This window comes from Onychomys torridus, chromosome 5 (assembly GCF_903995425.1).
Source record: "Onychomys torridus chromosome 5, mOncTor1.1, whole genome shotgun sequence".
NCBI lineage: Eukaryota > Metazoa > Chordata > Mammalia > Rodentia > Cricetidae > Onychomys > Onychomys torridus.
Window position 1 is genome coordinate 16,915,725 of NC_050447.1, and position 144,179 is coordinate 17,059,903.

Here is a 144,179-nt window from a genome sequence, read left to right on the forward strand (position 1 = left end):
CACAAGAAACAAATGAAGAATGGTTTAAGAAGCCCACATTAAGCAACACCTACTATGTTCCAGGGGCTAAGGCAGGCACTCTCTGACGCCTCAGATACCTTGCTGTCACATGAAAAATTAGTAGATTTGCTTGAATTAAAGGTACATGGGCTATGTCCTGTAGTCCACGGAGGTCTTTACCCTGGTGAGAAGCAAGGAGAGAAGAGACTGGGGAGGAAGGAAAGGCAAGGCAGGAAGGGACTAAGACAAAGGAAGGAAGTGCAAAGGAGCGTGAGAGCACAGGAGAAAGGTGATACTGGTTGATTCTGATATCAAGGTGGAAATCGAGACGGAATTATAAAGAATGCAAACTAATGAGTGCACTGTAAGTGTAAGCAAGTTGATAAAAAGGAGTTACCAGTGGTTTGTAAATGGAAATAAGAGGAGAAAGCCATTAGCTTAGCCTGTTATTCCAGACCCTTGACTTGTACAATTCAGGCTTATTTCCATTATGCTCCACCCCTTCTGGTATTTTGGTGTTGAACTTCAGTGTTCCACGTTCCTGGTGCCACCAGGTCTAGCTTCCTCAAGTACCACAAGTTTACAAGCGAAGGTGTTTTCCATGAGGTCTCACCATACAGACTATTGAAGCCTCGCTCAGCTACATCAAGTACTAATACGCCTTGGTCTCCATTGTTGCCAATTCACATGTCACTGTGCTGAATGTCTGACTGGCAGGTCCTTGGCATCTCCCCTAAGGGGCAAGGTCCAAAGTTGGAAAGGATGAGGGTGTGGCAGGTTTCCTTGGCTCTGCCAATTAGGTTTTTGCGTTCTTGGTGTTGGGTGGTAACTGTCAGCCCGGGGCATTTTCCAAAGCACCTTCTCCCTGCAATCTGTTATATATAATGATCTTTGGCAAACTTTTTTCCCTGACTGAGGAAGAAAAATGGTTTTCATTTCTAGTCTAATAACCCTGGACTTTTGCAGCAGGAAAGTGAATCAAACTTTCTGATCCAACCAGTCAAGCCAATGCAGACATTATGACAGGGTTTCTAGGCAGCCAGGGCTAAATCTGATATCAAATGACTGAGTTTCTCTTCTGTGAGAGATGCTGCTGATGAGGGGGATTCAGACAATTTCAGGGGACACTTGATGAAAACTCTGGTTTTTCTCCTTTGCTGGCCACAGATAAATCAAATGTCAAGCTTGTGAGATGTACAGTGAGTATCCTTGAGAAGGATATTTTCTCATTCTAAAGCAAAAAGTTAGATGCAAGAGGAAATTAGAAATATCAGATGACAGCAGGAATCAATGAATCAAAAATATTCTTTCTCACTGAAGGGGCTAATTGTTTCCCAGTGAGGAGACAAGAGGTCAGAGCAGGGCTCCTTCATTACCTTTCTCCTGGGAGACAGATGTGATTGAGGTTAACCAACAGCCACCCATACACAAATTCCTACTTTGTCCTATGATTTGATGAAAAACCCAAGAAACACAGTGATTTGATGAAAGTGTCAGATTTCAAATTGTCTTGGAGTAGTTTATGAGGGATCTGGACATAGTTTTAATCATGTTTCTTTTGTGACTTTTGCATTTGTAGGTTGTTTGTTTGTTTGTTTTTGGATGCAGGGCTTCTCTGTGTAACAGTTTTGGCTGTCCTGGACTCACTTTGTAGACTAGACTGGCCTTGAACTCACAGAGATCCAAGTGTCTCTGCCTCCTGAGTGCTGGGATTGAAGATGTGTGCCACCACTTGGCGAATTTGTGCTTTTATAGCAATCATCTCCGTCATTACTTCCTTAGAGCTTTTCCAGGTTGCTCCCTGTGTCTGGTCTCTTGCAGAGGTTCATTTTGCTGATGTGATGGTTCATCTGAGGCCGTCCCCTAGTTCTCTGATCGTAGGCACATTTTAAAAAGCCTGCCTTCTCTGTTTTGGCTCTATAGTTCTACCTTCATATCGACGATGACAGCTCTCTTCTTCCATCTTCTGTTACGTATGTCAGCAAATGGTCCATGTCCTCTGCTGTCACCTCCATCCTAGAGGTGTTTTAGCATCTGTTTCCTGCCTTCTAAGCTTTGCCTCATGTTTCACCAGGTGAAATTCTGTTATAATAAGCATTTTAATTACTTCCTGTAATACTCTAACATCTGTGTCACCCTGAGGTCAGTTTTGACTAGGTGATCATTCCCATTATGTTCCCTATTTTCCCTTGTTGTGTGCTCAACAAGTCTGTGTTCAATGCTTGTATTGTGGATTATTTATCATCAGGTTGGGGGGGGGGTCTTAAAATTTTTGTATTTGCGTAAATATTCCTCAACTTTGGGGTGAAGTTGGTCTTGTATGAAGAGTGTGAGTTTCCTCTAGGGCCAATTTAGTCTATGATAAGACCTTTTGTGAACTCTGTCCAGTGTCCCCTAGTTTATAAGCTTTGCCTTCTGGGTTGGAGAAATAGATGTTGCCCCAGTACCGTGAGTTGCCAGAATCTTTTCTTCCAATCATTCAAGTATTTATGTTGTTAGCTCCAGAAATCTTTTTTTCCCTTTTCACAAGCAAATTGTGATCAATGCTGTGTTGAATTTTCAAGGGACAGTCTCTGTGGATTCCTAGTCTTCTCTCTCTATGTAGTGATCTTCTTTCTGGCACTTTGACCTGTGAATGGTCGAGCATTGGTGCTTAGAGAAAGCCATTTGCTTTGCACTAGCAATAACCCAGGAGTCACACTTGAGGCCAGGTGTGTAGAAATGACTGTGGGAACAGAGGAAAGATGGACTTTCACGGAGGAATGCATGTGGAAGGATTTAATGAGTTGATGGCCAAATGGTAGTTTGGGGGCCTGAGGAAGGTTGGTGTCCATCAACTTCTATCCTATCAAGAAAACAAAGAGCAGTCTAGATTTTGAACTAAGAAGAATTTTATTTAGATACTGGCTATAGCATATTTTTTTTTTCAATAACCATCACAGCAAGATAGTCGTTACCAAGAGACTAAAAGCATGTGCTGCCTCTGAGGTAGAACTTGAGATGAAATTCTCTGCATTTTTTACTAGAAGACAAACTTACTTTGTTGCTCTATTATTTATTGTTGCAACACTAACAGTAGGAAAATGTGGTTGGGAAGTTACTCTCTGCAGAGACGTCAACAGAAATACATGACAGGCGTCTAGCTTCCTCCCGCCTTTGACACCATGGAGAAACTACCCTGGAAGATCCCGTCTGGGACCTGTCTGTCAAAGGTGCCTGTGTGATGGAGTTCATCAGTTTTCAGGTCCCGTGGGATAAAGAACATGGAAAGCCAAGACACATATTTGGCACAGAGTTTGAGGAAAGTCTGGGTGTGCCCAAGGCTTCTCATTATGCTGGAAAAAGTGATGCAAGAGGCCTTGTTTGGGGTTCGAAGGCAATATCATGCATTTTTATTTTACTGTAATGTCAAGATCATCCCTTGGCTCAAAGTGATAGAATATAGTATCTGGTCTCAAAAAGTTTGTAATTCCTGGTGGGTCAACACTCCATTACGAGACGCTGTTTCATAATGGTTCCCACTGCTGTCATTAAATAATACATTAGACAAGACTGCAGTCTCGGAGGGTATACAGTGCATTTGCCATCCTTACGATCTCAATGTCTAACATGTAGTTATTAGTCCATAAGCAGTAGTTGAGTCAAATGCATGAGCAAGACTTCCATGAATCTCACCAGGGACAGCAGACACATATGGAAAGCAAGTCTGATGCAATTCAATAAGGCCCAGGGCTGCATTGGTTGGGAAACTTTGGTGTGGTCAAGCAGATCCAGGGGTGAGGGAATGGAGTAAGTGAGGGGGGGGTCCAAGATGCCTGGTGGAAGTGTGTCTGTCTATTCTTGTCCTTGGAAACTCCCACCAGGCCTTGAGTATACAAGGTTGTCTACCCTCCAAGACGGGGATTTTCCATCTTCCGTGGAGCTGTACTGAGACAGGAAGTCTTAGGCATGGAGACAATTATGGATATATAATAATAAAGATCATTTAAGAACTGATAATAAATGTTTATTTTTAAAGCACTAAAATGCAAAAGCCCTATGCTCCACTGGAGGAAAAGGCTTAATTAAAAGCAGAAACTTCCTAAAGGGCAATCAGACCCAGTATCCACATAAACCCCTACACTGGGCATAGGAGTCACCAGCAACCCCAAAGCCAATAATAAATGCACCCTGTAAAAGTAGAAATAAAATAAGCTCTGTCTGAGGTATAAGCAAGGGGAGGGCCAGCCCCTGGGGCTGGGTAACTGTCCGGCCCTCATCTCATTTAGCTCAATTACCTCAGGAGGAATTAGAAACTGACCTGGAGGTGATCACTTGTGCTTTAATGTGAAATGCTAAAGCAGAAAGGGCTAGCTCAGGAGTGAGGGTGGAGGTGGGGGGATCTGAGGCCTGCACATGGCCTGCCTTTGGGGAGCTCTGCTTTTGTCTTCCAGGAAAGTCAGGGTGGATTTTCTGACTCCTCTGTGAAGTGGGCAGTAATTTCTACATTGGAAGACCTTCTTGGCCAGAACCAAAAGGTGGATTTAAGCAGGCACACCAGCCACACTATCAGACAGATGTTATTGAGAACTGTCTTGGCACCCTCCACACCTGCTACGACAGACATATCTGCACGAGACCCTCAGGTGGCCCATGAGCGTGTACACTTCACATGAGCTCGCAGGAAGATCAACATTCCCTTTAGAATCTGCAGAATGGACACCTACTCCCAGGATGCCTGGACTTCCAGGGAAAATGTTGAGGGTGGAAAATGAGATGCTCCGAGCCCAAGTGTTTACAAATGGTAGACAGGTTAAATCCCAAAGAAAGATGTCAAGGCTGTCCCTACTGTAAGAGAAAGGAATTGCTTCAGATGGAGACTCAGAGCAGCCCCTTACCCTCAGGGAAGCAAGAGGACAAAGCAGAGATATTTATCTAGAGGGACAGGCTTGTGGAGCCATGAGGGTGGATTCGGAAGCAGACTCATTTAGGATTTACTGACAGGTTGCTGGCTATTTTGCAGTCTTGGCAAATTGCATCCCATCTCTGGGTCTGAGCTTCCAGCATAGGACTACTGAAAGGCATTACAGACTAAGAATGGTCCAGACCAAATGCTCTGGAAACAGCACCCTCCGTGACTCCCCCAGGGATTAGTGAGGCAATGTACCTTCAGGAAGCTCACTGAGCGGTGGGTAGGATGAGCGCCGTAAAGAATGTTCTTGCTGCCTGGAGGAGTGAGGACTGAATAGTTGCCATGCAACTGTGGTTGTGGTTACTGCTGTTACTGTCACTGTTCTCACTTGAAGTCCATGTCCATAGACCTTCTTCACCCACATCTTCACTGAGCATTCTCAGTGCTCCCTTACTGAAGCCAAGAAGATGCCATTCACAGGCAAAGCCACTGCCTACGTGCACACACACACACACACACACACACACACACACACACATACACATATGCACTCACATGAACACATATACACATGCACACACGTTAACTTTAGAGTCCTGGCAGGATATTAAAATGATGCTCATATGAAAAGATGAGATGCCAAGGCCAGGGAGCAAGAGACATCATACACCTGTGAAAGCCCCTATATATGGCACCTCTGTAGTGATGCCAGTTGCTCTAGGACCAGTCATCAAGTGAGCTAAGCTGCTAAGGGGAGGCAAGCCACATGCTGCTTCCCAAGAAGAATACTACTGCCCCAACACCAGCCTGCTTGTGGGGATGACACCAGGCTAGAAACTGTTTCAGAAAAATCCTACAGCTAGCTGGATGTGATGGTGCATGCCCATGATCTCAGCACTCAGGAGGCTGAGGCAGGGGCATCACAAGTTTGAGACCTGCATAGCTTTATACCTAAACTGGCTTCAAGGAAATCCCTGAAAAGGCTGTATACAGAGAAGCCACCACAGCCATCTGAATCTCTTCCCTGAGGTGCCCTCCTTTCCAAAGTTCATGCCATAGGTGGACACCTTCCTGTAACCACAGCAAACATCAGAGAGAAGGTGGCTGGGGTGTTCTGTGTACATGAACAAGAACAGACTGGGAGAGATGAAAGGGCACAGCAGAGCTACCCTTCAAGCTGCAACTTCACCCAGGCCTTAGCCTAAGAAGACCCATGGGGCTATATAGGATGTTTCCATCACCCATCTCAATGCTGGAAACACAACAGGACCCTGTGACATGTTTTAAGAAATAGTGGACAAATTCCCAAACAAGACTCTATTACCGAGCAGAAAATCTGGACACTATCTTTAGAAGAAAGCATGAAGAGGTACTCAGCTGGACTATCACATGTGCCCATGTCTAGCAACCGTCACTGGGGGCAGACAACTGTGACTTATCTCTCAGCTCACATCTGGACATAATAGACTTACCAATGATGTTTGAATTAATAGCACTAGCTACTCTTAACTAAGCACAAGGCTCCCATTCTGAAATAGACATATGTTTTGTGTTCTTTAGATACCACTAGGCTTCCATGTACCATAGCTGTTGTCCAGATTTTAAGGTGACTAGTCAGAGACTACAGAAGACGTGAAGGGCAAGCCTGCTGGTCTCACTCAAGCCAACCAATTCAAAGTGCTTTTCTTACCTGTGCACGGGGCCATCTTGTTGAGAGTCGTGGCCATCGCTGAGTTTCGAACCATCCTCCACTCAACTTCCATGAAACACAAGTCAAGTCCCCATACAATGCAGACAGCCATCAGATTTCTTGTTGAGCAGATGGCCTCCCTCAGAAACAGGGTGTCCTGAAGAATGGAAGGAGCAGGGCAATGGGGAACAGCCTTCCGACTTTTTCCCTCCCATCTACTCGTCTGTCTTTAGGCACTTGTTGACATTTTGGAAGTGTTATGTCTGAGGGGAGGGTGAAGTGTGCAGATGGGCTATTGACTGTGATAAGTTAGCAAGGAAGGCTGGAGCGACAAATTCTTCCTGTCTTCAAGGAACCTGCAGCCTGTAGGGAAAGAGACAAACCACCTTATCTGTGATAATACTTGGAGAGAAGATTACGCACTAAATAAATTTATCCCTTCGAGAGTGAAGAAAAACAAATTTTTTGAGGTAGAATCCCATGTAGCCCAGGCTAACCTCAAATTCCCCATGTAACTGAGGGTGACCTTGAACTTCTGATCTCCCCTACTCCCTCTATACTCCTTCACCTCTACCCGCTACAGGTTGGGATAACAGACAAATACTATGTAAGGTTTATATGTGCTGGGGATTGAACCCAGGGCAAGCACTCTACCAAATGAACTACATTCCCATTTCATGGAGAGTGAGATTTTTAGTAACTTTCTCAAGAGATGAAAAGGGGAATTCCTGAAGACTTTGAGCTGGAGCTTTGGATGCAAGTCAGATTTTGGCAGGTGGAAAGTGCAGGATGCAAAAAATAGCATGGTAGCTAGAGAGTCTGGTGCAGTCCAAAGCTGTGAACACCTTGGGTTACAGAGTACACACCTTGCACAGACCAGACCCAGGCTGGAGTGCTCTGGCTCTGTTTACTCTTCATGGCTGCCTGTTGGCAATCAGCTAGATCATAACTGAGCCTCAGTAGAAGAGACATCTTCAAAATAGATGGACAAAAACAGGACAAATGACAGGCATGCATCATTAGTGATGCCATTTTTCTTTCTGAACCCATGGCAGACATTAATAGACAATGGGATTTCCTTAGACCCCTTTCAACCCAGGATTTCCCCACCTATTGCTAGCTCATTAGAATTTATAGATGCAATGCATCCTGTTTTCCTGCCTGTGACAGTGTACAGAGCACCTGACTGGGAGTCTCTAGACAGCCAGTGATTCAGTTCAGTTCCAACTTTTCTGCTTCTTGGCTGTGTTACTTGGGATGTCTGTCCCCTCTGAGCTATTGCTTAGCCATCTCTAGATGAAAAGGGAAAGGCCAGCATTTCTTGGCTGCTCTAACAGAGGCCATGCTACATGTTCATGTAATCCATCATTTCCTTCCTCCCTGGCTTTATAGAAAAGGAGCCTTTCCCAGGCATGGTTGACTGTGGCCTGTGACTGTGCCAGTAGCAGAACATGATGGAAGGGGACAGAGCTTCTTGCTTGATTCTGACCACCACAGTCTTCCAGGGTTCTGCCCATCTCTGCAGAGGGTTCCTCAGAGGCCTCAGGATGTGGGGGAGTAAAATAGTGGAGGTGGCCAGATCTTTGTGTCATCCCCAGGAAGCCTGTTGAGTTCCCCCATGGGAATCCACCTGAAAGAAAATCAGCCCCCTCTTGGAGACACCATGAGCATTCAGCATTTGTCAAGGCAGTCAACACCTGTCCTCATCAATACAACCCCAATCTGTGATGTCATGTCTTCGTGGCCTTTGCAGGAAGGTCCACTTCTCACCCATTTGTAGTTCCACTAGTGAAAAAACAGGAGAAGATTGGTGGCTTTATTATGGCTCTGTTTTTGGAACATGGAGTTCCTTCCCACCAAGCCCTTCATCTTTATGTGAAATCCCAGTTTGGGAAAAGCCTAAGTAGGATGAAAAGCTTGCAGGAGATTTTGAAGGTTAGCTGAGTTCTCGAAGGTGAACAAACTTAAAAACCCTGGGGAAATACACAGAGGCTGACCATGATAAGGGCTGTGATAGGCCAGGCAGAGAGTTTACACTCTGGAGAAGCACTACATTTAACTCTCTCCACAGCAAATTACACAGAAGGTCAGGGATGGCCTGTCATGCTCTCTGAAAGAAAACACTAGAATCCTGGAGGGCAGAGGGGATGGGCAGGGTGTAAAGCAGGAGCCACAGCTATGATGGTACACAGTGAATAATCACAGTTTCAAAGGTCAGCCCGATTTACAGGCTCTGCCCACTCAATAGTCTCTTCCACAAACTTTGCACATTCCATGCATCATGGGAGATCAGAAAGAACATATCCCTCTTACAAAGTATCACAAGTGAAAGGCCTCTTCAAGTGTCAGACACTCAGGCCTACCCCCATGGAACCAGTCTTGAGTTTGGAAAGGACAAGGACCTTGTTTGAGAGAACCACCTCTCTCCTGGTCCCTGAAGCTATCGCAGACAGTACCTGGTTCTGGAGGAACCAGGAAGAGACTCCCAGGCCTCAGAAGGAGCTCTAGCTCATGGCTTTCTCCCCACTTTGCAGACAAGGCCATGCAGTGAGCTGTGTGCGTCAAGCCCAGTTTAGCAGTACCAAGAAGGGAAACTCACCATCAAGTCCCCAGAGTGTAATCAGAAGGGAGTTTCTGTGCCACTAGCAACTCTGATTTCTCTGTGTGCTGTTTTGATGGGTTATGAACCTGTGTATTCTGACATGCATGCCAATGTTTCCATCTAGTTCACTTTTTGTATCTTCGATACTGCAGTGGTCTCAGTTTTGATCTACAGTCATTTTGTGAGTGTCTTCTGACACCTCCTTTACTAGCCTTCAGTTTATTGTGTAGCTGAGGATAACCTTGCACTTGTGATTCTCCTACCTCTGACTTCTTAGTGCTGGGCATGCAGGCATGTACCACTCCACCAGGTACCGGCAGTGCTAAAGACGGTACCCAGTCCTGAGTCCCTTGGGCACAGCTCCAGCAGTCTTTTGTACCTTCCTGGCTTCTGGAATAACAAGCTGTCCTCTCATGTCTTGTACATTGTCCCCACAGCTGGAATGTGACATTTCTTCAGAAAGAGTTGGCATTTACAGACTGTACTCTAGCTGGTAGAAATGTGTACAACTTTGCTTCTTCCTATAATAAACAGCGGTGTGCAAATTCCAAGCTGAAGATCCGTTCTGCTTGGGCTTAGTTCTTGCTGAGTTGAAGGAAGAAAGAAATTCTTTGGTTCTGTTCCCAGGCCATGGAGTGGCCATGCTTTGACTTCTTCGTTCCCTTTTTAAATTGCCATTAGACATTTATGGAGGCCCAGACTGACAAATACCAATACAAATTCACCAGGAAAGCATTATGGACTTCAGTTACCCACCCTCTGTAAAGGACTAGTAACTAACTCCTTGATCATATTGCTGCTGATGTCTAAGAACTATCTCTTAATTTGAGATGTAGAGAAAAAGCTCTGAAAATATCATTATCACTTTTCCCTACATGTTCAAGATGGATTTATTTATAGCATTCTCTTTTTAAACATATGTCATTCTCTGGAGTTTCAGGATATCAGCCATCCAGTACATATTGATGATACTAACATGCCTCCTAAAAAGAGAGTTTTCAGTTCAGTTTCCAAACTGGAAAATGGACTACACACTTTGGGGAGCTTTCATGGTTAGCTGCCTATGTCAATATTCCTGAAGCACACACAGCTGGACAAATCTTCATCATGTGAAGCTTCTGAGCCCCAGGAGAGGAGAGAGATGGCTAGTTATCCACGAATGTCCTTGTTCCTCAATCTCTCAGATTCCTCAGCCTTTCTAGAAGTCAAGCCTAGCCAGAAAATTAAATTCTAGTCACTGTATTATGGTGGGGTATAATGCAGTCCCCTTTTTGAGAAACTCTTCTGAGTTTTCATTTTCCCCAGGTGGATGGAATGGAGACAACACCATCTTATAGGCACTAGGATGAAGATGGAGAAGCCCTTTGCCTGGATCCCTGAAGGTGTCCAGGAAAGCAAGCTGCTTCCTTTCACCTGGAGTCCCCTCAGGGGTCTATATCTTGAAAAAAATTCAGTGTATGCTACGCTTATTAAATGTGAGCCACTATGGATGAATGGGTCAATTTGTTATAGAAGTTAGTATCATCTCACTAAACCAGGAGTTCTTGTACCAAAGTGGAGCATCTTCTGAAAGGATCAGATGCTCCAGGTTCATGCATCCCTGCCCACACTGCCCTTCAGTTCTTAAGATACCCCTTGATTATTAAATTAGAAAGGCATTATGCATATTTTTTATTCACAGGGTTTTCATTTGAGAAAATAAAATTGTGGTTGAGGATGTGTAATATCCCCTTGGAATATCCATAGCTGTAGCTGCCCCTTGTTATTCATGGAGAACTGGTTCAAGGACCACAGAGGATGCCAAACTTCTGGGTTGTCCGAGTGTGTCATGGAAAGGGCTCATAGTAAAGTTCCATTCCAGGAAATCACCACAACGTGAAAACAGCATGTCTGGAATATAAATGTATCACACTCACCCTACGAAGCATAACAGCCCAGTAACCCTGCACACTGTAGGGCATGGGGTGTTCACATCATGAACATGTGGCTGATTAGTGGCAGGGGCTTGCTGTTGCTGCCCTGGGTCACAAGAACAGAGCAGAATACTTTCCATTAGCCCAGAGAGGGGACACAATTCACACAGCAGTCACAGCATCGCCAAGCATAAGAATCACAAGCTGGAAATTGTCCTTATTGTATATTCTGTGGACATCTTAACAGGATGCCAAGAAGGCCTCCAAAGGCCCTCGGTTCCTCACAAAATGGAGGTGCTCTGCACACAGCGCTAACTGTTGTTTATAACAGCAGAACACTGTCTATGTACATTCAGCACAGATGATGCACTTTTCAAATATTTGGATCTGAGATGAGCTGAATTCACAGACACAGAACCTGTAGATGAAGAGGGCTGAAAGTACAATGTTGGAGTCCAGATATGATTCTTCAGTCAAAAGTCCAGAGCAATTCTTCCTCAGGAAAGACTCTCACATTGGTTATCCAGCGCAAGTTCAGAGCCCTGAAATCATATACATCCAAGTAACATTAGACCAATCAGGGTAGCATAATTGTATATTTAGTTGTTGTTGTTGTTGGTGGTGGTGGTGGTGGGGTGTGTGTGTGTGTGTGTGTGTGTGTGTGTGTGTGTGTGTAAAACAACACTTAAAGAAATGAAAGCCATGGATCTGAGAGAGAGCAAAGAGAGTACATGGGCAAGATTAAAGGAAGAGGGAAATGATGTGATCATATTAATGTCAAAAACTTTAAAAAATTAAAACCAAAGCAGAACCAAACAAAAAATACTCTAAGCACTGTTGTCAGCTAGGCCACAGTTTTACTGCCTTAGAGTCAGAGAAAAAAAGCAGGGTGGGGGGGGGGGCCTCCTGATAGTGTCTCTCGGAATGCTTACTTCAGAGTAGCCATGCCAGTGCTCGGGGAAGGACCAACTGTGCCTGGGCTAAAGCATTTGTAGCAGACCAACCTAGAAAACCAGCCTGGTTGGGCATATGCACCCCTCCACGTGAAACGCAGAACTGGCTGCCCTGTGGGGACGAGGCCCCAGCTTGCCAGCTCTCCTAATTTGTCAAGTGTAAATCTTCACACAGCACTTTCCACGCTCAGGGGGAAATCCATCAGCTATTCCACAAACCCAGATTTTTATATGAAAATTTCCAACTTCGAAACAAATTCTTTAAGAAATGTTTTTCGACTGTGCCTGTGTCCCAGACCCCAAACTGTGAGTGAAGTCACCCCAACAGGTGGGTTGCTCCGAAGCCTCTGGCTTGTTTGCCTCAGAGGAGTGAGGATGATATGGCCAGGTAGAGAGAGAGACTCATTGACGGCAGAAGTTTCATTGATAAGACATAAAAAATAAGCATGAGACTCAGGGAAGGAGACCCGTTCCACCTTCCTTCTGCAGAAAGGCTGCCAGCAAGCATGGCGAGGGAGGGACGCCCGGCTGAGCCGCCTCCTGCTTGGCACATCCCTAAATCAATGGTTTTCTCAAGGGCAAAAGGACCCTTCAGAGCCATGTTACCAGTTGGAATTTTGTCCGAGCAATTGTTGGGGGGAATACACAAACAGACTGCAATAAAATTAAAAATAACTTTGGAAGGAAATAATATATTGGAAGGATTCATTACAGAAGTTCAAACAAGGACCCATATGTTTCTTTCCTCTTTATGGTGGAGTATACACAGGGCCTGTAATAAAGTGAGGGGGTGGAGCAGGATTCAAAGGATAAGATCCAAACAACAGATAAATAACCAGGATATCTTTACGTTTCATAGGCACTACCTCCTGGGCCAGCAGACTTTCCTCGCTGCTGTACATCTGCAATGATGTTTTAATTAACGCTGGCTGACTGTGATAAGAAATGAATCATTTGTCTGTCTCTGTTTTTTTTTTTTTCTGTCCATCTCCACAACCCACAATAGTCGCTGTCTCCTCTTCAAGGAACCCCAAGAATTTAGTCTCTCTGGATAAATGTCTCTCTAATTTTATTGTGTAGAGTCAAAAGTCCTTTGGGATTTCCAAGTAAATGAAGGTTGCAACGGAGTTGATACAAAGACTTACCCAGAAGTCATGATAATTTAAGGGCATTACACTTATTCTCCAAGTCTGGCCTAGGCTGTATACAATGTAAAATTTTTATTTTATCTTTGAGATAATAAAATTTCCTATAAATCTCCGAACACATTAGCTGTTTTAGACAAGTTTTTGAGTGTCTGAAGGAATAGTGGAGGAGGGGGATTTTTCATACACGCACATTCACACACGTCTTTGCACTCCGTTACAAGCACCTCCACAGTGCATATGTTAATTTTTTTTGATTTACAACTGGAGATGACGCCAAGAGATTTGAACCTACAGTTCAGACTTACTTGGGGACAAAGAGAGGTTATGGTGAAGTGTACCCCGCAGTGTTAGAGGATTCTCTTTAACAAATTTATTTGGTAGTGAGAAAAACACCCATCTGGGGAGGGGAGAGGAAGTAGGAGGGGAAGAGGAAGTCAAGGAAAGAGAGAGAAAGAGAGTGAAGGGGAAGAGGAAGGAAATAAATGAGACCTTTTTTCCCAGTCACAGCAAGGGAGGTGTGGTAAGTGGCCGCAATCCCTGGACCACCTTTCCGATTTTCCCTTCTTTCTTTCCTTCATTTCCTGGCTAACCTTAAGTCTAAGCCCTAATAAAACCCGAATTTATGGGGATCAAGGCTGTCACCAGCCTTTCATTACTGTCAGCTTCTCTTCAGTTTCGTCTAACTCAGTTTGGGGCATTTTACAGTGCCTGTCACACTCGGTCGGGGCACTGTGTACGGTTGCCAGAGAGCCCAGTAATGACTGTTTGACACAGGCCAAGACCCAAGTCTAAGAACAATGACGACGGTGATCTGGGCCATGCAGCAGAGGAAGGTCTTTGCAGGGCCCCAGCCCCTCGTGTTTGCATCAGGAAAGGCACAGGGTGTAGGTCACAGGGGTTAGGTTGAACCTTCCTGATATACGCTGGGTCCCTGCCCTTTCGGCCCTCCAGCAGCGTGAGAAGGCATTCTTTCTGAAACCCATAAATCAGACCAAGGTCTCCTCGAAGAGCACAGCAAGATGACAGAGCCCCATGAAGTCAAATGTTTCTTCCCAGACATGATATTTTTATTTATTTTCCTTGGAATGTTAAGTCTTGATAGGTGGTCAATGGGAGTCCTGTACAATTTTGGTTTTGTTTTTGTTTTCTTTAATGAAAAAAAAAAGTCTAGCCATGAATGCCTTCTGCTAAGATTTAATACCAAAAATCACACAAGTGACTCTTCCTCCTTTACACACCTTTTTCAAAATCCACAAAGTTACTTATTTAGGTTCTGGAAGTTGTACACAGTGTAAATCCATCTGGGCTGAAGTTAAGAGGAAAAAAAAATGCAACAGGAGCTGTAAAGCTGTTTTCTATATTGTTTGGACATAATACTATTCTCAAGTGAAGTCATAAGGGAATAGGGCACTTAAAATGGGGTGTCACATTTCAAGGTAATAAATAGCAGCTTGATTCCACCTCCCAATTGATCCTGCAGTTTACTTATACACAAGGTGGAAAATAAAGTACCAAAGGCACAGTGATTTACTTTGTAGAAACCAGACACTCCACATTAGCTTAAGTGAAAGCAAAGGCCTGAACCGACAATTTATTACGGGCTCCGTCCAAGCGCAGTTCTTCGGCTCAGGGTGGCCACTGGCGCACTCGTATCCCTGCTTTTAGCATCTCAACAATTGAATGCATTTCAGGCCCCTTTGTGTCTTAAAGGATATTCATACGCTTCCAAGAGCCCACAATGTCATCTAATGGCAAACTCTCTTGCTTAGCACCGATGCGGTAAACAGCTGGCATCATCCTTCCCTCTCCAGTGTTCAGCCAGTGCTGGCCTTTGTAATTCCTGGCAGTCTTTTTTTTTCTTATGTTTTATATAGTGGATTGAAAATACTTTAGTGCCAACGGTGTTTGAGGGGTGCTCTGACATCTTTTAGGGGTACTGGTCATTTCTAAGGTAGGATTAGCTGAGCTGACCCCAGGGGCTGCCCACTTAGTTCATGTCTGAAGGTGCAGTGTGTCACTTTATCTTGGACAAATCAACTGAACTGCACCAATGGTGAATCTGGATCCTAGAGATGGAACTCAGGGAGTCAGGCTGGGCAGCAAGCTCCTCTGCCCGCCCTCGGGGCCATCTTGCTGGCTCGTCCCTTTCCTTGTTTCTAATAAGATAATTCAACTTTGTTTCTAACCAAGACTTTTTGGCCTTCTCTTAGGATAAAGACACTTACAGTTATAACAAACACAGTTTGCACAAATCCTTAAAATAAAAAACAGACATATTGTCCAACATGTCTGAGAATTTAATTTTTTTCTTGTCTCATTGGACAAATGAGACTACATGAACATTGCATCTATGAGGTATAAGAAAACAATTTATTTGCACACATTAAAAATATTTGATGCCATTGTACAATGAGCACTTTTGAAAAAGATTACGGCATAGAAAGAATAATGCAGTCAAAAAGGCTTCCCGCTTTCAGAAGCACGGCAGAATACATTACCTACTCCTCACACACTAAACAATAGCTTCCAAAACAGGACACATATAGTACAAAACTCTCAGCCTTGAAGCAAAGTAAAGCCTGTCATTCACAATGACGAGGATGATCCTGGCTATTATGCTCAGTGAAAATAAGCCAGGCACAAAAAGGAAGGTGCTGCGTGATCTCCAGCACATGCTTATTCTGAAGATACAGAACTCACAGACACAGAGAGCAGAGTGAAGATTGTTGGGAATGGGGGCTTGTTGGCTGAAAGCACAAAATTTAGTTAGACAGAGATCTACTGTGTGCTGTGTTAATGGTATAACATAGACAAAAATTGTAAAGAGAGGAAATTTTAAGTGTTCTCACTCCCAAAGTGATAAGTAGCTGAGTAGATTGGTATGCTAATTAACATGATTTAATTATTCCATAATGTTTACAAATATAAGACATCAGGTTGCACCCCATAAATATATGCAATAAAGGGAAAGTGAAAAGTCAGGCAAGAGAGGTGGTTCAGCAGTTCAGAGCTGCTTAGTTAAAACTTGCTGCTTTTGTTAGTTAAGAACTTGCTGCCTTTGCCGAGGAACCAAATTTGAGTCTCAGGATCCCCTGTGAGGTGGCTCAAATGGCCTGTTATTCCAGCTCCAAGATATCCGATGTCTTCTGGTTTCCGAAGGCATCTGCACTCATGGGATGTACAAAAACTCATGCAGGCACACACACACACACACACACACACACACACACACACACACACAAACACGCAAAAGTAAAAATCATAAATAAATATTTTCCAAGGAAGTGAAAAGCAACCTATAGAATGTGATACAACCTATAGAAAGACATGTATCCAACAAATCCAACAAACAATGAATTGAGGTATAAAGAAAGCCAACACTTCATAATAAAATAAAACAATATAAAAAATGGACAAAAGAAATGAACAGACATTTCTCCAAAGGAAATACATCATTTGCCAGTAAGAACATGAAAAGATTCACGACGCTGGCCATCAGGGAATACACTCGAAAATGACACAGGCACACCCCACGGCCTGCTCTGTGATGCCTCTAATCAGAGGCTAGTTAACAATTAGAGCGGACAAGGGTCTGGGTGAGCATTGTTCAGAATATAAAATGACCTAGCTTTTGCATGCCAGCCCAGCAGCTCCTTAGACAGCTAAGCAGGCAGATGAGGCATGTGTGACCCAGCCCTCCTGTCCCGAGAATTGTAAAACCAAGATCTTACAGTCCTTACAAAGAGTCCACAGTTAGAAATTGTTCCTCAAAGAATTCTATTTCTAGAAAGTCTCTTAGCAAATTTTCCTAGCTTTAAGAAACAAAATTATTCCCAAGTTATGCAAAAAATCTCCAGAGATGGATTAAAAGAGGTTGATTTTGAAGAGAGTTCTAGAAATTAAGACACTCTAATAGTAAACTATAAAAGGCAAGTGAACCTACAAACCAAAAGCAAATGTCAGAAACGGACACGCACCCACATGGAAGCCACAGCAATGACCTCTGACCTATGAAGTTATCCCTCTGTGAAAATAAAACAATTCAGCTCCTCCTCTCCTGCTTCTACAAATTTCAATAGCAGGCAGATTCAACTTAAATGCAAAGAGTAGTGTTGTGAAATTTTTCATGGAATATTTCTTGAGGCTTTGCAGTTAAACAAGATTTTAAGGACAAGGCCTGGGAGAAAAGATTGACGACTCTCCTGTTGCCCAAAAACTGTAGAATGAGAATTTTAAAAAAAGAAGTAGTATATCTATGAGGAGGGGTGGGGAGAGGAAGAGACAAACAGGGAAGTGTACTAAATGTTTATAACCAACTGTTAGCAATGAGGAAAATACAAACCCCTCATAGGTGAAAAAGTAGAATTCTTGTCTAGAATCTTCAAAACAAGAATCATACATTGCTAATTAAATACATGGAAAACACTAATGATGATGTCTAGCGATCATAAAAACATCAATTCAAGCCACAGTAAGATGTTGTTTTGCACCCAACAAACTGGCAAAAAGTTTTTAAATGCTTGTTTGTATCAATACCTGGCACATGAACATTATGCACACCTCTGAGGGAAGACTCAATAGTTTATTCACTTTAAGAAACAATTTGAATGTTGGATTGGGCAACTTTGAAAAAATTATACACCCAAGGAGTGATATTTCAATCCTAAGTGCTCACCTAGAATCATCTCACAGTGAACATTAGTGTGGTGATCAACCAACAACATTTACTTTAGCAAAAGCAAAAAAAAAAAAAAAAATCTGAACAAACAGAAATATCTGTGGATAAATAGGAAGAGAATGGAGATTGACAAGGAGCGACAGCTACTGTCTTGAGTCACTGAGCAGCTACGGATGGACAGATGGACTTTGGGAGGGCTGAGGAGATGGTGCTGAGGGAATGGTGTCATGGCTGATTACCTCATGTGGAAATCCTTTGGCTCAAAACCACGTATGACTATGTCAACTAAAGCCAAAATAGAGAGAACAAAAGACTGGCAGATATGTAAGATGCCCGAGTATTGAATGTATCGCTGATCGATTTCTTAAAAACCTAGTGATGGATAGTTTATTATTTCTTCTAACTTGGTATTTTATTTGATAATTTTTCCTAATCATAAAAATTCAATGTAACTATTTTGAATTTTTAAACACAAGTTGAAAACGGCTTTAAAGATATCTAGAAACATATACAGATAGTTATAAATAAGAAAGAACTTAAGGATGATCTTTGGCAGTGATTCTTAGATGAAACCTTGACAACAGGAAAGATAATGGCCATGACAGTCTCAGCGCATGGGCTTACTCTATCACACTCTAAGCCATTCTTTATTCTTGAAAATATCATCCATAACAGGTGTGTGGGTTTTCCTCCAAATGTTATCCATAAGGGCAGAATTGAGGTTCCTTACACTGTGACGTCACCTTCACATGAAAGATGAGTTATCTGTTCTGTCCCATGGGGAAGGGGACATGGATACTCAGACACAGCAGGATTCAGCAACCACACCCCAGAGCTAATTTAGCTGTGCCCCACTTTCTTTGGTAAGAAGACTTTAACAATGGAGGTACTTGAGTACACAATTAGATTGCTTTCCCTGAAATACCAGTTTGAAATTTTCTTCTTACAGAATCTGAATACAGCCCTGGAAGTCTGTTACTGGGGTGTATAGCACTCTTTTTATCTACCCTGGTCTAACAGTTGTCATTTAGGACATAATTAGAATTTATCAAGTGAGTCCATAGGCCTTGACATTGACATCTATCAGCTCCTTTAATGCTGGTGACAACCACCTTGTCACCAACCTTAGAGGTAGGTACTTTATGGATGAAAACATACGTGCTTTATTGTCATGAAGTGTCACCGAAGCTTTCCTTCCTCATAGGTGACTGAGGTGTAACTGAGCCAAGATGTAACTGACTCTCGTGCCTGCTTGGCTGGACCTTATGCCATGCTTTAAGAATTGAAAAACCCAAACCTGATTACTTCAGAGGCGTGTCCCTGAGTCCCAAAGGAGTTACTATGCAACTAATTTCTACCTGTTTTCATATCTATGACCATCAGGGAACCTCAAGATTTTCAGGTCACAGAATCCAGCCCTATAAGGAAATCCACAGGTACATATCCATGCAAGACTGGCACAAGATGCCAGGGTTGCTCAAATCCTGCTAGTAATCCACCATCCCACAGGAGTTCCTTCCAGCAGAATCACATTGTTATCCAAAACATTTCTCCAAGAATCAACGGAGGGGAAACTTCTTGGGTGTGTGGGGAAGGCCGTTGGGCGCCTTAGGTTGCAGACCTGCACTTTCGGCAAACTGAGAAGCTCAGTGGGGCCTCACCAGCATTTTAGTGTCAACCGAGGAGGGCTTTGTGTCAGGCTTGTTGGCGGTAAAACAGGAAATGAGGACCGGAGCATTAACAACCTTTGTAAACAGCACCTCCAAGACCTTCACTCGCCAATTTGAGAGCATTTGCCACCCGGGTGGGGGGCGGGGGAGAAGCAGAAAAAGCCCAACAGGAAATGCGACGAAGGGAGATGAAAGCAGATCAATAAAGAGAGAAACATTTGGTTTGAAGTTTTGCTTTTAAAATCACGGGAGCCCCCTGGCCACCCCTTCCAGAAAGTAATTTGGGGCATTACTGCAGGTCTGGCCCTTAGGTGTAATTGTCCCAGATTCCAGCCACCCAGAGGTTTAGAATTCCAGGGTTTGTGCAAATAATTCAGCTTGAGGATGTAGATTTATTACCGTGTCATAAGTGGATTTTAAAAAGAGATTTGCCTGGTGTTAGAATTAAAAACTATGGATTTCATTTTTCCCTGTCTGCCAAATTAAAGAGGTAGAAGGAATTATTTGATAGGACCCATGTTTGCAGGACATGATGCTAGATCATGGATATGCATCATAAGATGGACTTTAAAATGAGTAGATTTTCTACAGCCAGGAATCCATCAGTCCATCAGAGCCTGGAGATGGACCCAATGGACCCCGTGGTTCTCTAAATCATTGAGAATCCAACCATTTCACACGTTCTCCACCCAAGGAAGCATGAAGTATAATAAGTGATACTTCGAAATGCCAGGACCTGGGAAAAATCCAGTGATATAGAGCCTGGAAGGATGCAAGGCCCCTTGGGAGTACAGAAGGGAAGGGAACAGCAATATACTGTACCTCTGGCCTTTGCTTTCTTAAGACACTCAATTTGATTTTTAACATCTTGAACTGGACACCCACTTCATGATCATGGTTTTCCTTTCTGCTTCACAAATACTAAAACAGAGAGGTGGAGAAATTCTAGAAGGAAGGCAAAATAATTGGAATCTCAGAAGATAAGAAGACAGTAACAAGCTTTATTTCCGTGATAGAGGAACTGTAGGGTGTGAGAAGAGGGACAGATTCAAACCCAACCCTAAATGGATTCCCAACTCCTCACACGCAGAGACCTCACCCATTTTCCATTTGGGAGAATCTGCAGGCAGGAGTGTTCACTTGATTAGAATCCCAGATACAGGGCTGGAGAGATGGCTCAGTGGTTAAGAGCACTGGCTGTTCTTCCAGAGGTCCTGAGTTCAATTCCCAGCAACCACATGGTGGCTCACAACCATCTGTAATGAGATCTGGCATCCTCTTCTGTACAATATATACATAATAAATGAATCTTAAAAAAAAAAGAATCCCAGATACACTGGAGCAGGACCGGGCAACCTTTTCTTCTATCTTGGTGCACTGGCTGTGTAGAAAGTAGGGACCACTTTCTCACCACCATCACAAAGCAGAAGGCAGTACACCAGTAATTCTGAGTAGAGATCCCATCTCTCGTCACTGTCTTTACAGACAGTGAATGGGGAAGGCACAGCAAGCCTTTCTTCCCACCCTCCTTCTCCCCTCTTCCTCCCTGTATCCGAAATGCAGACTTCTGGGCAGGAAGTGCAGCTGGAGTTAGGTTTGAGGTACACACCTTTTGTTGGGTTCCATGTTTCTCTTTTTCCTTTAGGTCAGGGCAGATGGGGGATAAACATATTAAAATGGATGCTTCACGACATCTAAATCACTGACCCTCTCCCAGATCTCTGTGATTTACAAGTATTAATTTTGCAGCTATTCTGCAAAAGTCTTGCCCTCAGTGGTTCACATTCCTTTGTTTGGGTCACAGTTTCCGTGGTCACCAGGTCATAGAACAGTCACTACAACCATAAACTACAGAGTTGTTACCTCTGGGGCCAAATTTGGTGAGGCCTGCGCGTCACACCTGACTGTGCGTGTCACAACTGAGCACACATCTAAGAGTGACTTGAAGACCCCCCCACCCAAATCCCACTGAGCACAGTTCCTGAGTCTGAGTAGCATGTTAGACGTCACCTGAGGATTTCTAGAAATTATCAACATCCAATCCTTGTCACAGAGATGAAGATAAATGGTCTTCTGTCCTTGTGCATCAAGATATTTGAAAGTTTCTCAGTCAATTATATTTCCCAGCCAAGCTTGGTGACCATGATTTCACAACCTTTTCATTTTTCCTTGATTTTGGACTTTTTTCCTGGTCTATTGACATAAGTAATGACATCCCCAAATATAGGAAAATATCAATGCACAGTATTTTGGCAAGTTTCTAAGACAGGGAATTTTAATAGCTATCAAATGGCCCCTCTTCTCCATCCCCAGATCCCAACATTGTTTATGGAAACAGCCACCCATGGCATTATCTATGATGGTACCCAAGTCCAGAGGCAATAGCCTCACCTTTACAGCCAAGCCAGTGTTCTCTTCTCTGGTTCCCTGAAGTCTAGATCAAAACCAAACTTCTCAAATATTGTGATGGGATTTTGCATCAACAGAGGAATCCTTCCCTGCTGTGGATTGGTGGCCCGCTCTGTGGTGTCTGATGGCACCTTTGTGAAAAAGCCACCTTCCTTGTCAGCCTGCAATTAAATCAGTGCCAAAGAGGCTTCTGTTCAAGGCACCTCTGCTTGGTGTTTTACAAAATGATGGCTCAGGCTGAGGGGAGTGGGAAACTGTGAGTTCTCTCTGAGGGGATTCCGCTGGAAGGCTTTCAGCAGACTCCTTGATATTTCCCCCTCAACTGCTCTTCTTGAAGCCAGGTGCAGAATGGTCTTGACACTTAGAGATAAAGCATCTCTTACACTGTAAAACACTGTTCTGGGTAAACATGGAGAGGTTTACTAGAGAGAGTGTTAAACCTCCCAGAAAGATTAGATAATGGCTCCCCAGCAGGTGTGGCCTCAGACTTCTGTGGCCACGACTGAAGAAAATTTGTGCGTGACTTGATTTAAATAGCTACCACAAACCCTTACTGGGAATCAGGTAAGAGATGGAGGGAGCAAAAAAGGAGCAAGAAGAGCAGGTATATGAGATTTCATTTGTCCCAGAGGTGCCTTACAGACCCCAAGACCAAAGTAAACAGCAGAAAGCCCAGAGTGTGAGCGTGTGTGAATTTGCAAGTGAAAAACACTTCAATCATGGTTAATAACCTAAAAGGAAAACTTCCCCTGTGGCACACTCTCAGGGCTTGTGAGTTCTCAGAGGGACTTGAGGGATGGAGAATGTACCAGAAGAAGTACTGCTTTTTTTCAAAATGCTTTGACTCAACACAAATACGGCTGTGCACTGATACTCTGGTAGATGAGGTAGATAGGGATGTGGCTTTTGTATGGCTCTTACTGGCTCATGATCTATCTCCCTCACCCTCATGCATATAGTCTCCTCTACCATGATAGCACAGGTGGGAAAGCCATCCTTCATGACAGTGAGGACTTTGGTGATATTATAGTTCTTCACAGTGATTGCACCCGACTTGGATTAGACACTTCCAATTATGGCCTTTGAAACTTCGGGGATAAGGAGGGTGACCAGACATTTAAGAGAGATGTAATTACCAAAGCAGGAAGAGAGAGAGGGAAGAAAGCAGATTTCCAGGGTCTTTGGAAGGCCATGTCTACAACATTTTGTGATCATGCCACATTTTCTAGATTGCTGGTAACATACAGTGGGTGGCTCTTGGGGTCGTTGCCCAGCAAGGGTAAGTGTGGGTGGGGTGTTGTATATACAGTGCCAAGAGTCCAGGGTTTTATATCATACTTTCCTGTACCAATGGCATGTTGTGATCTAATCTGTGGAAGATGAGTTTGCATGGTTTCTTATTAAGAAAAGATTTTAAGACTCTCAAAGTGACGGGAGTGTCTTAACCAGGTACTAAATAAGACTGCCCAGGTCACAGGATCCTAAAGCCAGTCTGAGCAACATACTATTGGCATGTTACTGTCAGTACACAGTGCTACTGTGAACAAATGAAGGGCTGAAGCCAACTAAGGCAGGGAAACTTGGCTAAGAGGGACCAATGGGAATTGAACGCCATATTTAAACCAGGTACAGAGAACTTTCAAAGACTGCAATGTGTTTGTAACCTTGAGCCTCTGAGCCCCTCAACTTTCCAAGGTGGTGGTAGGGGATCACTGTGCATGTCCCAATGGTATCCTACGAAAGAAGCTGGCCTGGGAAGTGTTTAGAGTGGTTGCACATTATGATAATTCAAAACAATCATAATTCTTATCTTGGATTATGAAACACCATTCAGGATGAAATTGCACATATAAATCAGGTTTATTTATTGTAAATGTGTCTAGTCAAAATAGGAGACCTACTTAACATTATAATTAAAACTGATACATATCTAGTTGAAAAACTATCCAGTACCTAAAATACTGCCACAGGAGATAGCTACATACTTTGGCACAAAATCTCTCTATCCCTTCCAAAACATTTCATTTTTTTTCTTCTGAAGGGAGGTTGCATATTTTTCCACAATATCATATCAAACAGGAGGGTAGCATTATTCATTCAGAGTCCCAGTCCCTGAAAGTCCCAGCATCAAATACACTTGTGTTGCAAGCGGAGCTCCAAGGAAACATTTATTTATTTAAAATAATTTTACCCATAAGTTAGACAAACAGTAATATTTCACTTCACGGCGTTTCAAGACAACCCTGCAGACAGAAATCCTGCCGGCCCCTTATGATCATTCTTACATTGGCAGACAGATTTCATTAATTTTTTTCTTTGAAGTCAGATATCTACTGAGAATTTAACACTTGAACCTTGTTCACTTGGCATTGGGCTATAGATAGCAACTATAGAGAAACCATACAGACCCTTTCCATTATATCCATTATTTTCTCCAGAAATTTGGCCAAGTGCTCCACAAAAATGGGAGCTACTTGGGCTGGAGCTCAGCTGCTAAGAGAATTTGCTACCTTTGCAGAAGACCCTGGTTCTAGTCCCAGCACCCACAGGAAGCTTACAACTATCTATAACTCCAGTCCCAGGGGATCTAACTCCTTCTTCTGGACAACATAAACACCAGGCATGCACATTGTTCATAGACATACATGCAGGCAAAAAGAAAAAAAATCAAGACCATACACATATAATACAATAATAATTTTAAAATTTGAGAGTGGGATCTGTGGGTGTAAAAGATCTTCTGAATCTTGAGTTGGTTAATAAGGAGATGTAAACAGGCAGGTTCAGAGACTGGGTGATGGTGACTCTGTAGAGTCTTCTGTTGTCAAATTACAAAGGAACAATTTAACAGTGTCACCATCAATTACTTAAGGGAACAACATTTTTTTCTTTAAACACTATTTTTCTACACTTCTTTGGTCTTTACACTTGATCTCACATAATGATCCCAAACCTACAATACTCTAAACTCCAAAACCTGTTGAATGTTGACATGGACCATAAGTAGGAATCACACACCTAATCTCACCTAATCAGCTGCAGTCAAACCAAGGCACAGTTTTTGTATTAAGTTGCCTGCAGACTGTGTGCATAAGTTGTATATATAAATATATGAAATACAAATGAAATTCACATTTAGCTTTGAATCTCATCCCTGAGACATCTCATTAGCTACATGCAAATATTAAAAAAAAAAAAAAAAAATCTGAAAAAGCAAAACCACTTCCAGTCTGAAGCATTTTAAGAAAGGACTATGCAGACCTTTTCAGGACCCAGAGCAGTGGTTACAGAATATGGCCTTATAGTGTAGGAGTATCAACATGAGCTGACTTGAGACTCTGGCTTGTGGGCTACCAGTATGTTCCAGAAAGTTCTCCAGTTGATGCTGATATAGGCAAAGTTCTATGAACCACTGGAATATAAGATGAGAACTCGGCTGTGGGTTCTCTGGAGAAATGCCAGTGCTTGAGTGATGTTCTGTTCCCATCACTGTGGGGATGTCTGTTAGGTCTCAGATGAAAGACTACATGACACGGTGGAGAAGAGAGAGACATGTGCAGGTTCACAGCTTCCCTTGTTGTCCACAAACCCTCAGAGCAGGTATGTTCTTAAAGTGAACAGATCTCTTTAAATCAGTGGTCATGGCTTAATGGCTGATACAGAAGGTATATGGCACCCAAAGTCATGGGCACATTGGAATTGCTTGCAGAGCACGTAACACCCCTTAGCTTCTCAACACTTGTATTTGCTTACTCTAGGATAGGACCATGCCCTTTTAAAGTTCTTTAAAAATATTTTTATGAAAAAAAATTAAAAAAAAAATTATGTATTTGTGTCTGTGTTTGTGAATGTATGCCACATGTGTGTATGTCCTATGTAGACCAGAAGAGGACATTGGATCCCTTGGAGTTGGAGTTACAGGCAGTTGTGTACCACATGACATGGTTGCTGGGAGCCAAACTAAGGTCCTCTGGCAGAGCAGCAAGTGTTCTTATTCACTGAGCCATTGCTCCAGTCCCTTTTCCTGAGACCTTGGTGGTGCCTGGACCAGCCTGCAGTAAGGCAGTTTGGGTGATCTCCAAAGACTGAACATCACTGAAACCTCTGCTCTGTAAGACCACCCTTGACTTAGACTCAACTGAACACCCACTCCAGAGTCCTTGAGGAAGGGACAGTGCCTCATGTTGAGGCCTCCATGAGTTAGAGATCACTCTACTTTCTTTCTTTCTTTCCTTTACTTTTTTTTTTTTTTTCTTTTTGGTGTTTTTGAGACTCCTGGAACTTGCTCTGCAGACCAGGCTGATCTTGAACTCACAGAAATCTGTCTGCCTTTCCCTCTTCAGTCCTGGGATTAAAGGCACATGCCACCACCGCCCTGATCGGTCTATTTTCTTGACAAACGTTCAACACGCAGAACAGACATATGAATAGATGCTCAGGTCCATTTGGAAGAAAAGGGAGAATGAAAAGTGTCAATGTAGCTGATGGCAGCGCTGCAGTGGGCAGACATCTTGCCAAGGGACAATCACTGGGTGATTTACATAGTATTGTTTAATCCCAACAAACCTGTGAGGTAGTCTGCAATTGCCACATGGTACAGGGGTAGTCATGGACTTCAGGAGGTTTGGGCCTTGCCCACAGTCACTGGAGAAAGTGGTAGTGAGAATCCCAACTTAGCTTTATCTGACTTGGGGCTCTTACCATTCTGCAATGGGATGCTCCACTTTTCTCTCCACATGCCTGTGTGACATTTTTCTCTCTTAAAAATGTTTTTATTAGTTCTTCAAGTCTGTCACACAAATGTATTTTGATCATATTCACCTGCCAGCTCCTCCCAGATTCACCCATGCCTCCCTACTCAGCCACCCAACTTCATGTCCTCTTGTTTTTGAAGCCCATGGCATCCAATTTCTGCTGCCCAAACAGGGTTCAGTGTGCAGCTTGCTCTGGAAAGTAGTTGACTCACCATGGCTCAAAACCTTAAAGAAAAGTGACCCCCCTCTGCCATCAGCTATCAATGTACTAATAGCTCCCCATCTATGGGTGAAACTTCCTTTTCCCTTACTCAGGGATTTGGTTAGCTTGAGTTTGTGTAGGTCTTATACATGCTGTCACGAACACTTTGAGTTTGTGTTTGCGACTTCCCTGGTGTGTCCAAAACATAGTTTCCTTGTAGTTATTCACACACACACACACACACACACACACACACACACACACTCACACACACACACTCACCCCTCTGTGATGATCCCTTAGGCTTGGGAGGAGGGGTGTGATGCAGATGTCCATTTAGGGCTGAGCTCTCCCCAACTTTTATGCTCTGGCTGGCCACGTGTGGGTCTCTGTGTTAATTGCTGTCTACTGAAAGAAGCTTCTCCAGTGAGGATTTTGATAGACTTAAATGTCTAAAGATATTTATTATCAGGCTGTACACCAGCTCCAGAGATGTGAAAGTGGTTGACTATGTTTCCACCATCAAAGACTTTGCAGTCTTGTTGAGGGCACAGACATGCAAGTTATCAAATGTAAAATGTGTAGGGTTAGAGTAGAAGGATTTGCAGAGAAAAAAGCCCTGGATTCTACCTTCTTTATTTGATGTGGCTGTCAAAGAGTCAGAGAAATCAGGTGACTGCTCTTAGTTATGCTGCATTACAGCGTAAGATTAAGGTTTACAAAGAGAGGTGATAATGTACACACACACACACACACACACACACACACACACACACACACTTATAAACAAATTTGTCTCAAAAAGATGTGGATTTTGTGCCATGTTTACTGAAAGGGTAAGGATGAAACTAGTGCTATGCTATCAATTTGGAAAGCTTCCCCCTTTGATTTTAAGTAAGACTTAAGAGTGAGGCACTGGTTTAGGAGTGTGACTAAGTAAGACCCTCCCTTTTACACATGGTAAATCAATAACAACAACAACAACAGTTTGTTTCGATTAATACCCGTCGGGGGACTTGGTCTCCTGTCTTTATTTTATTACTGTTTCAGCCCCGTTTTCGTTGGCTATGTCTCCTTCCTGCACAGGTTTCTCGTCAGAGACAGCAGCATTCATTGCCCCATAGACCGTTCTTAAACTCAGCAGAAGGGGATTTCTCTATTCAACCAAAATTCTGGCTTCAGCTCTCACGGATTAGGATTGTCTTGTCTGGATCGGTCAATCTCTCCACCCTGGTGGGGTTGTGCTGGACACGGTCAAGGTCACACACTGACTGGCCATGCACACCCCTGCTGTGGAAATGTTTTGAGCCCTGCTAGAACACAGGAAGTAAAAAGCTTCGGAAGGAACATTTGCTGTTAGCAGCAGAAGAGAAAATGGTCCTGAGCAAAGACCAAGAGTGAAGAAATTTGCATCTGCATAACCCTGCTGGGTGAAATGCTCACCCACCCACAGCTATCAGGCAATGTGATTATAGCTCACTGTTGTTAAAAGGCAATGTTCCAAAAAAGAGAGAGAGGGAGAAGGAAGATAAAACTCTGACTCTCATACAGCTATACAGTGAACACATGTCAAAATTTTTATTTAAGTCATTAAACAAAATGAGGGAACAATGCAGATGTCACAACCAGTTCAAAGGAGAAGTCAAAGAACAGCTCCACTCTCGGCTGGGAAGAGTGGAAGTGCACTTGCCAAGGGCACAAAGCCTCCTCACGGGGAAGCGCTCTCTGGGAGTTCTCCATGGGGAGCCAAGGCCCCCAAAGTAATCAGTTTGCAGATTGGGTCAGTACGTCGCATCAGGTCTAGACCCCACACAGCACAGCAAGGATGACAGAATTAGAAAACCTGGAACGCTGTCCCCACAGCTCACATATGAAAGATCCTTCATGAGTTCTTCAGTTTACTTCAAATTTCCTTACGCTCTCCCCTCAAAGAAAGGTGGGTCATGATCACAAAATCAAGCCGGTCTCATTAACTCTGGCCTGATTATTTACATAAGGGCAGGGAGACCATTAATTTCCCACGTAGACTTTCTTAAGTTTGCTTTTCTGGAAGTTTCCATATGAAATATTAGATTGGACTTTTTAAAGCCTCTATTATTTGATATCCTGAGGCTAGGAAGCCAAGCCTGAAAAATGCTCTCCACCAGATTTCACCTGCGGTACTTGTGAATGCTGAATTCCTCTCTCCAAAATGTGCGAAAGTTTAGCAAACTAGAAAGAGCTGTCCTGAAGACTGGAGCCACACACGCCATGCCGAATGCTGGCCTCTGGAACCAGAAGGGGTTTCTCAGCCTTGGCTTTCTGAAACCACCCTCACTCCTTAGACAGGGCATTCTCTTTGCTTCTTTTTGTTGTTTGATTGCTTGGTTCTTTGTTTTTGACCCAGGGGTTCACTCTGTAACTCAAGATGATCTTTAACTTACCGCAATCCTCCTGCCTCAAACTCCTGAGTTCTGAGAATATAAGCATGAGCTTCTTTGTTCAGCACCATTCTTGATTAAATGGCATTATTCTAAAATAATGACTTTCTAAGCAAGGTCTTGATCACACAATCATTTTTCTCGTTTATACCATGGCAAAATAATGACAGATTCTTATTAAACCCATGAAAAAATAAGAACATATAATAATGCTTATAATTTGAAAAAAGAATCAGCAAGAATAAGATATTGTTTTAAATGTTCTGTTCTCCTTCAAAAGCAGAGTCTGCTAAGTATTTTTAGGCCATAGATATCTTGTCAAGAGTGCGAACCAGCTTCCTTATATATCTCAAACACGAGACATTCAAATAACAGCAGCATATTCTGGGCAAGTAACATTAATAACATCTGTTCCATCCACTCACTGGTCCATTCTTGTCCCACTGGGTCTTGAGTTAACAATCTCATAAAGACAGCTGCTTCCACACTAAAGAGAAGTGTTGGGGCCCGAGGAGATAGCTCAAAGTGTCTGCTGCTTGAATCTTAGGTTAGCCGCTGAGCACAGAAGCCCACACGTGTAACCCCAGTAGTGGAGGCTAAGGGGCAGGGAGATGTGGACCCCTAAAGACGTGGGTGAAATAAAGGGTCAGTGAGAGAGCCAATCTCCAATAATAAGATGGAGAGTGATCTAGGATGACATCCAACAGCACAACCTCTGGCCTTGACACATATGTGCACAATCCTGCACAAACAGGTACATATAACACACACACACACACACACACACACACACACACACACACAGAAAGAGAGAGAGAGAGAGAGAGAGAGAGAGAGAGAGAGAGAGAGAGAGAGAGAACATCCAGTTTTCTATTTCAATTAAAAATCTGAAGCCAGGCGGTGGTGGCACATGCCTTTAATCCCGGCACTGGGGAGGCAGAGCCAGGAGGATCTCTGTGAGTTTGAGGCCAGTCTAGTCTACAAAGTGAGTTCCAGGAAAGGCGCAAAGCTACACAGAGAAACCCTGTCTCAAAAATCAAAAACAAAACAAACTCTTAGAGAAGCCTTCAAAACTAAGGAGAGACACAGATGAAAATAATAATGTTATTGTTTACAGAGCATGGAATGTAGCTCTTAGGGCTGGAAGCCACATACACAGAAGTCAAGGCATGTAGAGAGAGAAGGATCTGTGGGCTGACACCTCTCCACACAGATTTTCAGTGAAAAATTTTAATTCCAAGTGGTCACGCTGTTACTGAGAGAATGTCATTAAGGATTTCTGCTCAGCCCATGCAGGGTGTGACAGTCAGAAAGGCCATCAGAGTAGACTGATCCAGCTTTTCCTTGGGAAGGTGGACCACTATATAGGGCAGATCTCTGGAAAGCACGATGGGGAACTGAGGAAGGGCACAGAATGGACTCTTTCGAGAGCAACTGAGCTGCTTCTGGCATGAGAAAGGGGAATTTAAAGTCAGAATGGATACTGAAGCAATATCAAATTTTGGGAATTCACTACTTGCCCAATTGGAAGGTTCTGGAAATTGTGTAAGCCATGGCATCAGATGCCTTCACCAGAGTCTCTAGTCTTTGGAGTTTTAATAGTTTGAAGTACTTGACATGGTCATTTCCTAAGATGGTGAATTTATTTTGCAACCCCCCCCCCCTTTATTTTTAGTGAAAATGAGGACTCTGTGTAGCCTGGGACTGATGCACTGATGATAAAAACAAGGGTGGACAAAAAGTTATCGACAAGAGGGACTTCAAATGACTATGGTTAACTTATCACTGGTAATTTTCAAAAGTGAAAAAGTCTGATAAGTGCCCGTAATAAGAAAAAAGGAGTGAAGTGAATTGACAGGGGCATGTGGTCATTCCTGCGACACAGGAGAAAACAGGAAGGCATTGACAGTGTTGGACTTAGGGAGGTTCCAGCCTCTTTCCAAAGAAATCGGTAATGTTACATCTGACTTAAGACTCACTGCTAGGCAGATCACATTGCCATGACAAAACACCTGAAACAGAATAGCCTAAAGGAAGAAAGGTTTATATCTACATGGTTTCAGAGACCTTAGTCCATGGTTTCCCATTCTCAAAGTTCATGAGGAGGCAGTACTGATGATCAGAGGTAAAAGCAGAGAGAGAGAGGAATAGCAGAACAAAATAAGCATGCTATATATCAACAATATGCTGAACAAACATACCAGGTAAATATATTTATGGAGCATAGACAAAGCATGCATTTAAGAAAAAATAAAATAAAAACTTCATAGGTAAGGCTAACGTTCATCTTCTGATATAAAACTATATGCTTGGCTCAGGAGGCAGAGGCAGGTGGATCTCTGAGTTTAAGGCCAACCTGGTCTACAGAGTGAATCCTAGGACAGCCAGGGCTATACAGAGAAACCCTGTCTTAAAAAAACAAACAAGCAAACAAAAACCAAAAAACAAAACAAAACAAAACAAATATATGCTTAGAAGATGCCAGACTCATATTCAAGTTCAGTTACAATGATACAAGTATTTAAAATAATATCAGAAGCATGACAGATGACTTCTTACTCTTTGACCTCCAGGATTCTGGTCAAGCATGTCATGAGGACATCCACAGATATTTAGGAATGTCACACAAAGTTTGTATTTTCTGAATTATGTATGCTAGTCACATTTTACTCAACAGACTTGGCAAAAGAAGGCTAACCATCTCTTCTGATTCATGTGCCTTTCCCATACCAGTTATCAGTAGCAACTTTTTAAACACATCTAATCATTTATAGAACTTTATACTTTATAAGGCAAAAGAACCAATCTCTATGATTTTCCAAGACCTCTTAATACAATTTTAGATGCAGACTATAACCACAAGGGCTTTATTTTTTATTTTTAGTACTTAATTCTGGGATGAACATAACTAAGAAGGTGTCGAAGGAGACTTGTTGACTCTCAGTAAGATTATGGATGTCTAAGACACCATGCTCAGTGAGCCATTTAGTCAACTCAACAAACAAACAAAAAACAGTAAGAAATAAACATTAGGTGATAATGTGGCTACAAAAGACCGTTGACTCTCTTCTAATTGAATATTTATTTTCCTAATGAGCCAGGACTTAATAGCATTAAATTACTTCAGGAAGATATCTCATCTGTGTTCCCTAAGCAAGCTCGCACAGAAACAACACCCCTCCCCGGCAAAGTTGGTAGACTGAAGAAGGACCCCCACCAAAACAGTAAGAACCTTCTCTAAGACTTTAGTCCACTCCACAGCATTTTAGATACACACTTGGGTCTCTGAAATCAGAAGCAAATATGAACCTGTTCTCTTTTATGCTAACTTCTCTCAGATATTTTGACACAGCAATGAAAATCTGACCAACACCGAGTTTTTAAGTCAGTCGTAACATATCATCCACTGAGGTAAATAAAATTCATGTTTCCAGTGCTGTCTTCTCTCTGATCTTTCAGGCTGGAGATCAAACTGGCAATTTAAGGCAGAGCTCAGAGGGCTGTGGTGTCAGAACTATTGGTTAAATTATTAAGGCCACTCCACGTAGTTAAAAGGGAGGTTTATTTTGTGGGGTAACTTACAAATGAAGGGGTAGGTTACAGGGTCTGGCAAAGGTATAGCGCAGTCCGGCGGTGTTCTCTGGAGAACTCTGCTCGGTCTACCTCCAGCGTCCAGAGTCCGGGAACCAAGAGCCAGAGCTCTTCCCAATCCTTCCTCTTCCGCTTCCTCCTCTGCCCCGCCTTGTGGGCGTGACCATTACCGAAGCCTCAGTGGGGGTTGGAACTTCCAGGCCAATGCTGGGATGGCTACTCACTACACAGAACTAATATCATAACAATATTATCTGTCATCTTCATAATAACTTAGCAGCATTAATTAATTACTATCTTCAAGTTTAAATTTCTGTATATAGTATTACATCAGTACTGAAATCTCCAAAAAGTAAGAAACAAAAACAAAACAGACAAAAAACCCAAAAAAAACTTAAGGCCCTTTGAAGCCTCAATTAGGTATTTTTGCTTGTGAATGTGTGTGTAGTGTGCATATGTATACGTGCATTTATGTGTGTGTGCATTTGTGTCTGTGTGTATGTGGAGGCCTGATTTTTTAGCTCACCCTGTCCCCTGAGTACTGTAATTATAGGTAGGCCAATACACCCACCTGACTTTTATAAGTTGATTCTGGGAATATGCATTCTAGTCCTCATGCTGGTGTATGGCAAGCGCTCTAACTGCTAGATCATCCCCCCAGCCCTGGGCCCAAGTCTAAAATGTTCTACTTCCCTATAACACCACTGCATGGGGTGTGGGTTAAGGGCAAGGGAGGGGTCGCAGTAGCCGGGTAGGCTTACAGTGTGTCAACCTCTGAAGCAAATAATTAGGATACACAGGCACATGTGCTCAGTTATATGTCTCTATTGTTATGAGTCATCATTTTCATGTTTATATTAACTAAAACTGCAATCAAGTAACTGACTTCCATTTCATTAAAAAAAAAAAAAAAAAACTAAAGATGGTTAATGAAAACCTCTGGTGCATTGGCCACCAACGGTCACGTGTTTCTCTTACAATTCCCTAAGTGGGCAAAGGAGACACACTCATTACCCTGTCCCTAATAGGGAAGCATCTCTATGGTAAGGAAAGAGGAAAGAAAAAGCATACAGACTTAAATTTATGTAAACAATGCTCTTTATTTTTGTTGAATTTTGTTTGTTTGTTTGATTGGTTTGGGTTTTGGCAGTTTCAAGACAGGATCTCACTGTATAGCTGTGGCTATCTTAGAACTCACTGTGAAGACCAGGCTAGTCTCCAACTTACAGAGATCCCTTGCCTCCTAAGTGCAAGGATTAAAGCTGTGTGCCACTATGCCCAGCTACCAATGTTCTTTTTAAAACTACCATTTTATCTGGATATAATTCACATTGTCTACAAGTTACCCAGTTAAAGAGCACAAGTCAGAGGGCTTTAGTGCGTTTACAGTTAAGCAACCATTATCACATTGATTTGGGGTCACTTTTATCACATACAAAAGAACCTCCAGAAACGCTAGTGGTCATTTGCCATTTCTCTTTCCTCCAGTTTCTCCCCTACCCTCTTATCCTCCCCCTCACCGAGCCCAGGTAATCACTCATCTCCCTTCTGTCTCACGTACTTGTTCTGGGCAATTGAAAAGTACTCATCTCTCTGTCCTTAGTCCCCAACCACTCTTTATTTGTGCAAGACTAACTGTTTTTAATTGCACATAAGGGCCAGGCGTGGTTGCACAATCCTGCAATCCCAGATTTTAGGAGGTGGAGGCAGGAGGATGAGGAATGCAGGATCAAATTCAGCTGCATAGCAAGTTCAAGACCAAGACTGAGCTAAGAAAGACCCTGAATTAAAAAAGAATGCACATATAAATATTTTATCATGCAATGCTTGTCTTTCTCTATCTGGCTGCTCACATTTAGCATAACCTTTTCCATGTTTATCTATGTTGAAATTGAGAAGATTTGCTTCTTTTCATGAATAGACTATTCTTTAATCATACACATACACATACACACTTCCTTCTTTTTACCCATTTGTGTGTTAATGGACACTTAGGCTGATTCCATATATTATTATGGATAGCTATTATTTGATATAGTACTGTGATAAAGATAGGAATACAGAGATCTCTTCAAGCTACTGATCCCACTACTTCCTTTGTATCCATGTCCACTACTGGGATTTCTGGATCTTGTGACTGTCTTTAATATTTTTGAAGATAAGATCTCCCACACTGCTTTCCATAGTGGCTGCACTAACTTACATTCCAAGTAGTGGTGTGTGTGCTCTTCTCTTTTCCCTACATCTTCCCAGCAGTTGTCTTTCATGCTTTTGGTAGCCATCATCATCCCAACAGTTGACCATGCTTAATGCACATCGTAATGGCTTCTTTTCAGTCTGCTATCCCAACATGGTGAACTACTTAATGCTGCTTATGCAAAACAAACTATTCACTCAGTTCATAAGTATCTCAGCTGTTGGGGAGTTTCTGAAGCTCAAGCTGGTGACCCAACACATTTCAGCTGAGAATGCTCTTAAATGCTACATTGGCTTTTACTCCAAGCGTGTATCTTCCAAAGTGAGAATGAATTACAAACTTCTTACTTCCAATTTCAAGGTGACTGTGGGGACTTCAGTCACCTAGTAGATTAGTTGAGGGCTGACATGTCTATGATGTGTTCCTTACAGTCTTTTGCCTCTGTGTGGTCTTCCATCATCCTTCCACTGGCCAACCTTGGCTTATTCACATACTATCAGTGGTCTACCACCAAGATAGCACCCAGAGTAGAAGCAAGCAAAATTTCTCTGTAGCAAGGTCCCTTCTGCTACATCCTATTGCCCAAAGCAAGAGTCGAGGCCAGTCCAGAATTCAGATAGACAAATCGACTTTACATCTTGATGTGAGGAGGACATCGCCAGGACAAGAATCCAAGAGGAGATGTGTGATTAATGCAATTAATTTACTGCAGACCCTTAACATGTGAAAATCTTCTCCAGGGCAGGAGGGAGCCATGACATAAATACCTGTCTCACAAAGTAGACTTTGATAGATGCTGCCCTGCAGGCACCGACCACCAGCATCCGTGGTAGAACAGGAGCAGTCTAACTGGAGAGCGTTTGGGAAGGCTATACAAGAGTGTGACTGGAAATGCATTATGGAGGGCTGCTGTGGGGCTTCTTTCACATTGAGTGAGATGAGGCACTGTAGGTGATGGGGGTGAGGGGTCATAGGGCCAGTGGGTGGAACAGAAAATCTGTCATTCCCACACTTTTTGTGCACATTTATAGACTACAGCCACGGTCTTATCCACAGAGAAATAGTTTAGGTTGGCCAAATGGACAAACTTGATTCTGAACCGTGGGGTTCCCCACCCCCAATACAAGGTGGAATGAATTTGGACAAATTCCTTCCCCATCTCCATTTCCTTTCTTCTTCATAGCATCCCATTCTCATTGACTGTTTAATGTGATAAAAAACAAAAACAAAAACAAATAAAAAACAAAACAAAACAACAACAACAGCAAACTCATGTGTGGGACCCTGTGAAATGGAACAAACTTTAAACTCTTAAGAACAAAATGAACTGTATTTGATCAACAAAAAGTTAATGTAAGCTCTAGAAATTCATAAGAACACTCAAAGCCAGTTAATTTCAACATCTGTAAATAAAATGAAGAAGCAAGTTCGCGGAAACCTTGAGTGACCACCAAGCTTCAGCAATGCACTGCTGCCCGTTTACTCACTGTAGAAGACACAGCAATAAATACCTTTTTGTTATCTTCAAGCTGGGGGAAAAAGAATGAAAAGATTGACATTTTTTAGAACTAGAGGTGTGGAGACTGCACCCTGTACATATTCTTCAGAGAACTCCAAATTGGTGTGAACCCAGAGGTCAATCCGTCAGGTTGTCCCCCAAATTTTAATTTTATAAATTTTGATTTAAAAAGACTCTATTTAATGAAAAACTTAAGAGTAATTCTCTTTTTGCCTGTGTCTTCTCACACACATCACACATATACAAACAGCGTATGTGTATGTATATATATGTGTGTGTGTGTGTGTGTGTGTGTGTGTGTGTGTGTGTGTGTATGCATGTATGTACTCATCCACAAGAATATTAATTTAACATTTTATAATGAGGGAAATTTAGAAGTATCATAAATATCCCCAACAAAAACAAAATTTTCTATACCAACATGAAGAGTATGCATATGTTACTGAAGGAGAAGAAACATATTGGAAAAAAAACCTGTGCACAGCAAATACATATATATGTGATTTATGATGTATGTATGTATGTATGTATGTATGTATGTATGTCAACATATGATGCACTAAAAGCCATGACCTGCCTTCTTGACAGGTGAAAGAGAGCAGATTTGAAAGAACTTTGTAAGCTGTACAGTGCTAGAAATGGTCCATGGAGGTGCATCCACATCTGAGTGCAGTTTCAACATTTGAAAAGCAGTCTGATACATTTCAAAGCTCTCTGATTATGGCTCCCACTGAAGATCCACACTTGCTTTTCCCCAAAAGATTGAGAAAATACACAGGAAGATTCTTGGCAAAGGCTTCTGGGGGCATGGGAAGTGTGGAAACAAGGGGCCCCACCATGCTTTCTTTCCCTGAGAAGAGATGTTCAATGGCAGTGATGCTTCCCTGATTCTTCTCAGACCTGATATTCTCTGAACAAACAGTTAAACTACATAACAAACTAATAAAAAATAATTTGGAATCTAGGGCATGATAATGGCCATGGAAGACGCTGATGATCATTTCGTGTTGTGGTCTGGGGAAAACCTAAAATAGAGCACTCTTCAATTACCATAATTCCTACTGTCATAGCAATTTCTGTACATAAAAGCATTTGGTCTGAGGCACGACAAATTTATCTGTAAATTACACAATAAAGTAGAAGGAATGGACTTTCCTTAGAAAGAACAAGCAGAATCAGTCATTTAGGGGGACATCTTCATCTTAACTGACATATGAAAGCTACCAAATGTGTACTCCATTATTGTGCAAACTTCTGGAGACTGTCACCCCAGCCCACACCCACCCTTCTCCCAAGTTTAATTAAACCAGTATCACACTGAGATTGGAAGGAAAACACAAAGATACAACAATAAACAAACATTAATCATGATCATTACATACATTTTATTACATGAAATAAACAATACCGTGGAGCCTTCCCCAGACGACAGAGCTCTTCCTCTTGGCTAACATCCGAAGGCAATTGAGGGGTAAAATAATACTAATAATGATAATAATAATTAGTATGAAAGGGGAAAGGGCTTATCAACACATAAAGCAGAAACCCTACCCCTCCTAGGTTTATATTAATCTCATATTTGCTCATGCCTTCTTTTTAGGGTCTAATGAGCATTTCTTCTTGCTGAGATAAATGAAAAGTATTTTCTTATTTGTTGCCTGGCTTTGGTGTTTGTAACTCAACTCAATTGCCCTGGGGCAAAGGGGTACTTGGATGATTCTATCAATATTTGGTCTGCAGCATGGAATTCCATTAGGAAATGGTTGGGGGGACAGGTCCTTAGCCTTCAGGCTCAACCTAAGACTCAAAACCAGAGGAAGAAGAAAGACTAGACTCAGGGTGATGCCTTTGTCCTGATTTGGGAAAGACCAGGCCCCTTCTCAACAAAACAGAAGATCTTCCCCCTCAGACTATGAATCAGGAGTGAGCCCCCTTGGGAGAATGCCCCTTTGTCTCTCTCTCTCTCTGAAGGGCCTCCTGACATTCTTCAATATAAAGAACATGTTGGGAACTACCACTAAACATGCCTGTCCAACCCTACTGTCCCATCTCCACATGGGAATGACAGGAAATACTCCCTCTCCTGCAGAGATGCTCATTAAGGGCCACGACACTAGTCAGACATGAATCCCACTTTCTGGCTTCACTAATTGTGCAGTTCTGAGGTAGTTTTGCTGTGTGTTGCTACCATCTTAGAGACTCTGGCAATGCACAGAAAGACTCAATTTTGCAGGTTCAGTGATATGGGAAAATGAATCTGAGTAGGAAGTAGTCTGTGTCTCTTCTTGAAGATGCTTGGACATGTAATTGCTCAGAGAGGTGATGGGAGATTCCAACCCAGACTTCTCTGGGGCTTTGAGGAAGAAGCTACCCTGTCTCCCATTGTGAAGGAAGAGAAGAGATGACTAAGCAGAAAAAGTCTTCTCTCCCACCTTTGTTCCTGCTGGGAAGAATCCGAATGTTAATGGTTTGCAGTCCAGGAGGAGACCCTGCTTCTAGGTTCAAATGATGGCTGTGAGTGGAGCATGCGCACACTCTCCTGTGGGTGGTAGCCTGCTGGGTGGTCCACTGGAACTTGTTAGGATGGCCCTCAGCTCAGGAAATAAGAGAAGGAAGGTTAATAGAGGACTGTCCTTCCTCAGATCAAGTTTTTGCTTTCCTCTCTGTGGAAGCTCTTGATGTGAAGGCTGGGGAGCCGCTACCACGGCACATAGGCTAGCACTAGATACCCCGGGAAGAAATCCTGAAGAGTGGACACTTTGTCCTGGCATCCTGTGCATCCTGCCCTCTCTCCTGGAAATGAACTGGGATGTGGCCGGTTGCATGGAACTCACTAGAGATCTTATTCCCCAGATACTTGTGGATAAAAAACAAACAAACAAAATAAAACAAAACAAAACAAAACAAAAAAACCCAAAAAAAACCAAGGAAAGGAATAGGTGAGCAGACACCCTCTTAAGCCTCCTCTCTACCACAGTCCCTCAGGGAATGTACCCTACCCTCTGCCTCTATCATAAATACTCTGATTAAAATGTAAATTTAGCCAACCTATCAGCTTCCCATTAGGGGGACTCTTTAAAAACGCTGTTAATCAGTCGAAAGATATGTAGTGAAATGCCACTCATCAATTGTGACTGCTTATGACAGTTAACAAAGCTTTATATTTGCCCCAAACATGTGCTGATCTATCCATTATGCCAAGGTTCCCTCTCACGCTAATTGTACATTCTCTTCTCTAATGCATTTTTGCTGTTATCTCATAGGCTAATGAAAGCCAGGAAATCAATAAATATAAATTATACATGCAAAGAAGGACTGCTACGAACATAAAGTTTCTAATTAATTGCACTTGATTAATTTATATCCTTTAATTATCTTGCTAAGCCACAAACAACATAAATATCTTTGCAATCTGGTTATTGCTATGTCAGTCATAAAAAAGCAGACACAGTAAATCTATGAAATCTAGCAAGCTGTATTGCCAGAAAACATGAAATGGCAAAGCCCATAAATATTATCGAACTCACTCAAGACACCGATGAATAATTTCAGTGTGACAAATTAACACTAAATATGTTGCATGGTTATTTGACTAAGGTTATAGTGATGTTATAAGTTTAAATGGTACATATGGAGTAAGCAAAAATGTGCATTTCTTACCTCTGGGCTTATAAAAATCTTCTCAGGCTGGGGAGGAGTAGAGAGTGTGAGGAATCACATGCAAATATCCCGCATTCTGAAAACGGAAGAACTCTTTAGCAGCCCAGTAGAAAGGCAGATTGTTAATGTTTGGTTTATTACTTTCTCTTTGATAAGCTTGGCCAATAAGGAATAATCCCATGTCTTCTGCAAAAGGCAAAAATAAAATGTGTATTTGAAAGAGCTATTGAAATCCAGAAACTGAACACAGTTTGGGGAGAGCTCGATGCTGCATGCTCCCATTGTCTTAAGGCATGGAACTTTTATATGGAAAGTGGTTTCTTTTTAATTTTATCTGACTCTGCTAAGCCAGCCATCTGTCACTTATCTGAAATCTAATCCTCTCTGTCCACCGAGCTTGCTCTTTGTCCTGGCCACTGCATATTACCAAGCATCTATATCTACAAGTTTCATAAGTGTGTAAAAAGAAACTGTCCTCAGCTACTCTGAGACAAAGGCCATCTGTCAGCAACTGAAACTATTCTTTTTTTCTTCTTTTTTTTAAAGCATCCGAAGGGATTTGCCCTTCACCAAGTAAACCCACTTAACCCTTCCAATAAGATTAACTGTTATTTGTTTCCATTAAATAAAAATGACCAGACTAATATACATTTAATAGTTCCATAACAGTTGCACAAAGATGAGCTCTCCTGTGGATATCTTTTGTAGATAAAACATACGTGAATATAAATAAAGGAATTATGACAGCAATCAGATAACCCGTAAGGCAGGGGGATGTTTTTACTTCCTTTCTCCAGTATGGGGCTGTGAAAGAGAAGGCAGCTTAAAATATAGACGCCAGAAAGTACCATGCTCTCTCCGTCTTCAGTTTTACAGTAAATAGCACTTCTAGATATAAAGTATGTCTGAATACACACAATTATTAAGATTCAGAGGCCACCCTGTGACTCCTGCCCTCTTCCCCCAGTTCATCCTCAGGGACAGTTTTATAGCCCTGGGGCCATGCAGTTTCCAGTCTGTGTATGTGCTCTGTACAAACAGAGCCTCACTAAGGATTGCTGTAATTATGGGAATTTGTTGGTGGAGGGGAATAGCTGTGTTTAGTGACACTAATGTGGCACCACGGCAACATTTGGGGAGTCCTGTCTCCTATTTCCATCCTAAAGATTGCCAACATTGTTTAGTTAGCATTTCAGAAGCAAAATAAATAATGCATTTGCTTTGGTGGAAGGGCCTAGGAAAAGTTCTCGAGTGTTTTTCGGCTTTCTAGTCATTTGTAAATAGATTCCTGTAGATAGCTGTGCGGCCACATACTCAGACTAGGAAGACCACACTCTGTCTATAGGGCAGCTGAAGTATGGGAACAGACTCACTTTACCTCCAGGTTCCTTCAGTCTTCCTGATACCTCTCTCTGTGGGTTCCAAACTCCATATTTTCACTTGGCACTTGATGGGGAAGTGGGCAGGTGGTTCAGGAGACAATAAGGTGGGATAGGCAGATAGGTCAGTGGGTATGATGCACCACCATGGCCCGACATTCCCAGCTGCTGGTGTGTGCAGGGAACTGAGACATCTTTCTTTCTGCAAGGTGGTAGGGTGGGTAGGAGGAAGTTGTTACAAAACAAGCAAAGGAAATTTCTTTCTAGATTTGTCTCCCTTAGACTATCTTATGAAGTCCTGACTGTTGAATTTCATGGCTGTTGAAAGTCCAATGGAAAGGTTCCCCAGGCCCAAGAGATACCTAGCACTGACCAATTACACTTCTTTTCCTGTCTGCCTTGAGCTGGGACTATAACTTGCTGTGACAATTTTGGCCTCCTCAGATGCTCAGGTGGGTTTGGGAGAACCACCACACATTCCATCCTGCCTCAGTGCTCTGCCTCAGGCTCCAGCTGCTCTTCTCTGTAGACTGCAGCCCAGGCCCCAGACTTCAAGTTTCTCACCCAGTGGGTGTCTAGGGAAGCAGGAAGTAGCCTGGTGATGTGCTCCCAGCAAGAGTGGTATAGTCACCAAGGAGACAGGTAATCTCTTGATGGGTGAAGAGTCTTCTGGATCTAACTCATCTACTAGTCCTCCAAGGTAATGGTGAAGGCACTAAGAGCAGGCAGGCCCCTAATAAGTATGGCCATTGAGCTTCCTCCTAGCTGGAGCACGGAAAAACACCATGTGTCCGGCAGGAAGTATGCATCCCCCACCACAGCTCCCAGCTTTGTCATTTTCGATTTAATGTACCTATGTAGCAAGCCGACTCACTAGGTTTGACTGCAATTACCTTATCTTTCCTATTTTTAGTGACAGGACCAGATTATTTTAAGTGCATTTTATAGAAAACCCTTCTTTACTGAAGTATAAAGACTGTAATAAAGACAATACAATGTTTTGAAACTGTTTTAAATCCTTCACTCAGCATTGCGTCTACAGATTTAACATGTAGGGGTTCTAATCTTACTGCTACTAATTAGAGCTTTAGTGTAATTGTGCCAACAGGGCGCTTGGCATAATAATTACTATTGAGAGACTCTGGTGGCGCAGTAACATGCCTACATAATGCAGATATGTCTACGATTACAGAGCAGTCACCTTTGTATGTTGACTCAAGTTGGATTTTAACCAAGTAAGGGGTTATTTTGCCTTTATAATAAAGCTTAAAAGGCATATACATATGTATGATTTAGGTATCCATTTTTCCTCTTTGAGTCTTTTGAATATTAATTAGCAGGAACTTCAGAAAAGGCAACAGGGACACATTTTGTTTTAAAGATCTCACAATTTGGGACACAGGACTCTGTGATTGGATCTCTCCCAGCTAGACCACACAGTGGCCTGCTTCTGGAATGTTTGGTGTGTGTGTGTGTGTGTGTGTGTGTGTGTGTGTGTGTGTGTGCAAGATACCATGCCTTGAGACAAACAGAGAGAGGGGAGATGGGGGGTGGGGGGATCCATCAAGACTTCAGAGATGGTCTGCCCCTTACATCTTTAGAGTTACAGTCTGTGCCCAGGCTAGAGTATGAGTCTGGGATGACACTGATCTGAATGTCCTACTGATTATTCCAAGGGGAGGTGTGACAGATGTGTCCGGTCCTTACCTGTGGTGTGTGGTGTGTGGGACTATACATACAGGGTGCATCGTCCATTGTCATCTTTCTCCGGGTAGGACACACCTGAAATCGGGCCACTGGCAAAGGCCACTTTGTTTGTTTGTTTCAGTTTGGTGCTGGGGTAGGGGCAGCTGAGGGCAGGGCCTGTGTCCAACATGTAGCACATCTTCCAGTCTGGGCACTCCATGTGCTGCTAGTGACATGCTTTTTGGCACGGATGCAGCCATTGCCCACCCCCACCCCCTGGGTGTGTGTGTGTGTGTGTGTGTGTGTGTGTGTGTGTGTGTCTTCTTGTATGAGTGGCTTTTATTTTCAATGCAGGTGAAAGAGTTTCTACAAAACTGATTTCACAGAACAATAAGTCACCAAAGAGGGTCACTGGTCACTTAAAGTGCTCCACAGAGGGTTCTTTTTTAAAAAATGTAATAAATATATTTAAAAGGTAGTGTGTGATGGCCAAGAGCCCGACCCATAACTCCATTTTTAGCTCAACAGCCTTGTTTTTATTGCTCCTTAGTGCCTCACTTTTAAAGTGACAGGAAACCAATTTCTGATTACAAATCAATGGGTTAGGATGTCACCCTCAGACACTGAATGCAGCTGTAAATCCTCTGAGTCGCCCATGATGCTGGGGAATTGGGGGTCATGGAGTAAAGACAATTGCTTTGTACAAGGAGGGTGGAAATGCCCGTGTTAACACGGTGTTTAATATCTCCACCTCTGGGGAAGACCCAGGCAGTGCCAGCAGGCAGCTGCTTTCAGCCCACTAGTCCGGCGGCTGACAGGGCGTGCTGACCATGTAGGCCAGAAGTGCCTGTAAATTTCCCATTTTGCCTGGGAGACCATGACTTTGTCCCACTGGCTCACCAGTGTCCCCCGGACACATTCCACCTTTGCCACATCATGTTAACCAAAATACCTGTCCTCTTGTCGCGTAAGACACCTTTTGATGCTGCCCCTTTCTTCTTTAAGCTTTTAAGGTAATCTTAGAGAAATCATCAAGCTATAAAAAGAAATCAATAAAAACAGAAAAGGTTCCCATCACCCCGAAAAAAATCCATAACGTTTGCATTTTAATAGAGACACTACAGGGGCAGGTCCGTCATTTTCTTTCTGATGTGTTCCTTTGATTTCCCCCACAGCGTGCAGGGCTCTTGACTTCCTTGAGAAAAGGGATTATTGAATTGTGTGTCTCCCTCAGATGTACTTGATCACTCAAGTATCTGTACTTACGAATGTTAGAGTCTGTTCAGCCGTTGTTTCTTTGGGAGCTCATCATGCCTGTCATCTTAATATTAATTGGGTTTTGTGTAGGAATCTCAAGCCTCACATTGAGTGGCTTTCAAGAGAGAAGATTATACTCAAAGCCAGATACAAAGACAAGCAAATTTAGCACAACAATTATCATAATTGCAGACACATTCTGTCACAAAATAAGCAAATCTGATTAAGAGCCCTTCTACGTTATCAAATATTAATCTGGTGTCTACAGTCTAACCTGGTTGAACCTAAGCGGCTTCTTATGGTTTTATATATTCACAGGCTTGCATAAGCTGAATGGAGACAAGCTAATAGTATGAGGCAGCCATGCCAGGATGGTAAAAGGATCTCCGCTGAATGTAATCCACTTAAATTGAAAGTAGTAACAGATAGGATCATAAACCTGAAGTCAGAATTAAAACATATCCTGCCAATGAGATGTTTTTGTGTAATTCCAACCACATGGTCACTGTGAACCATATTGTGGAAAAGCATTATTACGATGCCGATCATTTAAAAAACAAGGTCAATATCTTTATGGCCGATCATCACAATAAAAGGTACAGCTAGTCGAACCTTTCCTTCCCAGGCTTTCTTGATATCCACACAGCGTTGGAGGCTGTAACATTCCTGCTAAGGCGGAGAGTTAATTTTATTTGTAATTTTCAGCTGCTTTTAGTTTAATTGCGCAATTTCCTCAATTATTAAAGTTCACTCTGCATGCTTAAGTTCATTAGCCATTGTCAAATGGGCAAATTACTTTGCAATTTTAATATTTGTTGGACAAAGCTGAACTAATAGAGTCACTCTCCCAACCCAGCCTTTGCTTTGCCCCAGCTCCCACCGCAGCTGTGGTAGGTGCTGGCAATGGCATCTCGGTTTCCTCTCTCGAAGACTGTCTCCCCCTGTTTGTGACTTCAGCTGCACAGGTAGACTTCTCTGTCTGTTGGCTTCAGAGGGGACAAGTCCGGGAGGCAGACAGTACCATTGGTAGTGTTGGAGTTGCCATAAACACATATGAAAAAGTACCCAAGGTGGTAAAATTTCTCAGACATGAGCAACTTGCATAAGTAAGATATAGTCAGATGTTTGTATCAACGTATGGAGACACAACTAGATCTCTCAATAACCAATAAGTCAGGTTTTCAGTCATCAATAATTTTAATCACTGCCCTGTACATATCACTATATTATCCATGCTAACATATGTGTGTTGCATCATGTACATATGTATGTACATATATGTGCGTATTTTAATTTTTCTACAGTCTAAGTGCTGACAAGATTCTCTCTTTCTGTCTGTCTGACACACACACACACACACTACACTGAGCTATTTAATGTATGTGTATATGCAAGCTGTACTTAAATACACATGCTTACCCTTGTAACAAAAACATGACTTTCTACTTGCTTTGCCCCTTGCCTTGCTGAGGCCCCCATGCCCCTCCACAGATCTCATTTGATTAATGATGATGGACTTGCTCCCTGGCAGTGCCTCCCCATCCTCTGGGGATGCTGAGGGTTGAAATGTACCAGTATCGCTAATCTGAAAACAAGTGTCCCCACCTGCTGCTGACTGTGTGCCCTGTGCACAGACTCAACTCCAAAATGTCTGGGTCCTGAGACTTGCAGCCCTAGAGGACAAAACCCTGGCAGCATGGCTTATCTCCCCAATAATTAGGCTTGTGTTTCTGCTTTATTAACTCCAATACAACAGCGCCCTGCCCTCTGTCACCAAGGAGACTAATAGACGACAGTCACTCTGATTTGGAAGCCATACAAATTAAGTGACTGAAGTGAGAGGAAGCAAAGTTGAGGCAAATGGTGTCAAGATAAGGCAGTCAATCATTTACATAGGAGTTTTTCAAACATTGAGCGGATGTGTGTGGGGGGGGTGGGGCTTGATTTTCCATGTGTCAAGGCAACAGTGTTAAAACAAATCATCTCCGCTTCCCCGTTCAAGCTCAGTGACAGGGAATTCCCAAATGATGCTATGAGTAATTGGTGGCCTACATCTAATACCAAGGTCACCTTTCCTTCTCCCAAAGACCATGCTTTTTTTACTTTTCCTAAGTAGGTGTTTCTTCCAGTTCCTGTGGGTGTGAGTCCATGTGCATAGTCTCCCATAGGTAGTCAACAGGTCTCCATCTTCATTACCCCCCAGGAAGATTTGTTATGCATTTTTAACCTTGTGTTTTTCCTTCCGGGTGTGTGTGGGAGAATCACACACCTATAAAATTAAAATTACCTAAGGGAAGAAAATAAAATGGAAATATTGTGGTGGGGGAGAAGTCCAGCCACTCCAAATTCCACCAGCCTTTGGTGGAGCTGTAACAGTATGCTTAGTGATATGATTTAAGGAGTCATGTTAGCTCTGGCTACAAGCTGCTGGGTTTGGAGAAAGCTGAGGAGCTGTGGTTATCTCCATGAAGAAATACCAGGGTGGTGAGAAGGTAATTTGAAAAGAAGTTAAAAATGAAGCGACACCAGGCTTCTCTCACTTGTGTCAAAACAATCACATTTTCTCCTTTCTTTTCTGCCCCCCCCCCAATTTGATGACGCTGGCTCCCACTGGGGGTGGAGACATGCCTCCCTGCAAACTGTAATCCTTGGCTAATTTTAAATTTGAGATGATTCTATTTGAAAGACAGCTCTACATTTTGATTCAAAAACCAGTTTCTGGAGATTACAGATGGAGGGTGCCGTGCTGGCAATACTGAATAAGCCTTAGGCATGGCTATGACTCACAGACCTGAGGTTTTATTTTTCCAAGCTAACAATATTCAGGTATGAATAGCATGTCTTGGTAATAAGTGACATTTGGTTGAAAAAATTTCTTTGAACTTTAGTTTAAAAGAAGTGAAAACAGATATAAAGAGGCATCAAATGTTAAACAGTATTATTTATTGAATCATTGCAAATGGAGCTACTGTGTCAAGTGACAAGTTTTAAAAGCCATGTGAATATTTCTTACTTTGAAAAGATGTATAATAATGCTAGGTATATGTCTATGCTCTATCTAAGCTTGTAGCCATAGTTCGTGATTTATTAAAAAACATATCAGTAAATATGGATTGCAGCTATTAATCTCATCTCTGTGCCCAGATATAATAATCAAACCCCTTGGTGGAAACTAATGCAAGAGTTCACACTTTGGCTCTTGTACAAAAGGTGGTTGGGTTCTTCTGCAAGAGTCAAAGGTTTAAGCAACATTGTTGGAAAAAAAAGTTTGAAGTTACCCTGCCTAGGACAGAACAGCTGTGTGCTCACTGCAGGGTGGGGGTCATAAAAGCCTATTTCATGGGGAGGGAAGGAGCGTAGAGGGAAAGCCTTTAGAGCTCAGCCCACCCCAGTGTCATCAGCCAGTTAAGAGTAGGGTCTGCAGTGGCCCCCTGCTCTGCCATTTTTCCCCCATTCTGCATTGCTGGCCATGTTTATGCTGATAGAAGGAGATGACAATTAGTTATATTTATCCCTTCTGGGTCCATTTAATCCCCTCTGTTTTTACTCCCATCAAACCCATTATCCCAAACAAAGCTACATATGTCTTGTTGGAGATGCATTCAGATTGGCCTTGTTTACTTTGAGAAGATGAATTTTATGGCAACATCAAATGCATAGTGAAACTTCACCCATGGAGCCACTTGGCTTGGTGAATCCACACGACTGGCACCTCCAATCTGCCTTAGTCCACTGCTGTTAGCTTGGTCCTTAAACTCTGGTCTCCCCCCCAGTCCCTACATTTTCTCCACAATTTTACATTTATGATCATTGCGCCCATGTGTCCCCAGCAGTCTCACAACACAGCCCTGTTTTCAAGCAGCCAAAGGCTTTTTTTCTCTTTTCTTGAAAAATGGCTTGATTTTCTTCCTAACATATATCAGGGTTTATTTATTTATATATTTTAGCCCACTTTTAAAAAAGAAAAGAAGAAAGGAAGAGGAACGGGGCTAGAAGAAGAAGGACTCCCTTGTTTGTTTAGAAAGAAAATCTTAGGTGCTCTTCTTACATTTTTTTTTCAGAAATTCTTTGTTTCCAGAGCAAGTTGGCTGCTAATATGGAAGCTGCACAAGTGATCTGATCAGAAAATGCAGACCTCTGCTAGCTGACGACACTGTGAGGGTGAGGAAATGTGTGTTTGAATCTCATGGTTTCACCACAAAAAAAAATTACTATATGGCAAACGTTAACATCGAAGCCTGAACACACGGCCAGAACGAGAGGAGCAGACTAAAGGAAATCACTACTTAATTCCACAAACATTGTTTCAGCCTAGGGATGGCGTGTGCGTGTACACACACACACACACACACACACACACACACACACACACACACACACACACACACACACACACACACACACACACACACACACACACACACACACACACACACACACACACACACACACACACACACACACAAAGGAGGAAAAAAACAACCCACCACCCTTTGAGTGGTCCCCTCCCCAGCGCCAGCCCGCACACCAGGATCATAACGTGCGGCGCAGCGCCATCTGCTGGCGGCGGTGCACCGCCCAAAGCGCCTTGCGTTGCTGCGGCCACTGTTAAGTCACACGTGGGGGCTCAGCACCTTCCTCCTTTGGGGTTCCAGATGCCGACCAGCCCCGCCTGCACAAAACCAGAAAGAGCAGGCGAGTGACGCTGTGCAGGGAAGAAAACTGCGCAGGAGAAGCCGTTTCCCAAGGCCTGCTGAGCGTGTAAACGGGGAGGAGGGGGGGGGGGGATGGATAGGCTTGCAAGCGGTCCCCAAAGATCTTGTCCAGGTTTCCAGCACTAAAGAAGTTTTCATCACGTGCAAGCACAGGGGTGCCTCTCCTCCTCTCTTTCCGTCTGTCAGGGCCATACCCGCAGGCCTGTCTTCACATCCTACTCTGTGTTCTGGAGAAGCTGAGCAGTTCCCGGAAACAGCCTTGGGGGCTAGGCCGCTGCTTCCTAGCTGGCTTTAGTGGGCAGAGGGGACACCAGGCTGCCTTTACTGTGCTAGTTCACGAACCCCTGCAGGGTAGTCTTTCCCAAGGGTAGAATTCGTGCGCCCTCAAGGGTCGGGAACTCTTCGCGGATAAATGGGGAAAGACCTGGACTACCTGGACCAGTCGATCTGAGAAAGTCCCCCATTCCACCTCGACTTCCCCAAAATGAGCACTAGTGATGCCTTATCTGCAATAACTTTTAAAGGCCCCCGTGTGTGTGTGTGTGTGTGTGTGTGTGTGTGTGTGTGTGTGTGTGTGTGTGTGTCTGTGTGTGCTTGCGCACCTTAGATCTCGCCCTTTCAGATGATGGTCTCCATCCTATGGTACCCTTTCCACCGGCTCTCACTCCCAGCACCCCAGGCTCACACAGGCTGGCGTGGGTGCTGCAGTTAGAAGCAAAGGCGAGTGGCTCCATTCCCACCGTCCACAGGCCAGCCAGCCTGTCTACCCTGGTGGGGTTTCTCTAGGCCTTGGTGGAGGTGGCCAGCTGGGGTCACTAATTTCCCCTCTCACGCCCAGTTGCTCCTCTCTCTCCCCACCACACAGAGTTTGTAGAAAGGACTCCAAGGACTCCAGCAGCCAAGTTTGTGGGGGAAAACAAGCCATGCAGGCAAATTGGAATTTCAGATAAAAAGCAAAGCTGTTTGGTTGCCACAAGAATGTCCTTCCTTCTCTGTCTCTTCCTTGCTCCCTTCTTCCCCTTCTTCCCCCCTTCCTTCCACCCTCCCTCCCTCTTCCTCTCCCTTTCTGGCCGCAGTCTCCCTCCCTTTGACTCAGTGTCTCTACTCTTCTCCCCCTTTCCTTCCTTTCCTCCCCAACCTTCTCTCCATCTCTCTGTCACTCTCTTCCTCTCTCCCTTTCTTCCCCCTCTCTCCTTGTTTCTTGCTAACTTCCTGTTTTTTTTTTCTTTTTTGTTTTGTTTTGTTTTTCCCTAAACTCAATGCCCTGTCAGGCCCTCCAGTACAGTCTTTAGATGGAAACAGAAGTTGACAGAGATGAAGCCATTTGCCCCACTACACAGTGGGGTCACGGCAGCGGAGTCAGAGAGTAGGTCTCCAAATTCAGTCTAGGTCCTGGTCACCCATATAACCTCTCTCCCCCAGGACGGCCCCCAGGGCAGGGCACCCAGTCACAGAGCCAGGCCTTACAGAGGCATCCCAGGGACCAAGAACCATGGAGTCAAATGATGCTCATTTGTAAGTACCCCTCCAGGCATCTATAAGCAACACTGCCGTAGTAAATTGTTCCCCTCTGTGGAAGAGCCCTATCTTCTCTTTTCCTGTGAGCATTGTTCCAGTTTGTTTTAAGGATTTGTCTGTCAAGTGATTCCAAACACGTTCTTACAAGGAAATGCTAATTCCTGTTACCCCCCTCTCTCTCTCCAGACCAAAAGTTTTGCTTTCTTGGACTTTGGGTAGAATACCATTTATGCAGCTGTCTAGGCTCCCTGATGGCTATGCTGTGGAAATAGCCTTGGCTGTGTCCCTTCTTATGTCTAATTCTTGTTTTCCTTCTTTGGAAACAGAGGGATCAACTCTTGTATCCAATCTGGATCTGAAATTCTAGGTTTCTAAAATCCAGTCCCTGCCTTTATAGTTTGTTGTTGAAGTTCTAACTGAAACATAGCAGGAGAATTGCAACCCCGTTTTCAGTACCACCCTCTTTTCTGGGACAGTGGCAGAGGCTTGTGCTCCCCAGAGCAGTGGGCACTGAAATCACATCTGTATTTAAAATACACACACTGAGGAAGGACAGAAAATGGTGCTGATGAGGCTAATTTAACGCAGGGAAAGGCCAGTTTAGCCCTCAACACTGAAGTCCTAAAGTAACAATGTGGCTGACAAAAAGCTCCTGGGAAGCAGGGACTATGTCCTGGGTCCCTGAGCTGAATCACTGCCTCTGGAGGGGCTAAATGGGCCATAACAATAAGTTCCAGGGCAAGGGGCTGGGTCTTTCAGAGCCACATCCCAAAGGTCCAGGTGTGGATCCTCACACAGGGCTGCCCCTGTTCTTTCCAACCGAAGCAAACAAGCTGGCAAAAGATGGTGTAATGCTGTAGCATCTAAGAGCTGTGGTTCCAGAGTTTCCCAGCACACCAGAAAGAAAAGCAAGTGACGGGGTGGGGGAGGTGATTACGGTTGTGTCTCCTTCACTCTCTCTCTTCCTTCCGTCTTTCCTCAGTCTCTCCACATGTCAGCCTTGAACGTCCTTCTGTGACAAGCAAAATTAGCAAGGGATGAGGCAGAGCCAGAGTGCTGGAGAGCACAGGCTGCCTTCACAGAGCCATGAGTCGGCTGGGTCTGTTTCCCAAGACCAGACTTCTGTTCATATCCCATGACTCCATGACAGGTACCAAGCCCTCACGTGCTCACAGCACTTTGACCATGGGCTCCTCAGCCCTGCAGCTACACACAGCATTTCTTCGGAGATGTCTTCTGGCCACCTGAGTCATCCTTGGAGGTTTCCCTCCAAGTAGAGACTCTGTCTCTTTTCATATTCCATTTAAAGAGGCTACTGGCCAAGTCTGGACCTAACCAAAACTGCAGTCAGGACTGGGCTACTTAGTGACTAATTTACTTAACTGTTTAGTGACTAAGAATTAAAGAACTCTCAGAAGTGACTGAACAACCTGACCAAGTAGACAATTAGGGCTCGAAAACAAGAAAACTCACCCTTGGTGCTATTGGTTAATACTTGAAAGACCTCGCTGTGCATGATGCACTTTGCATTCAGCCCTTAATGGACAGCACTTCATTCCCACTTCACAGAGGTGTAAATTGAGGCTTAAGAAAACTTAGAAACTTGAATAACCAGAGTGCTACTAAGGAGTGAGACAGGACTGGAAAGTCATTTCATTAACTGAAACACCTACACTTTCAATGGATTTGGAATAGGAAGTGTTTTGGAGTATTTTCTGCTGGGATTTTGGTAGTGCTGGGTTGAAACTCGGGGTCTTGCATATACCACTGAGCTATCCCCGGTCTCATTTGCTGTACAGAATCTTAAGAGCTCCCCAATGATCTAGTGAAGTTGTTTGACTATTAGGCCAATTTTATGGATTCAAATTATGAAGCATGGAGATGAAGTGAAAGGTTGCGGACTCCTGCCACTAACTTGTATATTCCGATGGATTCAAGGAGCTTGCCGGTGTCTTCTCTGGTCAAAGGTGCAGTAAAACCCTAGCTAGTGCACAACCTCTGTCTCTCTATGTCTTCTCTAGTACTCACCATTCTTTCTGTCATCTACAAACAACAACAACAACAACAACAACACACACACACACACACACACACACACACACACACACACGGACAGGGGAGAAGAAAGAAGGATGGATGGATAGACAGACAATCAGATAGAATATATTAATTCTTCATTTATCACAGCATCTTGCAAATGCAGTTTCTGGAACTTTCCATCACTTTTACAGGTAAGCAACAGCAGCATTCCATTTCAGGATAAAGATACTGAATGTATGGCTGCTGAGGTCCAAGCTGTAATAATAACCTCCAGACTGGCTGGCTAAGTCACCACCCTAAGAGGCCAGTGTATACTGTAATCAAAGCTCACTACCACCACCATGAGCACAATGACAGAGAGAAAACTGTCACCTTTCACAGAACTTTTCAAGTCAGGACATTCTCTATGGGGAAAATCACCAAGACATGGGAAAGAGGGTCATGCTTTAAAAAAATAAAAAGCCTCCCTCATTACAGCTATTTGTTTGCTACCTGTTATCTTCCTTGTTTTTCTGATTTCAGATGACTCGACCCCCACCCCCGTTAGGGTCCCTACACTTTGGGGGATGCCAGTCTTGGGAGGAGATAATAGTTTCCATCCCAGAAAAACAAATAGCTTCCCTTCAGGAGACTAATGCCTGACAAAAAATCTTAGGGAAAAGCCCAACGTTTTTCTCACAGGTTTCCAGAGCGAGGGAGCTGCTAACCCTCTGCCAGAGTCAGGGATCACATCCAGTCAGTCAGGTGGAGCCCACTCAGGAGATGCATCCTGGTGGACAAGTTCCTCACTGTCCCAGTTCCTGCAATGCCAATGATTTCTGCCAGCCATCCTCAGCTCCCTATCTCCCTTCAGGGTACTAGAGGGCCTTTCTGGAGCAAACCTGACCCCTATATTAGCCCTCTCAACTCCAGTGACCGGTGAAGAAAGAGAATCATTTACTCATTGCGCAGAGGCACCAGGCACGCTGAGGTGGGGACTATGGGAGCAGGTTCACTGTGCTCTGCTTCTGGTGCCACCACCCTGTTCTCTCATCTGTCATGTGGGGATAATTACACATATAACCCTGGGGATTTCAGGGACAAATGAAGATGGTCACTCAGAACAATCCTACACAGAGTCTGAGAGCCAAAATCCAGATGGAAACGATTCAGACATCATGGACCATGTAGTGTTGTTGACTCCAACTGCGTATGGCTCTGTTGTAGCCTGGAAGTAGCCATGGACAGTATGGAAGTAAGTCATGTGATGATGTTCTAATAAATCTTTATTTACAGGACAAGTGGTAGGTAAGATCTGGCTCTTGGCTTCTAATTTTCTGATATTTGTTTGTTAATGTGACTAATAACTAAATGTCAGCAGCATTGATGAGAGGTACCATGCCAAGGAGCCGTGATACACAAAGAATTGTGAGTAAATAACCAGACATGGTCTCTATCTTTTAGCAACCTGAAAGTATGAGAGAAAGGGAAGCATCTTGTCAGAAACTTATGTGAGGGCTCACTCTACCCAAAGGAGGTACTAAAATTAAAAGCTGTAAAATCTGGAGTCATATGTTGCTAATCCTCCTGGGAGAATAAGACCACTTCCACAATTTTGAGCCAATTTGAAGCAAGCTTTAATTTAATATTGGCCAGGATGATGAACTCTGGCCAGGACCCTTCTGGGGTTCTCAGAAAATGGTGATGAGTCACATTTTGCAGAGGCTTATAAAGGAAAACCCCATGAGGCCACTGTATTCCCATCAGATCCAATTAGGGGCAAGTATACATCCTGACGTACTTCCTGCCCACATACCCTCTTCCTACACGTGATCAAGCACATCTGGTACAGTTGAGTCAAACAAACTTGTTTAGGGAGTGAAAACATGTGGCTTATTATCTTCCATAAACAATAGCCTCCATCATTTCAGGAAGTATCTGTCCTTGGACAAGGGGCTTACAGGTTAGAGGTATTGTGTTTTAGGGATCTCTTAGACACAAGTATTTACAACTTAATATATAACTTTGGCTCTCAAAATGTGTCATTGGAATTATTTATCTTTATCTTGTAAAATTTGAACTTCACCCTAGGAAAGCAAATCAGAAATACTTTCCACTTGCCTGGATGCTACATTACTTGTATTTAGGAACTTCCATTTTTATTTTTCAAGAAAAATACAAGTAGACATCACTGTGTCGCACACAGTGACTGGAGTGGCTCTGGATGAGATAGATCACTGGAGGGGAAAGCTGGGACGCCTGGTCTGCACTCTGCCAGTTTGCCCACGTCAGTGCTGGGACAGTCAGAATAGCAGCTTGAGGGGTTTGGAGAGGGCCCTTGAACTCAACCAGGGACTTCAAGATGAAGTAGACCGAGAACCTGACTGTGAAAAATCACAAGTAGAACACAGCATTCAGAACACCAAGATGGAACCCCAGAAATGTCTAAAAAGCTGAGGTCAAGTGGTATGTCAAAGACCACCTACTACCAGTCTATCATCGATCTGTCTGTCTGTCTGCAGCAAGCTTTATTGGGGTACACAATATATAACTACAATCTGTCTATTGTCTATCTCTACTAGACTTCAAGGTCAGTGAGGTCAATTATACACAAGTAGCTAGGCAATTGCTTGACCCAGCCCCTTGCCATCTGAGCAGAGATGAACCACAGTTGGTTTGATCGAAGGCCAACTGGATAATTTTCAAACTCACTCATCTCTTCCTGTTGCAGCTACTGCAGAACATGTAATGTCAGCATTTTCTGGACATACATGCTAAGAAACCACAAACATAAGTTAAGGGTGGAGCTCACATCCACTACAGGACCATCACAGAAGCTCCATGGAAGGCACGGTGTGGCTTTTTAGCTGAGAAAGCCGACAGACACTTGACTCATACATCACCCTGACATTGGGTGAACTTTCAGTATTTACCAAGGTCAAGTTCTTTACAAAAAGACGTTAGGGCTTGGGTGTAACTTGGTGACAGAGCCTTGGCGAAATGTGCCAGACTCTGGGTTCAGAAACTCAGCAAGGCCAAAGAAAATGAAAGTGCCTGAGAGGACAGATAGCCTGTGTCACCTCGGATGTGTTTCCTGTATTGGTTCTCCCCACTTCTGGACTTCTCCCTTCGTAACCCTCTGCACACCTTCTCATGCTGCTCCCTCCTATTGTTCGTTCACATCAATGGGCTTTGCTCTTCCTGCCACTCCAGATGCAGACGAGAGATGCAAGCTTCCCACTTCTCTCTGTCACCCCACCCTCCAGAAGAGTACTGTGGGCTCACCAACACCTCTAAATGCCATGGACTTTCAACCCCTCCTCCCTCTTCTCAGGATGTTTGTTCTCTGTCCCAGATGTGATGATTGCACGGTAAAGCAGTGCAATTCTACCATTAAGCAGGCTTCTGGGAGACAGAGGGCTTGGGGCTCTGGAGTTCTAAGCCCCAGCCCAAACTTAGCCAGGACTCTCATTTTCAAAGGCAATCGCAAGATGAATATCAAAGAACCTTGCAGAATCCACATTGGGAAACCTGTCAGAAAATTGTTGGGAAAATAAAGTGAATCAATAGAATGTCAAGAGACTCAAATGGAAAAAATATTGAATATTCATTTTCTCTGTTTCACAGGGAAGGGGATTTATCAGGACCAAGGCAGCTGGGGGGATTTCCGGCTTCCCTTGCAATGGTTCAAATAATTTTTTTGTCCTGCACATTGGATTAGTATTCAATTAACTCTTTTAAATTATAATGCACAACTTCAACACAATTGTTAACGAGTCTACAGCACAATTAGAGAATTTAATAGCCACCAGGTAAAACAAATGCATGCTGGATTCCTATAAACAGAGAAATGTAAACCAAAGTCAGCAAACATGCTTCTATTTGCATATTTATTCCATGTTCAGATTTGGTGATACATGCAGACATCAGAGAAAACCTATGGTGGGTCCTGTTATCCAAGTGTCGTTGTCTAAAGCCTGATATCAAATCCATGTAGAAATTATGTCTAGGGGCTGGGAAGATGGCACCATGGATACATCACTTGTGCAAATGTGAGGCCTGGCATTAGATATCTGGAACCCACATAAAACTGAGTCAGGAATGTAACTGCTTATAATTGCAGAGACGAGGAATCAGGGTTGGCTGCCTAGTTAGACTACCCAGAATTGGTAAATTCCAGGTTCTGGGAGAGATACAGCTTTAATAAACAAATTGGAGAGAGTCTGGGAAAGATATTCAATGTCAACTTTGGACCCCCTCACACACACTTGCACAACATGTGCTTCCCTACACACTCAGACATATATACACACATGTTCATACAACATATCCATACTTTTTAAAAAGTGTTTCTTTTTGATATGGTCACAGTCCAGGAGATCTGATAAGCTAACACAACCAGTGCTAAGTAAGAGAAGTAATTGGCTATTTGTCCCTGTGCTTTTTGCAATCTTGGATTCAACAATTCACGCTCTTGCAGTCCCTCCTCTTTCTTGACCATTGGACACCTGGAGCTCCACCTGGGGTCTGGCTGAGAATCTTTGCATCCACTTCCATCAGTTATTGGATGAGAGTTCCAAGACGACTGTTAGGGTGTTTGGTCATCTGATCACCAGACTAGGTCAGATCAGGCTTTCTCTTGACCATTGCCAGCAGTCTACAGAGGATATATCATTGTGGATTTCTGGGGACCTCTCAAGCACTCTGCCTATTCCTGTTCTCATGTGGTCTCCAATCGAAAGTAAGCACATGAATTATGAACCAATGGCTGTTGGAGCCCTGTAGCTAGAGTTTTCCCCTAGCTGGATCAGGCCCTCTGGATAAGTGAGACAATTGAATAGCTTGATCTGTTTGGGAGGCACCCAGGCTGTGGGACCAGAACCTGTCCTTAGCGCATGAGCTGGCTGTTTGGAACCTTGGGCTTACACAGGGACACTTTGCTCAGCCTGGAAGGAGTGGACAGGACCTGCAGGTTTAAATGAATCCCCAGGGGTGTCTTGGTCCTGGAGGACATGGGAATGGAGGGGAGGGCCTGGGGGGAAGGTGGGGGTGGGGTGGGGGCAGGAGGGGGGAGGACAGGGGAACCCATGGCTGATGTATAAAATTAAAACACATAATAAAAAAAAAAAAAGAAAATTTGGAAAGTAAAAAAAAAAGAGAGAAGTAATTGATCCAGTTTGTTATGGGGGGCAACTGCATCTCAATGCTGGCCCAGTATGTCAAGTGTAACTCCTCCATGGACTCTGCATAGGCCATTTCACAAGTTTAGAATGCAAAAGGTGATTGTTTCAATGATGCACCAGACTGAAAACACTACCTGATACACATGCTGACGTTTTTGTGAATTCTCTTATGTACTTCAGATATCTGCTCTCTCCCAGAGAAAGAGAGTGAACAGAAAACCCATAGGAAGATGGGAATTCTGGGGAGAAGCTAAATGACCTCTTTTTCATGGAAATGTGTAAGGAAGTCTATGACAAAATAGAGACACCAGCTTTCTGTGTGTCTGAGGCTCCTTTGCTTTTGTTGGTGACAAGGTTCCACCCAGGCTGGAGTTCAAGCTGGCCTCACATTCTGGCAAGCTTCTGCATCAACCTCCCATAGCATGTGAGCAGTCATCCCTGCTTTGCTACATTTCTTTAATATTTTGCTAAATACTCTCTTGCCTCCACTTCTGGACAGCTGTCATCAGCTACACCACCACATGTCATACCTGTGGATCATTTCGGAATTTTCTCAGTTTGGAAAAGTACATTTTAAGACCTTTTCAGCATTTGGGTCAATGCTAAATTAATTGTCTCCAGGTAGGAATTTTGCATCTTGATTTGATATACTATAAAATAACTATGGAATTCAGATTTTAATCCCACACATTGCATTCACCAACATTTTATTCGCAGTAGTACCTGGTGGCCTTTTATAAAAGAGTTTAACTGTGTGATAGAGTTGTATCATGGGGAACACATTTTTGCCCATGCATTGGGGCTGTCACCAATGCAAGCTATCTTATGTCCCGTTCTCTGCACAGGTCCACACAACCATAAAAATGTCACATTGCCACTTAAGCGCATCAACTGCTCCTGACACTTTGCAGAAGAGAGGGGACATCTCTTTCCACAGAACTGTAAAATATTCTCACCATTCTTAAGGAACCACACCAATAGTAATAAAATCAAAAGGAAAAAGGACAGTTTAATTTGGTTTTTAGAACTATTTTTTCTCTGGCCTTAGATAAGTTTTCAAACCAAGGGCAAAGTCATTGATGTATACCTTGACATGTCAAGAGGAAAAGGATCACTGCATGCCAAACAGTTGCTCTTTGGAGAAGGGAAGGGGCTGGGCTGCCACATCAGAAGAACAAAATGTAGTCCAGCTAGTCATAAGCAAAACAGGGCCTCTCCCAGGTCTAGTTTTCTCTTCCCTAAATTAAATTTCTTTCCCCAGTTAATCGTCCAGTGCTATCTACTGCTGTTTCTGCATGATTTGCTACATGAAACTTGCAAAAAAAAAAAAAAAAATGTTTAAAGGGACTCCAAAACTAGTCCATTTGTGTACCCAGTTTCTCTGACATTAAAATATGTATTGAAGGGTTATTCATCAGAAAGTTATTTGTTTTCTGAATTGGACAAAACATCCAGCTATATGATTTCAGATAAAAAACATTGCTCCTTTCTCACAAGTGTAGAGGACAATTCCATCATACCGATAACTTCAGTGTCTCCAAATTAGAGTTTAAATAATCTCGATTTCTCATGATGTTTTCACCATATAAAAGAATAACAAAGCTAATGAAGAAGAATTGACCTATAGCAATAATCAAGAATGTTTGGGAAAGTAGTAAGGGAGAATTAAGTTGTTATACCACAAATTAGAATATTTTAGGAAATAATAGCTCAATAAATGTGGTGTTGACACTGGACCAATGAAACAAATAGACATCCCCAAAACATTTCTAGGAAAATATAAGAACTATGATAAAAGTAACATTGAAAATCAGCAAAAGATATGCACTTTATTTAATTTTACTTTTGTTACATCTAGTTATTCTCTTGGAGGAAAGAGTAGGGTTATCCTAAGTCATACAATTAGAAAGATAGATCCACATAAAAATATTTGTAAGTATAAAAAGAATGTATGAGAATATGGAGGAGGGTATTTGTATGCTATTGGATTGGCAAAATATATGCATATGTATTGTATAAACATGGCAGCAATCATGAAGGCCATTAATAAAATTTATTACATGAATATTAAAAATATTTTCATCAAAAATTACCAATAGGAAAGGATAAAATAGTTATGTAACTATGTTCAATATGGAAATAGTTTAAGCAATTTAATAAGAAAAAGATTAAAGTAGACAATTTGTAAAAGAAAAACTGCAATTTCAAATAACTCGTCTCCCAAGGAGCATTTCTAACATTTTGATATTTACGGAGAGTGACACTATGGGAAAATGTGAATCCCCACACACTGATGATGAGAAGACAGATGGACATAACTTCTTAAAGGTAATAGTTTATATTTGGGCCTGTTTGCTAGTCTAGTAATGGCCCTCTCAGAAGTTTTTGTTAAGGAAATAACCACAGATATAAATAAAATTTAACTATAAAACCTACCTAAATACAAAAGTGGGTTGTTTACATCTCCAACAATTATTGTCTCAGATCTTTTGTGACTTTTTATGCCATTTACTGTAAATTTCATGAAATTGAGAGCCCCATGTTTGGTGCATAAACACAGCCGTTAAATCTTCTTTATAGTTTGGGCCCTTTATTACTGTGCAATGACTTTTTTCTCTTCTGAGTGGTTTTCATCAGATTTAATAATGGTGATGCTTGTTTGCTGCTTGCATTTGTTGGTTCAGTTTCTACCCTCTGACTCATGTTTTAGATGTCTTTGCCAGCTAAACAAGGTCCTTAGCTACAACAGACAGTTGGATCTTGTGTTTAGTCCAGTCATCCAGTCTGTGTCTGTTTTCTGATGAGTTCAGGCCATTCGCATTTAAGGTTCTTATAAAGAGCGGTTGGCTATTTTCTGTGGTTTGTTGGTTGATGGCATGGTTGGTTGGCTATTGGCACATCTTGTCTTCTCTTGTTAATACTAGGGGTGTGCTGTGTTGGGTGTGTTTGATCTGTTTAGGCTGCCCTCTGCTCACCTCTTCCTCTCATGGAATGTATTCTTTCCCATGTTTCTATGGGTTTCTTGGAGGTCTAATTTCCCTGTTTGGATGTTGATTTCTTTCTCTAAATTTGGAAAACTTTCTCCCATTTCATTTGATACATTCCCTATAACTTTTGGCTTTATCTCAGCTCTTTCTGATTCTTAGGTTTTGTTTCTTGAACATATATATATCCTTGACTTCTTGGAAGCCCAGGTCATGTTTCTTATTTTAAAAGTTTTTTGCTAATATAAGCATCTCTTACATATATCTTTCTTTTGCTGCTTCTTGGGTCTGGCTGGCTGGTAGCTGCCTGGCTTCTGGCCCCAGGTGTGTCCCCTGTCTTCCTCCCTTGTTCTCTCTTCCTTCTTTTCCTTCCTCCTCCTGAGACTATATTTCTCCTTATTTATTCTCTCTGCCTCCGAATCCTGCCTATCCTTTTCCTGCTTAGCTATTGGCCATTCAACTTTTTATTAGACCAATCAAGTGCTTTAGGCAGGCAAGGTGAAACAAATGCAACTCATCTTTCCATAATTAAACACACATCCTTATATCTGCAGGGACACTAGCTCAATTGAACCCGTGGTTCTGGCAGGCCTTGCTCTTCCCCCCATTCCCTCTGCCTTGCTAAAAAAATAGTAGATTACATTCCTGAAGCTAGCCACCAAGGTCTATTCCCTTATTTGGCCATTTCTTCCTTCTGAAGCTGACTACCAAGGTCCAGCAATTAGAAGCTCCCTTTGATTCACCTAATTAGCATGCCCCATTAAAATTAAACACCTCATCCTAACATGGGGTTTCCCCCTTTACCTTTATAAACTGCCATTTGCCTATGGGCCACGTCTGTCTCCTCTTCATCTAGAGGCAGTCCTTTGTCCTCCTGGGACAAATACCCCTGCCCCCTTTCTCTTGTCCCCTTTCCCCTTCTCCCTCATGCTCTATTTCCTTTACCACTACATCCTAGCTCATCCTAACCCAGACCTCCCCTTTTTCTCTCCAAACTTACACCTGCACGGTCATTTGCTGCTGTTTTTCTGCCTGAGTCAGAAAGCAGTCACTCTAACTTTTCTTCCCTTCTTAATAAAGGGTCTCTCTGTGAAAACAGGTGTTTGTGTGTGATTTGTGCCTAATCCAGGGTCTGAAATGGAGCCCCCACTGTGTGGGAGTCCCGTTCAACATCATTAAACAAATGCAGCATAAACAACTGTAACACACCTTCACACAGTTCCAGTAATATTCCCCAGCACAAACAAATGTACCACATCTTTGCCCAGTTAAAACAATGTTCCACAACACTTTGCTGGTTACTTTGTAGAGTCTTCTGAATTCAATGAGTGTGCATTTGGCACTGGTGGGTATCACTGCACTACCAAAGTTCTGTTCAGGATGTGCTCACGGGTGCCTGTAAGTTAACCTATACTACCTAATTTTTTTTCCTAGCAGTTCTCAATATCATGCCTATGTTGCTAACCATGACCAATTTGGGATGGAGTGTTTTGCAGGATGAGAAATAAGGCTCTAGCTTCACTTTTCTGCATTTTCCCAGCTTTCTCAGAACCACTTGTTGAAGATGCTATCTTTTTTTCCTATGAATATTTTTAGCATTGTTGTAACAAATATGGTAGCTGCAACTGTGCAGACCAAGATTCTAAATTTTATTGAGTTGATCCATGTGTCTGTTTTTATGCTAGTACCATACTGTTTTTATTACAATGGCTTTGTAGTATAATTTAAAATCAGGTAGGATGATGCCTAGCATAGTGTGCTTTTCTTTCTTTCAAGACAAGATTTCTCTGTGTAGCCCTGGCTGTCCTGAAACTCTTTCTGTAGGCCAGGCTGGCCTTGACCTCAGAGACTTGTCTGTCTCTGCATCTCTAGTGCTGGGTAAAGATGTGCTCACTACCACCCAACATATCTTTTCATCAAGATTGCTTTGGCCATGTTTTATTTTTGTACCACCATATACATTTTGAGTTTTTTTTTTTAATTATTTGTATGTCTGTGAAGAATAGAACTGAATTTTAATTTGGATTGCTTTGAATCTATAGGTTGCTTTTGGCAGGGTGGTTTCTTTAGAGGGTCAATTCCTCCAATCCATGAGTAGGTCTTTCAATATTCTGGTGTTTTCTTCAACTTCTCGCATGACTTAAAGTTTTCATTACAGAGGTCTTTCCTTTCCCTGGTTATGTTTATTCCTAGGTGAAGGGACACTAGCCCACTAGAGCATGTGGCTCGGGCAGGCCTTGCCCCTGCCCCCTTTCCTTGGCCCCTTCCCTTTCTCCTTCATCCCCCATCTTCTCTACCACCACATCCTAGCCCATTCTAACCCAGACCTCCCCTTTTCCTCCTCTGAAAAATGACTCCTGCAAGGTCATTTGCTGCTGTTTTCTACCTGAGTCAGAAAGCTGGAGAGAGCTGCGTACAGCCGCGCCTTAAAGATGGCGCTGGTCTCCGCCTTCCACCAGCCCGACGGTGAGCGCTCTCTGTGATAAACAACTCCTTAATTGGCTAAGGCTGAGAATCTGACTTGCTTACACGCACCTGGACCTATTGGTAGTGCCCACGTGGCGTATCAGGGTTGGCTACCCAGTGATTACTTAAGGCTGTGAGCGGGTTTCCCCAGGGTCAGAAGTCAGAAGATTGTTAAAGGTTCCTGGGTAAACTGCTGAAAGAAGAGCCTGGTGTTGCGTATTCCTTGCTGGTCGAGGCAGTCGCGACAGAAAGCAGCCACTTTAACTTTTCCTCCCTGCTTTATAAAAGATCTCTCGGTGAAAGCAGGTGTTTGGGTGAGATTTGTGCCTAATCCCAGGTCTAGGAGGGAGGCCCTACATGCAGGAGTCTCCTTCTCTAGGTGTATTATTATTCCTGTGGCAATTGTGAATTGATTTATTTCACCTATTTCCTTTTCCGTATGTCTGTCATTGGTATACTGGAAGGCCATGACTTTGTGTGTTTTAGTTTTGTATCCTGCCCCTTTGCAGAAAGCACTTATCAGCTCTAAGAATTTTCTGTTGGTCTTATTTTTAGAATCATGTCATTTGCAAACAGGTATACTTTGACTCTTTCCCTATTTCTTTCCTTTTAATTACCTTTTCTTGTCATATTGTACTAGCTAAAACTTTCAACACTCTATTGAATAGGTGTGAAAAGAATAGGCAGCCTTAATTTGTTTTCTTCCTGATCTTAATGGGAATGCTTTGAGTTTTTCTTTATTCAGTATAATGTTGACCAAAGGCTTATTGGATATAGACTTTTGTTGTGTGACAAGACTTTTCCTGGGGAGATGAAACACCTATGACTGCTCACCCAAGATAAGGAGCCCATAACAAATGAAAATCTAGGTACCCCAAAAGTTCAACTTGGTGAACCAATGAGTTTTATTGGGGTTACTTACAAGAACATGACTTACTCGAAGATAGCTGTATCATCAAAGCCTAACCTGGTATGGCTCACAAAAGCTGGATATCTGGAGTACACTGTACAGTCTACAGGCAATTCAAAGGGTTGGAGAGTGTCCTTTCCAAGTTCCTCACTCAGTTAGTCTAAAACTCTTCAGTCAGCTAGGCATTTCTGTTTCTTCCAGGCAGTTGGTGTGCTTTCAGAATCTTCTTTGCCCCTTGTCTTGTCTCAGAGTATTAGCCATATGGATTGTTTGCTCTTGGAGGAAGGGGCCTAGTGAATCTGATCAGTTTCAGGGACTTCCTGATGCTGTTTTGAATAATACTTTCTATCTTAAGGAGCATCCCAGCAGGGTGGAAGGCTTCAATCTTGGAAAACACTGCTACACAATACCTTTGATATGTCAAAAATATGGTCCCTCTATCCCTAGTATCTCCATGAGGTCTTATCATGGAAGGATATTGCATTTTACCAAAAGCCTTTTCTATAGTTATTGAGATGATCATGTTATTTTTCTCTTTATATCTATTTTTTTTAATAGATAACATTAATTGATTGGTATATATGTTAAACTGTCTTTGCAAGTCTGGAGTGAAGCAGACTTGATCATGGTGAATGATCAGTTTGATGGGTTCTTTAATTTGGTTTGCAAGTATTTTATTGAGAATTTCTGTGTTTATTATCATCAGGGAGATTGGTCTGCAATTTATTTTTCTTTCTCTCTCTCTTTCTTTCCTTCCTTCCTTCCTTCCTTCCTTTCTCTCTCTCTCTCTCTCTCTCTCTCTCTCTCTCTCTCTTTCTCTTTCTCTGTTGTTATCTTGCTTTGATATCAGGTAATATTGACTTAGTAAAGAGTTTGGAAGCCTTCCTTCCTTTTCTGTTTCATGGAATAGCATGAGTAGCATTGATGTCAGTTCTTTGAAGCTTAATAGCATGATGGAAGTCTGATGTTAATCCATCTAGTCCTGGGTATTTTAGTTGGGAAACTTTTTATTACTGTTTTGCTACTGTTGCTGATTATGGATCTATTTGAATGATTTTTTTTCTTACTGGTATAATTTTAGATTTCCATATGTATCTAGAAATTTACTACTACTACTACTGTTATTTAGATTTTTCCAGTTTAGTGGAATAGACTTTTAAAGTACAGCTTTATAATTTATTAAATGTCATTGGTATCTATTATAATGTCTCTCTTTTTGTTTACAATTTTATTAATTTGGGTCTTCCCTCTTTCTTTTTGGCTAGTTTTGTTAACAGTTTGCCAATCTTGTATATCTTTTCAAAGAACCAACTTTTTGTTTTCATTGATTTTTTTTTTGTTTGATTGTTTCTATTTCATTAATTTTGTTCTGGTTTCTATTATTTCTTCCTGTCTTCTGCTTTGGGGTTTAATTTGTTCTTGAATTCCCAAAGATAATATTTATCATTTTTATTAATTTGAAATTTCTCAATTTTTTTATGTTGGCAATTACTTATCTCCATAAATTTTCCTCTGAAGAAGTATCCTTCCTTGTATCCCCAACATTTTGGTATTCTTGGCTTCATTTTTATTCAGTTGAAGGAATTTAATTTTTTTCCTTTTTTACTTCTTCAGTGACTCACTTATCATCCAATAGTATATATTTTAGTCTCTATTACTGTGTAAATTTTGTGTAGTTTCTATTGCTATTGATAGATAGCTTTATCCCACTGTGGCCAGATAGAATATAGGAAGTTATTTCAAATTTCCTGTAGTTGTAGAGAGTTATTTTGTGTTTTAATATGTGGTCAATTTTGGAGAAAGTTTTACTGGCTTCTGAGAAAAATGAATACTCCTTGGTGTTTGCATAGAATCTTTTGTAGATGACTATTAGGATCATTTGCTTTATGGTATCATTTGATTCCAGTGTTTCTCTGTTTAGTTTTTGTCTAGATGATCTACCTATTGGTGAGAATGGGGTCACCTGCTATCATCATATGAGGATTATTCTTTGATTTTATCTGGTAGTAATAAAACTAGATGCTGTGTTTGGTGTGCATTTGTTTAAAACGGTTATATGCTCTTAATGGATTGTTCTTTTAATGAGTATCTAGGACCTCCCTTATCTCTTCTGGCTTGTGTTGGCTTAAAGTCTATCTTATCAGCTATCAGACTGGCTATGTATACTTTTTTGTTCTATGTTTTTGGAATATCCTTTCCCATCATTTCCCTAAGATGATGTCCAGATGTTTATTAGTGATGGTGAAATTTATTTCTTAATGATAACAAAAAGATGGATCCTGTCTTCTAATTCCAATCTGACAGTCTCTCTTTTTATTGGGAAAATTGTGACCATTAATGGGGTTATGAAAGTTGGATCACAATGCTTGTCTTTAGTTATGCATGTGTGAGTTATTTTTGTAGGCCTCTTGATTAACTGTTGTGGTATTGCTTATTTGTCCCCTGTGGCCACTTCAATGTGTTTATCCTTCTCTTTAATCCAAAGTATTCTTTCCAGTATCCTAAGTAGATCTGGCACAGTTATCATAACTTTCTTTAGTCTGTTTTTACTGTGAAAAGTTTAAATGTATCTTTAAATTTCAGTAGATAATTTTGCAGGGTATAATAGTCTTGGTAGGCAGTTGTAGTCTTTCAGAACTTTAGACTCATCTTTCTAAGATTTTCTCACCTTAAATGTTTCTATTCAACAATCAGCTGTTATTCTGATGGATCTGACTTTATAAACAACTTGATTTTTGTCCTTTGCAGCTTTTAATATGTTTTTTTGTTGTTGTTGTTGTCGTTGTTTTTAGTGTCCTGGGGACACTAAATGTCCTGGGGAGTATTTTTTTTTCTGGTCCTGTCTATTTGATGTTATGTAGACTTGTTGTACTCTAGGTTTAGGAAATTGATTTTTATTGAAAATATTCACTATGCTTTAAGTATGTTATTCTGCTTCTATGCCCATAATTTAATAGTTAGGTCTTTTCACTGTTAGCGTCCACAGTTAGTCCCATAAAAGACCACCAGTCACATATGCAGTCAATGGCAATGTTTATTAAAATTTCCAACGTGTTGGGGTAACAAATGGTGACCCCCCCAGAAAAGCTCAAAGACTCCTTTTAAACAGGGTTAGGGGAATTCCAGGGAGGAAGGATTAGCCTGGGAGCTGATTGGTGAAGAAAAGATTAGTCTGCAGGCTGATTGGTGGGAGGCTCTAGTGGTTAGGGATTGTCTAGCAGCAGGGTAGGGAGAGCTATCTTTAGCTAACAGAAGGCTATGGTCCACCTGCTGAGCTAGCATAAGGCGGTGGGGCACCTGCTGATTGGTTGCCCCTGAGTTGTGGTCTTTGCCAGAACAGCTTGCTCAGCTCCAGCCAGTTCCAGTAAACTGAAACTGAGGTCTGGTCCCTGGCAAGGCTGTTAGAAACCTGACATGGGTCTGGTCTGGCTCCCTGGCCCTCTCATTTACTATTTCTCAAAGTTTTCCCATGTTTCTTTCTTTTTTTTTTTAAATTTCTCATTGACTGACCTGGAATAGCAGATCATTCTTTAGTGATAGGACCTTGGGGCAGGGAGGGGGGACCAGGAGATGACAAAACAAAGAAGATAGGAAGTTTGGGGATCTGGAAGTCTTACATAAGCTTATGACTTCATGCAAGTTTACTAGGAAGTACAAGTTTACTTACATACAGTTGGTAGAGGAAAAATGGGACAAAGTCAGCAGAGAGCCATCATGTTGTGGGATGAAGTCAGCAGGAAACTAATCAATCAGTGTTGTGCCATGGAACACAAGGTATTTCAAATGCATCTCAGAGCACACACACAGAGGCTTTGGGACTGGCAACTCTAGTCTCTTTGAGGGGGCGGGGGCTAAGGCAAGTTTCTAGGAACCAAAAACTTAACTCCTTTGTGGCCTTGGACCTAGAATCACATTGAACCTTGTCAAATCTGCCCCTGGACAAGGACACAGAACTGGTGTTCTCTTTGTCTACTCATGAGGTCTTCTGAGAAAGCCTTGGATCAACCTGGCTCTCAACAATTGACCTTTAAGGTTTATCTACTTCCAACCCTGATACTGTTTTCTACATGATCTGTTCTACAGGTCAGGCTTCCACTGAGTTATTAGTTGGATTATTGGGTTTTTCATTTTAAGCATCATTTCAGTTGGGGTTTTCTGTTTCTTTATTGAATTCTATTTTTGTATGGTGGATTGATTTTCTTATTTTACTCAGTTCTTTTGTTTTGCTTCCTTGGATCAATTCATATCTTCCTTGAGTTGTTATAATTGTTTTGAATTCTTTATCTGGAAATTCTTCCAGGTCATTCTTATTGGAGGTCATTGCCACAGGACTAGTAAATTCTGGAGGGCACATGGTGTCATGTTTTTCCTTTTGGTTTTGTTTCAGGGTATTTGTGCTTTACTTTTCTTTCTGTGTTACAACTTGTGTGTGTGAAGTAGTTTGTTTATTGTGTCTCTCCTCCTCCTTCATTTTTCACGTTTGCTCAAATTGCCTTTCTTCTTTCAATGGAGTTATATAGAACATTCATAAGAGAACTAAGTTGTAAGAAGGTTGAGACATTTTCCTCTGTGGATTGGTAGTCAGGGCTATGGGTTCCGCCTCTAGTCTTCCTTAGGAGTTCACTACTCCCTATGTTAAAGTCACTGTCCAAGGGGTAGTACATCCCTGGCTGGTCCTCTCCTATGTTGCGCTGCATGCCTGGATATCTTATCTTGAGTCCAGCTCTAGTCTGATCTTCACTTCTCCAGCCTCTCACTGCTATCCCATTAGCTCAGGCTTCTTATTCTTTCCCCTGAGCCCATGGTTTTCTCCCTGAGATTTGAACTGCATGTGCCTATACACTCTTGCCCTAGGTGACTCCAAACTTCTCTCTGGACCCACAACTCCCAGTGCTCCAAGATGTGGAACTCCTGGCCTCTTTACCCTGCTGCAGTTTTGCTCTGACTGCCTCCTCCACTGTTTTTCCTCATTGTATTTCTGAGTCTGTTGTTGACCCAGCTTCATCCTCTATCCATGTAGTCCATTCTTCTCCTCGGTCTGGTCTGTTGACGATGATTTCTGATGTGTTTTTTATTTGATTGTTTCATTGTTTCATTCATTTCCATAATTTCTGTTTCTTTCAGTATTTCAGGTTCCTTCCTGGGTGTTTCCTCCATATCTTTGCATTTTTCTTCCATGTTGCTGTTTTCTTCACTTTGATATTTTTCTTGGGCGGGTCCTGAATTGATTTCCTTACTTCATTTCTCTGCTTTTTTGAGTCCTCTGTGTGGTCATTGATCTTTCTTAAAAGTAAGACTCTAGATTTATTTGTTGTTGTTATTTCAACTATCTCAGTGTGTTTGATTTCTGCTACTGGGATGTTGTGAGGTTGAGGATCTGTTTTGATGAGTTATTGTCTCATATTCTTGGTGTTGCATTCTTTTGTGTATCTGATGGGATGGATTCGTCTTCTAGTTTTAACTGTTCCCCTTTTCCTCTTATTTTACTTTGTTTTCTGTGGGTTCTCCTGGAAGAGTGTTGACACAGATTACATTTCCTATTGATGTTATTTTTTTAGGGGGTGGGGACACAGGTCCTTGTATTGATTTACCAGTAGTCCTTGCTTTGTGGTAGGAGACACCAGCACTTTTTTACCTCCTTAATAATGTGCAGAGACAATGGTCACTAGTTGAGGAAAATGTAGTTTATAGATTTGTTAGAGCTATAGGTATGATATTTAAGTGGTGATGTGAGGGTTGTTGGACAACGTGGAGAGGGTAATTGTGATTGAGAAAAGAAGTAGGTAGGTTGGGGTGATGGGAGTTAATGGAGAGACAACTGTGGATATAGAAATAGAGGAAGGAAGAGTTTTGTAAGTGTAGAAAAGGAACAACTACGAAGTCTTTTCTGCTGAGATAGAGGTTAAAACATGGTAGCTTAACAATTACAATTTTAAATTGTGAGTAGTGATGAAAAACCAAATTTAGAAGAAAAGAAAGGTGGACTTTCTCAAAGGTGACAACAGAGAAGGTGTAATGGTGTCTGCTCAGCTTTTCCCTCAGTGGGCTTTGCTCCTCCCCTCCCCCGAGACTGCCATTTGTACCAGTGTGCCGAGACAGTGGAGACTAACCTTGGTCTAGTCACTCAAACACTTGATGCCAGTGTCTGACGAGGATTTCTGCGAGTATTGACTGCTTCCAGGTGGAATTTCCTGGCCAGAACTCCCCTGTCCCCACTGCTGAAGCAAATACAGTCTTAGCTTTAATGAATTAGAGATGGAACTTTCAGACAACCAGGCTCTGAAGGGGTGTGGCAGGCTCACCAGCCTGAGGCCCCTGGTGTGCTGGCAGAAAGCTGAGCTCCACTGCACACGTCCTGAGGTCACACGTGCCTCACCTTCGACAGAGCCAAGGAAGGGAAACCCGTTCCTCTGGCTGTCTGCCACGTGTTCTGGTCTCCGGCTGCTCTTTGCTGACTGCTTTCATGCATGTGTCTCCACTGCCCCAGTCCATTCTCTGTATTTTCATTTTCTTCATGCCAGTCCTTCCCTTTCTGAAACTCCTGTAAGCTGTTCTGAGACAGAAATGACTGTCAATAGGGTGCATGAGGTGACTGTGGGCCCAGTGGTGCCAGGGGTCCATTTTCCAGAGAAGATGGTGGTGGTGCCAATCTTGCAGGCAGTTCATTGGTAGAGATATTTAATGCACATCAACAGAATAGCCCAGGAGCTATCCTGTGTAACAAATGCTGTGGCAGAGCCAAACACATGTGCCGTCTTAACTAGATGCCCCTTTGGTGATATTGTGTGCCCCAAAATATTGTGCACTCTAATAAACTTATCTGGGGTCAGAGAATAGAACAGCCACTAGATATAGAGGCCAGAAAATGGTGGCACACACACCTTTAATCCTAGCACTCCAGAGGCAGAGATCCATCTGGATCTCTGTGAGTTCTAAGCCACACTGGAAACAGCCAGGTGTGGTAAAAAGAGCCTTTAATCCCAGGAAGTGATGGCAGGAGGCAGGAAGGTATATAAGGTGTGAGGATCAGGAACTAGAGCTGGTTAAGCTTTCAGGCTTTCAAGAAGCAGTTCAGTTGAGATCCATTTGGATAAGGACTCAGAGGCTTCCAGTTTGAGGAAACAGGATCAGCTGAGGAATTGGCAAGGTGAGGAAGCTGTGGCTTGTTCTGCTTCTCTGATCTTCCAGCATTCACCCAGTACCTGGCTCCAGGTTTGTTTTTATTAACAAGACCTTCTAAGATTCATGCTACACGTCCCTATTCTTAGGCCCCTACATATGTTCCTTTACATCAGATAGCCTTTCATGCTTCCCACACAGAATTTCATTTCCTCCATCATTTTAGGAATGATCTGTACTTATTTCTAGGAACTATCTGTACTTATTTCCACTTGAGTCCCGGGATCCTCTGCAAACTTAGGTAGCACTCTGTGAAAAGGGAATTGTCTACACAGCAGAGAAAATTCCTGGTCTTTTGCAGGACAGTTTTTTACAGAGCTTCTACATCAGTAAAGCTGCATCTGGAATCACCAGCATAATCCTTGTAGTGTTAATCCAGAACAATTATCTCTCATCTCTTCAAATGTTCAGTTTCTGGGGCCTTGTCTTCACACTGAGATAAACAGCACACTTCTTCCTTCCCTTCAGAAACCAAAGTAGGCCTCTGGAGACAGTGACTTCAATTTTATATTGGTACCTAGAATCCTGGTTCCCTAGAGCTCTCTACACACATGGTGTAGACAGTAAAATCAGGTTCATCTGTTGTTTTATTTAATATTTGTTTCCTTTACCTATTTATTTATCTCTGTGGCTGCTTATCTGTGTGTGCATGTGCTTGTGTGTCCATAAATATGTACCCTACTCTGAAAATCTGAGCCTCTACCCTCCACCCTCCACCCTTTACTCAGGTTGCAGAGGCTGAAATAGTCTCCATTCTCTTCTTCCTGTCCCTCTTCTGGGAACTCAAGGAACATTCTCCTGTTCTGAAGATTCACAGAAGTGGAGATTGCTTTCTTCTCTCTCTCCTTTTCTGTTTTTGCTTCTGCCTGGTTGTTTTGATTGTTTTTACATAGGATGTGGTTTCTTCCAAAACAAAAACAAAAACAAACAAAAAAATCACCAACCAAAAACCTAAGAAGTCTTTTAAACATTTTAAAAATAAGTTTTATGAAAATGCCCAAGTTGTCTGTAAAAAACAAACAAACAAACAAAAAACCAAAACCAAAACAAAACAAAAACCAAAAACCAGAAACCTTGCATAGTATACAGTTACATAAACCAGACACTTCTCAACCCTCAACCCTAGTAACTCTTTTTAGGAATGACCTGTTTAAGATAACAGTGTGGTATATGCTTATTTTCTGGTCTTTTTTCTACATTATTTTACATATATATCTAATCTATGTATCTATAAGATAGAAAATAGCTCATGGAAATATGTAAGGTACCTTTTTTCTGCACATAAGTGAATTTGACATATTTCCATTTTTCATTTTCTCTCCTACTTAGCCCAAAACAATATGAAGAAGTGCTACAGCATACAGGCTGCTTGTAACATGCATCAAGTTCACTTTAAAGACATGCTCTCCAAAGTTGTAAAGCATTGAATCATGTGTATCTATCTACCTATCATTTCATATCTGCGCGCGCAAACCAAAATGAGCGTCCTTGCTTTTCTGATTGTAGAGGGTGCTTCCAAGAGAGACAGAGACTTAGAGGCACACAAATCCAGGTTTCCCTTATGGGCTATTTTCAGGCAGGTTAGATACTCAGCCTGTCTACCAAAGCTTTCAGGATAAACAGTTGATGAGAACAAAAGTACTGTTACACACACACACACACACACACACACACACACACACACACACACATGCTCACTCGCACGCATACACAAACTCCAGAGGCAATCTTGGTGTTAGGCACATTTTGTTCTATAATACATTATCTCCACAATCCATATGAAGTTCTGATAGTTACATACAATTGCGTTCACAACCCTTCAGTGGAGAAACTGAGGTCTACAGGTGCTAAATGAAATGTAGTTTTAACTTCCTTTTATTGCACTCCATGTCTCATGTGCCAACCACCACACACATCAGTGGGAAGAGTTCCTAGCATTCTCACTGGCTACCAACTTTGCCTTTCTGTCTGTAACCATTTTCTGAAGGGCTCTAGAGAGTATGCCTTCTCTGTGGAAGCACTCTTTCTTCCTCAGATACCTCATCTTCTGTAGGAACTGTGACGTAATGAAGAGTAAGAATGGCACCTGGACACACCTCAACTCAATGCCCGCGGTGAGCCTGAGAGCATTGTCTTGGGTCGGGCCACTTCACTTAGCAGAAATCCCATTTCGCAGTCTGTGAACTGGGGAAATGTAAGCTGCTAGATGGTGGAGGAGATGAAGTAAGAAATGGACATTCCTCCTGCAAGATTCTAATAAGGACAGCAAAATATGGCTTCCTTTCTTTCCATTTGACAAATCTGTCACACTACGCTGCTCTGTAATTATCCCAAGAGAGTGACACAACACAGCCAAGCTAATCATAGCTTGTTTCCACACTCCACCTTCACAAGGAAAAATATCTTGTAAAGGGAATGGGAAGACAGATACAAGGAGTGTGAGTCCTCAGCTCTGGGTCTCCTCCAGCGTGCTCATTCACAGCCTGATTGTCCATGCTTCCATCCTCTCCTGTCTTCTCAGAGATTACTAATGACCCTCTGATGACAGGTCTTAGTGCACCCACACAGCCCTGATGTTCTTAGTAACATAGAAAAGCGGTAGACAAGGTGAAAGCAGCTGGTAAGAAAATAATATAACTGGAGACTCAAATAGCCACAGAATCCCTTTCTTTGATGGTTAAGTCCTTGAATGGATTTCAGGAAGTCCAGAGTCTCTGTGAGATGGTCTACCATGCATGAATGTGCCCTGCGTGCTGTGTCTATGACTATGGAGTCTATGACCCCCCAAACACTGAACACCTACTAGTCTAGAAGCTTCCCCCAAAAAATTATACAGGAGGGAAAGCAAGACCATATGCAATAGTGGGGGGTTGCTATCAAGCTGGGAGGGGAGTGGTCATGAATGAGACTATGTACACAAATTGAGGGCAAAAGTGAGATCTCACATGTAAACAGCTGTCTAAATCTTTTCTGGAGACAGCTCATTTTGAAGTCTCAGTTCTTAAAGAAAATAAGGCACTCTATATCGAATTATAATCCTCCCCTGCTACCCCAAAGGCCCAAACATTTATACCTCAGAGGATGAACTACCCTGCTGGCTAATTGAGCCTGTTTCAGCCATGCGTCCACTTTTCCATTTAACATACTTCTCTCACCCCCACTTCTCATTTCTTGCCTGGGTTCACATGGCCCATTCCTTATCTTTTTTAATAACTGGCCAAATTATTACTATTAGTAATTTAGGGAAAAGGAGGAAAAACATAAATAAGGGAAATGGGTTTCCATGGCAACCAGAGCCAGGTGAGACCATTTTCAGCATCCCTTCTATGACTGTTTCATCTCTCAAGAGCCTGAGTCCCCATTAACCCATATGTGGCCAAGTAGTCCTTTCAAGATGGCGTTCAGATTTCTCTCATGCCTTGTAGGATGACAGTTTATTGTCCTTATGGAATTCATGAATTTTGTGACCAAATGCAAAAGTTGCCCTTACCTGCCTCATGTTTGGAGATGCCCTGCCTCTCTCTAGCATCTTTCAATCTTCCATAAAAAGAGGTGCATGGAAACTTGTGTTGTTAAGAAAAAAAAAATCTAACGTCCTTATAATTGTAATATTTATGGAATCTACGCTTCATTTCCTTTGAGCAGGCCAGGTGAAGAAGCCAATATCGGCAAGGGGGTAGGTGGGTAGTGAGGTGGTAACAGGCATCCCCTGTGATGTTTAGTTGTCTACTTGGAGGCTGTGATGCTCAGTTATTTGGTCAAACACTAGATGTATAATATGGGAAGGCTCAATCCCTTCAGGTGGCCTTTCAAGAGAAAAGGTATAGTCTCCTGAAAGGGACAACATTCTTTATCCAGATTGGCTTTAGATCAGGGGTACTTTGGTGTCTGTTGGAATCTCCAGTTTACCAGCCTGCCCGGCACAGTTCTGAGCTGCCATGCACCATAGCTGTATGGATAATCCAATATTCATTCTTCACTCTCTTGCTCCTCTTCCCTCTTTCCTTTCCTCTCTCTACACCCAATTAAACTTGGTTCTCCATGTTGCCTGGCCACAGCAACTTAGGACATTCAAGTCAGTCACTCAAGAGCCCCAGCTAGAGGCCTCATCTCAACCATGCTCCCAGGATCAGAGCGGCAGGGGAGTAGGCTTGGGAGACCCCACTCTGCCTCTCAGAACTTCTACCTGGAAGTGGCATCATTGCTTTTTCCCTTGCATTCCATTAGATGGAGCAAATTTTCTGGTGTCTTAGTAATAAAAGGAGCTATAATCCTGCACAAAGTGTGGGAAGGGAAAAGACAGGTGAAGGGCCCTTATGATTATCCCTCGTGTGGATATTGCTGGAGCAATTTGTGCTTCTGATGTGTTCCATTAGGAAGCATGAATCCAGAACTCTGAGAAATCTAGTTTTTGTGACCATATTCTCATTGGGAAGTGACTGAGAGGATTCAGTATCATTTTCTCCAACACTCTTTCCCCTTGCTACAGAGACAAATTCCCAGCCTCTTCTTACACCGTCTCCATTCACGCCAGTGATGGCTGTGATTCTAAACAACGTTTCCTTTTTCTCATTTAACATCGATGGCAGCAGTAGCTTCTCTCCTGGCCTCTGCCATGATCTTATTCCTGGCCTCCTTCCTTTCTGCTCAGGCTTCTGCTGTAGCCTCGAGACCAGAGACCAATTTCCTTGTTTCTACCTTATGTCAGGTCCAGTTTGTTTTCTCTAGAATCCTACCAAATAACATGCTCATGGGAGACAAGATATAGCATCACAACTCAGAGGACAGCAGGATCTCAACACACATTTCCTGGTGTTGAGTTTCCACTCTGCTGCTCCCAAGCTGTGTGATCTGGCAAAGTTGCCCTAACGTTGCTGTGCCTTGGTCATCCCCATATGAAAAATGAGACAAATACAGTTACTTACTTCCCAGGATTGTTATGAGTATTCAGTTGTTCCACAGCATCCATGTAGAGTATTTCCTGAGATGCTGAATACTGCGTTTTTTATTTCTGTTTTGTTTTTTTTTTTTCTGGGAGTTTTTATAATGATACCTTTCTGCTTGCTAGTGTATCTTTGCCTCCAAATAAAAAGAGATATAGTTTTATTCAGTAGTCCTTTGTGTGTGAAGCAAATATATCGTGCTAAGAAAAATGAATTCATAGGTGTGGTAGACAATTTCTAATCTGGTGTCCAGGGACCTCTGCCTGTTCACATTTATATTGTAGAGTTCAGCTAAACCTAGGATGCACCTTACAAATAAAAGTCAGCCAAAGTGAAGGGCTGGGGTGACATACAGGACTTTGGCCTGTGTCTTTTACCCCTCACTGCTTTTTCCTGCGGGTTCTCTTCCCAGCAGCCATTGAAGGATGAAAAGTTCTGCTGTCAGCCATCAGTAGACTTGGTAGTGTGTCCTCCAAGCACCTTTTGAGACAGAGGCAGATGCCCTGGTTGTAGCCTCCTGGAACACCTTGAACCACAGAATGCAGCTAAGTTTATGCACCTCTAGATTCCTGCACCATGGAAACTGTGAGATAGAGAATTTCCTTTTACACCACTGAGTTTTGGAATCATTTTTATGCAGCAAGTGGTAATTAGTGCATTGACGAAGATGACTGTGTGGAATAGAACGTTCTGGGGATTCCCAAAGATAGTTTCTTTTGAATCGAGGAATTCCTGTTCCTGGCTCATGAACAATCTTCAAGCCCTCCCAGAGTCTTCATGACCCCAGCGCCTTGTTTCTGTCTTCTCACTGCTTTGTTGAGATGTGGAAGCAAATGGAAAAGAAACCAAAACCCACTTCACTTGACTCACTGTCTGAACACAGCTAAGTTACTCTGCAGCTCGGAGCAACGTTCATCACTTATGAAATGGAGGTGGCGACGTCTCATTCACTGTTCAGAGGACTGTGAGTACTATGGTGGCGAGACCACACAAGATGCCACACAGAGGGTCTGGGACTCAGAAGACACACAATAGATGCTGGCTCAGAGCCACTCTGCCACATTTTAAAACTGGAATTATAACCAGCATCCTCTTTGATATCTTCTGTAGGGAAATGAGTCCAAAAGTCCTCTCTTAGCACACAGGCAGAGAAAAAAAAATGTCCATCTTGGAGGTCTTGTAGGTGGCTAAGGAGCTGTGGTAATCATGGGGCAGCGAAAACTAATAATTGGAGGAGATGTTTTAAAGTTCGAACCTATGCACCAGTTTTCCACAGGCATGTTCTGAGGATTGGCACACAACTTGCTCTGGTGTGACTATAAAAATGTCTCCACAAGCTCACATATTGGATGCTTGGCCCAGCTAGTGGTATGATTTCTGGAGGTTCTGTGGGGGATCCCAAAAACACCTTGACCACACAGCTGCTATGACAGGCTTAGAGGCCCAGACACAGCTTCTGGCAGGCAACACCTGGACTCAGGAAAAGCCATGAGCTGACGCCCAATCTGCATCTAAAAGGAAATACCTGACATTCCAAATATTCCTGATACCATTAGACAAATGTCAGGCAATCAGGGTCCTGAACCCTGGGCATCCCCTCATTTGAACCTCTGCTATGATAAAAACCCACCCTGCCTGGGCTCTGGGCTCTCTGCTCTCATCACTGCATCAGAGTCCAAGCTCTGAGCTTGAAAATAAAGGCTCTTTGTTTTTTTCCCCATCATTCTCTGCTTCCTGCATACTATGATATGAGTCATCTCTGCAACATGCTCCCACAGCCATGATGGACCCACACGATGCAGATTAAAATCAATGATGGACTAAAGTCTCTGAAACTGTGAGAGGTAATATATCTTTCGTCTCTTAACTTATTCATGCTCTCCCTTCCCATCACTCCATCCTCACCTGATCAACAAGGCTGTTGTAGGATGCAGGATAAAAGTGACACTCCAGATACAAACCCTCTATTGGGGTTTGGAGAGGCCATAAAATGTGTGCTACCGCGTGAGAAGGCTACGTTCATGTATACTACAGTTCCAGCCAGGAGCTCAGGTTATTACAACAAGCAAGGGAAGGCAGTGTTCCTTTACAACATGAAAGCTTGCCTTTCCTGGACATCAATAACCACAATGTAGCGTTTGCTTTTTAATAAGAGCAGTCTTGAGCATGTAAGGGCCAAAGCATTGCTCACATATTGTTTCCTGCACCGCTCAGCTCATATTAGCCGACTTAGGAAAGCATCAACCACAAACATGTTGCTGATAGAAATTTCCTAATGCGAGCAGTCTTTATAGATCTTTGCTATTTCAGTGTGGGTCTCTGAGGACCATTTGAATCCATATTAATTTCCTTCCTGGCAGTTATGCCTCTGAGTATGAACTGCACTATTTCACTTTTAATCTGTCAGTAATTTAGTAATGTGTAAACTAATTATGCACAGATATTAATGTAACCGGTTTGGGGAGCTATAAAATCAATGTGTTTTTACAGACTGCATTAAAGGGAACTGCGGTATTATAATCACATGTCAGTTACAGAAAATGTTATGGAATTAAAAAATGAATCTCACCCATACTTCAGGGAGAACCCACAAACTCCATCAAATAAGGAGAGTCTAGCTTCTGAATCTTTTAGTAGTGTAGAAATCTTTTTGTAAAATCATAGCCAAACCCCCTTGCTTTGCTCTGACCCTGATAATTTCATTAACATGACGACCTCCCCTTTCCCTTCCTCACTCCCTCTCCCCCTTTTCTCTCTGCTAAATAAAATCTTGTCATTCTGAATCTCGGAAGATGTCACCTGTCACTGTTCTTCAAGGGGCTATGCCATGGGATGGAGAATGGAGGTGTCTTCCTTGGGTGAAGTCTATACTGGTAGATAGAGCTCACTGAGCAGAGAAGAGAGATTGGCATGGAGCCCAGGGGTTAAAGAGTTGGAGTTGCCTTTGTGGAATGTTCTCTTGAGACTGTGACCTTACAGGTAAGATATAGACAGATCAACAGGATCAAAGACTGTTGCTTTGCTCCCTGTGTGTCCAGCCAAGATTTCTGCCTAAAGTAGAAGAGCTCATTACTTCTTGATAGCCCCAAGATCTCCAAGAAAGTTCCTTTCCACTGAGGTGGTATTGGGTGGGTTTGAGAGACTAATCTTGTACCTGTGTTGACTTGCCTTCCTCAGAGTAGTTCACTGTACCTCTTCTAAAGCTTAAGCCATTCTCTTTGTAGCTTTAAACATGAGTGATAGATTACATCCTCACTTCTTTCTGAGGACACTGAAAAGGTCCCTGGTGGATTACTGGCACCTCGAGGACACATGGGTGTGGAAAAGAAAGAAGACGAGGATAGAAAACAGGTTCAGCTCTAGGGCAACAGCTTTGAGTCAAGCTGAATATCATGCCAGGGATCACCATGATTCTGACATTTCCTATGTGTGTAGTTGCAGTATCAGTTTGAACCTTGTTTTTCTCACATCTCCAATACTTCACAGAGGATACGGTTAAGACCTTTCTATATTTGAGTCAGAGTTAATATTCAGTAAATAGAACTATATGTAGCAGCAATGGAATTTGACTCCCTGTACCTAACTGCTTTAGGGATGACTAAATAATACATAGCCCCTCCCACTAGGAGTTTTTTGAGCCCTGGAAGTGATGAAATTGGCTGTACCAATAATTCACCTTCAAAGAGGATTCTCACTTGGTAGATGAAGTTGATGCACTTGTAGCTTTCTGGACTCTTCCCACAGAGCATCCATTTCTATCCACACGTTGTCACATTCTCTTCCCTGCCTGTCACTACATAGTTTCATGGTTTAGCTTCTCAAGTCTATCCTTCCTTCAGCCTTTTAAAGCATCCTGGGAAATGCACATGAAGTTAATTGGCTCACTCATTCATTTGTTACCCAAATACCTATTGACATGTCTGAGGGCAGAGCAGGATATATGGGGGTGCTCACTAGATCACACACAACTTCAGCTTCTGTACACAAAATTACTATTGGCAAGGTAAGAGAAGACCACAGGAAATGTCATTTGTTATGTTTTTCAAATCCCTCTCTGCATTGGTTGCAGTCTAGAATTTCCTTATATGTTGACATTTTCATTTCCTTTCCAAAGGAGGCTATGTCTCCCTTCATTGCCCACACCCTTTGATAGCTACTGTTATGACACTCTTTGCATTTCTAGGTAGTATTTCCTGCACTATTACATACACTTTCCATGGATTATAATGCTGAGATCCAAAAGTCCAAGACAGAGGGATTGTGCTTGTTAGTATTTATTGTTAACTTGACACAGCCTTGACACGGTCGCCAGGGAAGAGGGAACCCAACTAAGGAATTGCCTAGATCACCCTGACCTTTGGGTGTGTCTGTAGGAAATTGTCTTGATTGGTGATTGATGTGAGAGGGCAGTCCAGTGTGAGCACAGCCAACCCTTGGCAGGTGGGTCTGGGCTGGATAAGAAAACTAGCTGAGCTGATCCAGTGAGCCGGTCTGATAAGCGACTTTCTTCTGTGGCTGCTGCTTCCAGATCCTGCCTTGGGTCTCTGCCTGATCTCCCTGTACTTTGGACTATGTTTTGAAAGTGTAAGATGAAATAAGCTCTTTTCTCCCATTGGTTGCTTTTGATCAGAGTGTTTGGTTACAGCAACAGAAAACAGAGCAATGGTGATATTTTCAGAATGCATTTTTAAAGTCGCTTTCCTATTATCATTTCTCTTCATTCTTTACTGTTTCAATATCTGTTTAGCTGTCTTACTAATCGAAACGTCTGCTTTATTGGTTGCAGTGAAGGTCAACGAGCCACAGGCCAGCTGCTGAGCTCCTGCACTTGTCCTCCATAAGTGAGATAATGTGTCGACACTATGAAGAACAGTGCCCGGCTCTTGGTAAACACAGTGTTGTCTCAGCTCCGTGTTCTTCATTTCTGTTATTCAGGAGAGTAGCGTGTTGTCCATCAGAAAGCTACACCAATTACGTAAGTTCTTCCTGGGGATAGGGTGCTTCTCTTGTCCTAGGAGCTGAGAATGGAGTTTCAGAAGAATTGCATTTGTTATCATTGTCATCTAAGATTGTGGAGGGCTTGCTGAAGCCACGGCTTGGTGACCTTCTTCAGACCTTCCCCTATTTCCCTTGGGAACAAAAAGGTGGCCACAGCTGGATCAGCAGGGATTTGTGATTCCTTTCTGTATCAAGAGTGCACTGTACTGAATAAACTTGGCTTTATCCCAGACCTCCTTTCCTGAATTACCTGGTGACCAATGTCACACCATTGTGAAAGCTGAACATCAGTCACAGAGTAAAGATATATCTTCACACATTAGGCTTTTTATTAAAAAATATTTTATTTTATTTTTTATTTGTGTGTGTGTGTGTGTGTGTGTGTGTTGTAAACTGCATGTATGTCTTTGTATCACTTATGTACAGTGTAAATGGAGACCAGAAGAAGGTGTTGGATCCTCTGGAACTAGAATTACAGATGATTGCCAGCTGCCATGTGGGAACTGGGAACTGAACCCAGGTCATCCATGAGATCAAAAGTGCTCTAAACCCCTGAGCCACCTATCTAACACTACCCATTAGGCTTAAAAAATCAAGTTGACTTACTTGTACAAAAATTAAAAAGAGAGATGAAAAGAAAATGAAAAATAATTATGTCCCAATTTAATTTCTATAGTCCATATCTGTTTTATATGTGAACATGGATCCATAAACTATTTCTATACATATTATACTATGTATATATAGTATAGGGATACAAATGCAGAATCATAAATGTCGGTCTCTTTGGATCATTTAAGGAATGTACATGAGTAGTATTGGTAATATACCACTATGGATGCATTTAAAATCTAACTCATACAATAGACATTTTCCCATCACTTGAAAGTATTTTTAGGACATTGGTGAAATACCTAAAAGGTTTCAGTCAACCAGAATCCAGAATTATCCAAATGATCTGAATTATCAGAATTACTTCTGTCTCCCTCAAAGATTCTATGAATCGTGATCTTTGCTTATTGTCATATACTTTTTGTTAGGAGACCTCAGGCATCACCAGAGATATCTGAGTGATATCATTATCCTGAGGTGACTGATCTCCCCTCCCCTCCCATGTTCATCTCTTTGGATGAAAATGAGGCTCTGTTCCACCCACTGACCCCCACTCCTGGCTACCAAAGGGCTGTGTACAGTTTCTTTCCTCTACAACAATCATTCAAAGTTGGGCCTGAAACAATTACCAGTAATAAAGGCATACAACTAGGGCTCTTCATATCTTTCACTAAAACAAATTAGGAGAATGGCTTTTCCATCCTCTCATCAAGAGTATCTCCCAGAATGGATTTTTCTATGCCAGGTTAGAAAGAAATAAGCCCCCAAGGGTTCTATGTTATGATTGTGAGGACACGGATTATTGAGAAAGGAATTAGAATCATCAACTCTGGCCGAAGAAATCTGAGCAGCTGAGGGGATTCATAGGCAGTGAGGACTTTTATGGTGAATGATTGGGGATGCAGCCTCAGCTCCTTTGCTCTGCTTCACTGATGGAGTTATGATCCCATGCACTGCTGAAGTCAAGCCCAGCTAATGTCTCCACACAAAGGGAACTATCCTCAAGTCAGACATTTGGAAGGCCAGAGTGAGCTTAGCCCGGGCCATCTGTACAGCTACAAGAGGCTGCTGCCTTCATGGTCAGCACAAGTGGTCCCCTGGAGTGGCCACGAATCACATGGTTTCTTTTGCATTTAGAGTTGTTAGTTAAAATCAAGTGCAGTTAAGAAATCAGCTAGCTGTAGCAACAGATGCATTCAACCCCAGCTACTCTGGAAGCTGAGGATGTTTCAAGCCAGACAAATGAATGAGTTCTCTGGTAGAAAAGAAAGATCTGTGGATGATGTTCGCCTACCATGCACAAGAACCAGGGTTAAATCCCAGGTTCTCTCTCTCTCTCTCTCTCTCCCCAGTTCCCTAGTTGTACTGGCTGTAATTCAAGTGTTGAATAGCACCATGTGTCTGGGTGCTACTGTTTGGATAATGCAGCTCTAGTGTGAAGACAAATAAGCTTTCCAGGGCCTACTTTCCTCTAGTTAAATAAAACAAACAAACCCTGTCCACGTACCCTGTAAGTGTGACATGAGACAAGCTAACATGAAAACCTCTCTATATAACGACTGGATAGAAAGTGAATTTTTAGTAGTAACACAATTACATGGTGTCCTGACCTTTACCAAGCAGACACAATCCTATATTCATATTTAAATTACTTTGTGGGTTCTTTGAAAATCTAGCTGCGTCCAGTTACTGTCTTCTGAAACCTGGGAATGAGCTAACTTCTTCCGAATTATCTCTGGCCCTGATGCTCAGCATCTCCAGATGTGCATCCTGGTGTCTTCAGTGACTTTTTGTTGTCTCACTGTGTTTTTCTAACTTGAAGACTAGGAGCCGGGGCAGGAGCAGAGTACTATCTGAGGTGGATTTTTAATGGCGAGAAATTCCAAATCCCACAAGTCACTTGAAGCTCAGACAGCACCTGCAGAAACAATGGGGGCATAATTCAGGCCAGTATCAAATTACAGGGAGGACCGTCACAGGTGGTGGCATTCCTTCACCTCTTCCTGGTTCCCAACAGGACAACAGAAACTCTGTTGTATTTGGGGTTTGTATTCCTTTACCTTTAACTTTGTCTCAAGATACATATTCCGTTCCTCCACTGAGCTGAACTTAGTTAGTAATGCCAACCCCACTTCTGTAGGCGTCACAGGTCTGCCACTCTTTGCTTCATAGATATCAACACTTTGAAGAAGATGACTCTAAGACATGGGTGCAGGGGATGGAGAGGTGGCTCAGCATTTAAGAACTTCACTGCTGCTGGTTGGTGGTGCAGTGCTGGCAGCACATGCCGTTAATCCCAGCACTCAGGAGGCAGAGGCAGGCAGATCTCCATGAGTTCAAAGCCAGCTTAGTCTACAGAGTGAGTTCTAGGATAGCCAGGGATACACAGAGAAAGCCTGAAACAACTTCACCACTCTTACAGAGAACTTTGACTAAGTTCTCAACACCGACATCAGGCGGCTCAAGTCACTGATAATCCCAGAATATCTGACACCCTCTACTTGCCTCTACAGGTACTTATGCATGCCATACACATAAACTCATGAAGATACAAACATAAACATACAAATAAATAAATGAATTCTTTGGAAAAGTGAGTCAAGAATAAATAGAGTGAACAAAAGATTTCTGGGAGACAATTTGGGAAATTTTGCCAAGAGTTGAGAGGCAAAGTGAAGACAACTGACGATCTCTCCTAATTTTAAGAGGTGAACAGTGAGTGGAGGCAGGCAGAGCAAGTGTGGCCATGCCCAGTGCACACTCAAGGCCTGTTAGCATATTTACTATTGTCCCCAAACCTTGCACTGACTAGTAGGTCAGAAAGGGCCTTTATGAACAAGGCATTGCATCAACCTATGTAGGAAGTGCACCACACCACTTGGGCATGTGTCTGCTTGGCATTCTGACTTACTCTGGTAACTACCTTCATTTGTTCTGGGGAGTCATCCCTGTCTCAATTTCCATCTGTAGGTTCCAAGTGAGGCTAACCCATGCTAGATCAAAGCATGATGTCACTTCCTAGGCCATGACAGGTCGGTAGAGGACATTTAGCTAAGTTCAGTGGTCAAGTAATGATGCATGTCTGTCCAGTGAAACATAATTCTGGTTTCACTCGAGCCTGTTAGGGAAGGGAGGGGCTTGTATTGTGGGGTCACTAAGCACAGGAAACAACTGGAGCTTCATGAAAATTGTCTGGTGATGGTTCAATAGCCAAAGGCTGGCAAGGGCGTTAGCCACGATTCTGAGGACGTAGTCCAAGCCATGTTGATTCACATTAGCACAGAGTAGTGCTATCTTGGACCTTTTGTGTTGGAGCCAGTTTGTCCTGTCTTTCTGTTGACAGAGATCTGGTTTTTAAGTCCAACTAGGAAAAAAAAGATTAAAGTCCATTACTTCTTGAAGATTGAAAACTATTGGCCAGGAGAGCATCCACTCAGCCATGTGCTGGGCCATTTCATTGTCTTTGAATGTGGACTTTACAGAGAATTTTCCAAGTGTATCCACAGGGAGGACGGAAGGGAAAGGGTTCGCAGACTGCAGCCACAAAGAATGTTTAAGGGTCTCATTAAAAGTAAAGTGAAAGGGGTAAGAACAGAGCCATGCTTATGGCATTATAAGTCTTCTGGGACAGCGGAAATGCTGAAATCTGCAAATACATAAGACAGCAGAGGACCAGAGCTGAGTTTACCGATGAAAGTGTCTGAAAGCAGAATGGACTTCAGCAAGGGTGGAGCATACATTCTCAGGGGAAAGCCCACTGCCCGGATCTCTTCTAAGTATTTTATAAATAGATGTATACAATGCACCAACATATACAAAAGTATCCCTTAATATCCAAACACAGCATTTGTGTGTGTATAAAAATCTCTAAATACAGCAGGAATTCATATAGTGACAAAATACAGTGATGTTTCTGATGGGAAAAGTTCACGTTGCTTCTCCAAGTCCTGTTCTTGGACCTTCAACATCTGCAGCACTTGGGAGATCCTTAAGCCCCGTCCTCCCAAACCTCCTCAATCAGAAACCCCGGTGGTCCCAGCATGGCATTCTCTGTGATTCTGACGCCTGCTAAACCATAAGGCTCATTACAGTAAGGGAGATGTGGTTGTGCTGTGTGTGTGTGTGTGTGTGTGTGTGTGTGTGTGTGTGTGTGTGTGCGTGCGTGTGTGTGTGTGTGTGTGTGTGTGTGTATGTAACAATATTTTTGTGCTCATCAACTGTTTATCCTGAAAGCTTTGATAGACAGGCTGAGTTTCTAACCTGCCTGGAAGTAGCCCATAAGGAAAACCTGGATTTGTGGTCCTCTAAATCTCTGTCTCTCTTGGAAGCGCCTTCTGCAATCAGAAAGGCAAGGGCGCTCATTCTGGTTTGGGTGTAACTAGTCCAGTTTCATCTTGTCTTAGCCCAACACTGTGTGGTGGGCAGAATCCTAAGCTGCTGGCAATGCCCTTCAAGATCCCTATCTCAGGGCCAATAAAGAAGAGGGCATATGGGTATGGGAAGGAATATGTTCTAAGTACATTCTGTATTTGCTCACAAAGGAGCTTATGCAATCCTGTATCCTGAAGAGAAAAAAAAAAAATAGAAAAAAAAAATCCTTAAATTCCAAGGCCTTAAAAACATCCCATTTCCTGCTTATCTAATCAGCTTTGACCTAGATATTGAGGTAAAATGAATTTTCAAATATCATACAAGTTCCCCAGTTAGCCAACTCGAGGGGATGGCGGTTCCTTAGATGGGCTAGGCCCAGTCTTGTGAGTTGAAGAGCAGAGATCATGCTCCAGCTGGTGATAGAAGGGCCAAGGAGAGAGGTCTGAAGGCCAGGACTCATTCTGTTCCTGCTGACTTGGAAGATGGAGGCAGTCACATGAGAAAGAACACAGAAGTGGACCTCAGTCCTCCAGTCACCGGGAGCCGGATTCTTACAGCAACTCCAGTGAGTTTGCACCTGGGTTTCTCTGAAGAGTCAGAGAAAGGAGTCTCAGCTTGATTGGTGCCTTGATTTTTGTTTAGTTATACTCAAAGCCCAGAGCCCAACTTCGCCTGAACTGACATCAGGGTTGCTAAATTATCAACTAATAGACGGCTAGTGTTCAGTTTGTGGTGAGTTAAATGAAGCAGCAGGAAACAAATACAACTTGAAAGAGAATATCACGACTGGAATACAGAATCCAAGCTTTTGGATTGACAAGTTATCCAGTCACTTAGGACTGTGTGGAAACACATGAAAACAGAGTAGGTGGGCTCCTGCGGGGGAAACACAGCTCAGCAAAGAAGACAAAGAATCTTGGAAGGAAAAGGAAACCCAGTGGACTAACAGTTAGATTAGAGATGGTATTGCAAGCCAGAGAGAGGACAGAATTCTAGAGGCTTCGGGCAAAGGGGACACTGATGCGACTCATGCTGTGGCATGACAGGGACTGTGTAACCAGCTGATGACTCAGACCACACCCTCACAACACCCCGTAATTCAAAGGCATTGTTGAGACCGTAGAACTTTATTCTTTATTTCTGTTGGGCAAAATTTTAGATGCCAAAGAATGATATACAAATCCAAGGTTAATTTCTGAGTCAGCAACTAGACTCCCATCTGGCCTTGCCTCTCGATTCTGTGGCACTTTCTGCATTAGAGCAAGCCTTCAACATGGAGAAGGGGCAGCATGTCTAGCCATAGAGAATAGAAGAGAGGTCTGTGGAAAACAGTCACCCTATGAGTGCCTCTGGTGGAGGAATTCAAGCCAGAACCTGATGGCTTTTGCTCCATAGCCATCCACAGTGTTGTTGCAAAGGCAAACACAGTTAGCAAGCAGGGCATGCACTTCCATGGAGCCTCAACCCTGATTAACAGATCAGAAAGCAGAACCCCTGCAACAAGATAGCTGGTTCTGGGGAAGCTTTTGCCTGGCAACAAAGGGGCTAAAGAGTGACCAGGTTGGAAGATAGGAAAGGAGAGAGGTCTGAGAGTTACATAAACTGAGCTGTATATCCTTTTGTGCATGCACAAACATGTGTTTATATGTGCACACGTGCACACACACAGTGTCTGGACCAGCTAAGTCACTCCTCGTCTATGTGATTTTGTTTATTAAATAAATGATGGTTTATTAACCACCATAGAAACCCCCCTTTGACCCCCAAGGAACTAAACAGAATATTAGTCTGCAAAAGAACCTTTGGCTCAGATGGGGAGAGAAGTCACCCACCGTCTGCTATCTGTTTCTGTGGCAACCAAAAATAAATATTGATACTGCGTTAATGGTCTGTGTCTCACTTAAGCTCCATTAAACTTGGAGCACTTGCAAGAAAACAGCCCATTGATGGCTCAGCCGAGGGAGGAGGAAGAGGTTTTATAAAAAGCAACAGTGTGGAAGGCACATGGGGTGCAAGTGAGACTTCTAAGCACTTCTCAACCAGGAAGCTCTTTATAGAATTCTTCCAACCGAGAAGACCACTTACGTGCTGGCGAAGTTGCCAGCTGAGATGGCAGCCCCTGGATGAATGGGTTCCTGTGGACTTGTCCCTTTTACATAAAGAATAGTTGTGTGTTTTGGAAAGCTTACTTGCAGAAAACATTTTCCAGGAACACAGATGCCCAGCGCACAGTGATCAGATGAACTGAACATCCGAATCACACAATTTCTTTCTCTTCTATTTTTCCCTAAGTATTTCAAGTACAGACATTGGGGGTCAGCATTGTTGCCTTTCATATTTATAATCCTGCTTTTAAGGAGCATACTATTTGATTTATTGCGTGAAAGTATTTTACAGCTTTAAGTAATGTTACTCCTTGGAATGAGGAACATCACAGTCTGCTTAATTTACACAAGGGATGTTAGGAGTATTTAATGGCATGTAAACATTTTATGAGGTAAGTTCAAATTGCATGTGATATTTAATATACATTAGCAAAATGGACCACAAACAGATTCAACTTCTTATTTATTGGCTCAGTCTTACAGCATCAAAAGTGAGCTGGGTTTTAAAAGGTGTTAAGACTTTTCAGTACAGTTTGTGACACTGGCCACAATAGATATATCTGCCTTTAAAAGCAGCATGTAAATTAGCTCCAGAACCAGCAAGACTACAAGCTTCCAAATTAGATTTTATCATATGGCTCTGGGGCACCATCAGATAGGGGTGCTGTGTCCTTGGGCCTGGCAGAGCTCGGTGTCAGAGAACCACCAGGATAGCTACCAGGAGAGAAGATGTTACAGAGATGCGGGCTTCTCATTAGGAGAAATCACTGGGATACACCTTCATCAGTGGAGTGGAGAATTAGGGACTATCATCAAGCTAGACCTGAGAGGTCTCACTTATCATGAAAAGTGTAAGATGCTGTGAAGGGTAGCCTGTGCTTCCTGCTTCCCTAGAACGACTTAAAGAACACCATCCACTTACCATCCTTATCAGGTGTATGCTCTGAGGGGCGGGACTGCAGCAGGACTTAAGGATGCTGCTAACATTGAAGGTGCAGGACAAACTGGTGAGCAGCTTGTGCAGATGTGACTGTTTATCTGGAGAAAGGTTATAATGAAGAGCAGCTCTTGGCCACTTTATGTGGTGAAGAGGATGCAGCCAGCTCAGAGGACAACAGGGCCAAGAGAGACATCACAAGGGCACTATAGCAAGTCTGGATTTCTCTATGAAAGTCTTCACCTTTGCTCCTGGGCACCCACATTCTCTGAGCCAATGCAACCCATATTTGACCTTTGTATGGTGCATTTAGTCAGGACTTGTTAGCTATCATCCACACAGAAAAATCCCATAGGCCATCAGTGAGAAAGGGTGGGAAGCCAGCTCCTAGGGTACTAAGGGTTACTCACAGGAGACACTCCTTGTTGCATTAGAGGCCACACGCTCTTGTCCCAGTCCTCATTTCTCCCCGTGTCCTGTGAAAAACCTGGTACTTCTCTCAGGCAATGACTTGCCTTTCTTTAGCCTTCTTGAGTCTGTTTCTGACTCAGACACTGATCTTCAGTATCTGTTGGTCCCTCCACTTTAACAAACTTTACACCAAACATTATGCACGCATCTGTGTTTCTTCTCTAGACCTTTACACATGCATGTTTCCTGCTTGTCTAGTGAAGGAAGTAATTCAGTCACCACTTCAAAAACAAAGAGATGAAGCCAACCTTCTAACATCAGTGAGGGGTGGTGGGTGGAAGTGGAGGATGGGAGTAAGGGTGGAGGTAGGGTGGCTCAAGCAAAGGGTGGTGGTAGCCTTTCCAAGCTCTGATGAGGATAAGCTAACAGGTCTCTCCAACACCCTTTTCCCAACTATCTCGTGAAGGCCCTCACAGTATCATGTCATCCTCTGTGTTCTACAAATGGGGAGACTGGAGCCCAGAGATGAGCTGCCTAGGTTCATCAGAACGTATACCTAGGTCTTTCTAGTCAACAAATGCTATTCTACTTTGTCATTACTAGGGAAGTGGACAGGTCAGCATGACAAAGTCCACTCACCTAGTAAGTCACCCTAGCTGGGCATTTATTGAAAATGCCAATGAGTGGTCTTTTAGGTTTCATCAACGTACTATATGCATAGAAGCAAAGCAGACCCAGGGAAGACAAATGTTAAAATGAATGACAAATTGATAAGACATTAGATAGTACTCTCCCCAACCCCACACTACCGCTCATGCCTTGGCTTTTCAGGTTCAGTTATCTGTGATCAACTGTTATCTGAAAATATTCAGTAAAAAATTACAGAAATTAACAGCTCATAATGCTAAAAGTGTTTATCTGGAGTGGCAGGATGCCTCCTCATATGGCTCCCTGCCAGAAATGTAAACCATTCTTTTGTTCAGGGTATACAGACCACATATATTATCTGCCTGCCAGTCACATCGAGGTCATGTCCGATGTCAGACTGATTGTATGACATCACATTGCTTATGTTTCTGTGACCCTCATATAGTGTGTAACACAGTGCCTATGCCTTTCACCTCAGTTCATTTCAGTATGTAGATATCATGCTACTACACAGTCCCAGAGAGTACAACACACAAAGACATAGTTTTATTGGGGGTATTTTCCTATAATTTTCTATTTTATTTTTAGTTGTTAATCATCTACAATGTCTAAATTATAAATTAAATTTCACCATGGCTAGGCAGCTATAGGAAAGTCATAATGCATGTAGGGTTTGATGCTGTCTGTGGTTTCAGAGTTTTGTCCAGGGTGTTGGAATCCCCTGCAGATATGTAGATACCATAGGGCAACAGAAGAGTAAAGGTGTGTGGTGGAGAGGAAGGATGCTGGGACAGTTATGGAAGGGCACAGGGAAATGATGTTTAAGGTGAAGCTGAAAGAATTGTGCTTTATCTAATCCTAGGCAGGGTTCTGGAGGCTTCTTCAAGTGCATTTTCTTTCTTGGCTTAGCTTTACAGGTCAAAATGATCCTATGTGTAGTCCTTCCTCCATTTTGAGTTTCTGAGACTTGCTCCTTATGTGGGCTTCAGGAAACACTTTGATGTGTGGTTGTCAAGGCTTTTGCCTGGGTACCCTGCTTCAGACTGGTTTATATTGCATCCAAAATCCGAACTCGGACTAGGAGATCATTAGCGGTCACGTAATTAGCACTGCTGAAGACATACTGCACATGAAGAGGGAAGTACAAATGCCAACTATGGAATTTATGAAGCGTGTACATCCAGTGGAGTGGGTGAATTATTGTGTTTCTACAATGCTCTGATCGAGTGAAAATGGAACAGAGAAGGGCAATCTGTCTGTCTCTCCACACCCTCCAAGGAGAAGGTAATTTATAGCTCTGTATTTGGCCACTGACTCAATCTGGAAGAAGATAATGAGTTTGTGTTTGCATATGTAAAGTCTCCTTTTCAGGACATGGTGTGCCCTAGAAGGAAGCAGAATGCTATTACATATGTTCTTTGTCTAGGCACGCCTGCTATGGAGAGGATTTGCTCTGGTCAAGAAAGACCTGTGTGACGTGGGATGTGTATGGTCAGTGGGCCCCTGCTTTATCCCCACTGGTTTCCTCTGGTATAAAATGACAATGGAGTGGAAAGATACAAGTTTTTCTTATGTTCCCACCACCAGATCTCTCAAAACAGACTGTAAGGTCATACAGGCTATAAGGCAGACCAGCTGTGTGTGCAATCCCTTGGGACCCTCAGCACCCTGCCTGGTACACAGAAGATGCTTCCTGGCTTTTCTGTTGCAAAGTCTATTTCAGTTCTAGAACTCATGTCTCAAAGCCCAGACAATCAATTCACTTATTAAGGAGAATAAAATCTAATTTCAGAAATGTCTAGAAAGCAAATGTCTAGTCACTTAAAATTGGGGAAAACTTACTATTGTCTTATGAAATCAGGTGAATTTTTCTTTCTCTGAGCAAAGAGTTTCACTAGATCTGGTTAACAACTGGGGATGAATTTTGCCCCACAAAGGGCATTTTAAAGACATGTTTATTGCCACAACAGAGGAATGCTAGAGGGCGCAGAGTAGTCAAAGATGTTGGTAATTATCTTAAAATGCCCAAGACAGTCACCATGACAACCGAAAAGGATCTGATCCAAAATATTGATGGTGTAAAGGCTGTATTATGGGTTCAAAGAAAAAGAGGATTGTGCCTTAGGTGCTTGGATTCTAGTAGTATGGTCAAAAAGCCATTTTTCTGTTATAGCACTTGGGGCCATGGACATCAGAACAGAAGTACGATCTGGCCAAGGCCACAGGAGCAAGGAATAGAGGAACATAGCTAGGGATTGTGCTGATTAGGTCATGAATGGTGGGACTGAAAGGTGGACCCTTGACACCATGTCTAGAAAATTATGGTAAGATGTAACTGTTCCTTTCACAGGACATAATGAACAGACAGTAGAATGCAATGGACTAAATTCAGAATTGGACAATTTAGTGTTTTCTCAGGACTTGATCTATAACTGTAAACACTCACTTTATATATTTTATATATTTTAGTGTATACATATATACTAATATATTATATAAACATATATATATATATATAATATAAAAATAAAAATATATTAATCAATGACCCAATAAGTGTATCCTAATATCAGTAACACAACAGCCTCTGTGAATGGAACATAAATAGTTACTATGATAGAAACTGGTGACCACTTCATGCTGAACCCACAACATAACTGTTCTTTGCTCATTTCACAGATAAGAAAACTAAGACATGGAGATGAAGGCAGAGGCCCAGATCATGGCACCTGCTTTCTTCCTACAGATGAAGCGGCCTGGGCAGAAGAAGGACGAGCAGACTGAAGGCCACATCTGTACCTGTGCACAGCTCGATCTCTGCTGTGCTGGCTGGGCTCCTCCACTCACAGAAAAGAAAAGGGGGAGAAAGACAAAACTCCAGTATGTGCTGTTTTCCAAGTCCCCAAAAGGTTCAGCCAGAGGTGGCAGAGAGACCCAATCCTCCATTATCCATTAAGCCTCTAAAACTCCTAGTAAGTCTCTAGACGTGGGTTTTCCCCCTTCCTTAGCACACCACTTTCTGTCTCATAGGAATCACCACACATCAATGGTAATAGAATGTGTCAGGGACAGTGGTCACATCTAGAACCAGGAAGCATGGGAGTGATGGTGACAGCAAGAGACAGAAGGGAAGAAACCTTTTAGGGCACCAACTCAACAGCATAAGGATCTCCTGCTATGTTCTGCCTAAATCTGTTTGGAACCCCCAGGACCAGCACTTTGAGATCCAAGCTTTTCCATATAGATCTTTGAGCCCACCCTCTTCCAAACCACAGGGTCAAAGTTGTTGCTAACATGAAATTAAGAGAGTATGGTAGAAGTGAAATTGTTGGAGCAATGCTTGCTGTACAGGGAAAATTGTCCTTATCGGCTGCTTTTCTTGTTCAGAAATTCTTTGGGACAATCATGAGGGCCTTATATCTTAGATAGCTTTAGATTTGTAATAGTTGCTTATATACAATGACAGATCTTTGGAAGTGGACCCAAATCTAAGCATGAAATACATGATTTTTTGATCAATACCTTATACACATAGGCTAAAGGTAATTTTAAACAGTGTCTTTAGTGGGGCTGCATTACGACTATGACCTGTCACATGGGTTGGGTGTGGGCTTTTCTACTTGGAGGTGCTGTTGGATGAGTGCTCAGTAAGTTTCCAGTGCTGGAGTACTTTAGATTATGTTCAACCAGTATTATTACAAATTGTTCACCAGAACCATCTGGAGGTTAGAACACTGAGACAAATCGCAGGAACTGATTATAAAATGGGAATGATGGGGGTAGGCCTAGGATACCCAACAGGAGTTGCTGGTGGCCATGGTAGAATTGAAAAGTGCACCCTAGTTCCACACCTCGAAGTGATACGGTTAATAATGTCACAACAACTACTACAAGTATCTCCATCGTGTTGCGTGGCTCGAAAGCCAACCATCAGTTTATAGCCACCCTTCTAATCCAATCTTCACTGTAGTTAGGAGGAAAGAAAGAGCGACCACCCGAGAGAGGGAGTTAATGACAGAATCGGCTGAGAGATGCAGGGGGCCCAGCATTACATCACTTCTTCTACAGCCACCTCTTAAAATTATGAAATCTCTGTCACTCACACTTTCTCTTTAAAACCAAGGGTGGGAAAATCTTTGTATGAACCCAGTGAGCAGGCACCACTGAGGCAGGATCCTACCAAGTGAAGTTTGGGGACGCGTTTTATTTTTTCTTCTTAGGGAATATATGGCTGTTCTCAGTGGGTGCAAATGTCAGAAATGTCTGGAAGACAGGAAACTCTTTGACACCCCTGTTGATACCAAAGATGAAAAGAGGCTACAATACATAATTCTGAGAACTTCAGCAGAGGTGATTTCCTCTGTGGCTCTATTCAGGGGTTCTCACCTGTATCTCAAAGGAACGAGATATTGATTTGACTGTGAAGCTGCAACTGTGGGACAATGCTCCCCTGGCTGCCCTGCAGGGCTGCACAGTATTATTTATTGAAGTAAGCTGAATAGCAGGGGGAAAGCTCTGCCCCAGTAATAAGTGGTAATTGCCGGGAAGTGAGGCATTGCCGTTCTCATTGACCCCTGCATCCTGGTATTTTGATGGATTCTATGTAACTCCATTAGGATTGGCATTGTAATATTACACCAGCTGAGCTGTAGAACAACAGACCTCCGTTTGGATCATTGATTTTTGATTATACAGCTCCTCAGCATACCCCACAAGCAATTCCCATTGCTGGAGCCAGGATATCGGAGATGATGGCGGCAACAGATGGAGACTCCCTACGTTGCGTTAACTCCACGGGGCTACAGGAGAACTCCTCACCCTGGAAGCCTGAACCAGGGAACAGCCACAACATCATGACTATAGTTTATACATTACTATTATTCACTCCACCCTTACCCCTACAAGGCTCATGTATTAGGAGCTGGGCCCACAAATGACAGTGTTGGAAGGTGAGGTGCATGGAACCCTTACGAGACAGGAACTAGGGGTAGGTCTTTAGTTCTCTGAGGGGAGGTGGGAATATTTCTTCAAAAAGGATTAAAGTATTACTCACAGGGGACTCTACTTATTTGTTACCTAGGCCTAAGCCTGCTCCACCCAGGCTCTTCCTTTCTTCCAGTTCTATGTGATTGTTCTCATATGTGTTCCCTCCCACCACTGCGATCCACAATGTGGTAATGCCGCTCCAGGGAGACCCTGGCTCAGCCTGTGCCATGGCAATTCTACCTTCGGCCTCCCAAACTGTGGCCTGATGAACCTCTTTCTTTACTAAGTCAGTGTGTCTCAAGTAATTTGTGATAGCAGCAGAGAGTCTAGCGGCCTTGCTGGTGGCTGAGGACTAGAAATTCTGTAAACTTATAGCCACAGGGGAGGTGGGACAATTTGGGGCTGACTTTGGAAACTTTGTGGAACTAAGTGGGTAAAGTGTGGGCTGATGTTGGTTGAATCGGCAGCCTTCCTCTGCAGGGCACTAGTTAGATTTTTAACGTCTCCATGGTGACTTCACCTGGGTGTTTGAAATTCATGTCAGACGGACGAGCTCCCACACCTGTTTGTTGACTCAACTCTTCCATCAGTTATACAGTCTGCAAGCTAATGTTCCTCCTGATTGGCCTTTCCTGAGAGCAGGAATACTCAGGGGAATCCATGAAGCCTGCCTCTTTGCAGAATTCTAGATAGGCTTCCCAGTTCTTTTGTTGTTGTTTGTTTGTTTTTTCCAGTGCTGGGAATTGAACCCAGGGCTTGAGGCTTGCTAGGCAAGTAGTGCTCTACCAGAGTTCACACTGAACTCCAGACTGCCCCTTTTGTTGGGCATGTTTTTTTTTTTTTTTAAGTTTTCTTTTGTATTATTATTTTCTACGTATATGGGTGTTTTCCCGGCATGTATGTCTGTGTACCAAGTGCATGCAGTCAGTCGCCTTGGGGGCCAGAGGAGGGTGTTGGGACCCCTGGAGCTAGAGTTACAAATGGTTATGAGCAACCAAGTGGGTGCTGGGAATTGAATCCAGGTTCTGTGGAAGAGTTCCAGTGCTCTTAAGCACTGAGCTATCTCTCCAGCCCCTGGATATGATTTTAACTGTGTGACTATCCTTGTATCAGATGCAACTGTAAAAACAAAACAAAACAAAACAACAATGGGATAAAAGAATTTAACCGATGTGATGAAACTTCCCAGAAGGTGCTTCAGAATAAGAGAAATCAATGTTCTCTCCATGAATGACTTTGGCAGTCATCCCCGGTGGGGACAGTCTGTGAGGTCCATGTGTACCTCATTAGATCTTCTGTAATAGCAGCAGTGGTCTGATCAGAGCGAGTCTCATGTCAGTGTTCCACAGTGTGAGTGGCTGACTGCTCAGGAGGCTGTGTATTCTCTTCAATAGTTCTTACGAAGCCCTGTTGTTTACTTACTCAGAACTGAAAGTTAGCATGACCCCACTTTTCTTCGCCCTGTATCTCTGCTTGGACTTCCTGCCTGGCTCTTGTCCTGCCTTACCATAGGCCAAAGCAGCTTTATTTATTGACCAATAGGAGCAACACATAGTCACAGCATACTGAAAGGCCATCCTACAGCACATCTATTTCCCCATTCAGATACAATTACAGGATTCTGCTCAAAGAAGGTTGTTGAAGGAGATTCACGGATCGCACCAAGCTCCAGTGTTACCACTAAGCAGGACTCCTCCAAGCCAAGGCAAAAACACAACTATGAGTCCTGAAAACAATTGTGTGTGTGTGTGTGTGTGTGTGTGTGTGTGTGTGTGTGTGTGTACCCAATTAACTCTGCATTACTTGATGAGCCATTTCTAAAGGGAAGCCAGAATAAGAGGTACTTTTCATACAGAGGCAGGCAGGTAAGTAGAACGTGGGGGCATAAGAAGTCACTCCACACTATGTAACCCCACATCCCCTAAATACTTGGACCAATCTACTTCCGCTTCTCACAGAGGTTAAGTGGGCACACATTACATTTTTGTGATTTCTTTATAGTTTCCTTTGCATGAAGTAGAAAACCTTTTCTTAGTCACATTACTAAAAGACTGCTTGATGTCAATACTTTTGTTTAAGTTTTTGTTTTTTAAAACCAAAAATTAGTTCTGCAAGAAAATCATATCAACTTTCTCCTTGAACAAACCTTTTCCTCCTCTCAGAGATTCTCAGTGCGTCATAAGCTCTGAAGAGTCCATCTTAGCAGGAATCTTCTCTATTGTATATTATTTGAACACATGCTCTCCAACCTATTAGATGGTGTGCTTCCTCTAGCAACCGACTCCTCTAACTACAGCGTTAGTGGTCTACCGAACATGCTTCAGGAGTGACCCTTTCTTGCTATGTTCAGTATTGAATGCTATTTTCTTTGAACCCCTGCAGAACTCCATTTCCTTATTTCCAGGCATTTCCTGGGGTACCTTGCTGATGTGTGCTGTGCCACCAGGGTTATTGGGGCTTCTACTGTTATGTTAAATTAATGTCAAAACTAAATCTGTGTTGCCACATGTTTGGTCCTTTAGCATAAGCAAGGAAGCCTTGTTCCTGTGGACTCCTTCCTAAATGCATTTGCTAAGGGGCATTTTAAAAAGGCACATTAAATTTTATGAAGACTGTAGCAAACAAGTCAGTGAGTGTGATTTCAGTATGAGCAGCAAGCAGCTAGGAGTGAGGTTGGGAAAGCCGTGACGTATAGCATTTCTGCTCAGAGGTAGAGAAGGGACATCAGTGACTCCCTAATGCTATAGTTAAAACATAGATTCTAAGTAGTCAGTCTAATGAGTCCCAAATTAAAACTGGCCTGGCCCCTGCATGCAGCTAGTAATTAACTTGTAATTTTATACAGAAGCAGATCTGGCTTCTGACCCTTGACTCTATTTAGTTCTCTCCTGACATTTTAAAAGCATGATGTGCTCAATAAGGTTGTTAAAATTGGTATTACAGGGAAAAGTAATCAAGGTGAATATGCATATGGAAATTATAGCCAGAGGGGTGCTTCATAGAGAAGCTGTCTCCAGGAACTCAGATTTGACTAATTGCTACTGTATCTTATTCAAAATTACAAATCATACTATTAGTAATTGGAATTCGGTAAGCCCTATAGGACCTAAACAATTATTGTCTAGAGCCAGGAACTATCACAGCTGAAAGAGAATTTATCTGTCACTACTGTCCTCTTAGTTGACAACCGGGGAAACTGAGGGAGCCTCTTGTCATCACCTCCTGTCATCTAATAGTGAGAAGGGTTCTGTTTTAGCTAGCTGAAGAGTGGGGTTGAGAATGGGACGTTTTCATTGTTGTTAGTTTTTTTTTTTTTTTTTTTTTTTTTAAGAAAACATTCTCAAGTTGAACTTTAATCTGTTCTTTACTCTTGAAAATTGGAGAGAGAATACAATTTAATGTGTAAATAATAAGAGTGTGTAGAGGCCAGATGGAGACGAGAATGCCTGTCAGCAGCTAAGAATTTGGTACTTAAACCAATTCTATTTAATATGGTGTATTAGCTTTGTGGTGCAGTGATGAAATACCAGATGCGATTAACTTACAAAGAGAAAATGTTTATTTAAATCACAGACCGAAACCTCCAGTCTAGAACAAGAGGACCAGACAATGACAGAAGAACGTGGGTCACGCCTGTGCTCTTTGGTTTCTGTCAGTTTGATATGAGCAGAATCCCTGTGGGATGGCAGCCCCTCAACTGAGGAAACGCCTCCATCAGATTGGCCTGTAGGCAAGTCTGTGGTACATTTCCTTCATTAGTCACTGACGTGGGAGGGCCCAGCCCAGCCCACTGTGGGTGTTGCCAACCCTGGGCAGGTGGTTCCGGATTGTAAATAAACCTCAAGCTGAGCAAGTCACGGTGAGCAAGCCAATAAGGAGCCTTCTTCCACGGTATTTGCTTCAGTTCCTGCCTCCTACCTTGAGTTCCTACCCTGAATTTCTTTAGGTGATGGACTGTAATCCAAATTACACCCCTTGCACCCCACCTCAGAGACACAGAGAGAAACAGAAAGGGGGAGCAGACCAGGTTTATCAGGAGTACCATCACTTTGTGGGGTTGCGATTCAACATATCAAGTTTGTGTACACGTAACTCAGTCCATAACAATATACACAGCAACTGTAGCCTCGGACCTAACATTTTAATGTCTGATCTGGTACATGTGATCCCTACAGTTACTGAGAAAAACTGTAAATTCCCCTGACTTTTGCCAGAGGTGCTCCATCCCCAGCTGAATGAACTGTGCATACAAGCCCTCAGCCTAAGAAGCTTCACCCCCCTCCCCACAGCCTGGGAAATTATTCAGATGAATGGATTTTACTTCTTTGCAGGAGTCAGGATGAAATTTGGGAAGCCCTGCAGCTTCACCCTGCTCCTATGCAGTCATTGTGTGACCTTGTATGGCATGTGGTATTCCCAGGTTTGGGGTGTGTGTGCAACATATTGCCTGTCCAGCAGTACAGTATTGGGTGTTACTGGAGCAGGAAGGAGGTCCTTCTGCGGATAGTGCAAAGATGAACTGAGAAACTCTTCAGTCAACAGGACCCGCCTCCATGCATTGTCCTAGTTGCTCTGTCCTGTCCTGCAGGAGTCTCCCTCCCTCCCCACCTCTTACAAGGGACTTTCGAACTTGTTCATATGCCTCTTTCCACATGAGAGCCCAGCTAAACACACTTTCCCCCACCTACTGACATTTTCAGAGATGTTTTATCTGCTTTATTGATTGGCACTCCGGGAAGCTTGCCTTAATATTGTGTGTGTGTGTGTGTGTGTGTGTGTGTGTGTGTGTGTGTAAAGAAAAGAAGCTGGATATTAGAAAAGCCCAAATCAGCAGCCAGACTCTCGTAATCCACCGACTAATACATTGAGGAGAAGGGATGAAGTCTGGTCTCAAGCAGACAGAAGCTCTAAACCATGGATATAAAGTTGGCATCATGTAAGATCCGCTTTTGAATCGACCTGAATTTTATACTTCTGTTTCAAAAACAATACTACTTGAAAAAGAAAAAAAAATCTACTTCCAAGTTGCCTTCTCTTCTATGAGTAATCTCAGCTTTCAAATGACAGGCAGTATCTCAGAGGTTCATACATATATTAGCTTTAGGGGTGACCTTGGGAAATGCCCTCACTAGTCAGGGGAAGCAAAACTACACATATCTGCAATTGAGCCTGAAGGCAGGCTCAGTAGATGGAAAATCATACCTGCAAGAATAATAATACAAAATAATAACACTTAGAAAATTTGCAAGTGTTAAAACAACATACCATGCCCACCCATCTTTTTCCCTCATGTCTTAATTTTCTTATTAGAAAAACACATAGATTAAGTAACATAATCAATCACACTCAGCTTGACTTTAAGATTCCTAAATACAAAATATAATTCCTGAAAATCTCAAGGAGACATACTGAGCATGCTTCTGCCCTTCTTCCATTTCAATAGCTTATGTAACGGCAAACAGGAGTCAAGTCAGTAAAAACAAGAAGAGAATAGAAAGATATAGAAAGAATGCTGATAGTGGCCGAGAGCTATCGGCACTGAAAACGAGATAACGACACTTGTGAGAGGTAGGATCTTATTCAAGTCTTCAGCACCCTACAAATATGGACCTAAGGAGGAAAATTCTCTGTAAAAACGTAGAGCTAAAAAGAAGGAAGAGTCTTCCACAGAGCCCAGCAGTAAAGTCACACAGCCAGGAACATCACTGTTAAACTTAGATCAATAGAGATAAGTAGGAAACAGAGCAAGGAGAGGTGGCTCAGAGGTTAAGTGCACTTGCTGTTCTTGCAGAGGACCTGGGTTTGGTCCCCAGAACCTACATGGAGGCTGACAACTATCTGTACCTCCTGGTTCAGGAAATCTGATGCGTTTTCTGGCCTTTGTACTGTACGCATGTGGGATACGTATATGGAAGAACACTCAAATTTTTTTTTTTTTAACAAACTTAAAACCCTCTAGGATATCCTTGAAGTTTAAGAATAAGTAGAAAATCTTAAAATCTCACTTAAGTGGAGGCAGCATGACTCTAGGTTATCTACCAAAACCTGAGTTTTGTAACATCTTTCATCAGTGACGATGCATACTAGAAAATAGAAACTTATATTTAAAAATATCAGAGCAAAATCCTTTGTAACCAACAATTTGATATCTAGCCAAGCCCTTATCTCAGTGGAGGAAGTAAGGAAGGCTTTCAGATACGTGGTCACCATTCAGAAAGACGGTCGAAAACGCACCCATTCTAAGGAAAAGTCCCACAGAAATAAATCCTGCTATGGTAGCTATGCAGAAAGCCTAGAAACCAGCTGGTGCAGATCAAGTCTCTGCCTCTTCTTCCTGTCTGAATCTCATCTCGATCTCTTTACTCTGAAGCTGCGCAGACCTTCTCTCCAGCTTGTAGGCCACCATCCGCTCCACCCTGCCACCTCAGGTTCTGCCCAGTTCTTGGTATGATCAGCGTACAGACCTTCCTTGGACTTGTCCTTAGATGCCGTTGAGGTCCCTGGTTCTCAGGAGCTCATCAGGAGGTTTTTCTGATGCTCCTAGCTAGACTGCTTTCCTACCACTTTTTAAGGGACTCTTTGTTCTCTTAAATATATCATCTTCATATAAAAAGTATGTCCACAATAAATATATACATTTTAAATCATAAAGGATTAAAATGGAAAGAATTCAGGCATCTCAGATCTAGCAGATGTGCTTGGCTGCTCCTCTGGGTCTCTATATGGTTTCACCCCTTTCCTCCTCAGGTTCAGTCACATTGTGGATTTAACAAAGATAACGCACACACAAAGATACATATTCTCAAACATTTCTCTCATTCAAACTTCCTACTTGGGGGCTGTACATAAATAAAAATCACTTGTGTCAATAGTCAATAAAGATAAAGTATAGCAATAACGTATCAATCTATAAAGTTTACATTGAATTAAGCTTACATGCAGTTGGAGGGTGATTCCAAGGTTATAGAAGGATGTGCACATGTTCGCTCCCTTCTTTCCTTCCTTCCTTCCTTCCTTCCTTCCTTCCTTCCTTCCTTCCTTCCTTTCTCTTTATTCCTGGCTTTCTTTTACTTCATGCTCTTCCCCTCTATGTGGTTCCCTCATCTGTTTTCAGGCCATGTGCCTTTCATTCTCCATTCGTTATATGCAAAGATTATTGCCATTTTATATAATGCAGATATGGGATTTGGGGATCCTAAGGGGCCATGGAACCAATCCTTCGAGGATGCCAGGGATCATTGTAGTAACAGAACAGGAGGAGAAGGCAGTTGGAAGTCTGTCTCTCACTCAGTCACTGGATGGCAGGATGGCCCAGGATGGTACAGTTGCTGCCTGCTGTCTCTTTTGTTGGGGGCTAGGGATGAGAAGACAACTCTCAGTGACTTTCACATGATTCATGCGTGCAGGTTAAAAACAGAAGCGAGTTCATGGGGAGGTTTGCAAGCCAAGAACCCATTGTTTGGAGACTACATATTGCCTGTTAGTGGCCTATACATTGGAATACTAATAGGTAAAGCTACAGAGAAATGTAAATTTTATGTAAATTTTCTTTACAGTTTAGTTCCTAAAACAACCACCATTCTTCTACTTAACAGTTCAACTGATACCATATATATATCTAACATGGAATATGTTTTTATTCATTTTTTTCTAACAGTAAGACTTCAGCCATTAGAATAACATATAAAACCCTTCCTGAATTCAGGTTTAGATGGACCATCAGTAGGTTCTGAATCTGAGGTACTTCTGGTGGGATTTGATGAAGAGTTGATTGCTATTTACTGAAGCTATGATCAAATAGATAAGCTGCCCATGGTCTTCAGGAGGAAAGTGTAGGTCATTAGCTTCCCAGAAGTTGAGCCCCCTGTGTGACTTGGCTAATGGGATGAATGAAGGATTTCCTGTTCCAAGTTTAGTACCTAATCAAACTACAAGGGCTCTTGGTGGTAAACAGAACCACAGCCCATCAGAGTGAGCCTATTTACCTTTGATAAAATGCCATTGCCTCTTTCTAACAAAGAAAAAACAAATGATGCTTCAGGACGCTGTTTTGAAAAAAAAAAAGAAGTGAAATGGACCTTAGATGTTAAATGCCTTTTCTTGTGCAACTTCACACATAGAATGATCAAACAACCAACTGAGGGGAAGATCCTGGAGCAGCTGAAGAGGGAGTGGAGACTTAGAGTTTAGGAATTTGCTTCCCAGAGGCCAAGGAGCCAGCAGTAAGAAACAAAAACAGAGCAATGCTGGATTGGGCTGGGAAAGTGTTAGAGCACATAGGAATCCTCGATCACCATATCTCAGAGTCTAAACACTGGAAAGATGGGCAAAAGTGAATGTCCAGCATCCACAGAGACTTCATCCCCCTGACCTTGCGGTGTTGGCATTCCATACACATAGGGCTAGACAACATAGCAGTTCCAGGCTCTCAAAAGCTCACTCTGCTTTGGACTGCTCAGGCCTAGGGGACCATCTTCAAAACCACGTCTGTCTTCCCTCCATTGGTATGGTACTGACCAAGACACTGATGATCACGAGTCTGATTTATTTCTTACTAGCTTCCATTGCTGGCCTCAGCTGAGATTTACAGATGGCAGGAATTCTTTTGCCTACAAATGTTTTCCTAACTTTGTACACAGTGTACCTCTGATCCCACGGGGTTTGAAAAGCACAGTAATTACCTAGAAACTCAATGCTTACATGGTTTTATTGCAGTTACATAATGAAATGTATACATAAAATCAGAAGAACCACTAGATGCAATGTATTAACTAAGCATTTTGTCATGGCAACAGCCATGACATCACTCACAGCCAATGAGAAGTCTTCTGACAACCTGCTCCTTCCCACAATTCATAACCAGGCTGTTTCCTGGGGACCACCACTTCCTTAGAAATTATTTAGAAGAGAAAATACAGGTCTCTGAGTATATAGCGCCTCTCTGATCACTTTATTTCATTTCGGTCTCCCTTCTCAGGACATAATTTTTGAAAAAGATTTTTTTTTGGTTTCAAACCTAAAAGATGTTTAAAAATTATATGCTAGAATAACACTAAAACATGAAAATTTGAAGAGCTAGAGGAAGGAACTATGTGCCATTATGGAAGAATAATGTGCATAATAATATAAATGACTATACTGTTCATGTTATGAAAACAGTTTGTTATATTTGCCTCTGGAAAATAAGATAATGTTATCACCTGAGTGACTCGCTTTCTAATGACAAGGTAGATTATTATAATCTACCTTAAACTGCATTAAAAATAGTCCATTTCCTCCAAGTGTTGAGTCATACACTCATCATGTAACTCAGTCTATTGCCTGCCAGTGTTTAAATAGGAACTTTTAGATATGATTTGTTCTAAATCATTAGAAGCTATTTTCAAACTGAAGTGTATGTGCATATATGTTAAACTTTATATATATAATAGTGACATAGAATCTCTGAACATTTTGTAAAAGTTCCAATTTTCTGTTCTTTAAACATCCAATTTTAATTTTTTCTTTAAAAATTTGTTTGTAATTAAAATTTTACCTCATTTGTCTCCCGCCCTCTCTTTCCTCCAACCTTTCCATGCCCTTCTCATTCCCTTTCAAATTCATTTTCTCTCTTTTTTAAAATTATTAATTATATGTGGGTTGTGGTGTTGCATACCTTTAATCCCAGCACTCAGGAGGCAGAGGCAGGTGGATCTCCGAGTTTGAGGACAGCCTGGTCTACAGAGTGAGTTCCAGGACAGCCAGGGCTACACCAAATATATAAATACAAATATATAAATATAAAGCCCACTTGGTGTTACTCCTATGCTTCTGTTTCTAGGGCTGACCACTTGGATAATCAACTTGGAGGTTCCTGCCTGGGGAAGACATTCTCTCTCTCTCAGAAATCATTAATTACTTGTTGCTCTTCACCTCAGGATGAGGGCCCTCGAGATTTCCCCCCCTAGATGGGGGTGTCAAATGGTGTTGGGATTGACCAGATCTTATTTAGGTAGCCGTGATGTTGAGATTTCAAGGGTGTAGCTTCACTGTCATATCTAGAAGAGACAGTCTTGCAACAGACTTCCTGATCCTCCCTCTTAGAATTTTTCCTCCCTGTCTTCTGCACTATTCCCAAACCCTGAGATTCTGGGGTTGTTTGGTAGATGTATTCACTCAGGCCATGACCCCCAAGTCACTTGTTCTCTTCATTTTGACCCATTGTGGTTTTCTGTAAGGGTCTCCTGCTGCAAAACAAAAACAAAAAATAAAAAAAAACAAAACAATAACAACAAAACAAGAAACAAAAAACTTCTTTGATGAGGGATGATCTTTCTACACTATCTGTGTGTATAAGAATAGGTATTTAGAATGCGGTTAGGAATTATATTTGTTTTATATACTGGTGGTAGTAGATTCTCCTCCAAGTTCCATGACCTTACTGGCCACCAGTAGTTGGCTAGGTTTCAAGTACCAGGCACAATTTCCTCCTGGTGCGTGGGCTGTAAGTCCAATTAGACATCTGTTGGTTACCACCAAGCTATATGCCATTATTGCATCTTTAGAGATGTGCTGCTGTGTTGGTCATTGTCTTGGTTCATAGTCATCAGAGCTTGGTAGGACTTTTGATTGCTTTCCTCTCTTGGCAGCTCACATACCCACCTCTGACAGTGTGAAAGCTAGTCCTCAGTGAAGAGACACTGAGATGTCATATCTAGCTCCAATCCTCTGAGTCTTGGGTCTGAGGTTCATGATGTCTTAGGCAATAGGTACTTACCTTCAATGTCTTATAGGCAATGAAGGATACCAGCAATAGCCATTGTGGTTTTGGAGTCTCTTGGACTCCCCTGACCAACAACTCCAAAGATGTTTTTTTTATGCCTGGTACTGGGGTTTTTTGTTAGATAATTTATGGTCTTTGTGAGGAGGATCATTTTCATCTCAAGTGAATGCAAGATGAATTGCTAAATTGTTCTATTAATAAAAACCTGGAGCTAGACATTGGGGTTAAAACTGAGAGATCAGAGGAATAGGACAAGCCACAGCCAACCTTACCTCTCTGACACCTCAGTCTCCAAAGAGCTACTTCCTGTATACCCATGCCTATATGCCTTTCTGTCCCTGCAATCTCACTTCCTCTCTCCATCCATCTACATCACTTCCTCTTCCTGCCCAGCTGTCATTTCCTGTCTGTCTGCACAGATCTCTAGACCTTTATGGTCAACAAGTGTTGGAATTCAAAGCCACCATGCCTGCCTCTGTTCCCAGTGTGGCCTTGAACTCACGGAGATCCAGATGGATCTCTGCCTCCATATGCTAGGATTAAAGGCGTGTGCTACCATTGCCTGACTTCTATGTTTACTACAGTGGCTGGCTTTTTCCTTTGATCCTAAGATAAGCTTTATTAGGGTGCACAATATTTTGTGGAACACAATAAATCATCACAGTCTAATTACATTAAGAAGATGTGTGTGTGTGTGTGTGTGTGTGTGTGTGTAATTTTAGGTAAATACAAAATAATATGTGGCTTTTTCAAGTATCCTTTATGTTAAGTTTTATATATCTTCCCTCTCTTCCTCTTCTATATCTTCCTCTCCCAACTAAAGTCCCCCACCATTCTTCCCATTTCCACTTCCTATCACCTATATCCAGGGGATTTCCCTCTTTGTAGCTTAGTTTCCATGCCATGGTCTCTTTGGGGGCAGTCTAGAACCAGAGAGACAAACACCACATGCTCCCTCTCATTTGTAGTTTCTACCTCCAAATCTTCAAATGTGAGTGCATATCCTGGAGAATCCACAAAATCAGAAAAGCAAATATCCAAATTTTATGTTAGCTGTTAACACAAGTCTTAGCTTAATTTCATGTTAACAAACCTCAGATGTTATATATATATATGTATATGTACATACACACACACACACACACACACACACACATATATATGTATATATATATATATATATATATATATATGTATATAGGTATATAAACATGACTGTGGAAAGGTCTTATAGGGAGGGGATAAAGGGTTGAGAGGGAGATGACAGAGGCTGGATGTGAGAGTACACAGAATGTACTATATATGAATGAAGTTGTCAAAATAAAACTAACTTTAAAAAGAAAGGAAAATTCTGTTTTCAAACACATTTTCTCATTTTCCTGTTGGCACTGGCATTGTTAGAGGATAGGAAGGCAAAGGCTTGCTGGGTAACCATTGGACATTCTTGTCTTTTTTCATAGCTTAATTTTAGTTAGCCACAGACACGACTTTCCTGTTTATACTTGAGTGAGGGTATTGCAGGTGACCAAGCCCAGGCCAGTGAGATATGGGTGGGAATGTGGTAGAAATATCCAGAAAGGTCCTTCAAACACAACCTTCAAATGTTCGTAAAGCCACCATGCCATCTGATACTATCCCTACAAATACCTTTTGGGAAGTGAACTTGTGTTAATTTCAGCTTCTGAGATTGCAGGGTTTGTTTTTTTGTTTTTTGTTTTTGTTTTTGTTTTTTGGAGCTGAGGACCAAACCCAGGGCCTTGCACTTGCCTAGCAAGCACTCTACCGCTGAGCTAAATCCCCAATCCCATCTTTTTTTCTAATATGTTTAAACTTGATTTGAAATGTGTGGGGTCAACTGCCTCTGTTCTTTATCACTGGGAGGCTTCTTTGTCTGTTTCCAGGGAAAAGTCAACCACTATGGTGTGGATATGAGCAAGAACATGCAGTGTATATCTTTCTGAGCCTGGCTTGTGTCACTTAATACAGTTTTTCCCAGTTTTGTCCCTTTTTCCCTGCAAATTTAACAATTTCAGTTTTCTTTATGGAGGAATAGAATTCTGTTGTATAACATATGTCACATTTTCATTATCTATTCATCAGTTGATGGACATCTGGTTGATTCATTTTCCTTCCCATGGTGACCAGAGCAGCAATGAACATGGGTGAGTATTACTGGGGTAGGAATTGGTGTCCACTGGGTGTGTGCCCAGGAGTGCTATGATTGAGTCTTATGGCAGTCACTCTGTTTTCAGGCTTTGGAAATCTCTTCACCCTGATTTTCCACCTTGGGTGCACCAGGTTACACTCTACCAGCAGGACATCTGCTCCTCCCTTTTTCTCAATCTGTCCTCTGCTGGGGGATGTCTTTCTGCATGCTGTGAATGTATGCTGCTGCCATTGGTTAATAAAATAAACTGCTTTGGACTATAGCAAGGCAGCTTAGAGGCAGGCAGGAAAGGAGAGAGATAAGAAAGAGAAAGGCAGGGTCTGGACAGGACCCATCCAGAGACACAGGTAAAGCCAAGGAACAGTCCTCTACCTTTGCTGACATTTGTTTTCTTGATGACAGCCGTTCTGACTGCGATGGCCTCAAAGAAGGTGGAAGTTGAGTTTCTCTTATGACTAAGGATGTGGAATACACTTAAAAATGCTGAGTGGCCATTTGTATTTCTTCTTTGGAGAACTCTCAGTTTGGCCCCTGAAGCTGGTCTTTGCTTGTTTCTCTCTTGTTTTTTAGTTTTTTGTTTTTGTTTTTTTGTTTGTTTTTTGTTTTTTGTTTTTTTTTTTAGTTTTTTGCATATTATAAATTTGAATTCTCTATCAGGTAGGTATATAACTGGAAAAGACTTCTCTTTTTAAAGTCTGTATAATAGTTGACTTTTCCAATAGTAATCAGAAAATCATTACATCCTTGTTTAGAATTAGTGTGCATCCAAGCTAAAGAATTCATACAAGCTAAAGAATACAGAGTAACATGGGGCCTCGGGCCCAATAAGCTGACTAGATGAGGCTCTTTCTGTTCAGTCAGCTGGACCAAAGTTAGCTATTTGCAAGTGTTTCTGTTGGTTTATATTGCTTCCTGCTCTACCTTGCTAAGTTCTTGGCCAAGCCAGATCCCTCTAGCCTATGACTGCTCCCATTTTTCTGGTACCCTACAGACTATGAAGAGGCCCATGGTGCAGTTCGTCATGGCAAAGTCTTTCTTCTCCACATGTAGGATCATGTCAGTGGGGATTTATTTTTCGCTAACTGACTCATAAACCATAAAGGCAGGAAAATCAACCTAGTTAAGTGTACACTAGAGCCATGTAGACTGGGTTTCCCTGTTCCTGGTGCATATGGGTAAATAGCTTTGCTCAGGTCTTGGACTTCACTGAACCTCTTCTGTAAGATGGAGACCAAGTTTATCCTTTCCTGAATGGTTGATGAGTGATCCAGTTGTACTCTAGAATGGACTTAAGTCACTTCTGCTTCCTAATGCTTTTTTTGGGAGGACATCACAGGGTATCCTACCAGCAGGGGGTACTATGGAGCCAGTCAGCCTTCCAGGAAACACTGAATTCTGATCTGGATTGTTGAGAATGCTTGACTACTCTTTATTGGTGAAATTATTAAGGCCACTCCATGTAGTTAAAAGGGAGGTTTATTTTGTGGGGTAACTTACAAATGAAGGGGTAGGTTGCAGGGTCTGGCAAAGGTATAGCGCAGTCCAGCGGTGTTCTCTGGAGAACTCTGCTTGGTCTACCTCCAGAGTCCAGGGTCCCGGAACCAAGAGAGAGACCTCCTCTTGATCCTCGGTCTTCCGCTCCCTCCTCCGCCCTGCCTTGTGGGCGTGACCATTACCAAAGCCTCAATGGGGGTTGGAACTTCCAGGCCAATGCTGGGATGGCTACCCACTACAACTCTTATCATCTTCCCAACCCCTCCCTCCTCCTGGAAGACACGGTGGAGAGCCCTCCCAAGCATGCTGTGCACATCTTAGGAAGATAAGTCCAAAACTACCCTTTGCTTGTCAGCCTGAGTCAAATGGTCAGTGTCTCAGAAGAGTTGAACAAAGGCTGGACACTGTCATCTTGGCCAGAGATGCCAAAAAGTCCACCTACAGCCCAGTTGTACCCTGGTTTCTATCTTTCTCATGCCCTGTGAAAAGGACTAACATTAGACCTGCACATCAACCAGGTCTCTGAACTTCTAGAAGCTAATGTCTACTCAAGAAAGATTGAGTAAATGAATAGAAAAAGCGAGTTTAGCAAAAGGGTACATTGTCCCAGAATTCACTTCACCCCTACTGTCTTTCCCATAATGAACAGGAATTTCCTAAAGAAATAAGATGTTTCCACTAAAGGGAATCAGTTTTACCATGAGATATTAAAACTTTCCACTTCCAGAGCTGGATTATTATAAAATCTTCCTCACTAGGTAGAGAAAGAAAAATAAAGTAAGAGGGCTGAGATAGAAAGAGGCTGGCTTACACCACCCACTCAAGCTTTCTGTGCAAATTCAGAGCCTTGAACAGAGCTGCCCCTGAACTGGCCAAGGCAGTCAAAAAGGCTGCTAGAATTTGGATGTTGAATGTCCCCAAAGACCCATATGATAAAGTCCTGGTCTCCTAGGACATGCTGTTTGGAAGTGGCAGCTGGTAGGAAGTCCTTAGACTGTTGGTTGAGGAATGCCCAAAACTTTGTTCTTTCTCTTGCACCCTTGCCTGGAGGGTTCTGTCTTTGCCATTTTACACCCAACAACAGGCCTAAAAGCAATGGCTCCACCTGATTATGGACTTGGAGTCCTAAAACCATAAGTCACCATAAACCTTTTCTGTGAGTTAGGTTTCTTGGTAGTTTGCTATGATGACAGAAGCCTGGCTAGTGCAGCCTGCTGCAGTTTGGAAAACCCTGGGATGTTATGCACCCCACTGTAGAGGGGACTTCCGCTTATCTGTCATATCCAAGAGCACATATGTACCACCAGTCTCCATCATAACAGTCCCACTATGATCTATCTAGTGCTGAGCTGCAGGGCGGAGACAAACACACGCTCATTCAGTTTCTTGAAGATGCATAGTGATTGCTCCAGTTCATTCCACTTAAAAACAGCGAGTGTCTTTTGGGGGAAGAATTTTGAAAGCAGACCAAGGCTTCTCCAACTTCCGAATGGGCTCTGCTCTTCCCAAGCCCAGGCCACCGTGGCATGGGTGGCCGTTAATATGTTATTTCCTTTCCCTGTATCACAATATAAAGGGCTTTAGCAGCGACCTTTCTATCAAAACATCCTTTGTTTAGAATGAAAAGCTATTCACGGTGAGAGCCTTATCTAGGGGGTTTGCGCAGAGGATCAAATCCAAGAGCAAGATTGGTTTACTTTGTATTAAATGAGCTTGGTTAAGGAGTCTCTTTGGCAGAAAGGTGCATTAATCACAGCAGCACACATCTCTCTTTTCACAGCTTCTGGTTTACTTTCAGTACAGTTACACAGGGAGCCTTTTGTTCCCCCAGAGTAGCACTGTATTTAAATACAGTAAATATAGCAAAATTGCCTTCTTAAAATGACACAAGAGTCCCTCCAGCGTGGGGCACCCATAATGGCCTCAGTGTTGCGGGACCAACTTCACGGCTTCGGAAAGCCTCTCAATTAGTTTGGACAGATGGGTTTTATCCTGTGGAAATCAATGAGTTTTTGTGAGTTTGACTTAATTTTAATGCAGCTAGCACTTTGAGATGAAATTAAAATATGTATGAAAAACATATTAAAGTTTCCCTTGGGTCTGTAGCTGTTTGTACATTTACAAGGTGTTAAAGAGATGATTTAAAAACTAACTCTGTAAGGGATCAATGCAAGCAGACCATGATTTATGGTCTTTCATGACTTTTTTGACACTTTGGGCTTAATGTCTTGTGTGTGTTGAACCACTAATTATCTTTTAATTCGTAACGGGCTTCGTGGTCTTTTATAAGTGTAATATAATATACGGGACTGTATCATATAGGAAAGCTAGGAGAACAACATGCTTTACATGCTTGGTTGAGTGGGGAACATGTGTAAGCAAATTTGGGCCGAACCTGGCTGACAAAGCTTCTTCACGGTGCTGTAAAGCTGGCACACTTCTTTTGTCGGCCTGATTTTAGAGAAGTCAAAGATTTTCCTCTTTAAAGATAGGTGTGTGATTATGACCTTCAAAAACTAGAAGTTATTATAGTAGGAACCGAGTCAGACAGTGCCTGCCCATGGAGTAGGGGCCCCATAAAGAGAGGTGGAATATATAAATAATTAGATGGTAACTGGACCCATCCATCCTATGTTTGATTCCACCTCTTCTGGAACCAAATGTCTTTCAAATTAGATTATTTAACAAAGTTCGGTGAAGGGCAAAACTAACTCAGCAGGGATCCTGAAGAAACAGCATTCTGCTCCCAACAGGGACTGCCCAGTTTAGCAGCAGGACCCAGAGCTCTGCCCCAGAAAGAGAGGGCTAAAGTCTCAAACCAAAGCCAGAAAGAACATGGTAGTATTCCCATGGTATAGATGTAAGGATGTCGAGGCCCATGACATGAGAGCTGGCCTGTAACTGTGCAGTTCAGGGTGAAAACATCACCAGGCCAACTTTTGAGACCTGACTGTTGAAACCACTTGGAAACAAAATCCTGACCTAGCACCAAGCTTGCAAGAATGACCTGACTATGGATGAGGCTGTCTTTAATCATCCTGGTCATTAATCCCTGCTTTGGAAGTGGTAAGAAACCTGTAATTACACTCTTTTCTGTTGTTGTTGTTTTTGTTTTTTGTTTTGTTGCTGTTGCTGTTTTTTGAGACGGGTTTTTCTCTGTAGCTTTGCACCTTTCCTGGAACTCACTCTGTAGCCCAGGCTGGCCTCGAACTCACAGAGATCCACCTGGCTCTGCCTCCCGAGTGCTGAGATTAAAGGCGTGTGCCACCACCACCCAGCATGCACTTCCATTCTTCTAAGGAGTTTGAGACTTAGTTTTCTTCGCTATGGAAGCATCTGCTCAGCTCAGGATAAGGACCAGTGAAGAAGAAAAGGCCTCTTCTAGACACATTGTATTGTCATTGTGCATTCCCGCCCAATGGCCTTGCACCTTATGTAAAAGGGCAGGCCTTAAGTTTCCAGAACTACTTCCTCTACCATGTGACTTCTGAGTAGGAAAGTGCAGCTATGGAGAGGAGGTAACAGGAAAGGAAGACAGGGTATTTGTATGTGACCATCATTGAGTTATGGGGCAGTTAATATTGGATTGATCAGTTTCATGGATAATTTTATTCAATAGCAGAGCAACCTTCAAAGGTAAAGATTAATATCAAACCCATAAAATGGGATAAAGCAGTCCTAGGGCTGAGTGCCTGCTATTAGCTAAAACATGAGAGGTTGAGGCAAGAAGGCTGACCATGGAGCCCTTCTCCTTACCACCTCATTCATGTCCAGCCTTTGACACTCTGCTTGAGCTCAGCCTCTGAGCCAGAGGTAAGAGCAGTGGGAGAGGCCAGGCACTACCAGTCAGCCTGGGAAGTCAAGCCCATGCCTCATCAGCCACAGTACAGGGTGCCTGGTGTGTCTTGTAAAGCAAGGGTACACATAATGTGTCACAGGCAGAGAGGGAGAGTGTCCCAGGTGGGGACGGCAGATTTCTAGAGCAATGCATCTGGAAGTGTTTGGATGGCAGTCGTTACCCCGCGTCACTTTGAACATCCACCTGTCTCTGTGCTTGGGTTATAAAGCATGGGCCCGAACAACGTCCATCCATCTGAAAGGTGCCCTAGCTTAATGTGTAACCTAGCTAAGAGGAGATATGCCCTGGGAACCAAGCAACTGAGTTGCAGCCAATCACAGGCTGCCATCTGCTAATCAACAATGTCCAAGTTGCTTATTTATGTATGTCACTTTCTTACTGCTGGCTATAAATAGGATCTGCACTAGGATGGGGTGGGCATTTGGAACCAGCTTTGGTCTGGAATACTCACCTATATGTCACAGTCTTTTCTCATTTCAGTAAACTTTGTCAAATGACCCCCAACTAAGGTTTTTCTCTAATAATGCTGTCTATTTTTCTCAAGGAAAAAAAAAAGTGGAACTGTTACCTCTCCTTAATGATGCCATCAGCTACCAGGCTTCTCTGAGCCCCTTCTTCCACTTTCTATGGCATATGGTTTTTGTGATCTGGTCATAAGATGGCTTCTATCTGGCTAGGCATTGTAGCCCCATTTAAGGCAAGAAAAGAAAAGGAGAAGGACGAGAAGGAGGAGGAGTAGGAGGAAGAGGAAGAGGAGGAGGAGGGAAAAGAAGAAGAAACAGCATCACCACCATCACCATCAGCAGCAGCAGCAGCAACAACAGCATGTACTTCCACAACAGCAAGGGAGAAATGCTGTGGATATCGCTCTGTGTAAATAAAGTTCTGATTGGCCAGTGGCCAGGCAGGAAGTATAGGCGGGACAAGAGAGAAGAGAATTCTGGGAAGTAGAAGGTTGGGGAGAGACACCGCCAGCCGCCACCATGAGAAGCAACATGTAAAGACACTGGTAAGCCACGAGCCATGTGGCAAAGTATAGACTAACAGAAATGGGTTAATTTAAGATAGAAGAAGTAGATAACAAGAAGCCTGCCACGGTCATACAGTTTGTAAACAATGTAAGTTTCTGTGAGCTTTCATGGTTGGGTCTGAGCGACTTTGGGACTGGCGGGTAAGAGAGATTTGTCCTGACTGGGCCAGGCAGGACAACTCTAACTACAGAGAAAATACCAGCCTCTTCAAAATGATTGCACCATTTTACACCCTACACATAGTGCAGGGGTTTCGGTTGTGAGGCATTTGATGTCTTGAACAAAGCTGCAGTTATGTTGATAACTGGACAGAAGTAAACAAGCATACCACAGACAACAAAGAAGAAATGGAAGGAGTTTACAGTAGGCAGGAGGGGCCACGTGTGATGGCAGAGGAGGTGGACCGGGAGAACTCTAGGCTGGAGTGGAAAGATTCCAGTGGGATTGAGCGTGGAAATGTCTTCGGGGTGATACTGTGGAGAGTTTTACCTTGAATACTTGCTTTCAAGTGTTCCTTTCATTCTATAATCAACAAGAAAGCATCGGCACTTTGTGTGTTTTCTTTGACCTTTATTGAAGTAAGATTCATGTACAACAAATTAAACTTGTTTCCACCCCCCCCCCCCCCGAGGCAGGGTTTCTCTGTGTAGCTTTGCGTCTTTCCTGGAACTCACTCTATAACCCAGGCTGGCCTCGAACTCACAGAGATCTACCTGCCTCTGCCTCCCAAGTGCTGGGATTAAAGGCATGAGCCACCACTGCCTGGCCAAATTGAACTTTTAAAAACACAACTTTCTGAGGTTCATATGTAGATAAGACCCCCAAGTCATCCTCTCAATCAAGACAGTGCATATTCCCACCCCCAGTTTCAATTGCTCTCATTTCTAATCCTCCTTTCTCCACATTCACTTTCTAAAATCCTTGACACCTACCCACACTGTGGCAAAATCACTTTTTAAACAAGGAATATTTTGTGCCAGTGTCCCCTTTCAGGTATAACTAGGTTGCTGTACCCTTCACTGACAAGTGTTTGTGTGGACATACTCCTTCATGCCTCTTCAATAAATGCCCAGAACTAACAGGGCTGATTCACAGCTGTGCTTACCTTTCCAGGAAGTGACCGCCTGGATTTCTAAAGTGGCACAACTGAACATCCTGGAGGTGCAGACTTTCTGCTGCTCTGTAGTCATCATGTTTGTGATGGTGACTGTTTAAATATCAGCCATTCCATGACACAAGTCATGATCTCACTGTAGTTTTAAGATGAGAATCTCTCAAAAGCAGTGCTAGGAGTGCTTTTTGTTAACTATTTTTGTATCTTCTTTATTGGGGCATCCAAACTTCTTTTCAGGGTGTGGTGGGACAGCCTCTTAATCTCAGCACTCGGGAGTCAGAGGCAGGAGGATCTCTGTGAGGACAGTTTGGTCTACCTAATGGGTTCCATGATGACCAGGGACAAATAGTGAGACCCTGTTTCAAAAATAGATACACAAATAAACAAATCTGGCTATACTAAAAAAGTCAGATTTTCCATCTTCCTGGTATTTAGTTCCACATGTTCATCATAAATTTCAGATAATCCTTTCTTTTGGGTGTAAAACATGCCCCAGTTGGAGCTGTCTTTGTGTTCTCTCTTTAAAAAAAAAAAAAAAAAGATTCATTTATTTTTTATGTATACAATATTCTTCCTGCATGTTGCCTGCAGGACAGAAGAGGACACCAAATCTCATTATCAATGGTTGTGAACTGCCATGTGATTGCTGAGAACTGAACTCAGGACCTGTGGAAGAGCAGACAGTGCTCTTAAGTGCTTAGCTATCTCTCCAGCCCTGAGTGAGGGGGTTCTTGAGTCAAAGCCAAGGTTAAGAATATCAAATACTGCTGCTTTCTAAATCAGCTCCTACAGAATTGGAACCCAGGGACCAGCCAAGTGGTGTCTAAATACCTCTTCTGCCAAGAAGCCCTCTAGGTCGAAGGTGGTCTCTCTCCTTAGTGACTATTGATGATACAACTTGTTTGGAGTATTTTTATGTTTGAGTTAAGAGCTCCCAGTAGGGCCAACCAGGCCACCCTCTTCAATTACCAGCTGGGAATCTGATACCCCAGTTGATGTACAAAAACCAATTTTCTATCTAGGACTATATGTATATATGAATATAGCTATTAATATTAGTATTCTTAAATAATGAAATATGCATGCTATATATTTATATGGATTATAAACATACAAATATCCATATGTTTATTCTCTTACTTTAAGTATATATTAATGTACATAGCCTTAGATTAATGCATATTATTCTTCTATGCAAATGCTTGGATCATATATATGTACATATACACAAACATATATACACTAATATGTTAATACATATAATGACATACATCTTAAGACAGACCTATATATATGCCATATCAGATCATATCAAGATGAAGCCGAGACAGTTCATGTTTCTAAATGAAGGTAAACCTTGGTGAGGGAAAGTGACTAGCCATGCATTCAGAATCTGCCATATGCCAGGCTCTGAGTTAACTATGACCTTGAATATCCAAGCATTAAACATGGGTTGTAGGTAGACATTAGCATTCCTCCTTAATAGACCAGGTAAATGGAGTTGCTCCCATAAAGTTCCATTGAGCATTAGATCTGTGGATACCAAATCTATGTATCATTACCTCTGCCTTGCTGATGGTGAGTTTTGCTGTTCACAGCATGGAGCATCACCATAGCCTACAATTTCTTTTGCCCAGTATCACACCTCAAGAAAAATTTTATTTTATTCACCCACATGGAAAAGATGCAAATGTGTAGCATACCTGCATTTATAGCTCATTACTTCCTAGTTAGAGCAAGCCATTAAACTGTGTACTCACATTTATGAGGCTACAATTTGAATTTTTATGTATCTCAGTTAAATGGAGAGCATTTTCCTAGTTTTGTAAGACTATGGCACCCATCATCAAGATCTTTCACAGGAAGCCAATGTTGAGGAGAAGAGTCCTGGCATTCATTACTCCTGGCCTTGGATTGTTGATTCTCTGCCTCTAGCATCTAGGCACCACAGGTGGTGGTAGTGGGCAGCTGACAGGAACCACAGTCACAAAAGGGTTGCAAAGAGTTGTCAGACCTGCTGCCCATGACAGAAGAAACATCTCCAGCTCTGCATATGTTTTTCCCAAGAGAATTACAAGTAGGCTCTTAATATTTGTCAGTTGAATACAGTGGGAATATTGACCACTCCTGATATATATATCAAACCAAAGATAAATCACCTTAGAGATAGTCAGGTCAAGACAGCCAGAGGTTAGGTAGAAGCCTCTTCTTATAGATTGCAATGCCTTAAGAAATTGTTACCCTCTCTCCTACACTGAGATTTGGCTCTACCCCAAATACCTCCTTAAAAATATTTATGTGAATAAGCTTGTTGGACTTCTCTCAGGTTTTTTTTTTTTCTTTTTTTGAAATCAATCTTTTCTTATCTTTATTTTACTAGGAAAGAACTGTTATGTTTTTGTTCATCTTTCTGCAAGGATGAGAACAGTTTAAGGCTGTAGAGACCCTATCTCCAGTTTCCTAGTTTAATAAGGAAGAGGCTATTCCAGGCTCTACCAGCATGCCACAGAAGGGGAAGCCCAGAATCAAATCTTTTGGCTCTTGTATTCTAGCATCTCACATGGTGAGCAGCTAGTCTGCTCAGACTAGGATGTAAGTGTGTGTGTGTGTGTGTGTGTGTGTGTGTGTGTGTGTGTGTGTGTGTGTGTGTATAGCTCAGGCTGGCCTCGGCCTCAAAATCATGATCCTCCTGCTTTTGCCTCTCAAGTGATTGGAGTAAAGACATGCCCTAGCACACTCATCACAAAAGGTCATCTCCAAAGCTTGTTTTGATTCTGGTCACTGGAGTCACTGGTCTAGACATCATGCTGTTACTGAAATTAGTTATCAAAACAGATAATCAAGTCATGGTTAGTGAGGTTAGAAATTAGGCATTTAAGACTGACCAATCACTTTGCCTCTAATTAGCTTCTGCCAAGGTGTTCCTAGGGCCAGCCTAATATTTGCTCAGCATCTTTTCCATACTATGTACTATTTTTTGATTTCAGACAATCCATCAGGAAGATTCCAGCTGAGGGCAGTCCTGTGGTCACTGTGCAGCTAAGGAAACAGTCCCAGGTTCTAGTAAAGAATGAAAATACCCAGGACACTACAAGCATTCTCCGGAAAGGAAGTCTCGGTTGATTGTAAGAGTTGCTTCTGTTATTTGCCAATGAGAGATCAAAAATTTATTTGATGCTGGCTTTTAATAAGAATTTTGATTCTTTGATTATTTGCTCTAAAGTCAGCAAGGGAGTTTGAGGAGACTGAGGCGCTGGCTAGGGAGGGACTAGAAAGAAGGCAATAGGAAAGATCAGTCTGCTTAGGAGAGTAAATATCCAACCCAACAAACTTTGTCTACATGGCAGGCAGTCACTGATTGTAAACAGCACTCTGTTGTCCCCAACTCTTTCACACCGGGTACCCTGCATTACAGCACAGGCCCCTCATGTGTTCCTGTCTAGTCCTTGTGGTCTAGACCCAAGCTCCTTGTCTCTCCCTTCCTCCTGTTTCAGGATCTTTTAGTGAAATGCTCTTTGTGGTTCATTCTTTTTACAGTTTACATTCTCTTTCTCTTCACCCATTACATTCACTCTCCCAGTGTCTCAGTTTCTTGGGAAATCTTGCAACACTCCCCTCCTGTTCTGCCTTAGATCCCATCTTGGTACTGACCATTGACACCACTCTCTACCCTTAATGCAAAGCACTTATCACGTATGCACTTCCTCATGTGATTATTTGATGAATATGTCTTTCTTCCTTACACAATGACCTGCTGAGGCCACACTCTGGGAATGCCTGGTTTAAAATTGCATTGCCTCAGCCTACCACAGTGCTACCACAGAGCCTGACATACACAACAGTGCTCAGCATATACCTGTTGGATGAAGTTATGCATGGCCCCAAGAGACTGTCATGATGACAGGGACCTTTTACAAATCTCATCATAAAACCATAGCTAGAAAGTGATAAAATTTACCCCCAAATCACCAGCTATCATAACTAGGGTCTGGACTTCCCCACAGTCCCAGATCAGCTGCTGTGAGCTCGGCCTCTCATTTCCTCCAGTGACTTAAGCCAGAGCATGCTTTGTGTTTTAATTTCCTCTTCTGAAAGCCAGTACTATAACAAAATAGCGAGGGCCAGCACACACTCTCCAGCCTGTTCTTCGAAGCCTGGCTAACAGACACGGGAAGATTATTAACACAATAAACCATAATTCTGCAAATTTGTACTCAGGGACTTTTTATTGCCTGGTTGGGGACTATTTAATCTGTGGCTTGACTCCTTGGTTACTGGGTTACTTGGTTACTAAGTAACCAGGTAATTGACACATGAACCAAGAGGTTTACAAAGATGTTGTGTCCAGTATTTGATTTTATGAACTTAGTAAAAACTCCAGTTACATATTTAGAATTTTTATGAAGTTTATGGCATTTTAATAATCACATTCCATATCATAACCGATTTCCTAACAGCTTTGAGTTTCCTTGTAATACTGGCTCTGAGAATGTTTTTTGGAATTTTTGCCTTTATTGATAATTTTTAAGAGCTCCCCAGCACCATATAAATGACTCTAAAATTAAAATAGCTGAGAACGTTTGCATGGAGCACATGCCTGTCCTAGGTCTTATTCTCTTGCTAACTTTGTATCTGTGATATGGTGGAAGAGGCTTTAAACTCAGTATTCAGAGATCTGTGTTGGATCCTGGCTTCACCACTGCTTTGGGACTCAGTGATGCCATGTAATCTCTGAGCCTCCATTTCCTACTAAGAAGCTATAATAATTTCTTAATTTGGAGGGCAGAGTTATGAATTAAATTAAATGTTATATGAAGGTGTTTCATGCCCCATAAAATACCACATATATGTCTTATTATTAGTATACGCCTTCTCCTTCTGCTGTTCTTATTGGTGGATTTGCACATTTTTGTCTTTGATTCTGCTTGTACTGTAGTCCCAATAACAGCCTTGTAACCACGTCACTGTAAATTGCAATCTCTTAAAATAAGATTTTGTTCAAGCACTGCCTTCCAAACTCTAACTCAAAGCTAAGTAGGAAGGGAAGTGCCAGTCTCATTGGGTTTCTTTTGGCTTCACTGTGTATAGACCTAGCATGGGCTCCTGGCCTCAGGCTTTTACAGCTTCACTACTTTCAGACCCACCAAGGGTTCATGGTTTGGGCCTCACTGTGCATAGACCTAACCTGGGTTCATGACTTACCACCAGCTTACTGATCATCCTTAGGCCGGCCAGGCAGTGGGACATGGATCCACTCTCCTGGACCAGGCAGAGAAGTGGCAGACAGCCACTGTAAGAGTGCCATGGTACCTTTGCTGAGATGGATCCTCTCTGGCAGAGAGTCACAATTCACTAGCATCATAGTCCTCTCTTGTTGCATTTCTTGTATTTTCAGAGACACACAGATACTCTTGTGGGGAACAGAGGAAGCCCTGAGTGAATGTGTAAGGAGTAGACAAAGTCCTGAGTGAATATGTATAATTGACAAGGACCCTAATGCTTCAGACCCACTGAAGAAAATCCTCTGGTAGCTGGCAGATGCTGACCAAGTGTACAGCAAGTGTGAGCAGAGACTTTCTTCCTCCCCAGATGTTTAAAGTCTGTGCCTGCCTCTACAGGGACCTGCCACCAAGACCAGCTAACCCCTCTTCCTGGGCTCTTCACAGTCAAGATGCCAAGGCTCTGGGTTGCTGTGTGGTGTAGTGGGTGCCACCCCTTCAGAGCATGCAGGGCCCATCTGGTGCCAGTGTTTCTGCACGTGTGTACACATGTCTATCTTTTCTGCATTCTTTTATTTGCTCTGATCAGGTCAGGTTTCTAGGATCCAGCCTTGTAGGACACGGTGAGCTGTCATCAAAAATCGAAGAACAAAGGGTGGGGATTTAGCTCAGTGATAGATCGCTTGCCTAGCAAGCGCAAGGCCCTGGGTTCGATCCTCAGCTAAAAAAAAAAAAAAAAATTCGAAGAACAGGAGACATGGGGAGTAGAAGATGTTGGTTCAGCCTAAGCCTCTGTTTAGAGTTTCCACTGAGATAAGAAGGCTGAAGTTGTATGATGTGGCCCTTTGGTGGCACAGTAAATCCAGTTCTTTCAGGGATGAGCAGCCACCTTTCAGGCTCTGTACAGGGCTTAGATGGTGTCTTACAGGATGCTTGATTGGCAGAGAAACTGGACTTCCCCAAGACTTACAGAGAACAAGAAAAGTCAGACATCTATATGGCACATGTTCACTGTTAATTTTTTTAAAATTTTACCCTAAAAGATGGTATTCTGATCTCCGTGAACAAGGAGAGGTTTAGATGAAGTGGCAAGACTGAGCTCGCCCAGCCTGGTGTGAGTGGGTCCTGGGCTCTGCCATTCTTTTCCTACTGCGTTATGCCGTTCACCTGTCCTGTTAATATCAGTTCGGTCTCCTGTCTTCCAGATGAACCCCTCTCCATAGCCACACCCCCAGAGTCCTATGAACATGAGGCCTAAATAAGAACTGTAGATGCATTTCTTTCTTTTCTAAATCTAATTGAAACAATCTCCCTGGCTGCTACTTCGTGTGTGACAAGCCCCAGTCATCGGTCCCTAGCCCACTCTCAGAGGACAAAGAAGTCTCATAAAATAAAGCAAACTTTTTTTCCGATTCCAGACCATCGTGAGGCTGTCTCCTGAGCACTCCTGCCGCAGCCAGGTCCTGCCATCATCTCCTGTCCCTACTGCTTGTAAACTGTCCTCTCCAGGGGAAGTTCAGCAAAGAGAAAAGTCAAGAGATGGATTCTGTGACCCAGGCCTCACAGTTCTAATAGCAATGACATTGCTGGTGGCGCAGGAAGTCAGAACAGTCTGACTTAGCCACTTGGAGTCTTAAAACTGATTTAAAAATGACTGCTGTGCAGTGTGCAGGAAGAATGGGCACTCTTTAATGCAGCTTTTATGCCAAGCACCTCATTTGCTTTCCACCTCCTCCTCTAATGGCTACATGTTATTAATACCTTTAGAAAACTCACCGTATTACAAGAATGAAAAGCAGAAGAAAGAATGAGGTGCCCTTCATTCACCCTGGCACTTTGTGAAGACTAATGCCCATTCCTGTGTGCTCAGCCTCTCCCGGAGAAATGTAAGGACCTCAGGATTCCAGTTACACAGCTTCCCCAGGGCTGGGAGAGAGCTGAGGCAATCCAGGCCCTAGCCCAAGTGAAAGGTGTGATGCCTTGAACTGACCCAGCTCTCAGGAGCCATCCCTCAGGCCGGTGGGGTCTTCAGGGAGCTATACACAGAAATACAGAAATGGAATGCATCGATGATTTTCAAGATGCTTTCTCATTGTCACCATAGGCCTGGCCCACTTGTGAGGCTCCAAAGGCCCTGAAGACACAGACATTCTAAAATGGGTTTATAATGATTGCCTATTGGGTTTGTTTTTGTTTTTGTTTTGTTTTGTTTTTACCATTTACAAGAATGAAATAGAGCTTTTAAGACAGAGAGGCCACACAAATGTGATCCATGTAGATTACATACTGTAGAGAACTGCAGTTTATAAAAATTACCATGGAAGCCAGGCATGACAGCCTGCTTCTGTAATCTGAGCACTTGGAGAGGTGACACAAAGGGACAGTGAGTGTGAAGTGAGGCTAGTCTAGACTAACATCGAGTTCACAGTTTGCCTGGACTGTAGTGAGTCCCTGTCTCAAAAAAGACAAGGAAGTGAGTGAGAACAGGGAGTGTTTCCAAGGCTTTATAGACAATATGGCCCCATGATGTGACAGAGGCAGACTGTAGTAACAAACTGAGAAAACGCTCATCTACACTCTCTTACCATAGTGTATCTCCAGACTATAGATAGAACGATGAGAACTGCCTACCAAGGGAAATCATACATAACGAAGGTTCTCTGTCTCCACAATAGCAAGCCGACTGCAAGAAGGTCACACTTGAATGACTCCTGGATAAAGTTCTCATTCTGCTAAACTTCCTGGGGCACCCCATCAGTGTTTTGAGGACATACACAAGATCTAATAGTCTCCAAATAGAGCATCATACCCAGTTGGAGAAGTATACTTGCCCAAGCTACAGTCTGATGAGCAACTTCACATGTTTGTTGACAGGGTCATAGTTTCAGAGCAATGGTAAAACCCAACATTCAATGAAGAGTATAGTACTGAGGCCTTCATACAGTGCTTCATGGGATTTGATCGTTGTGCTAAATTGAAAGATCACTGTAGGGTTCTCTACCCTCCAGAGTTAAATCTCCCATTGTGTTGAGGCATCAGATAACCAACGTGTAGACCAGATACTTTTGTCTTCTCAAAGATAGACATAGCTTAATAAAATTACACACTTGGTAGCTGAGGTCAGTTCTTTTTTCGAAGGAGCTGAAGACTGAGGGTCTCCTATAGAGAATTTTTGGGTCCACACAATGTTCAGAGCTTTGATTATTTGAGGAGTTAAACTGTATTCAAATTATCTTAAATAAACACAAAAAACTTATGACCTCATTTAATAAGAAGGTAAGAATATAGACTCTGATCATCACAGCACAGTCCCAACTTCAGCTCTGTCCTCAGCACTGGTCTTGGGTCTAGCCTTTCCTTAGTGTCAGCTTGAGTCTCTTGTATTTATATGTACTTTGTAAGGATGGGTTCTGACTGTTTTTACTCCCCACTAGGTGTGTAAGGATGTTAGCTCAGTGAATAGAATGGAATATACACTATCTTATCCTGCATCACAGAATGGGTACCCAGCTGTCTGTTATAAAGGATGTGGGGTCTAGGTGCCTGTGTAGCATCACTTCATCTACTTTCCCTTGACCCATGGATAGTGAACCAGATACCAGTATGTGTATGGCCATGTTGTTTGATGTGCCATGAATAACAAAGTCCTTTGCTTATCATCCAGGAGTCTTGCATCTTGTGGTAGCATCCATGCAAACAGTGTCAGTATAATTTGTGGCTTACAGATGGGATAAAGTCCCAGATCTTCTATAATACATGTGTAACCCTGTTCTTCCAATTGGATTTTGGTATGAGAAGACAGACTGTGGCTGTCAGTAGAAAAAGGTGACAGGCCTACGTGTTTAAGGTCTTTAGGAGAAAGACAGAGTGACTCTTTTACTTGTAAACATCAGCTCTAACCTTCATTCACATTAGATTGACATAGTCTGGAGCCTAACCCTTGAGCAAAGCTTTTCCGAAGGGGAATTGCAGGTGGCTCTTGCTTAAGCATGGTTCCTGATCTGATTACTGACAGCCAGGATGAAGCTGGCCCTCAGGAAGCTCATAGGGTGAGTGTGAACTGGAAGGACACACTGCGCAAGCCTGGGTTCTTCAGGGTATGAGAAGGGGGTAGTGGATATTGTGAGGACAGCGAGCATCTCTGAAGTGGTGCACGAGCCTCCCAGTTGAAGGAGGCTCACCCCAACCCTTTTGTTCTTAGGAAACCTGTGAATGCATGCCCTCTCTTCCAACACAACATGGGGCCCTATCCATTGTGCTTCCCAGATGCTCGTATTTCAAGCCACAGTTATGAGTTTAGGCATTAAGGGATCTGGTTCAGATCATAAATGCTATACAAATCAACCCATATGGATTAAGTGCTGCCACAGTCTATAACTGCTAAACGAGGGTCATGATTTCAGTCTGGTTAATAGACTGTAATACACTCAATGGTTTTATGAAACCCAAGTCTTAGCCATTCATCGTAATGTGAAATTTTATATGGTCTCGTAGAAAACCAGCAAGTCACATACAATTCTGCTTTCTGCTCATAGGGGGAGGTGGAGTGCAAACTGGAGGCTGACTTGGGTGGTCATGCTCCTGCAAACAGGCCTGTGCTGGCCTTTCATGGGACCCAGTTGTGTCACACAGTGTCTCAGCACCCCCAGGACGGGATACCATGCTTCACTACTCTGAGGACTATTGGATACTGGGCTCATGTTTCTTTGCTTCGCTCCCAACAATGACTACAGTGTACTAGGTTGAGATTGTTCATAATCTCCCTGTCTCCACGTTGGTCTTTGGGGAGAGAAAAATCTAGTTCCAGCTCACAGTCCCTCACCTTACAGATTGGTTAGTTGATTTGAAAGGTATTATTCTCCCCATCAGGTTGGACTTGAGCTTGAAGAAGAATCTAGAAAGCATCCCAGTTATTCCGCCTCCTCCCTATGGGACACTAGGAATATTCCTTCTATTGTTTGAAACTGTCCTCTCCTTGTCTCTAAATAGGTAGTTGTGGGTACACCTGAGGTTACTGCAACTAGAGAAGGTCATGGCAGGGACCTCACAAATGCTAGTTTCTATTTCATTAGTCCCTGTGAGTGTGCCAGCAGGTATGATAGTTTCATGGCCAAAACCTATATGCTATCTTTTAAAAGTGTAAATGCTCAAGAATACAGACGCATCCCCTCAAAAAGTAATGGTTTCAGATTACTGTGTGTACCCCACGCCGAAAGACTTGTTCTGATTTTGGAGTATGGAGAGTCTTCTCATTTTAACAGTTCCTGGGCCCAGGAAGTACTATATGCAGTAGACAGAATGCCTGATTCCCTGGGACCATGGCAAAAGGGACTCTGTAGATGCAATCAAATTTGCCTCTTTCGGCTAAAGGGCTCAGACTAACACTATGAGTCTTTCAATCAGATTTTGTTTTCCAGCTGTGGTTAGAGGGTGGTGGGAATATAGGAGAAAGTCAAAAGCTGTTTTGAAGATGAAGGGAAGGAGCTGTGAGCCAAGGGATATGGTCAGCTACTAGAAACTGGAAAAGGCAGGGACTTAAAATCTCCCCCAGAACTGACAGAAGAGAACACAGCCCTTGGGGAAATGTAATTTTATACCCACAGAACTTTTTTAACCTCAGAAAAATATAGGAATGCATTTTCAATGATGTAAGCCGCTAACTTTGTAACTGTTACAGAAGCAGGAGAAAGTCAACACCACTCAAGACAGGCGCTGTGCTGCACACAGTTTGTGTATCTGATGCTGTCCTCATCAACACTCTTGAGAGTAATATGTTCAGACAGATCCAGCTTCATGGTGTGCCCATGGTCTTCAGTCAGTGCCAAAGCTTGGGTCTAATTCCAAATTGTTCCATGTTTTTTTGTTTTTCCATTGTGGGGGTCTCTTCCTAAAACTCAGGAGTTAGAATGAATGCAGCATAAAATTGAAGAATTTCCATCGAAGAAACTGAGAAGTTCCATCAGCACTATTGGACATCCCATGAAAGCAGCATATGCTGGTTTTCCCTGTCCACAGCATCCGGTTTCCCTGTTTGTTTTTTCATGAACCTTACTGTGGCTCTACTAGATTTTCTCTAGTTAGTGCTGGATACTTCTCTTAATGGGATATTTTCAGCAGAGAGACTGTCACCTTAAGTGGGGCCACAGCCATGAATGGTGCTTAGAGCTGTGGTTCTGGGCATCTGCCTCAAGACCTGCAGTCACCATCTCTTGGCTCTTGCAGCTAGATCATTTAATAACATCTGCAAATCTCTAAAATCCTCAGGCATTCCTGGGTAGGGTTTTTATTGTTGCTTTTGTATTTATAGTCTAGCTTATGTTGAGTTGCTGTTTTTACCTTTCCTTTCTTGGTACCCACTCCTCAACTGTCCAATACCCTCTTCTCATGTCTTATGCCTCACCTTTGCAGAGAAGGATTACGTGGACTCTGGTCTATTTAATGGGAAGGCAACACTGCTGGATGTTTCTGTCTTCACTCTGCACCCACTCCTTTCCCCTTTCCTTCCCTGCTTTCTCTCACTGTCTTTCTCCCTCTTCTCTCCCTCCCTCCCTTCCTCTCTGATGCTGAATTCAAACTGTGTAGGAAAAGACTTTTTCAAATCCCCCACCTGTGCACATCACCTGCCCTTGCACATCACAATGCTATTTCTTAGGGTAGGCATGGTGGTGTGCTGGATAGAGCTCAGCTGGGCAAATGGGAGCTGCTAGTTTTACACTTGTTTGCTTGCAGTGTTAGTAGTAACTGTCCAAACAGTCACAGAAGATGGAAAGGGAACTAGAGAGATCATCGCCCCAAATCCCTAATTTAACATGAAGATTGAAAGCTTAGAAGGGAGAGAGGCAGCAGGAGCCAACATGGGGGTTATACAGGGTTCCCTGCTTCTCAACCAAAGGTTCTCTCACTCACGTGTGGTTACACAAACCCCCGTAGCCATGTGGTCAGGCTTTCCACGCTTCATGCCTTCGTCTTTTTAGACACTTGAAGTTTTGACACGTGCCCTTTCCATCTGCTGGTTTTCCCGGATTATGACTTTTTCAGGAACTGTTGGCCAAATACACAAGCAAGACCCAAGTGGGGTTTTGCATATCCTGAGTGAGTGGAGTGTTCCAAAATGTTTGTTTTGTAAAATGGAGACTCTGTTCTACTTCGTGTAGACTTCCTTGCCCATCAATCATTTTTTTCCTGGGGAGACAGTTATGAGAGGAGTGTGACTTGGTCCTGCACAGAGGTGATTAAGTCCCTGAACCTCTAAACTTCACTGGGGGGTGTTGTCATGGCAACATGTTTCTTTAATGACTAACTCTTTTTTTTTGCCACTTTGGCCATGTTGTCCTTGATGCCACTGGTGGGTGATGGTGGGCAGCTGGGCTAAAGTGAAGACAGGCAGAGGGGCTTCAGAATGACGGGGGAGGGGAGGGGAAGAAGAGGACCAAGAGGCAGAGGAGAGCGTAGAAATGTGGACAATGGTGACAAAGACTGATTCAGGGGAAGAGAGAAATAATGGAAGAAAAGAAGCGCATAAAAGCTATCAGACCAATGAGAGAATTTCAGGACAAGGGAGTAAAAAGGGGCCAGAGCTGCATGGAAGAAAGGCAATTTTAAGATAGGAAGTCTGGACTTTGGGGGTTTGTGTCTACTGAATTTGCATTGCTACACACACACACACACACACACACACACACACACACACACACACACAAAACCCTCTGTGCATGTATTAGGAAGCATAAGTGTTTGTTACCTTTCTCACCCCTGTGACAAAATACTTCATGGAAGCCACTTACTGGAGGAAAGATTAATTTGATTATCATGGTGTGAGACAATGTAATTCCTTGTGAAAGGAAGGGATAACATAGTTCAGGACAGTGGGGACATCAGTGAGGGTCTTCTTACAGTCTTTGGTGGATCGGGAAACAGAGAGCTAGACCACAACTGGAAATGGGATATCCTTGACTTACCTCTGGTGGCTTACACTGGACAACCAGGCCCAGTGTTCCAAAGTTCCTCCATATCCTCAAACAGTGCTACCAGCTGGGGGCCGAGGGTTTAAATATGTGAGCGTATAGAAGTCATTTCTCTTTCAAATGGTGACATTCTACCCCTGGCCCACAAAGGCTCAAGGTCATCTCCTAGCACAAAATGCATGCAGTCCATCCTCCAGAGTCCTCACAGTGTAGAGAGCTCCAACACTGCTCAAGAGTCTGAAGTCTCCACTTCTGGAGTGGCTGAGCTTTGAGCCTGTGTGCTTAGGGAACACCACAGGAGATACAGACATCAGGGTCATGGAGGACCTAGGAGAAGCAGCATCTTCCGGATATAACAGGACCACTGCACTCAAAACTCACACCAGCTGTTCTTGCCTTTCCAGAGCCTCCACAAAATCAAATTAGTCAATATTCCTTGAATGGAAGGAGCAGAGGCTCATGAGTCCCTACCCCTAGCTTAGAGCTATTGACAATTGATAATTGCTGGTTCAGGGAAAGTCAGTTTTCTTTAAGGGTATCCTCCTTAGTAGGTAGATTATTACCCAGGGAATGGCCCCACACCCATGTATATAGGTAGCCCGATTAGACTCAGGGAGTTATAAAAGCAACAATAACAAGAGACCACGAAGTTGGGAGGAAGTTGAGGAGTGGGAGTGGATCTAGAAGTTATGTTAAAGCAAAGAGTTAGGGTGAAAATGATCAAAATACATTTGATGCATGAAATTCTGGAAGAAAGAGTAAAACCATTCCCCTACCTCTCTCTCTTCTGAGACTAAACATAGTAGACCTTTAGCCATGAGGCCCTGTGAACTAGATAGACAAGTAAAGTATAACCAGTATACAATGGCATAAACATTCCCATTCCCAAAGGGAGAAACTGGGGAAGAGGAAGGAAAGCCCAGACCAGTGTCTTAGTGAGGGTTTCTATTGCTGTGAAGAGACACCATGACCATCACAACTCTTATAAAGGAAAACATTTAACAAGGTGGCAGCTTACAGTTCAGAGGTTCAGTCCATTATCATGATGGTGGGAAGCATTGTGGCACGCAGGCGGATATGGTGCTGGCTACATCTTGATCAGAAGGCAACAGGAAGTGGACTGTGACACTGAGCAGGGATTAAGCAAAAGAGACCTCAAAGCCCACCCCCACAGTGATGTACTTCCTTCTTCAAGGCCACACTTACTTCAACAAGGCCACATCGACCAATAGTGTAACTCCCTGTGAGTTTTGGGGGCCAATTACATTCAAGCTACCACACCAAAGAAAGACAAAAATACACAGGGCAAACACCCAGTGCTCCAACTTTATGTCTAGTGCCCAAAGCTTGTGGTAGCATTGTGTGGATTCCCAGTGCTCCAGTTATCTCACTCAGTCATTCTGCTGCCCACAGCCTCAGCATATACCCCACTAACCTACTACGTCCAACCAGCCTGGGGTCCCCATTGCAGTTTACACTTCACCATCACAGCTTCACAAGTTAGTCCCTGTAGTGGATAGCCATCCCACCTTGGCAAAAATAGCCATTTGGGCAAGAAACTGTTCTTGCCTGGACTGCTTGATTAACTGGACATGCAGGACCCATAGAAATGTGACCACTGAACTTTGCTTGACAAAATGGTCCTTCAGGTTCCTGCTTCGCAGAGGAAATTGCCAGACATTCTACAGGACACTGAGAGAAGTGATCGAGAGACTCTAGCCCTGTGGGCTGAAGACAAATGCCCCAACTTTACAAAGGAACATTAGGTGACTGTCCAGGCTGCCAGCTATCTCTGTCTACTCTTGCAAGACTCCCGAAAAATGATTGCATCCTTCTCCCGGTTCTCAGGTAATATTATATCCTTCTGAGGTCTTTGATGTGGTTGAAGACTAGATAGTTATAATTTCCTCAATTATGGTAAAAGATAAGTTAGATATAAAACCTTAGACTCACAAATATAAGATAGATAGGATATCTTCTTTAATATTATAACTGTAACTCTTGCTTGATAATTGTTTTGTTATATGTAATTGTACTATGTAAAAGTTAAAACCTTCCTTTAAAAAAAAAGAAAAGGGGAAGTGCTGTGGATATTGCTCTGTGTAAATAAAGTTCTGATTGGCCAGTGGCCAGGCAGGAAGTATAGGCGAGACAAGAAGTAGAGAATTCTGGGAAGTAGAAGACTGGAGAGAGACTCCACCAGCCGCCGCCAGGAAAAGCAACATGTAAAGACACTGGTAAGCCACAAGCCATGTGGCAAAGTATAGACTAACAGAAATGGGTTAATTTAAGATAGAAGAACTAGATAACAAGAAGCCTGCCACGGTCATACAGTTTCTAAACAATGTAAGTTTCTGTGTGCTTTCTTAGTTGGGTCTGAGCGACTGTGGGACTGGCGGGTGAGAGAGATTTGTCCTGACTGCAGGCCAGGCAGGAAAACTCTAACAACAAGCCCCTCAAGGCATCTATCTCTTCATGAAATTGCCTGGCCTTGGTGCCTCCCCATATCCCCTGCCCAGAACCTTGGTGCAAACCCCCATCAATTTGAAAATTTTTGCATTCTGCATGTTTTCAGGATATGGGCCAGAAGTAGTCAGACACTTTGACAAAACGTAACAATAATGGCCTCTAGTCCTATTTCTGAGGGACTCCTTGTTTTTAGCTGAAATGTCATGGGCCTGGCCTTACTGATGTGTATTTCCAGCATCATTCTGACATTCTGAACTCCAAGCACAAATGGCCCATTTGACCCCATGCAAGGCTTTGACCTCAGCTTTCTAGGCTTCTCCAGTCTACAGCTTCATATTCTCCCACAATCCTCCCATAAATCAGTTCAAAAGCCTACAAGCCCCACAGTCGTGTTTATCACAGCATAAACACCATTCTTGTTTAATTTCCTGAATTAGTTACTCTGCTCACTGTATGATACTCAGGACACCTGACTGAAGAAAGGATGTATTTTGGCTCACAGAAAATGCAAATAGAGCTGTCCATTGTGGAGAGTGCATGGATGGAGGTCATGGCAGCCACATTGTTGTTCCCAAAACTCTCCAGGCTGCAGCAGGCTAAGAAACAGACAGTGAAGGTCAGCTGGTAATCTTCCAGACCCTATGTCTTCCAACCTCATGCCCAACAAATGCAAATGGTAGCATCAGATAGGGGTCAAGTGCTCAAACTCTAGCTTATGGAGGACACATGACATCTGCAATATGACACGTTAAATCTTTAATTTTGATTATTTCTGGGCCTAGAGATATGTGGTACCACACTCTCTCCTGATGCTTGGCAGAGGCAGTAAGCTCAGCTCCCACTCAGTCGAGTGATCACAATAGGAAAATACTGACAGTCTACAGTGTGCTGAAGTGTTAAACCCTCATGTGCAGTGGGCTAGGTACTTTCAATGTTTTCCAGACTTTCACGGTTGCCCACTTCTGATGGGTTTGTTGAGAGGTAGGAACATCTGCACACATTACCCAATGCCTACCCTCAGCATCCCATCTCTGCTTCATTTCAGAGGTCATTGGACCATATCTAGGGTGGCAAGGAATTGGAGACAGTGTTGGGACAGGACAGATACACTGGAGGTGGGGACTATTCCCAAACAAATTGGATGACCTCCTCATGCTGTATCTGAGACAAAGGGAGCTGCCTTGTGGCTATCCAGGATGACATTCAAAAAAGCTTATATCATTTTTAAAAACAATGTCAATAATCGCAAAATCCTCTAGAAAAAGGGGAAATGCTGATGCAATGCAGGGCACACACCCCCCATGTTGCCCTCATACCACTCTGCTCTTTGTCTTACCAAGTCCTGCTTAGCAGGAGTCTGGGGCTCCCCTCTCTCTCCTCCAAATGAAGCTCTTCTCAGCCTCAGCCTTTCCTGGGAGCCCTCCACACTAGAGGCTCCATTTTCTACCAAGCACATGGTCTCTCTTAGCTTCTTAAAGACATCCTCACCACCTTTGTCTAAGCCCAGATGTGCCCACAGATGACTAGAATCTAATAGATTACTGTCCATAAGTTAATGACCAAGGAACACTGAATGGTCTAGAAGGACATGGAAGGACAGGATGGTGTAGTTGGTTTGATGTACTTTTTTTTTTTTTTTTTTGGTTTTTCGAGACAGGATCTTTCTGTGTAGCTTTGTGCCTTCCTGGATCTCAAACTGTAGACCAGGTTGGCCTTGAACTCACAAAGATCTGCCTACCTCTGCCTCCCGAGTGCTTGGATTAAAGGCGTGTGCCACCATCGCCGGGCCTGGTGTACTTTTGTTCTATCTAAGGTACAGTGAGAGGAACACAAGTGTCACAAAGGCCAACTAAGGTTTTTATTTTATAAAAAATGGTGTTTTGGAGGGTTTTGTTTGATAAGCATCCTTACCCTGGGAGCTTTCTCCTCTGTGAGTCTTAGCCCTTAAGGCCAAAGGATCCAGGAGAAGGAAACTGAGAATCCGAGCACTGGGCAGTGAGGATGAGGACCAAACTTCTGTAGATGGGTAGTATGGAACCTGACTTCTGAAACCATGGTGGAGCCATCACTGGCTCCTCAGCATTTATACAACCTTCCCAGATGGGGATGTGGAAATAAGCTGGGTGGCTTCCTGAACACATCCTTCCACTAACCTTCTTAACCTGAATCCCAGAGAGGGGCCTCTCAGAAGTCAGGGGTATTCAAATCCACCAGCAGAGTGATTCTTGTGACCCTTGCCCTCACACTAGCCATTCATGCTGCATGCACTGGGACAGAAGGAACACTAGGCTACAGGAAATGCTCTCAGTGGTTTGTACTTCACAAGCACAAGTGTGCCCAGGAGATGGAGAAAGTAGCGTGTGGCCCTCAGGCACGCCAGAGGCGGTGTTATCAGAGGTCAGAGGTCGGGAGAGTTAGCATTAGGAAGGTGACTACACATTGACATCCCCCCTTTTTCCCCTGAGAGGGTGCATTCTTCACCTTACAAGGATGTTATAAAAGTTAAATGAGACTATGCAGTGCATAGACACAGTTCAATGTATACTAGTCAGCCTTAGGGTGGACTTGAGTATTCATTTAGCCAGTTATGAGTTACTCATAAGCACCCACTCTAGGGTGAGAGAGAGCAGAGGCTGGGTATCTCCACCCCAACAGGCTTCTAGCCACTTCAGAGTATCGCACTTGCTTCCCAAATTTACTTGGAGGGGACATCCTCCAAGCAAAATCAAATTATTTCTCCTCTCTCTTTCTTTTCCCTTTTCCCCCTCCCTCATCCCTCCCTTCATACCCCTTCCTTTCCTTCTTTATATCTCCTTCATGCCATCTATGTCCAGCACAGGCAAAACCTGACAGCCATTTGGTCCAATCTAAAAGCCACAAGGATTTGAAGAACAGATCCTGCCCTCTCAGCCCTGGGCATTTGTTGAGCACCTGCTGTCTGCTGGCCCCACTATGGGCAGGGCTTGCTCCATCTTTGATTCTGGAAGAGGCCAATGCTAGAAAGGGGAAGAGGAGTGGGAACAGAGAGGGCTGTAGAGTCAGGAGGCAGGGGACTTCTCTCTAAGAACCAGCTAACTGTACAGTTTTTAAATCGGAAACCACCATGAAGGGCTTTGAGTAGTCCCAAGTGGCGGCTGTAGAATATTAAGTTGGCTGTGGTGACATGTTTATTCTCCTGGGTACATAAGAAGCCTAGGCAAGAGGGTTACTTGAACCCCTGAGTTCAAGAGCAGGTTTGACAACACAGCACAGGGGGACCCATCCCTGTCAAAAAAAAAAAAAAATCCAACAAATGATTTTGATCAATACAATGGCAAGTTTGGCTAGACTATGGCAAGTCATCTAGCATCAGCAATAGTGGCCTATGTCTGTAATTTCAGGACTCAAGAGTCTGAGGCAGGATGTATGCTGATTTAGAAGCCAGCTTGGTCTACACAGGGAGTACCATGCCTGAACTACACGATTGAGAAAACCTTGTTTTTTGTTTTTTTTTCTTTAAAAAAAAAAAAAAAATGCATCTGCTCTTTCCTGAAGACCGGAGTTCAAAGACAACTAACCTTAAAAAAAAAAAAAAAAAACAACCCTGTAAAGCCATGAGGCATAGTGATACCCACCCCACCCCACCACCCCTCCACCCCCATCCCACCCCCAAAAGATTTGATTTTAAAACCCTGTCCTTGGAGAATTCCTCAGAATAGTACACCTGGGACCACACTCTGAGAGCTGCTGATCAGGCTACAGGCCCTTGACTAGGCGGGAAAGCTGTGACTGAGCAAGGCTGTCCTGCCTGTGTGAACTCATGTCCTTGCTTACCTACTTAGCCCTCTGCATGGCAGGGACTTTAAAAACAAAAAGATTTGTTTAGAAGAGAAGCCACTTCTGGGAATTTAGTCTTCTGAGATAATTGCAGAGATACCAGAGTGAGGGTTGTTTCTGCTTAACTGTTACATCTTAACCAACGAAGTCAAACATGGCTGAAATGCTCATTTAATGAAATACTTCGTAGGTTTAAGGAGGTTGAAGGTGCTTCTTGTCCTGTCTTGGAAGGTCTCCAGGATCCACTATTGAGTTACAGCCAACTTCAGAGCTTGTATGTGTGTGTGGGGGGCGGTCTATACACACAGTAACACGGCATTTGCTTCTGTGCATGTCAGAGTTAGGAGGTTGCAAAGAAACAGTTATTGTGAAACCAGGACAGGTCTGCGGGAGGCGGAAGTCTCACCCTGCGGTCTGGGTGCCTTGTAAAAGGTGCCCCATCGCTTTTAAAGGGTGCCCCATCACAGGAGAGAGGCCCCTTGACAGTTCCAAGCATAGCTTCTGCTGGGCTGCAACAGGATAAACAGGGGTCTCCTTTCCCCACTCCCCAGGGTCGGGTGTTGGGGAGGGCCCTTTCACTGGGTACATTTTTGGAAACTCTCAAAACGCATATTTGAACAGCCGTGGAGAGTGAGGCTGGGCCCAGGGAGTGAGGGCCAGGCTCCCATGGCATCGCCCAGTTATTTCAGCTGTCCCGCGGGTCCAGCATGCTCCACTAAGCGTGGCAACAATTTGGCCGGAATAAAAAGCTGCAGATTCAAGAACTCATGAGGGTGGGGGTTGGGGGAAAGGAAGAAAAAGTAAGCTTTGGAGAACGATTTTCTTCCTACACTGTAAAAATGGGCTGGGGGTGGGCAGAGAGACCAAACAACACTTTTGTCTCAAGCCATCCAGGCTTCAAGTGAGCCTTTCTGGCCTGCACGAACTATTGAGGCGGTTTCAGCCTTACATTCTGGCCTTTGGAGCTCATAATATCTGAATGAAAAGAACTGGAGGTTTAATTTAGAATTCGGACAAAAAGCCCAGACACATGAGCCTCTCTGAGAATGCCTGGCTGGGGGCTGGGACAGGCAGAGAGTGACAGCGCATGTCACTGGCCAAGGCACTAAGGCTGTTTTGGAACTGATTGAGGGGATTCATTCTGATTTTAACAAGTTTGCCAAAAAGACCTTCAGCTGGGCTGCATATGAGGCCCTGCTATTTTTAATATAAATGTAATGTTTTTAAATCCACCGGAGGTGTCCTGAACCAGATTTGGTCGTAAGCAGCTGTGCCGAAATTGTAAAATCTCACCCTGGTGTCTGGTTTAACATCTGGTAAGTCACAGAGACCAGTTTCAACTCTCCAATAGTAATTAAATGTTTTCTTTAAAAGAAAAAAAAAAGCAGCCCAATCATATACCGCTGAATGCATTATTAGCAGAGTATTTTGATTCACAACAAGCAAGGGCAGGAAGAATCCAGTGAGAATTTTATAGGTAGTTGGGTACTTTTAGTTACTTTTTCTAAAGGTGTTGATCAAAATAAGTACATGTTACAAGGCAAAGCATCTTGGGATGGGGTGGGCATGGAGGAGCGTTGAGAGACCGTAATTGCTACTGAGGAGAATTACCTCTTCTTTGATGTCAAGTCCTGGCTTTCTTTTTTGTTTCAGAAAAGAAGAAACTTCAAAAGCCGTAATTTCAAGACATTTAGTAGTCACTAATATAGGTAGTAACTTTAACTGTTCTTCAGTGTTGAGAAAGGCAAGTTTCAGGGTGAGAATGTGCTGGAAGGAGGGAGGGAGAATTCAAACATTTCTATATTTTCTTCCATCTTGCATTTAAATTTTGAATAAATGACAATAAGTTCTGCTTTAACAGAACCTGAGGGTGGCCCCCTGCAGGGCTCACATATGTCTCAGAGGAAGCAGTTCAGGCACTATATTTGAAACGTGACTCCATTTTGTGTTTCTTTAATCTCTTAATGGGATATGTTGAATAACTGGGTTATCCTAATGGCTTAATGATTGTGGAATCACCACTGGCCACAAAAAAGTTGATAGATCTTATAAACCAACCTTTCTTCCCCTGGTACTATGTCAGCAAAGTGGGACTAGTAATTTATGAATAAAAATTTGAGTTTCTTGATGGTTATTTATTTACTCCTTTGGTAGTCCTGACCGGGCTGGGACTTGCTGTGTAGACCAGGATGGCCTCAAACTCACAGAGTTCTGCCTGCTTCTGCCTCCTGAATGCTAGGACTCTGTAGATTATTTGACAGTGACTTTTTCCTTTTATCAATTTTTGCTGAAGTATAATACACGTAAAGGCAAAAGGGCATGGACAATAGCTGTCTGGAGCTTGGTGGATGTTTTGAAGTTGGCTTCCTCCACTCCTTTTGAGACTATAACCCAGTGATTATTAGTGGCTTTACTGAGTTGTGTCAAGATTGGCATAATCAAGTTTCAGAGCCTAATGACTTTCTAGTTATATGTTCTAACAATAAAGGAACAGCTGAATTCCAAGAAGACTTCTGAAACAGAGTAAGTGAGGGCCCAGCCTCCGTTGTCACACTGACTGTCTCAGTCCTTCATGGAAGAACTGAAAACTGTGGAGGTTGTTTGCATTCCATAAAAGCCTTCAGAACAATGACCTCGACCTCTATCTCTCTATGGTCCCCCTCACTTTCCTTCTGGTGGGAGAGTATGGGTGCTGAATCATGCAACTGCTTCCCTGGCTATTGACCTAAGTGGTATTTGCCAACATACTGATTTCAGACTGTTCTGAGAGCCAGATGCCCCCCTGAGTTGTTTTCACTTTTGACATGTGGACCACTGCCATCTTCCTAAAGATGGACTTCAGAGCATGAGGTAGTGAGAAAGCACCAAAAGGAGATCTGACCCTGGCAGAAGTCCTTGTCCAGGTTATGGGGTAAGTCACTCATCCTTATAGATTACTTAGCTTGAGAAAGAATCCGATGAAAATGCCCTTGTTGTGCATGGGTGCATGGAATGTGCAAGGCAACCATTGTCAAGAGCTCCAGGTGTGCAAGAGCTCTGCTATCTACAAGAGTAGTTCCTCCTGTCTCTCTGGGCTCTGAATTCAATTTAAATTCATTTTCTTTTATGTGTATGGGGATTTTGCTCACAGGTATGTTTGTGCATCACATGTGAGTCCGGTGCTTTCAGAAGCCAGAGGAGGGCACCAAATTCTCTGGAACTAGAGTTAACAGTTGTGAGCTTCCAAACCAACGTAGGAAGAGTAGCCAGTGCTTTGTACCAATGAGCCATCTCTCCAGCCCTTCTCTGGCTCTTTCAACTCATCTAGGATGCTGGATTTTACTAGACATTCTAGGACCTCTCAAGCAATTCCTCCCTCATCTACTGGAAACTGTAAAGCCATCTGTCATTCAGAGAGGAAGACTCATCCGGAGTCCAGGCTGGCAGCTTACAAGGTCTGCTACCTGACTCTAGGATATGCTACCCACACTACAGCTCTGAGAAAGACTCAGAGGCAAAGCAGCTCTCCTACCAAGAGAGGACTCTGTGCTTTCAGCCCAGGTTCCTCTCTGGGCTCTGTTTAGAGCCAGCAGCTGTCCTTTGAACCAGGCAAAGAAGGCAGTTGCTGTAGAGTGGTCCTTGAACACTCTTTGTCTTTCTCTCTGATGCCAAACATGACCGGCTAGCTACAACAGGACCACCTGCAATGTGTTAGTCATTAAAAAGGTCACGTCACTAAACATTTTAAACTGTGAATAGCTTCAGATTAAATTAGGTGTAAAAAAAGTCATTTCCTCTCTGTGATAAACTCAGACACCTGCAGTAGGATTCAAGTTTACCAGGGACATGAAGGGCCTCTCCCACTCACAGACCGTTTGGAGATTTAAAAGGCGGGGGGGGGGGGGGGGGGGGGGGGGAGGGGGGCGCATTTTGTCGGCTATTTGTCTTTATCTGGCAACAGGACTCCTAGGCTTGAGAGCTGTGGGCACAGCTACTTGAGCTGTTGTGACTGGTTAGATGGGAATTAAAACTGTCATTTGTGTTTACTTCACTGAGCAGTCTGTAACTTGTTGAGAGGAATCTAAGAATTCTCTCCTTTTCATTTCCCATGTTTTATCTCATTTTAGTCTGTTACAGCATTCAGCATGTTATCAGCCCCCTAGATTGCTCATGGCACCTATCCTGGGCAGAGGGAGGGGCACCTGGAGGCTGGGATTGGTTGGCATAGGTTGACCAGCTATGGACTGGGTACTCGGCCAGGTGTCAGCTTACAACTCTCAGGTTTTCCCATCTCTCCCACTCCAGGCAACCTCAGAAAGCAAAGAAGTATTACCATCTCCACTGGACAGTGGAGAACCTCAGGCATTGAGACTCAGAGTCACCAATCTCAGTGCTCCTGAGTGGAAATCTGGAAACCTCCTGTGAGCCCCAGTGTCCAGGTCTCCACCCTCTTCTGCCTGGTTCACAGATTCCTCTTTACACACACAGAAGTACTTTCCCACTTCCCTCAGGATCCACTCCTCACACAGAAGTCAGAGTGGGATGTTTCGAGACTTTCACTTGGGTTACATCACTTCCTGCGTAGAACCCATGCGGTCTCATTGTAGTTAAAATTCAAACTCCCTACTTGACCTCACACTTCCCCTCCTCCTTCCCCTCTTCCCTTCCCTCTTCCAGCCAACATACCCACTTTCTATTATTTCATGCCCCCCCAAACCTGCTCTCTGCTTCAAACGTACTCCTCACAGGTGGGTGACGTGCTACTCCTGAAGGAGTCAACTCAACCGCCATTGCAGCCATATCCTGCCTCTTTTTCATGCTCTGTGGAGGGCACCCTCGCCCTCTGTCTGTCATATTGTCCCCAGTAGCCTTCAAACTTGCTCACTCACTAGGATGCCTTGCTCATTGTCTTTTCTTCCCTAGGTTCAACACTTCTTTGGGGGAATTTTGTCTTGATCGTTGCTGTACCCATGGAACCCTCTGGGTGTCTTGTCTAAATCTGGTACCTACTGAATGAAAGAATAAATGAACCAGAGTGTTACAGAGTTGAGTTCAGCCGGAGCGGCTCCATGTTGGGGAAACTTTTTATAGCCTAACAACAATTACTGTCACATTAGATACATTACATACATTAGTATGTAGCAAGGATCACACCTGCTTTATAAGATGTCTGCTTAATTCTAAACATGGCTGTAAACATTCTGGAGGTATGCTCAAACCGGCCACTTCCACACTCAGTTCTCACACATGGTAGTATATCCAGCGTAGTCTCATCCTCTCTCTGCTGTGTTGATAATATGCAAGTGAGTCTCCATTCACAGATTGCAGGTTTCTCTGAGGACCTCATAGTACAGTGTACCTGCCTATAAACGATCAGCCTTTCATTAAGTGTGATTAAACACTTGACCATTATAGCCTTTTGATTTAGAGAGACTAGTTTCTCCTCTCTCTCTCTCTCTCTCTCTCTCTCTCTCTCTCTCTCTCTCTCATATGCTATATGTGTAAGTGCTATAGGCTCACAGTGGACATTCAGTATGTGATTGTTACAACCAAACATGGCTTCTCTTCCTTATTCTGGTTCATGGTTTCAAAATATTTTAGTCCATCACAGTGGAGAGAATGGGACAGTGAAAACCCGCAGTAGCCTCTTTGCTCACCAGCTATAGACTAAGGGTGGGGGCTGGGGAGAGAGAACAGGTATATAATCTTCAAAAGCTCACCTCTAGGGTTGTGTTCCTCCAGCTAGGCCCCACCCCCTAGAAGCTGCAGAACCTTGGAACAGTGTCACCAGCTAGGAACAAGTGTTTAAACCATGAGCCTGGTTGGGGTGGGGGGGGCATTTCAGACTCAAAAACACTATCAAAGTCATTGGGAACCCATCAGGGGAATTGAAGAGTAAGGAACCATTTTCCAGTAATAGTAAGACAATTTACCTCAGTTTTCACATAGCTTTGGTTTAAAAAAAATCACTTATATAGAAGCAACGTGAACATCATTAATAGAAGAAATAGTCTGAGTTAACTGTGGCACAGCCCTCAGGATAGAACACTATCAGTTCTTATAAAGAATGAGCTAACTGCTTACTGACCTAAAAAGATTCCCATGGTTTTTTTTTTTTGGGGGGGGGGGGGTTGTGGTGGTAGGTTTTGTTTTGCTTTTTGGGTTTTTGTTGTTGTTTTTTGTTTTTGGAACCAGACACTGGCCCTGTGACCTTATGTGTGCTGGTCAAGCACTCTACACTAAGCTTTGTCCCTGGTTCTTCCGTGGTGCAGTGTTGAATACAAGAGAAAGTTATCTGAAGTGTTTTATGTATGAATCTATTTGTGTAAAACAAATGTATTCATCAAGTAGAGAGAAATACAGGGAAAGATACACACCACCTTATTAAGATATGTCATCACAGTCAAGTGAGGAAGACTGTGGTAGGAACCAGTTATTAAACTTCCTCTATGTATACTTACCTTGCTTTACCTGTTACAATAAATGTATTATTTTTGAATAAAAACACATTACAAAGAACAGATTTCAGCCCAGTGTAACTAGAACGGGCCACATAGTCCAGGCAGACAACACTGTCAGAGTCCTCAGTGACTGGCGAGTTAACTTTCTACTCTTGCTCCCTATCCCCTGGTGGGCTCTGCTCCTGCTCACAAATCCAGTTATTAAGAATAGATGGCAGGCTGCTGGGGACTGACCCTAAGGCCACAGTCCATGAAGAGACCTCAGAGATAGCCCGTTCCTTGGGGTGATTTATCACAATGCCGCTTTGTAAGACTGTAATATTGGCTGCAACATAAATTGCGCAATAGGGGAAGAACTAAAAAAATGATGACATACTCACTTGGAAATATTACAAAAATGGGAGCATCTGGTACTTTATAATATCCTGGAAAATGTTCACTTAAAAAGCACAATATAAAAAAAATCATCTAAGTTCTAAGAGTACAAGGATATGAAAATGGTCAGTGTAAAATGAATTTCTAAAGATCTTGTAATAAAAATCCCGGAGCCAGATACTGAGGTAAATGCTGAAAGATCAGAGACAAAGGAACAAGCTACTGTCACATCTCACCATGAATTCTCTGACTGAACACCTCTGAGTCTTCCACTGAAAGTTCTCCAGTCAAAAAGCCTCTAGTCAAAAGGGCTCCAGCCGAAAAGGCTTTAGTTCCTGTGTCCTATGCCTTAGATACCTTTCTCTGCCCAGCCATTTCACTTCCTTCTTGGTGCTGAGATTAAAGGCATGTGTGCTTTCCAAGAAAAGGCATGAGATCTCAAGTGCTGGGATTAAAGGTGTGTGCTTCCCAAGTACTGGGATTAAAGGTGTGTGCCACCACTGCCTGGCTGTTTCTCTCCTAGACTGAGTCGATCTCATGTAGTCCAGGGTGACCTTGAACTCACAGAGATCTAGACAGATCTCTGCCTCCTGAGTGCTAGGATTAAAGTTGTGTGCCACCACTGCCAGGCCTCTATGTTTAATCTAGTGGCTTATTCTGTCCTCTGATTGTCTGGCAAATTTTATTAGGGTCCACAATTTTTCACCACAGGTCAGAAAAAAATAGTCCTATAAAGAGATATATCCAACAGATTAAAGCAACTTACAGTGATACTTAGAACCCCTGGCATCAAAGACGCAGATGGTAACTGGAATATGCAGTAGTGCTTCTGAGAAAACCACTCCCAAATGGGTGAAATGCTAAAGAATGTCAGTTTTACATTTATCTTATAACTAATTCAAAGGTTAATACTTCAGCCAATGTTTTCAAATAACCCTGCAGTATCAAATATTTGTCTCCCCCTCTCTCTACCAATTACATCTCAAGAAGGAGTCTGTGCACCCCGAGAAGAAAATGCGAAGGCTTTGGTTGGATTTGTAAACTTGTTCCATGCTTGTGATGTCTCAGGGGAGGTGATCTCTATTAGTCCTAAACGTCACCAGTCAATGTAAAATCAAGGTCAAGTTGTTGAAAAGTTTATTTAAAGGCAACTGTAAGAAGTTGGCCTATAGAGAATTGTAGGCAGAACACTGAGCTACTGAACTAGGAGTTGGAAGGCCTTATATTGATTAATTAATTAATTCATGCGTGCATCCATCCATCCATCCATCTACCCATTCCATTCACATGTATTATGTGCAAACTACTGGGCTGGGCTGTGGGTATGTAAACTTAGTAAAACAATCTGGTTTCTTCCATCAACAACAGTGACTGAAGGACTGTTACTGAAGAAAGGAATTTGGGGTATGGAAGGAGGTAATACCAATTCTCTTTAAAACAGCATGTTGGACTCCAAAATAGAAGCACTCCTGAAAACAGCCTGCAGCATGCTGGCTACTGGAAGGCAAAATCAGGCAGTGGCTGAAAACATGATTTATGGTGTTGAGTCAAGTCTCAGCTCCATCAGGAAGTCTGTGACTTGGAGCAAATTAATGAACCTCTGTAGGAATGATTTCTCATACTGAACTAAAGAGATAACAGTATTAGGAACCTCATCAGGCAAGAGCTGGGATCCCAGTAGAAGCTGCACATTCAGGCTTTGGTGGAAGGCCTGATCCCGAATTCCAACTAAATAAGCCAACACTATTATTTTTGAGCATCCTGACGTCAGCCATTCCAACTAGAGCAAGGTGGGCATTAGGACACTGTTATGTAATATAGCAATTCTCTATTTCAGCATGGGATTTTTCTCTGCAAAGTTTGGA